General features: G+C 46.4%; 3 protein-coding genes, 1 non-coding gene and 1 pseudogene across 6 annotated transcripts; 3 read left to right on the top strand and 2 right to left on the bottom strand.

The window, feature by feature from the left end:
- The first annotated feature begins 74,109 nt into the window (after positions 1-74,109).
- LOC131419912 (EF-hand calcium-binding domain-containing protein 12-like) lies at positions 74,110-97,135 on the top strand. The gene is given in 8 exon segments (XM_058565445.1): positions 74,110-74,465; positions 82,811-83,032; positions 83,035-83,264; positions 85,482-85,664; positions 87,421-87,577; positions 90,164-90,360; positions 91,741-91,954; positions 96,679-97,135. Coding segments are annotated over 8 exon segments (1,296 nt in total). The 5' UTR covers positions 74,110-74,380; the 3' UTR covers positions 96,687-97,135.
- A 1,560-nt stretch (positions 97,136-98,695) lies between these two features.
- Positions 98,696-104,070, top strand: RPL32 (ribosomal protein L32). The gene is made up of 4 exons (XM_058565527.1): positions 98,696-98,720; positions 100,002-100,102; positions 100,728-100,909; positions 103,877-104,070. Exons 2-4 carry the CDS (start codon positions 100,007-100,009, stop codon positions 104,004-104,006), a joined length of 408 nt encoding a protein of 135 aa, XP_058421510.1. The 5' UTR covers positions 98,696-98,720; positions 100,002-100,006; the 3' UTR covers positions 104,007-104,070.
- Positions 99,792-99,931, top strand: LOC131421618 (small nucleolar RNA SNORA7). The gene has a single exon (XR_009223918.1). It is a non-coding gene; the product is annotated as a small nucleolar RNA SNORA7 (small nucleolar RNA).
- Positions 104,071-105,728: 1,658 nt separating the features above from the next.
- On the bottom strand, positions 105,729-139,862 carry CAND2 (cullin associated and neddylation dissociated 2 (putative)). Of its 3 annotated transcripts, none has more exons than XM_058565379.1 (15): positions 139,795-139,862; positions 134,331-134,474; positions 131,458-131,612; positions 130,637-130,760; positions 128,370-128,635; positions 126,926-127,031; positions 126,602-126,744; positions 124,485-124,777; positions 123,214-123,355; positions 121,359-122,861; positions 119,064-119,159; positions 115,206-115,375; positions 111,500-111,664; positions 108,342-108,449; positions 105,729-106,154 (listed from the first exon to the last, which is right to left on the bottom strand). In XM_058565379.1, the coding sequence occupies exons 1-15, from the start codon at positions 139,860-139,862 to the stop codon at positions 105,927-105,929; spliced, it is 3,711 nt and encodes a 1,236-aa protein (XP_058421362.1). In that variant the 3' UTR covers positions 105,729-105,926. The 3 variants fall into 3 exon arrangements, with proteins under 3 accessions (XP_058421362.1, XP_058421372.1, XP_058421377.1); XM_058565389.1 differs by lacking the exon at positions 139,795-139,862 and adding an exon at positions 139,175-139,589; XM_058565394.1 differs by lacking the exons at positions 105,729-106,154; positions 108,342-108,449; positions 111,500-111,664; positions 115,206-115,375; positions 119,064-119,159 and adding an exon at positions 119,248-119,530.
- Positions 112,371-113,555, bottom strand: LOC131419917 (poly(rC)-binding protein 2-like; annotated as a pseudogene).
- Positions 139,863-143,231: the final 3,369 nt, after the last annotated feature.

Genomic DNA, 143,231 nt, shown 5'->3' with positions numbered 1-143,231 from the left:
ACAGGGATTTAGACACAGGCTGCCACCTTTGCTTCTGGGTTTTCACTGGAAACATTTGGGTTAGAAAAGAAGGCCCCAGGGATTTTCTGTTTGAACTGCAGAGGAAAGCAGAAGACATTTCTAGGAAGGAGCCAGAGACTCAACAGAAGATGAGTCAAGTGTAACACTTTTTTTCTTTTAGTAAGATATACCAGCTAATTAAGGGCAATTAACCTAGCAGTAGGTTCTGAGCGCTGCAGGGCCTTGTATTCACGCCAAGGTTTATGTGGGCCTCTGAGAGCTGCAGGGCCTTGGAAAAGAACCCCTGAGCTTCCTTAACTGGTGACAAAATACCATAATGACAGAAACAAAAATGGTAATTCGTCTCCCTTCTATTTGTGCTTATTTAAAATCTTTGCTTTTAAGCTATGGCATTCATATATTTCATAAGAAGTACTACATAGTATAAATAAATGTCACTCAGTTATACTTGTTTTCAAGAAAAAAAAAAACAGCTAAGGAAGAAAGAGGGTTATATCACAAGACACTGCACACACTGCGCAGCTGGCCCCCGGGAACACCCCCCTATCGCCCTTCTCTTTCATGAGGCTGTAACTCTGGTCTCTCTTTCCATCTCTGTGGCTGCTTCCCCTCAGGTCCTTTATGGTCCTGTATTTCCCTGCTCTCTAGTGTTGTTTGGAATCCCGTGCTCATGATTCTTGTGTTTCGGAAGGTACACTATCCCTGAAAACCTCACCTGCGTCAAAGGTTTCTACATCAGCTTTACGTAAAGACTGAGCTTTGGTGTCAGACTATACAAGAGTGTTAGAGGGATCATCATACACACAGACACTAAAGTCATCCAAGATAACTGTTTGAATCATAATGCAGAGCAAATTCATGAGTTGGAAACTGAAGTCCTAGGTGAGGTCCTAGGAACATGACCTGGGTACTGGATTAGAGCAGCAAAGGACATATGAGGCTGAGAGGGGAAAAAAACAAACCGATATTTTCCTGTATTTTGGAATTCACGATAGCGAAGGAATAGATAAAATTAACTATTCACATTTCAAATGGACTTTTGTTATCAAGTCGTTTTGATTTTAAAAGTTGGTTTAGTCCTCCACGTATTTTTGATATTTGATTGCTGTAGCTCTAGAATTTATACTTCTAGAATTATGTTCATGTTTTACAGTGAAAACACTTTCTTCAATGTTATTGTGACACATAAATGATAAGTTAATGAAAAAGTTAGTTAAAACAGGGCATCAAGGGGCCGGCCCAGTGGCGCAGCAGTTAAGTGTGCGCACTCCGCTGCGGCAGCCCGGGGTTCGCAGGTTCGGATCCCGGGTGCGCACCGACGCACCGCTTGTCAAGCCATGCTGTGGCGGCGTCCCATATAAAGTGGAGGAAGATGAGCACGGATGTTAGCTCAGGGCTGGTCTTCCTCACAAAAAAATAAATAAAATAAAAAAAACAGGGTATCAAACACTCTGTAGAGGGCCGGCCCTGTGGCTTAGCGGTTAAGTGCGCGTGCTCCGCTGTTGGCGGCCCGGGTTCGGATCCTGGGTGCGCACCGACACACCACTTCTCCTGCCATGCTGAGGCTGCGTCCCACATACAGCAACTAGAAGGATGTGCAACTATGACAGACAACTATCTACTGGGGCTTTGAAGGGAAAATAAATAAATAAATAAAATCTTTAAAAAAAAAAAACACTCTGTAGAAGGATGAATAAGTTATTTAAATACTTTATCTTCAGATACGTAGATGTATACTGATTCACCAGTATCTTCAGATATAAACCCAAGAATTTCTCTTTAAGTAAACGGCTAATAATTGCATTTGTAATTAATTCTTTATATCTTCTCTATATATACTTCATGATGCATAATCTCTTACCGTTCCAATTTCTTTAAAGTTGAATAAGAATTAAAGATATCAAACAATCTTGGCTTTAAAATTCTCCTCTTACTTTTTCTATTATTATTTCTACTATTTTTTCACTTTTCTTTTAATTATTTTGTTACTGTCTGCCTATCCTTAAAGGTATCTTATTCATACCTAAGTTATAGGAATTGTTAGGGATTCATCCTTATTAAGTTTTCCGAAAGCATTCAAAGTGTTTTTACACAAAGAACTTTCATCGTTTATCCACTGACATTTCACTGGTTACATATATACATATTCAAACTAATTCCCAAACCTATGGTCTGGGAATTTGTTTTGCAAAGCTACATCTACACCATCACTGAATTCATCTAAAACTACACAAAAGTACTTGCTGCTTTAGGGGGTGGTTTACATATGTAAACATGAAAGGAGTTATATTTTATTATAGATTTACTGATTTCTGTTGTCATTTTGTTAACGGCCAACTTACAAGTAAGAACTAATTTGAGTAATAATTTTGACTATTTACATAAACATTTTATCCTTTTTCAGAAGGAATTCAAGTGTTTCAATCATTGGAAGTTTTCCTTTGACTTTTTAGTAAAGAATCTGACTAGAAAAATAAAAGGCAAAAGGAAACAAAATTATATATCCTATAGTGATAAATTGAGGTTAGAATTCAGACTTCCTGATATCTTTTCAATTTGCACTATAAGAATAGAACATTCTGCCTTCTATAAGATAGAACATTCTGCCTTCTTCCATCATACTTTCTATCCAACTAATATTAAGGCATTGTGTCACCGACCAGGGGAGCCCTGAGAAACTCAAGGGTGGGTTTGGAAGCATTTGACTGTTTTTCCAAGTTGTTTTTTTTTCCCTTTTGTTATGTTAAGGAGATGAAACCAGCCTGAAACTGACCAACCCTCACCACAAGGGCTACACTCATGAACTTTGCCTTATTATTTTTTGTGTGTGAGAGGAAGATTAGCCCTGAGCTAACATCTTAACATCTGTCGCCAATCCTCCTCTTCTTGCTCAGGAAGACTGGCCCTGGGCTAACATCCATGCCCAGCTTCCTCCATTTTATATGGGACGCTGCCACAAGAGGTGCGTCGGTGCGTGCCCGGGATCCGAACCCCAGGCAGCCACAGCGGAGCGCGTGCACTCAACCACTGCGCCACCGGCCGGCCCCCTTTTCCTTATTTTTAATGCTAAGCTCTCTCAAGGAGGAGTTTCAGCCTCACTACCTGAAAGCGTGTTTTCCAACTGAGCCTGTGCACCCAATACTGGCCCCTCTCTTTTGAATATTCATTCCCCATCTGAAATAAAAGTTCCTGCTTCCCTTTGTTCAGGGACCCATGACTTTGGAAATGATTCCTCATGGCCTCCTTGCTGCAAATACACTTTACTTTGTGAGACAACTTCCACTGGTGTAGAGTCTTATTTAACTCACCAGGAGGCGCGCTCACTTGGTTCCTGAACAATTGCTGTGAGGAAATGTTATTTATTCAAAGCATATCCTCACTGCACGGATATTCATCTGCAAACTATATTGATTTAAAATAGATATTACATTTAATACTAAAAATAGCATGCTCAGTGTTTACTCTATAATTTTTTACTGCAATATCAGATTTATACTTAATTTGCTGATGAATTCACAACTCAATTCATGTTGGACTCACTACTTCTACACTTGGTTCCCTTTGAAAATTAAAGCCCTGACCTAGAGAACAGACACAGTGTTCAGGGACACCAGCTTCTAAGTTTGGTTGTTAGCCACCCGCTGTTCTCAGTAAATCAGTCCAGTCCACAAAGTGCCGATCCCTGTCACTGCATTTTCACCTCTCTTTGTTGGAAACAAGTGCCTACAAACCAAACATTTTTCCACTGAGTTTGTTCAGCTGAAGATATCCTACTACCTTTATGTGTAATTTATGTTTACAGATTTTTAAAGCAAAGTAAATATAAATAAATGTAATATAATAATCATGAATTGAAAATGGCATATTAATAGGTTGCTACCTACTGTTACATTTTGCAATATCTGAAAGGAGTTGTCTAAAATTCATTGCTTAAACCATATTATCCATTATAACTACGATGGCAGAGGCTTATTGTAATCAGTACGTTCTAAAATCATTTCAAGAGTTTTACATTATTCCATTTGCTTTGTCTTCATCCTCAAACATTGTTAAGCAGCTTAGGTAACTACTTAACCTTAAGCAGTCCTTGAATTGGTGAATTAAATTAAAAATAAATTCATGAATACAATTAACATGCACCAATAAGGCCCCATTTTATCCATTTTGCTAAAAAATACATATAAATTGTTTGGTTTTGAATTTTGTTGTTCTGTTTAATGTCTAATCTACTTAACATGTTTACAGAGCAAGCAACTTATGAGGAAATAATAATAAACAAGTTACATAAAATGAGATTCTGTAAAAAGATGTTTCTTCATAAATGATTTATTTAAGCTCCATCTCACTCTCCAAAAGCATTTGATACTCTTATCAATAATACAACAGGGTGGGCTTCACAAAGCATTTGATACTCTTATCAATAATACAACAGGGTAGGCTTCACGGTTAAGTGCACGCACTCCGCTACTGATGGCCCGGGTTTGGATCCCAGTTACGCACCGAGGCACCGCTTCTCCGGCCATGTGAGGCCGAGTCCCATATACAGCAACTAGAAGGATGTGCAACTACGACATACAACTATCTACTGGGGCTTTGAGGGGAAAAAAGGAGGAGGATTGGCAATAGATGTTGGCTCAGAGCCGGTCTTCCTCAGCAAAAAGAGGAGGATTGGCACGGATGTTAGCTCAGGGCTGATCTTCCTCACAAAAAAAAATAAAATAAAATAATAGAACAGGGTGAAACTAAGCTATTGAGGAAGGGTAATTAACAGAAGAACAACCAAGATAAGCCATCTAGTGGTGAGCTGGAGCCTGATGGTACCAACTTGTGAGAACTTATTCTGCACATCTCTTCACAAATCCATGTTCGGCAACAGCAGGTTAGTAGCTTGGTTGGCCACGGAACTGGAACATGGCACAAATTAGGACACTTTTCCCTTTATTTTGCGAGAAGTTCAACATCACACCACCCACCCCTGTAAATATCTAGTAGAAAATATACTGGATCTACTCTATTATACAGACAAAATATTGCTCAATATGACAAAATTATGTACCGTAGAGCAGAGCCACCATAACTTTAGCTTGGATATTTTTTAAAGAGTACAACTTGATACTTTTAATTAACCATTCATGGAATTATTATTTTTTTAAGTTATGTGATCTCCTAGTGCATCTTCCACAATAAATTAGTGAAAATATACCATTATATAGTTGGCTAATATTGTTGGTTGGTATTTTTGGATATAAGTTAATCAAGTATCAGTAGTAAATACTATATATCCAACACAGTGCTTTGCGCTTGCCTAGATCTTACTAACCTATTTTCTTCGGCAATAAATAAGTATCTACATATGTTGTTTCTTAGGTCACCCTTAGTTTGTGACAATGAAATCATAAAATTAGTCTAGAGAAGATGCATCTTGCTATTTTCAGTTCCAAGGACATCTAAAACCTGTTTCAGATCATTAAAGTCCAAATAAGAGATGAGGGGTGAGGGGACAAAAACAACCTGTTTTTCCTTTATCTGATCTTTATAACACATTCCTCAGACTCTCCATTATGATGTCAACGAGGGTCAGGAGGTGTCACAGCAGGAGTAGCTGAAGTTATGAATTAAGTTCACGAAACAAAGTCAGCAGTTTCTATATCATGTGTGGAATGCACAAGATTTACTAGTATTGGTATCTACTATGTAGTCATGTACTCTACAATGTACCAGAATATTATGATTCTATTTTATATTATGTACTATATTCTTATATACTATTATAACCTATTATATATATTAATACATACTTATATTCTTTATAAAGGAATAAACAAATAAGCAAACAACATATATGAGCAATGTATGCAAAACTTTTTTTTCCTGACAGGTGTGCAAATTTAACAAGTATGGAGACCTTCGGTCTGTTCTTTCTTGTCTCGAGGCCAAAAGCTCAGGACAAAGCAAATCATCTTGTTCTGTATATTGTGTTACAGAGTAGATTAACAATCAGCGGTAGAATAGCCAAGTCTAAATTTTACCTGCTTATTTTACAGGACATTGAGATGAAAGTTTAAGACTTGCTATGCTTTAGGGAAGAAATGCACTCATCTTCAACAACATGATATGGGGTGAAGACCAGGTTTCAAATCTCAGCTCTGGTGATACCAGCTGGGTGATCTGGACAAGACCATTAATATTTTAAGCTTCAGGTTCCTCATCTGTAAATTGTAGAGGAATCTCAAGATTGTTGTGAGGCTTTTAAAGCTTTTAGTGATCTTGGAGGAAAAAAATGCTTTTAAGTATTAGGTCTAAGGCCATAGCTATAGTCTGTTGTGGAGGAATGGAGTGGAGAGGGAAGCGATGGAGGCAGAGAACTTGGTCAGCACATACTATCTCTATTCGTTTTTCTTTTAGCTGGGTAGTTATATATTCCCATCAATACGGAAGATGGTAAAGTATAAGATTTATATTCTAGGTAAGTTCTACTCCTACACAAGATGTTAACAGAAATAAGAATTAATTACGCACATCACAAAGTAAATGGGATGTCAGGGATACAAGGGATGACTCACAGAGATTCTGCCTGTAAAGTGCTGGAGCTGGCGGGGGGACAGGCAGGGCATAAGGCTCAACTGCACTGGAAGCCGGAGTGCAAACGTGCTTCCCCGTATGTCAGCTGTTTCTGCCTGGAGGAGGAGGGCGCCCTGAGGAAGAGTATCAAGACAGAGGGAAGCCAGGTCTAGAAGCTTTTATCCTGCAGGCAATGGAGAAGTCAACACAGGTTGAGTGAGGGAATGAGCATGACACCTACGGTAGGAAGAACGGGCGGGCTGGGGGCCAAGGCGTGAAGCAGGAAAGAGGCGGAGCAGAACCTCAACTGTAAATGCGAGAATCAGAAACGGAGGACACAGGAAAATCAGCCCTTTCAGAACATACTGCAATACCACGTGCGGCTTCTCTCAAAGTAACTGCCAATACGAGGTGGACGAGACAGAGAGAAGCACACAACCCACACAACACCAGGTCCATCTACTCAAGGAAGTGGGCTTTCCGACAGCTAAGATCCTGAGCCAGTTCTAAGAAACAGCTAAACCAATGCAAAATCCACAGTGCGGCAACACCGGCATTTTTCAGCTAAGGAAGTCACAGGGCAAGTTCACAGGGAACAGAAAAGATTAACGATGGAGCCTCTCACACAGCTGGTTGGTGGTGACAACGGGGGGGAAAACATTCACCAAGCAGAAGGGATCTGACCCCTCTCCTCATTTTCACTCAACCTAGAACACTTAAACCGAGCTACAGGAGGAAATGAGGCTGTAGATGTTTACTTGTGAGGAGGAGTAGAGTGGAGGGAAGGATGATCAGGGGGAGTGAAGGAGAATAAAAACTCAAAACTTTGGAGTGAAATGACTTATGAAGAATTAATTCATGAACATTTTCCTTTTATTATCTAACTCCTTCTATCTCTGAATACTAAAATAGAATAGTATTTAATACGTACCCATGTGTACAAGATCGTTTCCCTGAAACAACAGCCTAGGCCTACTGACGCTGCCCTTAAAAGGATAACAAATCATAACATCCTCAAAGATACAACAATAAAAAATGTATTTCCCCGAGATGATTAGCCATATACAACGGAAAGAAAATTTTCATTATTAAAATAAGCTCCTCTATTTAGGATTATTATTCTAATACTAAAGCCTGAAAACTAATACTAATACCTAAAACCGAATCTAATACTAAAACCTGAAGACTTGAACCACCCAAATGCTGACCTAACTTCCTTTAGGTCAATGATTAGACAAAGTCTTCTCTTTTCCAAGGCCTAATTCACTGCTCCTAATAAGGATAGTGAAATACCTCTGATTTTTTTTTTTTAATTATAATAGATACCCACTACCCAAATTGGTTTTTTTCGTTTGTTTTTTGTGAAGAAGATCAGCCCTGAGCTAACATCCATGCTAATCCTCCTCTTTTTTGCTGAGGAAGACTGGCTCTGAGCTAACATCTATTGCCAATCCTCCTCCTTTTGTTCCCCAAAGCCCCAGTAGATAGTTGTATGTCATAGTTGCACAGCCTTCTAGTTGCTGTTATGTGGGACGCAGCCTCAGCATGGCCAGAGAAGCGGTGCCTCGGTGCGCACCCGGGATCCAAACCCGGGCCGCCAGTAGCGGAGTGCACACACCTAACCGCTAAGCCACGGGGCCAGGCCCCAAATCTTTTTACTAATAATGTGGGTCTCATACCTGAATCCCTCAACCATGATGTCTAAAAAGACATACATGCCTGAAGAAAAAATGCAATATGATGAAATATTTATAGACTATCAAATATATTTTAGAGGCTTTCTGCCTGAAGTGAAAAAAAAAACATTATGAGATGAGAGAAATAAAATAACTGAAGAGGAAGAAGACCTGATGTAAATGGAAGTAACCCTGGTTATAGGTTACCTAGAAACCATTTTATATTTCTAGTTGATTCAGCTGCCGTGTTGTATATGGAATGATTTCATTGAGCTGCTTACACATATGACTTTAAACATCCAGAAACCAAAGGTTTCAGGACCAAAGGTCAACACTTTCTGCTAACGTCAAATCAGGGGGGAAAAAAATGTTTTCAAACATGTCAAGAATGACGATTTACGAAATAAGTAAGCCAGCATTCTGTTTATAGGAACTAGAGTGCTGGAACTCTGGGCAAAACGGTAGAGTAGAGTGCGAGCAAGACCCACACGGAGGGGAAGGAGGAGGAGTGCCGGGCCCACGAGACAGGGACGCAGCAGGATCTCTCCACAGAGAAGAGATGCAGGGCCAAGACTGAAGCCAGAGAAGACTGCTGAAGGCATTCAGTCACCTAAAGATTTTTAAAAATCATTTAGAAATCTTTCTGACATTATTGGTATGGAGAAACAAAAATTCCATAATTTCTTCTGAAAATTACGACTCAGCTCCTTTCTCATAACTCTATACTTGGCTATAAAGATGCAACTTTTGGTTCTTCATTACACATTCAGCTATATTAACTTGTTAATCTAGAACAGTGGTTCTTGGCAGACGTTAATTTTTGCCCACAGGGGACACTTGGGGCTATCTGGAGACATTTCTAGGGTCACAGGTTGAGGGGGCTGCTACTAGTATCTAATGGGTAGACACCAAAGATGCGCCAAGCATCCTACAGTGCACAAGACAGCCTGCAGAACAAAGAATCATCCTGCCCAAATGCCAACAGGGCTAAGACTGAGAAACACCGATCTCTTCTGAACACAAGCAAAAACTAACTCCCTGGACCTTTATCCCAGTCCATCTCTCTCTAACAGACACCTAACTAAAGCATAAACCACCCCCAGAGGGTTCATTTTACAACTGCTTTAAACATGCTGAACCGCTGGCTCAAACTAAGAGTCACACTACAATACACTATAAACAATGTATCAGAGCAGGAGTGCAGAAACAGCAGGAAAATAACTTTTTAATCATTCTTTTTGCATTGTTGCCTCAAGCACATTCAATTCATAAGAGGAGCATCTACACATTTCCATACCAAGGTGTGTCTCTTCTACGCTCAATACACTACAAATACACTGACCTCGTCAAAATATAGTACTTCTTTTTTTTTTTTTAAGATTTTATTTATTTATTTATTTTTCCCCCAAAGCCCCAGTATATAGTTGTATGTCATAGTTGCACATCCTTCCAGTTACTGTATGTGGGACTCGGCTTCAGCATGGCCAGAGAAGCGGTGCGTCGGTGGGCGCCGGGGATCTGAACCCTGGTCCGCCAACAGCGGAGTGCTCGCACTTAACCACTAAGCCACGGGGCCGGCTCCAGTACTTCTTTTTAACGTAAAAACTTAAACAGTATTAACTGAGAAAGATTTATGTTGGGGGCGAGGGTAAAGAAAGCCACCCAGGTCTTTAAAATGAAAAGTTATTTCACACTTTGCTTGCAAAATAACTCAGATCATTATTACTCTTAGTCATGCCAAGTTTGCTGCTTCTCAGACTACTAGTACTGGAGAAAAAACCACCCTTTTCCTTGTAGTCGTTATCCCAATGAGACAGAAGCTTACTAAAAGCAGGTTTCTGCAATACTTGTCGTTTATTATAACTGATACAAAATTAAAAGCAAGCGCTAGGAGTGCAAACAAAGATTCCGAGATACCTTTCATCAACCTAAATACTACAGAGTGTGGGAGGAACCCAGTGTGGGAGATCAAGATCTGGCCACCCTGAAATATGTCTCTTTACCTCGATTGTTTACTCTGATGGACATTTGACCTCCTCCACTAACTGCCTAAAGAATTTAACATAGAAGACCTGTTCCAGGAAGGAGTTACTATGATGGCTGTAATATAATGTAGAACAGACGTTACAATAGGAAAGGCACTAAGAGGCCTGTTATGCGAGGTTCGAGGTTCGGGGATTCCATCAGAGACGTAAAAGAAACTTTCCACTCCAAACAAATGGACTGAAGGTATATTTTATTATATAGAGGATAGTAAAGGCGATAGTTTGCAAACAGATCCGAATAGGTCAAATAATAAGAGGGAAAAAACACCAGCTCGACTGGAAAGGGAAAACATCCATATCGGCTGAGATAGCAGCAGATTCAAACAGGTCATATAATAAGAGGGAAAAATATCAGATCGATCGGAAAAGGAAACACCAGATCGACTGAAGGGAAATGACACAAATCAACCGGAAAGAGAAACACCAGGTTGACCCAAAAGAGAACACATCAGATCAATTACTTCCCAATAAATCAATTACTCATAACATTTACGTCCCAATACCGGGAGAGTCCTGTCAATTGACACGGCTGGGCAAGGATCACACATCCCGGGCAAGGCGTCCCTTCCACAGGCGGAACTCTCACTGGGTCTCAGTTTCCAGCAGTTTATATAAGCAGTTACAGAGTTTACAGAGCAAGCATCTAGTGTTCCCATGCACAAATGGTTATCAGTGGCGTATGTGCACTGATGCCCCCCACCTCGTCCCAGCCCAGTAGTTGTGCACGTGCATTGCTTACCTTGCTTATCATCCCAGCCCAGCACAGATGGCCAGTCTGCCCCAGGCTGCGGCGCCCAAAAGGCCTTGAAATTTTTACACATTTCAACTATCTCCATGGGAGAAGGGCCAGTTCCCACCACGCAGAAAGCAGCTTTTCTATTTCTTTTTGTGCTGGTGGCTGTGGGTCAATGGAGCGGCCAAACATGGCCGTACTCATGTCAAGACAGGGCCCCTCTTATCAAAACTTCTGTCTCTTTCCAGCCACTTTCTCTAGGTTGCCCTGCTAGGACTTGCCAGACAAACATTTACATTTATAAGGGAAATCTCCATTTGTAAAGGTATCTCCCTTTCTTTACTGGCAAGAAGGGGCATGGCCTCATCTCTAAAAAAACTTATCAATGTGAAACGTGAGGCTTTAAATCTGCATAATAACCTTACTCTTGTTTACTGTGCTTTTCTGGTAATCTCCAGTAACTGACTCCCTCCAGCCCCAACAACCTCCTTTGTCTTTAGCTGAACATAGTATTTAAGATGAGAATCTCTGCTGTTGTGTTGAGAAACTCAGTTTCCCTGGTTTCTCTCATGTATACATGTTATTAAACTTAGTATTATTTTCTCCTGCTAATCTGTCTTTTTAATTACTTGGCCAGCCATAAGAACCTTGAGGGAAAGGGCGGAGGGAGATTCTCCCTCTTCCCCGACACAAGCAAACAAAAGAAAACCCTAACTCACAGCCACAAATCTTAGGCTGTGAATATTTCCTAAGGCATCCCTCAGCCACAACCCTGGCTCCCTCCCTCGATGTTCTCTCCTTTCAAACAACTCGAAAAGACCTCCACACAGCGTTTCACCAAGAGAACACTTCTGAGAACTAACGCAAGCCTTGGCGAGTACCCGGCCAACCTGGTCCCTCAGAATCCGTGGCGGCGGGGACAGTCCTGTCGCCGGCGCGACCCTCTCGCACCTTTCCCATCGGCTCTCTCCGCTCGAGCATCTCGCTGCAGCAAGTGTTACCCAACTCCGGTGGCTTCCAGGGCCCCCAGCGACAGAAGCGGAGCGCCCAGCGCAGCCGCCGCCTCACGCGGGCTCAGCGCACTCAGCGCGCCTTGCACACGGACCCAGGCGGCGAGGGAAGTGGACAGGAGACACACTGCAAGCCCCGCAGGCCCGCAGAAGGTGCGCTGACCTCACAAAGCCCGGCGCTCCTGCCGCGGGAGCCACAGCCGCGACAGCGCGCCTTGTAGGAAGGGGGGTGTGGAGGGAGGGGGCCTCTCAGCGCGAGGACGCCCTTCGTCCTGACGCGGCTGAGCCCACTCCCAAGAAAAGGCCTGACTCGAGATCCACTCCTCGGCCCTGGGGGGTCCACACCAGGACAAGCGAGGGACGGGAAGCTCCCGCCCCGCCGTGGGGCGTTCTCCCGGACCGAGGAGGGGGCCGAGGACCGGGGGGCGCGCCCGCCCCGCTCTGCCCCGCTCCAGACACGCTCCCTCGGACACGGTCTCCGGCGCTACCACACGCGCCCGCGGCCGCCGGGACGCGTCCCCCGGGTCTCCGCACGCCCCGGCGTCTGCGGCAGCCCCCGCGCCGCGCCGGCACCCCGCCGCCCCCCGCCCCCGGCCCCGGCGGCCGGCCCCTCAGGAGCAGCACCCGCCTGACCTCGCGCGCCGCCTTCTCGCCGTCCTCGCGCGGGCTGCGTCCCCCACCTCACTGCGCTCCACCGCCGCCTCGGCCTCGGCGCTCAGCGTGCGGCCCTTCGCGCCCGACGAGAGCGCGGCGCCCTCCGGCCGCGCGCGCCCCACGCGGGTGAGCGCTTCCTCCACGGACGCCGGCGCTCCGCCTCCGCCGCCCCTCCCGACGGGCGAGGAGGGCGCTGTCCGCACCGGGGCCGCGCAGCGCGCGCTCCGCTCCCGGCGCCCCTCGGCGCCCCACAAGGCCGGGTGTCCGGGCTCCGCGTCGCCCTCCCGCAGCCGGCCGCCCTGCAGGTGCCAGAAGCCCGGGGAGCCGGCGTCTGCGCGCCACCGCCCACGCCGACGCCCGGTCGCCCGCGACCGCTCCCGGAGCGCGCTCCCGTCCCCCGCGGCCCTAACCCCCACCTGCTCCCTGCCCCCCCGCGACCACTCCCGGAGCGCGCTCCCGCCCCCCGCGGCCCTGCCCCACCGCCATCCCATTTACAGTTTCAACTACTTTTGACTGAACTTTAATATGTCGATTGGAGTCAATTTTCACTTTTGAAATTGATATTAAGTGCCCATTATATACTAGTCACTCGGCCACAAACTGGGATACACTCAAGGAACTCACAGTCTAATGAGAGAGATTACGCTTTAAAAGATAATTTCATTTCCCCTATAATATGATGGAGGCAAGTACAAGGGTCTATGGGAGGGGAGAGGTAAGATAAGTAACTCAGTTTGATAACTCAAACTGATATCAAATAACAAAGTGATATCACAACAAAGTGATAAAAAAAATAACAAACAAACAAAACAAAGTTATCAAATAACACACTATTTTCTTCCCTGGCTCAAGTGGAGGATGCAACATAGTGTCTTTCTATGGCAGTGGCTTTCTATTACAATGATTCTCAGTTAAGTCTGTGGGATGGTGTGTCATCCTATAGGCAATGGGTCAGAATCTCCAAGCCGGGAGGGGACATAGTTGGAAAAGCCTCCACCTCTCAGATGAGCATCCTCTACTTTGGAGAAAGTTTTCTCCCACCCTGTGAGAATACTGCTTTGTAGGATAAGGAGTTTTAGGTAGAATTGGGAAAAGTACATTTCAGGAGTATGATTTGTGCAAAAACTAGGTGGGAGGCACAGACCATGAGGGGGCTGTGGCAAGAGGTGAGATGAGAGGAATAGGCAGAGACTAGAATATAATAGGCCTTAAATTGCATGGTCACAAGGTTTGGATTTATTTTAATGAAGGTTGCCAGGAACTAGTGATGATTTTTAAAGCAATGGAACGATATAATCAGGCATAAATTTTTAAAAGCACATTCTGGTCATAGAGTAAAGGATGAATTGGAGAATGTTTAGACTGGAAATTGGAAAACTAGTTGAAGATATTGCCAATCCAAGCAAGCAACAATGAAGGACTAATGTAACACAGTGGTGATGGGGACGGAAAAGAAGGGATGGATTTGAAGACATAAGAAGGGGACTGAGGAAGTGATGAATCGGATGTGTGGTCAACAGGAGAGAGGCAGGGCAAACTAATATTTTTTGAAGGTCTACTATGTGTTTCACGCTAGATACTTTTATATATGTTACCATTTACTCATCCACACAAATCTGAGGATTCAGCACTGCCCCGGTTTTGACAGAAGAGGAACTTGAAGATCAAAGAATCTTTTTTACATGCCAAAGATTACCAAGTAAGTAGTTGGAAGAGCTAGAATTAAGCCAGGTTGTTTTTGCTTCAAAATACATGCATTTCCCATTATATCATAATTCCTCCAAAACTGCAAAAGGAACAAGAGGACCATCAGATTTCTCGCTTGACCAGTTAGGTAAAAGGTGAGACTATTACTAAAAATATGCAATATTGGGTGGAGGTAAAAGATGACGTGTGCAGTTTTGCATAAGATGAGTTTGAGGTATCTGTGACTTAATCCAATTAGATGCATACAGAAGGCATTTGTAGCTGCAACTCCAGAGATCAAAAGATACATACTCTGGATGTAGATCTATAGAGAGAGTTCTTCATCTAAGATTTCAGCGAGAGGGAATAGACTGATAAGAAAAGAGGACTTAGACAGAAATTTGGAGATAAACAATTTTTGACAGAGGTAAAAGGAACCGTAAAGGAGACCAAGACTAATCAGATAGGCAGGCGGACAATCAAAATTTTCACAGATGGTAAGAGAGAATAGAGTTTCAGGAGGGTCTAGTACTTGACAGGGAAAGATGCAGCAGTGTCTTCAAGAAATGTAAGACCTGAACTATTTTCCTTGCCGTTGGAAATTAGGTCGTCAGAGGCCATGGTGAGAAGCAGTTCATTGAAATGGAGGCAAAAGAGCGTATTGGAATTTGAAATATTGCTCTTTCAAAAAGCTTGACTGTGAAGGAAAAGGCATATAGAGGGAAATACAGGGTCACGGGACATTTCATACTTTTAGATGAGAGCCTTAAATATTATTTTATTTAGAGTCAATTTTAATCAAGGACTTACTATTTATCAGACATTGAGCTAGCACTTTACAAACTTATGAAGCATCTATGAGATAACTATTCTCATTTTTAAGAGAAGCCAAGTAAAGTACAGAAAGTTTACGACACTTGCCTAACTTAACTAGCTGGAAAGAGCTCGAGTCAGGATTCACACCCAGGTGGTTTGATTCAAGAGCTTCATGCTCAACCTCTGCCTCTTGAGGAAAAGTCAGGAGAGGCAGAGACTGAAGGTCCTGGAGGGAGAGGACAAAACGGATGGAGCGAAAGCTCTGAGTGCGTGGAGAGGGAGGAGCCCAGTCCAGGGCAGAAGTGGAGTCACGTCTGCAGATGCGGGAAGGGAGCGTTAACGCAGTGGCAGATGTTTCTCAGGTGCGGGGTCCTATCTAACTAAACAACTTTTTCTTTGCACGCAAAAGGTTTAATGTAAATATATAATTTTTTCAAATAGTTTAAATTTTTCCAATTTCATTTATTTTATAAGCTATCTTTTTCCTTTTGCAGAAAATATTGTATTTCTATATACTAAATACTAACAAATATTACAGAGATGCTGTATTTTCTATTCTGTTTGATTGATCCGTCTGTTCATGTACAATACCACACTCTACTAGTTACTGTGGCTTTATTTTGCATTTTGATATTCATCCATAAAACAAATATTAAGGATCTACAACGTGTTTGGCATATTGTTTAAATATTCATGGTAAATAAGACCTATAGACATATGCATCCCTGGCCCACATGAAGTTCATAAAGTCCAGGCATGGGCAAACTTTTTCTGTAAATAGCTAGATAGTAAATATTTTAGGCTGCAAGCCATTCTGTCTCTGTTGCAACTACTCAACTCTGCTATTGTAGCTGATATCAGTCAGACAATATGTAAATGAAGAGTGTGGCTGTGTGCGGATACAAATTCATTCACAAACACAGGCACTGGGCTGGATTTGGCCTGAGAGCTGTGGTTGTCGACCCCTGTTCTGGGCCGGCAATGCAGTTCCCTGGATGAAGAACTGTTAAGCAATAGTGAAAACATTTTTGGACGTGACAATGCAGATTGCAGAGACTGTACATTTTGTTCTTATGCAGCTCTAGTCCCATGTGGTTTGGGGTTGAGGCAGTGACACACATCCTGGTTTTCCCCAGACAGTTCAAATTTATGCCTGTTATCCTGGTAGAAGAAACAGAGTCCCTCTCTTCACTCTTGGAGGTTTCCCGCCTAGGATGGTAAACTGTATGCTTAGCCTAAGCTTAGGAGCTAAAACAAGCATCTCTCTCAATAGGAAAAGGAATCAGATCTCAGTTAAGGCAAAACTGTGGCAGAAAGATATAAAGAACATGGAGAAGTCTCTCTCAGAGGAGGTTTTCCAGAGGGCCCATTAGGAAAGGGTTGGGAAGGAGGAGAATTGGGATTCCTGTTTAATGGTGGCTTAGCTTGGGCTGTTATAACAAAGTACTGCAGACTGGGTAGCGTATAAACAGCAGGAAATTGTTTCTCACAGTTCTGGAGGCTGGAAGTCCGAGACCAGGGCACCAGCATGGTCAGGTTCTGGTGAGAGCCGCCTTCTGAGTTGCAGGCTGCCGACCTCTCACTGTGTCCTCACGTGGCGGACAGAGCCACCTCTAAGGCTTCTTCTTACAAGGGCCCTAACCCCATCATGAGAGCTCCACCCTCACGACCTAATCACCTCCCAATGTCCCCACCTCCAAATACCATCACGTTGGGGATTAGATTTCAAAATATGAATTTGGGGAGACACAAACATTCAGTTGTAAAAAGTGGTGTGTATTACAAAGGTAGGAAATGGTTGGAGGACTGGAAATAAAGAAATAAAAACAGCAAAGGAATAAGAGTCTGGGAGAGGAATTAAAGATACACTGATTTCTTTGATCAATGTTACAAGCAGGACATTATTGATAACTTGCTGTGTCTCCTTTAAAAACATCCAGCCTAAGTAATTTCTTCATCCTTACTGTGAAGCAAGGCAAGTGTGTTCTTCAGGCAAAAGTTCATGGAGGAAATAATAAGCTAATGAAAGAGTCTATTCTCAGACTATTTACATTCCTGTCAGCCACGTGTAGTTGGTTTTCAGAAAATGTCTAGAGTTGAGATCAACATGCAAATTCAGAATGTTGATCCACACCAGATATTTAAAGCTACACCCATTATAAGTGTTTCCTGTTGACTTTTAAGGCCAGTGTTTTCTCTCTGCCTGCTGCCTCCTCTCTGCCTGCAGGATCAAATGTCTCCTGGGTCGAGTTTTCTCTTGTTTCCTCAGGCAGGGTCAGTCACTCTGTCATCTCCGCTCCCTGAGGACGCTGCATCCACACACACTTAGGAAGAGCTTGGGAAGAGACCGGTGCTAAAGTTTCAGAAGGAGCCCCTTCCAAGCCATTGGGAGGACCCCACCACACGTTCACATGGTTACATGTTTTTGTGAAATGGGCAAATGGAAGATGTTTTACAACGGCAGTTGGATAAATCACATCTCTTTTCACTCCTGCTTTGCAATTCTCCAGTGTCCACGGTTTGGAGGAACCTGCAGGCACTTCTGGGATCTGGTTAAGGCGATCCGTTGTGTATGGGATTAGTGGGCTATATTTCTGTGCTTCACAGTGACTCCCAAGTGCAGCTGAGTTATTGCTGGCCAGCAGTCCCATGGGGAAACAGCTTCCAGCCGCCTCCTGTGCCGGCTCGCCGGCCTGGTAAACACCCCGGATGCTCGGATCAGAAGTTACGTGGTGGTGTGTAGGTGTCCTTCGGTCAAGTCTATGCATGTGGAAGAGGAAGAAGGATGGATGCAGGGTCTGCCTTAGTGGCAGAGAGCCTCCTGGGTCGACACGCTTCTCAGGGCAGCCTGTATCCCGTGATTGGGGCAGGGGAGGTAAGGGGCTGACGAAGGACTCTTGACCGGGCTGCCCGCCACGTTGGCAGAGGCAATCACAGGCCTGCTTTGCAATTCTGCTTGCTCCTCCACCCAATTCTGCTTCCTCTCTTTCCCTGTCAGTTATTAATCTTTAATAAACATCTCATACCCAGTCTCTGCCTCAGCATCTGCTCTGGATAATCCAACTGGTGGCAGTAATCTTAGTTTGGAAAATTCTGTTGAAAGAAAATTTCCAGAAAATGGTAAAATCACGACTCTGATACAGATGTAAAAGTGAACATATGCCAGGCCGGCCCCGTGGGGTAGTGGTTAAGTGCGAGCGCTCCACTGCTGGCAGCCCGGGTTCGGATCCTGGGCTCGCATCAATGCACCACTTGTCAGGCCGTGCTGTGGTGGCGTCCCATATAAAGTGGAGGAAGATGGGCACGGATGTTAGCCTAGGGCCAGTCTTCCTCAGCAAAAAAAAAAAAAAAAGAGTAGGATTGGCATGGATGTTAGCTCAGGGCTGATCTTCCTCACACACACAAAAAAGTGAACATATGTTCAAGAACTTATTTTACTCACGGTATGTGGTAGCCACAACCGATTGAAAGTAAAGGTCAAAACAGTACGGAATAAAGGTATGTTGAGATGAATTGCAAATGGAGACAAAACTAGCTTTTCCACAGGGTGGAGGAAATCAATGAAATCACTTCTGGAGGAGACAGGCTGTACAATTATCAATTACCTACAATTTATAAAGAATAACTAAATAGAACAGGGCTGGAATCTGATACTGATATTTATCTAATTTTTATAGAAGATGCATAGTTTTCCATTGAAACACATTTTTTTTTGGTATGTCTCTTATTTGCAAAAGTGTTTTCCATCTGCTTCCCTTTTACTTTCAAAAGAAATCAAAGGTGAAGTTTAGTCAGCAAATTATGTTGGGCTTTCAGCACACATATAGATAGATAAAAATTATTTTATAAACTTCTAAATGGTTATGGATTAAATAATAAGAAAAAGTCAACAACCTTGGCTATAAATAACTATAAATGGCTATAAATGACTACCAACAATTAAAAATCAAACACAATATTTAGTCTACTATTTGCTTTATTATTCAAACACAAGCTTTCTACCAACAGAAATAAAAACCTAAGCAGGCTCATTTGAACAACTAAATAGAAAAATATCATGATCAAATTTAATGTCTTTTAAATATAAATATTGAATTACATATTGACTAAAATAGAAAATATCGAATTTACACACATAGTCTATAATAATATTGTCAATATGTTGGTGACCTAGGAAGGAGGTTTAGAAATGTAGGGAATTATGTCTGGCTAGACGCCTCTTCAGGGCCCAGTTAGTTTGTTTCTTGCAACAGTGTTACAAAGTCACAACTGAGATCAAGTGTCTGTTGAGTTCCATTTTCAAGTCCAATTTTAAAAGCATAAATAATCTCGTTATTAAAACTTTTAGAAAAAAAGGTAAAGTCTTCTGGAAATTTGTGGACTTTGAAATGAAATTTCATAAGGTGGGAAATTGTTCATATTGGGTATTTTTATAATATTTTTAACGTTAATGCTTAAATTTTCCAATTCAAATGTTTCAACTGTGACAACAGAATTTAAACGATTGATGTGATTTTAAATGATGTGTTTGATATTTTAAGGGTGCTATTTAGTCCTCACAATCCGGTGATGTGTGTGGGTGGTTATTGGCACAACTCTTCCAGGTTGAATGGAAGAATAGAGTTCGTTGTGTTCAAGAAGATGTTTGGAAGCCTGTGCTCAAGACACAAAATTGCTCTCGGAAAACACTGAGAGAAAACAGGCTGCACTGTTCTTCCTCAAAGAGCACAAAAGGCAATCACACGAGTGAACTAGAATATGGTAATTACTGAGAATGTTGATGGTACCCTTAAGAAGATTAAGCCGCAAAAGATAAGTGCTTTTCTGGGGCTGAATTTTCTGAAAAATCTATTAAGGGGGTGGGGAGAGGGTGGCAAACTTCTGCTTCTGCCTAGCACGACACAGTCCATTGGGGTGATCTACCAAATCACATTTCTTCATTTAGCTTATGGTGCATGGAAGGCACAATTGATTACTGGAGAGATAACAGACAGACATGAGAAAAAGAAAAAAAGAAAAGATACAGGTAACATGAAGATAATAAAGGTGCTATTTCCAGAAGACCTCTCACAAGTTAAGATTTGAAGAAGCAGAGGCCGACCCCGTGGCGCAGTGGATCCCGCGCCTGCACCAATGCACCGCTTGGCAGGCCATGCTGTGGCAGCCTCCCTCATAGAGTGGAGGAAGATGGGCCCAGTTAGCCCACGGCCAGTCTTCCTCAGCAAAAAGAGGAGGATTGGCATGGATGTTAGCTCAGGGCTGATCTTCTCCCAAAAAAAAAAAAAAAAGATTTGAAGAAGTAGAATCCTATGCATTCTATTTCCTTTACAAGGCAGCCTCCAACGGTGGAGAGAAATCAAAGAAGAAGGAAACAAATGCCCTCGATGTTAACTCCCTTACAGTTATCTTTCTCTCAGAAACTCCTTGGAGATCGGATGGATAAGACCTAAACTTTATATTCATGTTTTTGTAACTTTAATTTTATTTATTTATTTATTTTTCCCCCAAAGCCCCAGTAGATAGTTGTATGTCATAGCTGCACATCCTTCTAATTGGTGAATGTGGGGCACAGCCTCAGCATGGCCAGACAAGCGGTGGGTCAGTGCGCGCCTGGGATCTGAACCCGGGCCGCCAGCAGCAGAGCACGCGCACTTAACCACTAAGCCACGGGGCCGGCCCTGTGACTGTTTTAAATTGCCCTGAATCTTCTCACTTTTCCAGCCCTCCTATTTTTGACAAAACTAAGTGCTATGGTGTGAATGCTTGTGTCTCCCCCAAATTTGTACGTTAAAATCCTAGTCCCCAAGGTGATGGTATTTGGAAGTACCTTAGGGAAGTGATTAGGTCGTGAGGGGGAGCCTTCATGAATGCTAGTAGTGCCTTATAAAAGAGGCCCCAGAGAGTTTGCTGGCCCCTTCCACCAGCAAAAAAGGGTCAAAATGTGAAGATACAGCATTTTTTTGGCTTTTATTTATTTATTTATTTTTTTGGTGAGGAAGATTGGCCCTGAGCTAACATTTGCTGCCAATCCTCCTCTTTTTGCTTAAGGAAGACTGGCCCTGAGCTAACATCTGTGGCAATATTCCTCTGTTTTGTATGTGGGTCACTGCCACAGCATGGCTTGGCACAGTGGTGTAGGTCTGTGCCTGGGATCTGAACCTGTGAACTGTGGGCCACCGAAGCAGAGCATGCAAACTTAACCACTATGCCACCAGGTTGGCCCCTGAAGATACAGCAGAAGTCAGCAGTCTGTGACATGGAAGAGAGCCCTCACCAGAACCTAATCACACTGGCACCTGATCTTGGATTTCCAACCACCAGAAATACTAGTGTCTGGTATTTTTGTTATAGCAGCCTGAACAGACTAAGACACCAAAATATTTCCAGTTTGTTGTAAAGTATAGAAACAACTATAACATAATCTCACTCTTTAAAACAGTGGAATAATGAATTTTAGTTATTATACTTGTAGTAGAAAGCCTCTTGAGAAGTCCCTTCCTTTAAAAATAAAAAAGCATATGTTATCTTAAATCACCTAGTTCATGCCATCTACCAATTATGGTTATTAGCATGGCCCATGACTTAAGAATAAGTATATAATATGAAGACTAAGACTTTTTTTAGGCTCACACATATGTGTATTTATCAAAAGCACAGTGAATTGTCCTATTTCATGCAATGTAATCATAAAGCAACTTTCTTATTGGGACTCCCACTGCTGCTTTAAATTTATTCAGTGGGACCGTGTCCTCCCTTGCACATGGATGCAAACTTATACTGAACTATGACTTGACTTCTGCTGTTTTTGGTAATTAAAATCCCTATGGGCATTTTCCCATTTCAGTTCCAAAATTAAGCAAACTTGATTTTAAGTTGAGATTTCTTCTCTTCTTCTAGTTGATTTCTTGTTATCTTTCTGCCAGCTCTGCTGTAAATAACACTATAACACTGCCTCACTCATTCAAGAAATTTTTTTGAGCCTCTCTTCTGTACGGGTCACTGTGCTAGACAAACCACATACAAACAATCCCTTCTTTCAAGTAACTTAGAGTCTGGTCAGGGGAGAAAGATAATATAAAGATTTAGACAGAAATATATAAATGAATAAATGATCATCATGAAAAGCACAAGTGAAAGAAACATGTAAAAAGCTGTGATTGACCGATCTGTAGGGACAGCCAAAATCTGATGGTGACCTCTGCAGATATTCCCATTCCAACTTCCTAGAAGAAGCAAAGTTGTTTATTCCCCATAGTACAACTAAAACTGGGCTCTGAAATTTAACCAAGTTTTACAGAAGGTTTGGGAATAGCCTGAGTGCATCGCCTGGAATGAACAACCTCCAGCAGTAATTGGTAAACCTTAGAAGCCGTGAGACAGAAGCTGTGGGCAGAGTCCCTATCTGCAGAGTGAGGGTCAGTTCCCACCAGGGTGAAGCTTCAGGCATTTCTACATTTTACAGTCTAGGCCCAATTGCCCTTTGGACCAGAGTCCAATGCCTGTCTGGGACGACTGATAATAGGTTTGTCCTCTTCCTTCCGGGGAATGTACTCTCACCATGTGAGCTGACCAAGACACACAATGACTCAAATTACAAATCCCAAGCCCGGGGCATTCAGCCTTTAATAACACTATTCTTAGGACAAAACCCACTCACTCTGGGTAGCCCTTCTTCAAATTTGGTCCAATAACTTACTGCAATATTCGCTCTGTCTAAGTAGAAAAGATCCCTCCTGTTCATCCATCATGTTATAGTATAGATTTAGACCAGTCTATCCTTTGAGGAAATTCTTGGGCAAAAGTACAAAGATATGCCAAGAACAAATAAAGATCTTCAGATGTGGGTCGATCTAAATCCAAATTTAAGTAGAAAATATTTTCTAAATATTCAGGGCAAGTGTGATTTACATAATATGTGGATTCAAAGCATCTGATTTGAAATCAGCTCACCAATGATCAGGACGCTTAAGAACAAGGTAGAGACTTGCTTCATCATTCCTTGTCTACAGTGTAACATCAAAGGGTCATTAAAGGGTCATTTTTAAGAACAAAGGAAAGAACTTCCCTAAAGATATTTCAATATCCACTGGATAGGGCAAAAACTGCTTATAAATTCCTCAAATCACAATTTTTCCAGTCTAGATCCATCAGGTACCTGATTAAACATGTCTGACTCTACAGACAACTGAGCCACTTAAGGCCTGAATTCTTATATTTTTATCTTTGTGCTCTAGCATCTTGTCAGTGCCCAGCTGCAATATTTTATAAAAGCATGAGTGAAGAAATGAAAGAATTATCTATCAATTAAAGTTCAACTGAAACCGAGCATGAAGTGGTTAAAAATCTTCCCTGGGCTAGAAGAGAGCAAAAACTTTGAGATAAGCTTTGCTAACCCGCAGCGGTGCATATTCAGCATAATCAACTGTTGTTTAAAACTAACCAGGTCTTTCTGTCCCTCCTTAGTATATGAGTGAACTGTCTTTCCCAGGAAATCAAGGTCCAGACATCAAGATTCAGCCTCACAAGGCCAAATGCAGGCTGAAGATGAAAACTAACCGGAAAAGTCCAGACAGTCAAGGGAAAGAAATTCAGTCTTCAAGGTCAAATGCAAGCTGATGGGCAGGTGCCAGCCAGCACGTCCACATGCTCCCCCTCCCTTACCTAAAACCCCAGCACATGCTCTCTCTCACAACCTTTAAAACCACTTGCCTCTCATCTTTTGGGGAGACACGACAAATTCGAGAGCTCTCGTGTCCTGGCTGACGTCACCCGAAATAAAAACTCTTTCCTTGCCATAAGCCTGGTGTTCTAGTTTTATTTGATCCCTCTTGTGTGGTGGGTAAAGAACCTGGGTATGTATCCGGTAACACAACCACTTAATAGCTTCATGACAAGGGTCAATTATTTAACCAACTGAAGGCTCAATTTCATCATCTATACATTTTCAATATAATACTACATGCTTGATGAGTTGTGAGAATGTTTAGCACATTATAATTGAGAGCTATTGTTGTTGTTATTGTTGTTTTAAATGAATGATAGAATCTGATTAGAGGTAGGTTCCAGGTAGTGGGCTCCAATCAGGCAGCAGAGACTCAAGCTGGGGAAAACATCCAGGAATCGGTAAAATGATTTTCTCATATTGAAGAAATTATAGGCAGGAAATCCCACAGGCATGATGGCAGGTCCTAAGTGTGACTCCACTGAGGTTAACAGGAAACATCATCATGGCCAATGACATCTAGACACACATGCTCTTTGTTATGGAGTCTTAGCTGTTTTTTTATTATTGTATAGCAAATAGGTTCATCTCTCTATATTAGCAGAAAAAAGACATGTTGGAGAATTTTTTAAAGGTGGACTCATAGAAAGACTTTCACTTGCGAACAAGCCTCAGATCCCAGGCCTGTCATGATTTTTCAAAATTTCAGACCATTTTTTTCAGGCCAATTTTACTGGACATATTAAATTTCACAGATGGTAAAATATTAATGATAGATGGATGTTTTAAAAACACATGTTGACAAGGAGATCTCTTTACGTCAAACACATTATAGCTTCCTTCCTCTTCCTGCCTCATTCCGGTGTCCTCTTAGAAATGCCCCATAAACAACTAGGAGAAAAATGGATGACTGTGAGATAGTTACACAACAGTGTTAATGTACTTAATGCCACTGAATTGTACACTCAAAAATGGTTGAAACAGTAAATTTTATGTTATGTATATTTTACCACAATTTTTAAAAGCAGATTACTGAGTGTAGAAGTAATAGATTCCTGTATAAATATGATGGTGCTGAATAATGAAGCCCACATTTATTTTCACTGTTTAAATCCTGGATTCGTTTGTGAGGGGTAGAGAAACAATAGAGCATCAACACCCCCCTTCTTCCTCTTCGTCTCCAACCAGCTCTCATCGGCTACCCCTGCCCACTCCTCTGAGTCCAACCTCACAAGATTAAGCAGTTGGGCTTTCTTTTTTTAGACTTGATCTGAGTCCTTGAATTGCTGCATGGGGGAGTGAGATGGAGGCTGATGGAGGAGTGAGACTTTAGATGAGGGGTTTCTTTGAAGCTCTATGAAATTTTTGGTTGGTCTATGCTCAAACAACCAAAACAGATTTAAATGCCAATGGTTTTGCTCCTCAACAGCTGTAGGGACTGGGCTAAGTTTACATTTTTGAATGTAAAGAAAAATTTATGCTTTATAGGAAAACTATGGATTGTCTAGATCCTAGAGGATGACTCTTTGGGTATCTCATTCTGATTCTATGGAAGCTATTTTGCAACTGTGTAAATTATAGATAACTGATAACAATGCAAAGTAATTCTTGTCTATAGTCGTACAAATTCTTTCCTGTCTGAGTAGAGGTTCAATTGACTCCTTCTCTCTTCCCTTCCTTGTGGAAAAACCAGTTTTGCATCCATCTGCGTACTTATTTCAATATTTTTCACATATAAATGTGTCTAAGCTTTGGATTCTTGTCTGAACAAGTTATAACATCTGCCTAGTTTTCTCACTGATTACGAGTTAAATAATATTCTTTTTCGTGTGTGTGTGAGGAAGATCAGCCCTGAGCTAACATCTGCCAATCCTCCTCTTTTTGCTGAGGAAGACTGGCCCTGGGCTAACATCCATGCCTATCTTCCTCCACTTTATATGGGACGCCACCACAGCATGGCTTGCCAAGCGGCATGTCGGTGCGCGCCTGGGATCCAAACCGGCGAACCCCGGGCCACCACTGCAGTGGAGCACACACACTTAACTGCTTACGCCACCGGGCCGGCCCCTAAATAATGTTCTTAACACTGTTCATTTTTATATCTGTATGAGAACCATGATTTTATCTTTTTTGAAAATTATCTGTTAACAAGGACAAGTGAAGACTTGTTTTCCTTTAGACGTAAGGGAGAGAAAAAGAGTAAGTTTTTAAGTTTGTCGTTTATCCAGCCCTGTTTACCAGTTAGAAGAGTCACATCAGAAAGTTAATTCTGTATTATTGACTAAAGCTTATATACATAATGACTAGTTTTCTCAAATTTATGTTGCTTCTCGAGACCTGTTTTAGTAAAAAATTTACACTGTGGCTCATCTGTTACTAAAATTCCAAAAGATTGTGCAAAATGAACCATAGATAGCAATTTTATTTTTTTCTACAGAAAAAAAATTTCCACAGAAAATAAGCTACCTGAAAAAAAAAAAGTGTGGTGCAGATTTTGACAGCAGCTGGTTGACTAAAATTCAACCTATTTTCAATAAAATGGGATTAGTGTATTTTAATTCTAAATAAAATCTGATGCTCCTTTTCTCATCTAAACACCTATGGAGGGAACAGGAGTGTGTGCGCCCATGTGTGTAGAGACTGAGAGAGCGTGGGGAGACTACTTTCAAAATCACTGAAGCGTGCACTAGCTTCTACAGTGCCTTTTTTTTTGTTTTTGTGAGGAAGATCAGCCCTGAGCTAACATCCATGCTAATCCTCCTTTTTGCTAAGGAAGACCGGCTCCGAGCTAACATCTATTGCCAATCCTCCTCCTTTTTTTCCCCCAAAGCCCCAGTAGATAGTTGTATGTCATAGTTGCACATCCTTCTAGTTGCTGTATGTGGGACGCGGCCTCAGCATGGCTGGAGAAGCGGTGCGTCGGTTCGCACCCGGGGTTCCGAACCCGGGCCGCCAGTAGCGGAGCGCGCACACTTAGCTGCCAAGCCACGGGGCCGGCCCTACAGTGTCTTTAATGAATACTTTTGAGATGGATCAAACATTTCCTTACAAATGTAAAAAAAAAAAACCAGTCACTGAATATGTCAAGGAGAAAAAATCTGCAATATGTATGTCTGCAGAAACAACTCAGAAATCTGTTTACCTCAATTCCTTGGAAGATATTCAAAGGCCAGCCAAATCTTCTAGATATTTCTAGTGATTGTACGCTTTTAGCACGATACAGCAATCAAGAGCTGGAGACATTGCTTGAGATAGCAAATATTGAAGATAATCTACAGTGAACTTGATCATTAGCTGTGCCATAGGGAGGCCCTCTACCAGGCTCTTTCATTCTCCCTGTTTCTCCGAGATAGGTGTGTTAGTCAGGGTCCTCCAGGGAATCAGAACCAATAGGATTTATATACAGATGTGCATATACATATATCATATGTATCTATCTCTCTCTCTACCTGGAGATATATTATAAGGAATTGGCTTATGTGATTATAGAGGCTGGCAAATCCCAAGATCTGCAGTTGGCAAGGTGGAGACCCAGGAGAGAGGATGGTGTAGTTCCAATCTGAAGGCTGGCAGGCTGGAGACCCAGGAAGAGCTTCAGTTCGAGTTTGAAGTCAGGCAAGAACTGATGTCCCAGCTCAAGGCAATCAGACAAGTTCCCTCTCACTTGAAGTAGGGTCAGCCTTTTTGTTCTATTCAGGCTCTCACCTGACTAGAGGAGGCCCAACCACCTTAAGGAGGGCAATTCCCTTTGCTCATTCCACCCATCAAATGTTAATCTCATCCAGAAACAGCCTCACAGAGGCACTCAGGATAATGTTTGACCAAATGTATGGGCACCCCGTGGTCAGTCAGGTTGACACAAAATTAACCATCACAGTACTTTAGCAAGACTCAGAGCCTGAGCAACTTTGTGTTAACACGTCTTCTATAGCAATATGCTCCCAAATTCTGTCTCTCCAGATAAAAAAGTTCCAGAATATTCTCTTGCAGACACAAAGTTTTTCCAGCCAAAGTTAACTTCTGTATATTCTAATTGATTTGATGATCTGAGCCTGGAGTTCAAGTAGGATCAGCTGGTTGAGTATTAACATTTGTTTCTGAGTATAGAAGATAATGTTTGCTTTCCCGTTACTCCAGAGTCTCTGAAATCTGTTACTTCAATGATCCTAGAAAATGCTGATAAATACAATAGTTCTTCAGCTGGAAAATAATGTGAAGAGAGTAAGAAATACACATTTCCTCATATAAATGGAGACTGGGCACAAAAGGAGTATAATATGTTATATTGATATAAACAAGGGTGAAAGAATGAGATTTAGTGTTTACATTGCATCTCATATAATATTATAGATAGCATTCTAGGCACTTTTCATAAATTGACTCATTTAATTCCCATAGTAACTCTACGTGGTAGGCTTTGTCATTATCCATAGATAAAGAAGCTTATCAGAAGCACAGGTGGCATTGGTCCTCTGGTCTGTGTGATTTGAAAAACACTGTGTTCTTCTCACTTCATCCTGTGGCCTCATTTCATCTGCAGATTCTGTCTTCTCTCTCACTTCATTTCCCTTCGTCAAAACATCAAACACGGAAAGCATGTAAAAGCTGAATCTTAATGTGTTTATTATTTTTACTATGTTTGACAATCATGCAAGCTATTCTTTAATTTGGAATATTTAATGTATGACTGTATATCGTCTTTAGAGTATGTATGCATGTATACTCCAAACTTTCGAAAGAGGTGCATCTAAATGACTTCTGCATGACGGACTAAAGACATGTTCACCCTGAACAAGGAAAAGATTAGTTAGGTTAAGGATAACTAGATTAGGAGAACTTTTAAAAAAGTAACATAAAAACTGGAGTCGTGTATTTTCCGTACATATTGTAGATACTTAAGTAGTTTTGCAGGAGCATAAAGAATGTTAAGGGATTCCTTAAGATGTGGTTATAGGTCAGGTGCCCTAGGCCTAAGCTTCTGTTCCTTAGAAGCAGAGACTGAGACAAGGATTTGGATCCCTGTGACTTATTGAGGGGGCATTCTCAGGAGAAACCTGTAAGGGAGGAAGTGAAGGAGGATAGGGAAAGGGGAAGAGCTGAGCAAAGATGTGCGCTTGGGGAAAATCAAGCCTTGGCCTGATCCTATAAGGAACATACCTGGGTCATCTGTTCCTTGAAGGAGGTTTTCTGCACCCCCCATCAGTCCTCACGGTTGTGGGTCTGGGGGAGGGGGTGGTGGTGTGGTCATTGCTTCCTGGAGCATCCCGTCAATCTAGAGCAATTGTTTTCAATTGTGGGCAATCTTGTCCCCTAGGAGACATTTAGCAAAGTCTGGAGATATTTGTCATTGTCGCAACAGCAGAGCTGGGAGTGGCATTGAGAAGTTACAGGGCAGAAATGCTGCTAAACATCTTACAATGCACAGGATAGCCCCCCACAACAAAGAATTACCCGGCCCCAAACACCCGAGGTGGAGAAACCCTGGGCCAGGGCAATTCTTTGGAGAAAGGGTCAGGGGCACGCCATTAACAGCGCTCGCTGCTAGTGCCAGATGGACTCCTGGTTCTGTAAAGGGCACGTGCGCAGGGCACCCAAACAGCACCTCTGTAGATGTCTATTAGATACACGACGTTAAGTGATGGAGGGAGCTCAAGGTGCTGGCCAGTCAGCATTCCCACGTGATCTGCACTTCATCTCAGGGGTGGGACCAGCATTGGAACATATGTTGCTAAGCCCTTAGCTACACACCACACAAAAGTGTTGTCAAAAAACTTACTGGAGGGGCCGGCCCCGTGGCTTAGCGGTTAAGTGCGTGTGCTCCACTGCTGGCGGCCTGGGTTCGGATCCCGGGTGGGTGCCGACACACCGCTTCTCCGGCCACGATGAGGCCGCGTCCCACATACAGCAACTGGAAGGCTGTGCAACTATGACATACAACTATCTACTGGGGCTTTGGGGGAAAAAAAATAAAATAAATAAAAAATTAAAAAAAAAAAGCTTACTGGAGTCAGCTGTAACCATTTCAGGTTTTCTTCAGAACTTTTTTTTTAAAGATTTTATTTATTTATTTATTTTTCCCCCCAAAGCCCCAGCAGATTGTTGTATGTCATAGCTGCACATCCTTCTAGTTGCTGTATGTGGGACGCAGCCTCAGCATGGCCGGAGAAGCGGTGCGTCCGTGTGCGCCTGGAATCCGAACCCAGGCCGCCAGCAGCGGAGCGCGTGCACTTAACCGCTGAGCCACGGGGCCGGCCCTCTTCAGAACTTTATTGAGCTTATCTAAATTGGAATTGGACAAAATTCTACCTGAAATACGCATTACTGTGCTGTTATTGCCAACACTGTGTTCTTTTTTGTGTGTGTGAGGAAGATCAGCCCTGCGCTAACATCTGCTAATCCTCCTCTTTTTGCTGAGGAAGACTGGCCCTGGGCTAACATCTGTGCCCATCTTCCTCCACTTCATATGGGACGCCACCACAGCATGGCTTGCCAAGCGGTGCATCGGTGCACGCCCGGGATCTAAACTGGCGAACCCCGGCCGCGGCAGCGGAGCGCGCGCACTTAACCGCTTGCGCCACCAGGCCACCCCCATAAAGAGGTTTAAGACACACCGGTGTCAGACTCATGGTCTGCTTTGTGTGTATCCTGTTGTCACAATCCTTTAAACCTCTTTTACAGTCCAGCATTTATCTGTAAGTTATCCATGAGTTCACCCAAGCCCTCTTAGAAGCAGTTTATAACTTGGAACTGCAAAATTCAGGATATCTAGTCCCATTGTATTGACTACCGTTATATGAAAGGATAATGTTTTTTCAAACTTCAAAATATGTTATCTAGTTTGTATTCTAACTTTTGTGTTTTCATTCTAGTTTTGTGATCTATGTTTATGATTCTATTAGTTTCATTTTTTTCCTTTCTCAAAGTGAATCATCACCTTATTTCTTGAGTTATAATACTTAACACTGATAAATAAGAAGGATACAGTTGTGTTACAACATTCTTGACAAAAAAGTAGTCAAATGGAAATATCATAATTTTACGTTAGGTGGAAAAAGTGAAAATATAGAGTGTGATACCATTTTTGTTTAAAATCTTTCTATACTTTTATGAATAGAATAAAACTTTGAAGAGATGTATACCAAAATAGTAATAGTTGTTAAGGTGTAGTTTGCAAGTTCTCTGTAAGATCACACCACTTCCTAAAATGGCTCAGAGAATGAACTACAGTTATAAACAGCTTATTCAGGAAGCTATTTCCAGCCAAGGTTAAAACTCTCTTCTTTGAGATAACATTGTCTTACTCACCTATATGCATGCCACCCTCTGGAAACAAGGAGCATTTCACCATTAAAAGACTTTTCTAACAACAGAACTTTGTAATAAGGCTGTAATTGGAATTGTTTATAGAAAATATTTTTTAAATTTAACATTTAATTTTGAAACTTCTGGATCACAATCAAGGTTGTTAGACCAGAAGAGGGGCTAATTTAATATCATCAGAGACGGCAGGTTATGTACTTGTCCTCAATAAATTGGCCACGGGAAAAAACTTTTAAAAATAGTGAAAAGCTATCCAAAAGTAAGCCTTAAGGAAGTGGAAAAACAAAAATACAACTTAGAATGCTCAAAAAATGATGAAAAATTTCATTCCTGTTTGTTTTTCCTCTAAAGCAGAGTTAACATGAAATGTTGAAATACTGTATTTATTTTTAAGCAATGTCTATATCTAGAAACATGAACTCAACAGGATCTATAAATCAATATTGATATGTCTAAAAAAGTATCCGGGGGGCCGGCCCCGTGGCTTAGCGGTTGGGTGCGTGTGCTCCGCTACTGGCAGCCCGGTTCTGACCAGGGCGCACACCCACGCACCGCTTCTCCGGCCATGCTGAGGCCGTGTCCCACATACAGTTACTAGAAGGATGTGCAGCTGTGACATACAACTATCTACTGGGGCTTTGCGGAATAAAAGGAGGAGGATTGGCATGAATGTTAGCTCAGGGCTGATCTTCCTCACACACCCAAAAAAGAAAAAAACAAAAGTACCCAAGAAAAATAATGTGGCAGATTGACATTTATAGTGTGATAATGGACTCTTGCACGCATGCACAAACATAAAGTAACAGCGTACCTAGAAACGTACATAGAAATATAGAAAGGTCTGCAAGGGTGGCCAAAGGGATTACCTTTGCGGAAGCAGAAGAGAGGACCAAAGTTGGACAGTAATCAAGGGAACTTTATCTTAACTATTTTTATTTATTTATTTAATTTATTTATTTATTTATTTATTTCCCCCAAAGCCCCAGTAGGTAGCTGTATGTCACAGCTGCACATCCTTCTAGTTGCCGTATGTGGGACGCGGCCCCAGCATGGCCAGACAAGCGGTGCGTCGGGGCATGCCCGGGATCCGAACCCGGGCCGCCAGCAGCGAAGCGCACGCACTCAACCGCCAAGCCATGGGGCCGGCCCTATCTTAACTATTTTTAAAAAAGAGAATGAACTTGTAACTTGTGTAATTTACCACAAACTAGAAATAGAAAAATAGAGTGAACTACAGCTTGCAAATAAAACAAGAAAGCCCTGTTATATAGTTGCAACTATCAGCATCTTGTGCAACAGCAGATGCAATATGTATTTCTTATAAATAACAGCAGCAATGAACCAAAAGTCTCTTTGTCTGTGTTGTAATCCTGTGTGTGTGTGTGCGCGCGTGTGTGCGTTGCCAAACACAGAATAAAACATCCAGGAAGTGCACAGCTCTACTTTGCAAACTGCTTTCAATTAGAGTTTCCTTGAGGATAGGCCAGCTTCAGCCTCAGTTAATTCTCTGGCATTAATAATTTAAAAATATTAATGCTTGTGACCTACAGGAATGAGGTCCCATGGTAGATTTAAAGACTCTTTCTAAAGAAGCTAATTTGGAATGATCCAGCCAAAGACCTATCTCAAGGGACCTTTTGAGAGCTTTCCTAATTCCAAGTTTGCATCAATTCATTTTCAATATCGAGTGCCTATTACTTGCAAGGCTCAGTATGGTCTAAAGCAGGGAGTCTTGACCTTAGAATGTGAACAAGTTGGGTAGGTGATAATATTAGAAGGAGTCAGCTCTGTAGTATTTTAGAGCCTGGGTCCAGGAATCAGACTCATTTGGGTTTCAAGTTCCATTGTACCACTCACTAGCTATGTAATCCTGTGCAAACCATGGGGATATATAATGCCTACTTGATAGAGCTGTCAGGAGGGGAAAATGAGATCATTATAAAGGATTTGGTGCAGTGCTAACACCTAGTAAGTATTCAGTTAATCCCTCTGCTACACAAGGACTGGATGAATGTGTAGAGGGTACTCTTCAAATTGTTTTACTTATAACCTCTTATTTTGTCTTTATCAAAACTCTCAGATTTAAGCAGAGTGGTTTTTATTTTGAAATTTTTACTGTATTTGCTCCTGTTAATATGTTTTTCTGAGTCCTGATTAATTTTCAAGACTCATAAAAAATTGGAGGTTGAAAAGGTTTTTGAGGCTATCTGATCCACTGTTCCAGGAGATGACTTGCACTCCTTTTCCACTGACATTTAAAACCAGGAAATAAATACTATTTCCTGGACTATTCTAGATACTGGTGAAAGAATAGGAAATAAAATGAGAGGGAAGGGAGGGCAAGGGAATATGTAGGGGAAGAGGGGGACTAGTGGGAGAGGCATTGGGCAAGTATGAGGAGCACAGACTAAAAGGGGGAAATGCAAGGAAGAGAAGGAAAAGAGACAAAAGAGAGGACCTCAAACAAGTCCAAGAAGAGCGAGAAAAGGGAAAGAGGGGAAAGTACGGAGGCACTGCAGTTTGTCACTGCAGGCACCAACAGGGTTTAAGAGTCGGACGTTCTGGGTTCTGATAACTGTAAAATGCATGAGTATAAAACATATTGCCTAACCTCTCTGAGTCGTATTCTTCGGAGTTTGTAGTGTAGATTAAACGAGATTAGTGGGATGGACGCTCTGTAAAGTAGAGAACTCTATTCAAATAAAGAATTAGGAAGGGGAGAGAAAGTGGCAGAAAAAGAGAGGGAGAGGAATGTACAGGGGGAGAGGAAGGGGAAAGGGAGGGGAGAGAAATCGGCAGAGAATGACAGAGAGAGAAAGGGGAATTGTTGACAAGGCAGGTGAGAACTAAGGCAAACTGCAGTAACTGCTGCTGTGGCTACTGTGGCGACTGCTCCAACACATTTAGCGTCGACAACTTGCCAGGTACGTTGTTAGAGCTTTACATGCATAATTTCACGTTATCCTCACAACATCTCTATGGGGCTAGGTTCTAGTATTATCCTCATTTTATAGAAGAGATATCTGAAGCAGAGAGGTTTTGTAACTTTCCCAAGGCCTTACAGCTGGGAAGAGGCCAAGAAGGGATGAAACGCAGGTCTGTCTGCAAAGCCAATGCTTGTTAAAATCATCTCTAAGAACCTCGAAAGAGGCTTGGTGGGTCTCAGGTGCACTCTGGTCCCGGTTCTTCTGAAGTATGACCCGGGGTCGATCCCGGGTCACAAAGCCCGACTCGCCAGGCCCTGTCTCCACCTCTCCACTAACAGCGCCCTGCCTCCATGGAGATCGGCGTGGGGCGGGACTTCTTTCACGCAGGAGCACTTCCGCTTGGAGCCGGAAGCACCGTAACCAGCAGAACTGGGACCCGCGCGTGGGGACCTTGTGGGGAGTTTTGAGTGGCGCCGCTGTGGCGGCAGCGGGGGTGACCGACTTGAGCACGTGAGTCCGGTGCGGCGACGCTGACCCCGGCGTTCGCCCTCAGCCAGGACCCCGACTTCATGACTGTCGCCATCCGCGTGCCGTACGCCCGGTCTCCGCGTTCGACGTCTGCTTCGAGGGAGTCGACTTCAAGTTCTCCGCCGAGCTGTACTTTCTCAGGCGAGTTCGGGGTGTTCGGCCCGGGGAAGAGCATATGTTGGGGCTTCATTCGTTCATTCATTCGTGAGATAACTGCGTATCGAGGGAGGAGGAGAAGGCGAGGGAGCGCGTCTCGATTTGGCGACTGCCTTCTCCGAGATCTTCGCGGCTTCTTTCGGTGCTGAGGAAGTGCCCTCTTCCAGGCGTGCGCTCTGGGTGCTGCGGAGCTTGTTCCCGTCGTCAGCCTTCTTAAATCCCACATTAAGGAGATTTCAGAGCCGCTTGAAAACGTGGCGTTTGAGACGGCGTCCCCGTGCTGTTTCTGTTCTTTCCTTCGCTCTGTTTAGTCCTCCTTTCCCCGGGACAGCGCGCGCTGACTTCCCGACTGACCGGTCCCTTTGACTTTTCTCAGTCCACGTTCTGTTGATGGATGTCTTGGCTGTGACCGCTCTACCTCCTGAAGTTCTCGGCTCCCTTGGCCCCCTTGACGCCACAGTAGCCTCCTTCTCCTGCCTCCTCGTCGCCTGCTGCTTCTCTGTTTGGTTTTGCCCCTTAGTTGTGGTTGTCGTCCCCCAAGTCTCAGTGAGGGGCCTTCAGCACTTGTCTGTCTGCGTTTTCTCCACGCAGAACCGTAACAACAGTAGTAACAGCTAACAGTTACAGCTCAGCTTGCACATGGCCGGCAAGCTATGCGTTAAGTGGTTTGTGTGCATTATCTCATTTAATCTTGACAGCAATCCTCGGAGATAGGCATTATTATTAGCCCCGTTTTCCGGAGGACACAATTCTCCCTAAACATTGTCAACCCCTTGCCCCCTCCCCTTTCCTATGAGGGAAAATCTATTCTCCTAATCTTGCGCATTCAAGTGTAGCTCCAGCCTGCCTTTCCTGCCCAGTACTTTCCTAATACAAACCTTCCTTTTAAATCAAGCTGATTCCTTCACTGGGCCTGAACCAGTTTTGCTCAGAGTTCTATTAGGACTAGCTTGCTTCACCTACTTGAATATACTGCACTTGCCTATTTCTTTACTCATTTATTCCTTTGATTTATTTATCAAGCTCATGGAATATACCAGTTTCTCTTGTTGTTATTGGGGGTGTGATGGTGCTTCATGTAGTTTACATTCTAGTGGGGAGAGAAAAATAATAAACAAACAAGTAAGCATATGACTACAAATTGTGGTTAAGTGCTCTAAAAGAAAATAAAGTGTGCTGATAGAGAATAAGAGAGCCTGTGTTTATCTGGAGTGGCCAGGGAAAGCCTTTCTCAAGAGGTGATTTTTAAGCCAAGACGTGAAGAATGCGAAGCAGATGATGATGGTGATAGCAAACATTTATTGAATTTTTACTCCAGGTTAGTGCTTTATGTGGATTACTTCATTTGATTTTAGCCAGTCCTATAAAGTATGTTCTAGTATTTGCTCACTTTACAGATGAGGAATCAGAGGCTTAGAGGAAAGTTCTTAAATGAGATAGGATTGTAAAATAAAATAAATACAATAAAATAAAAATTTCAACATAAAAACCACTGTGCATATGTCTGGGAGTTTTGATGAAGACAGTATACGAGGTTATGTATGAAACAATTTAAAGAGTATTCTTCACACAGATTCGTCCATTCCTTGGGTAGCAGAGGCTTGGGAGTTGGGCACACCTGGGTCTCAGCACACTGACAGTTCTCTGACTTTGGGCAGGTAATTCAGTCTCAGTTTCCTAATCTGTAAAATGGGTCTAATATTAGTGTTCGTAAAGAGTTGATGTGAAGATTGAGATGGTGCATGCATAGTCCTTATTACCATGGCTGGTAATCAACCATGTGTTCAATAAATAGTATGTATTAGTACTAAGGGCCTGCTGTTCCAGTGGTCTGTTGCTGCATAACCAGTCAAACTTAATAGTGTAAAATAACAATCATTTAACTCCCTATCCTGGTTTTTGTGTGTCAGGAATTTGGGAGGGGCTTGGCTGGGCTGCTCTGGCTTGACGTCTTTAATACAGTTTTGGTGACATGGTGGCAGGACCTGGAACCACAAGGGCCTGAGCAGTTGGGGACTGGTGGGGTGAGTGGGGGAAGGCACCTCTCTTCATGTAGTTTCAGGACCTCCCTGTGTGGTCTCTTTGCAGGGTCTAGTTTTGATTCCTTTGGGAAGTTGGACCTCTAATAGGGTAGCTTGAAGTTTTCAAGAGTGAGTATTCCCAGTGAGCAAGGCAGAATCTATATCACCTTTTATGACCTAACCTCAGAAATCACAGTGTCATCCTTGCTTTATTGTATTGATTAAAACAGTTCCAGAAGCCCATTCAGTTTAAAGGGGAGGGGACATAGACCCCACTGTTGGGAGGAGTCATGTGAGATGGGTCGTTTTTGAGAATGCAGTTTGCTATAGTATACCAAAGATGGATAAAACCTTGCCCCTCTCCTTGAGGAATCAAGAGTCTAACAAGGGAGACAGATCTTTGAACAAATATGATTTCACTATTACACAGTAAGAATTTAGCTCCACACTTAGAGAGTTTAGGAGAAGGGAGTTGATAATAGCTTACATCTTCTGAACGCTCACCTACTGTGCCAGCTACTAAGCTCTTTGTGTTATCATCTCCTTCTTCCAGTAACCCTGGGATAGATTCTGTTATTTTTCCCTTTTTACAGATGAGGAATATGAGCCTTGAAGTTAATTAACTTGTACAAAGAAAGTTACAGAGCTGGTAAATGGCGGAGCTGGGACTCAATTCTGATTCTGATAGTAAAGTTAGTGTTTGTAACCATTATAACAAACTGATTTATCCATAAACTGGCTCCTTATACTGGGCTTTGAAGGGATCTTGGTTCAGAAAATGCATTGTAGCTCCAGGAAACATTGGGGTCCGAGGTGACTAGGTTGTGAAGCCCTGGGCCTTTTGGGGTCTGCCAAGTTTTTATTATTATTATTATCACTGTTATAGTAGGAAGTAAGGGAGAGGGGGTTATGGGAGGAAAGAAGGCTCAGATGATAAGTTTGGAATAGAATAGTGCCAGCCTGCCACACTGATGAGTTTAAATTACCTAGTCAGTCTTGGGTAGCCATAGAAGCTTTTTCAAATGGAAAAGTAATAGACTTCTGTTTTAGAAAAATTCTTTTGGTGACTCAGTGAAAGAGTGACTGAACTAGGGTAAACTTGGAAACAGGGAAATCAGTTCATTTTGTTTAGTATGAAAGAGGGGGAAATCCCTGTATAGTAATAATGAGGGATTTGAGAAAAGCACTTTTTCTTTCTGCTTTTTTTTTAGTAGTAATTTGCCCAGTACAAACAATTTTTTTTTATTGTTTCCCATTTTTTTGGCTCTTTTTTTTTTTTTTTGCTGAGGAAGACCGGCTCTGAGCTAACATCTATTGCCAATCCTCCTCCTTCCCCCCCCCAACAAAGCCCCAGTAGATAGTTGGACGTCATAGTTGCACGTCCTTCTAGTTGCTGTATGTGGGACTTGGCCTCAGCATGGCCGGAGAAGCGGGGCCTCGGTGCGCGCCCGGGATCCGAACCCGGGCCGCTGGTAGCAGAGTGCGTGCACTTAACCACTAAGCCAAGGGGCCGGCCCCCTTTTTTTTTTTTTGAAAGCCATTAGTCTACTTTTGTTGGGCCCCTGCTGTGTCAGGCACCAGGTATATAAATGACTCTCATTCATTAGGAAGGGGGAAGTATTATAACACATGATAACTAATAGTTACTTTAGCTTTTCTTTTTAAGTCTCTGTTTTATCAGTGACTAGGGGGTATTCAAATAGATAAGTCGTCTCTGATTTCTTTCTCCTTAGGGAAGAAATCTAAGTTGTTTAGTTTGTAAAATGTTAAAGAAATGCTGAGGAATTTCCTTTTAAAATGGTTGATGGATTTCAATGGTAAATGTTTACAATCATTGATAATCACTTATGCTACTTTGTAATTTAAGGACTTCATGAGACCTTATATTAAATCTGCAGATTACCCCTTCCTGGAAGAATTGTAGAAATGGAAGCAAGCAAAGGTCTTCTGATGCAGATAAAGGCATTGCCTTTGGGATTTTTATTAGTTTTTTCTTTGGATTCTTCATGTTAGAGTGACTACATAAAAAGTTTTCAAGATACTATGGGGATCTGTACATGTATTGCTAGTGCAGTCTGTCCCTGTCACTCTTGATTGTTTCCTAATGTCCAGTGCCTGTTATTGATAGATTTCTTAGCAAGTACAATTTCTTTAGTCCTTTAAAGTATTTCACAATATTCTTCAAAGTCAAGTTCAATTAGTTAAATACTGTGTTTCTATTTTCTAGTAGTTTTATTTCCTACTTCCCCTACATTTAGTAAGTGTTTAAAAGTAAAAAAATGTGTGAGGCGATAAAAGATGTAGATGAGTTTAGCTGTGAATCAAATCTTTCTTCTACAATTTTCAAACATAAAATTTAATAATATGTAGGTGAGAGAGAAACTGTCCGTAGGTGGCATTTGAAAGCCGATTGAATTTTCTTCTCATGGTTAATAAGCCCTTCATTTCAGCTAGCCATGACCATTTATTTTCCGTTCATAGAAGCCACTGGATTTTCCTTTGTTGCTGGATCTGGAATAATAATACTTTGTGTACTCTTGTGTAGTTTATTCGGTGAATATTTATTGATCTCAGTTAACTAGGATAAAGGAGGAAAAATGGGATGAAAGAGTTAAATCACAGAGTTCTAACCCATAACACAATATAATTAATGTGATAATGAAGTATAATGAAACTGCTTTCCTAGATAGTAAATCTGCTGTTAATTGCAGGTAAGTTGTATATTGAAGGAAAGTTATTAAATTTTAAATGTACGCAGGGGTTTAGGAAGGTTGTGTATGTGGAACTATTTGACTTGAGTTGTATTTGATGTATTAGAATACAGTTCAGTACACTGAAAGATGTCAAGTGTTCTGAAATGTAAGAGTAGTCAATAATGTGCTAAGTTCATAGGAGAGCCTAGATGAAGTGGATAAACCCACTCAGGAAAGAAGTACAGAGATGGAATTTGAGTCTGCCTTAGACAGACTTTAGGAATATACCTCTTGAGGCATCAAAGAATTTTATTAAGCTGGTATCGTTTTAATTAAGATTTTGTCTATTTTTGAGACTACTGCTATTCTCCATTGGATTAGATATCCTGATTTTGACCCCTCTAGTCCAGAAATAAATTTTATAAGTAGCTACTGGTTAATTCTAAGTTATGACCTTCTCAGGCCATTGAGTTGTAGAAGTTTTGACTTGGACTTTTAATATAATCAGTAGGTTAAGGTGATACTGCATAAGACTAAAACACTCTGCAGCTTCAACTGATAAATTTCTTATAGAGGTGACAGCTAAATCAGCGGAGCTCTATGAAATAGAATTCTATTTTATCAAGATATGTATTTCTTAGATATATTTGTGAAGTCTTTGAATATTTTAATCTAGCTAAGCATAAAACAAATTTATCTTCAAGGTATTTTTACCATTTGATTACCCAGGGAAACTCCTGGCCAGCATTTTGAGGGCCTGAACCTGTTAACTGCTCTTCTGGCACCAAGAAAATCCAGGACGGCAAAACCACTTGTGGAAGAAATAGGTATGTCTATTACGATTGGGAGGAAATACAGACAGAATATCTGAAATGTTATGTGTTTCTAGGGGAAGAGGGATATAGCAAATAGGAAATAGGAGAAAATACTTTAGGTGACAAGATAAGGAGGTGATGTAAAAACATGTGAAAATAGCTCATTTGGTGACATGTAATTTAAACACATAAAGAGTTCTATTGAACCAGTAGGTCAGTCACATTTTTGGACCAAGTGAAGCAGCATCTCTGTCTTTGGCAAAATATTGGCCTCTTGAGCTGAGATCAGAAGTGTACAATTCTGATTAGTTACATGAAGTGAACACTACCTAGGTCAAGAAATGGAACATTTCCAGCACCCTGGAATCCTACCCTGTGTCTCCTCCTGGTGACTTCTCACTCCCTCCTCTCCCAGGTAACCTGTACCCTCAGTTTTGCCTGTTTTTGAATTATATATATAATTTATACCATATGTATTCTTTTTTATCTGGCTTCTTTCATTGAACATTTTTGTGAGATTTATCCATATGTTGCTGAGGTCCGTCTGCTTTCATTGTACTTATTATTTATACATCCTGCTATTGATGGACCTTTGGGTTGGTTCCATTTTTTTGGCTGTTAAGAGTAGTGGGGCTGTGCATATTCTTATACATGTCTTTTGGTGCATGAGAGCAGGCGTTTTTTGCTATACTTTTTATTCCCCAAGTTGTACCTAGGAAATCCAATACTTTAGCAAATTAATATTTAACACATTTAGGCGCTTCTGAGGTTCCCGAGGAAGGAGTAGAAGATGATGATGAAAAGTTTGACTGGGAAATTGAACAGTCCAGCTATGAAGAGGTATCCAAAAAGTGCTTTGAATCCACAGTGCTGCTATGGATTTGGAAACTTGAGATCAGGAGTGTTTCAGTGGTTACAGGTATGCAGTCTCTCTAAAGACCTCGGTATGTAGGGTTTTACCATTTGGATATATTAATTTCAGTTCTGATCATACTTGAAGGTTTTTTGGGCTTTTTTTTTTTTTTTGGTGAGGAAGATCAGCCCTGAGCTAACATCCAATGCCAATCTTCCTCTTTTTGCTGAGGAAGACTGACCCTGGCCTAACATCCGTGCCCATCTTCCTCTACTTCATATGGGACGCTGCCACAGCGTGGCCTGATAAACGGTGCATCGGTGTGCGCCTGGGATCTGAGCCTGTGAACCCCGGGCCACCAAAGCAGAGCGCACGCACTTAATGGCTACGCCACTGGGCGGGCCCCCATAGGTGGAGGTTTTTTATGATGATTGTAGGAGGTGACGTATTTAGAGCATGAAGCGCAGCTCCTTCTATGTAGTCATTACACAGATGTTCGCTCCGTTCTGCAGCATTGGCTGTTCTGCCCAGTCATACTGTGCTTACAGTTGTAAGATGTCCTGTTACTTTCTTTTTTTCTCCACTTCATTCAGTATTCTAGACGTGAAGTTTCCAAAATACAAAATGGAACCTCTCTCTTCTTATACTTCCTGGAAAGCTTTATGTTTTATACTTGTGAAAAATGAAAATCATGTTCTTAGGCCATGATGTCTCTTCTGTTTTACATGTAAATGACACACAGTGTTCCTGATGAAAATGAGTTTGTGTCTTTTTTTTTTTTTTTTTTTTTTTTTTTTTTTTTGTGAGGAGATCAGCCCTGAGCTAACATCCGCCAATCCTCCTCTTTTTTTTGCTGAGGAAGACGGCCCTGGGCTAACATCGGTGCCTATCTTCCTCCACTTTATATGGGACGCCGCCACAGCATGGCTTACCAAGCAGTGCGTCGGTGCGCGCCCGGGATCCGAACCAGCGAACCCCGGGCCGCCGCAGCGGAGCGCGCGCACTTAACCGCTTGCGCCACCGGGCCGGCCCCGAGTTTGTGTCTTTTGATCAAATTGTTTAGTTCTTGGTGTACAGTAGGCACTTTTGTCTATTTACTCTTCATCAGGGTTGAATGTAATCCCTTGTTAAAACCCGATCATTTGTCAGTTAGGCTGAAAAGGAGTGACATCACTCTTTCTCTTCCTCAAACAATGTAGGAAGTTCTACTTTATCTTAGGCTGTGTTGGGAGATTGAAATGAATGAAATGGAGAGGAGAGATTTTGGATTATTTTGTACTCATGTTGTTTTATAGAAAATGCATCTCTAGAATGTTAAATGATGCAAGTGTTTGTGAGCTACTGTCTTGACATGAGTATAGCCATGTTTGGCCGCTCCATTGACCTACAGCCACCAGCACAAAAAGAAATATAAAAGCTGCTTTCTGCGTGGTGGGAACTGGCCCTTCTCCCATGGAGATAGTTGCAATGTGTAAAAATTTCAAGGCCTTTTGGGCACCGCAGCCTGGGGCAGACGGGCCATCTGTGCCAGGCTGAGATGATAAGCAAGGTAAGCAATGCACGTACACAACTACTGGGCTGGGACGACAGCCGGAAGGGGGCTCAGTGCACATACGCCACTGATAACCGTTTGTGCATGGGAACACTAGATGCTTGCTCTGAAAAAAGCTCTGTAACTGCTTACTCTGGAAATTATTGAGGCTATAAAAAACTGCTGGAGACTGAGACTTGGTGAGAGTTCCACCTGTGGAAGGGACGCCTTGCCCAGGACGTGTGATTCCCGCCCAGCCGTGTCGATTGACAGGACTCTCCCGGCAGTGGGGCGTGGATGTTGTGAGTAATTGATTTATTGTGGAGTAATTGATTTATCGTAAAGTAATTGATCTGATGTGTTCTCTTTTTGGTCAACCTGGTGTTTCTCTTTCCGGTTGATTTGTGTCATTTCCCCTCAGTCGGTCTGGTGTTTCCCTTTCCAATCGATCTGATGTTTTTCCCTCTTATTATATGACCTATTCAAATCTGCTGCTATCTCAGCCGATGTGGATGTTTTCCCTTTCCAGTCGAGCTGGTGTTTTTTCCCTCTTACTATTTGACCTATTCAGATCTGTTTGCGAACTATCGCCTTTACTATCCTCTATATAATAAAATATACCTTCAGTCCATTTGTTTGGAGTGGAAAGTTTCTTTTACGTCTCCGATCGAATCCCCGAACCTCTCATAACATAATTGGCGCTGTGAGCAGGATTCGATTAAGGAGATGCCTTTCCTATTCAAACGAAAGGTAACTGAAGCCAAGGTGGAAGAAATTCCAGAATGGGAGGACCCTCCCTTTTACACTCTGGCTGGGGAGTGGGCTCGTAGGTCAGGGCTATGTGAAGCTTGGGATGCTCGTCTGCGACGATTTGAACCGTTGGATGTGACCAAAGCTTTGCAGACGGTGGAAAGGAAAGCGAAAGATGATGTTTCTTTTTTGGCACGACGAGGTTGGTGTTTGTTAACTGCTTATCGTCGGGCTATAGAAGATAGAGATAAGATACAGAGAGAGAAGGTACTCTTGGAGAAAGAAGTTTCAGATTTGCAATTTCGATTGGCTATGATTCAGTGTGAATATCATACACCGGCAGATCAAGCTCGCAACAACCAAGCTATAACAGAAAAGGCTGCTATAAGAGTGACCAAATATAAATATAGAAAGAGGAAAGGAAAGGTAAATGAACAAAAAGTTCATGTGGCCATAGCATCGGCTGGCCCTAAATGAGACCCTGACACATGGGATGGTGATATCTGGGATGATGATTCTGAAGAAACTGCTTATGAGGAAGAGAAAAAACCGCCCAAACGCACAGAGGCACGTCCTCTTTGCCGTCGGCGGATAGAAATAGATGGTGATCATCCTGTAAAGAAGGATGTGATTGAAGATTTTACCCAACAAGAAATTTCTGATATCTTAGCCCAGGCTACACAAAAGCCTGGAGAAGCCATTATAACTTGGCTTGTTTGCCTCTATGATATGGGACGCTACAGAAATTAATCTGGATGCAGGAGATGCTTTTAAATTTGTAAGTTTGTCCAATGATCCAGTAATACGGGGAGCTTTCAGAGATTGGAGCATGAATGCTCACCCCCCAAATGATTGTGGACAAGACACTGATGGTACAACTTTATTGGCTCTTGCAGTGAAAGGAGCTCAAGATAAATACCCCACGGATGATATGTGGCCGGACACTAATAGACCATGGTATACTTTAAAAGATTGTGTCCAAAAGATAAGAGAAGAAACCATGAAACGGGCTGTGTTTTTGGGGTGTGGTGAAGCTTTAAATGAAATGACTTTAAGTGTCCAGGTGCGAAACAAGTTGATAAAAACTGCACTTCCGGCATATAAACAAATAATTACAACCCTTCTCATGAATAAAACTGAAAACCCTATATCAACACTTGCAGACAAGATTATGCAGCTGGGAGACTTAGGAGACTGGCAGGCAACTGAAAACTCTCCAGGAAGGGAAAAAAGAGAAACATTCTCTAAAAAGGATAAAATGACTCGAGGTGATATGTTTTTGGCTCTACTCCGGGCAGGAGTACCCAAAGATCAGATTGATAGAGTTGACACTAAAAAATTATAGAAACTATATAAAGAAAAAGGGCTGAATGTAAAACAAGTAAATAAAAGGGACAATATAGAAAATGCTTCCAACCCAGTGCCTACTGTACCTAGCGCACCGCCTCCTCCCTTGGATGCTCTTCTTGCTGACTTACATGATTGAAGGGAAGGCCAAACCTCTGTGTCAATTAGTGCCACTATAAGGAAAGATATTAGACCACATGTACCAATTAAAATATTTTTAAAAAATAGATCTACAACTAGTTTGCAGGCACTTGTAGATACAGGGCAGAGGCCACCCTTATCTATGGGAATCCAACTAAGTTTCAAGGTACATCAATTCTGATAACTGGATTGGGAGGAAAAGAAATCCAGGCAGTCACCGCTAATCTTTCTATCCAAATTGGGCAACTACCCCGGTGCACATATCTAGTCATGATTGTGCCCATACCAGAATATATAATTAAGATTGATATTCTAAAAGGATTGACGTTAAATTTGGCTGATAGACGATACCAATTTGCTGTCAGAGCTTTGTCTTTTCATATTAATGCTGTAATTGTGAGATGTTTGCATCATGAAGTAGAAATTCCACCTGCCATGCAAGTGGTCAATCAAAGACAATATCGCATCCCTGAAGGACAGCAAGAAATATCTGAGACCATAGAAGATTATTTGGCTGTAAAAGTCCTTCACAGAGTAACTACAGCCTAGAATAATCCTATCTGGCCTGTTAAAAAAGGTGATGAGACATAGAGAATGACTGTAGATTACAGAGAGCTAAACAAGGTGACTCCGGCTATTCAAGCTGCCGTCCCTGATTTGATTACTCTTACAGAAAAAGTGCAATGTTATCCAGGCACTTGGTATGCTGTTATAGACTTGGCTAATGCTTTCTTCACTATACCTATACCTAAAAGTGTCCAAAAACAGTTTGCTTTCACGTGGCTGGAACAACAATATACCTTTACTAGACTGCCTCAGGGATGTGTGCATAGTCCCACTATCTGCCATCGACAAGTTGCTGAAACCTTGGCAAAGGTACCTACTCCCGATGATGTCCAAATAGTACCTTATATAGATGATATTATGATCCAAAGAAATGAAGAATAAAGGGTACAACAACAGTTAGAAAAAGTAATAGACACACTTGAGGAGGATGGATAGAAAACTAATCCAGCTAAAATTCAGGGCCCAAGTTCAAGTGTTAAATTTTTGAGAATACTTTAGAATAATAGAAAACAAGAAATTTTACCTAAAGCTAGACAAAAGATATTAGATTTTACAGCACCTTGTAAGAAAAAGGAAGCACAAAAATTTATTAGATTATTTAGATTTTGGAGGGCACATATTCCACATTTAAGTCGGCTCCTTGCACCTTTATATAAAGTTACCAAAAAAAAAAAATTTAAATAGAGAATAAAACAAAAAGAAGCATTTGAAGCAGCCAAGCATGCTATTCAGACTGCTTTAGATCTATGGCCAATTAAACCGGGACCCATTGAATTACAGGTAGATGTCATTGATCAATATGCCAGTTAGAGTTTATGGCAAAAACAAGGTGCCTGACATTATTCTCTGGGATTTTGGAGTCGCAAACTTCCTTGTTCCAGTAAAAGATATAGTCCTTTTGAAAAACAGTTGTTAGCCTGCCATTGGGCTCTAATAGACTCAGAAAGTCTTACCCTGGGACATGAGGTAATTTTGCGACCCCAAATACCCATTATGCAATGGATTCATAGCACGCCTGCTACTTATAAAATTGGACATGCACAAGAACATAACATTATCAAATAGAAATAGTATATTCAGGATCGGGCCAAACCTGGCCCAAAGAGGTTATCTCTATTACATAAATAAGTATCTCAATATAGCAGTGACCTGACTATGTCACCTAAGACTGATATAACAGAATCTCCTGTTAGATGGGGTGTCTCATATGATCAATTGACTGAAGAACAGCAAAAACATACCTGGTTTACAGATGGTTCTGCCAAAATGATATCGGGCTTACAGAAATGGAAAGCAGTTGCCTATAACCCATCCACCCAACAAACAATTGTCACTACTGGAGATAATATGAGTAGCCAATATGCTAAACTTTATGTGGTGTATCAGGCACTTCAACAAGAAGAGGGGCAACAGTGTCATATATATACTGATTCATGGGCAGTGGCACAAGGTCTGGCAACGTGGATGCCACAATGGAAAAAACATGACTAGAAAATTAATGATAAAGAAATATGGAAAAAAAAGTTATGACAAGACATATGGTTATGGTGTCAAAACACAATTGTTACTGTATTTCATGTTGATGCTCACAGTTCTTTAATTTCTGCAGAACAAAAGCATAATTCTCATGCTGATCAGCTGGTGCAGATTCTTGCAATGTACAATCCAGGTTTAGCACGGTGGGTCCACGAGAAGAGCAGACACTTGGGAGGACGAGCTTCATACAGGTGGGCACAACAAAGGGGAATCCTCGTCACCCATGATGATATTGCCGCTGTAGTACAGCAATGTCAGTTATGCCAACAGTTAAATAAACAGAGAGTTCCACACCCCTACCAAGGTCATATCCAAAAGGGATTATTTCCCACCCATACCTAGCAAATAGATTTTATTGGACCCTTGCCAAGTTCTTGTGAATATACTTATGCCTGCACTGCTGTTGATACGTATTCTGGTTATTTATTGGATATGCCGGCTACCCAACAGAGTGCCATAAAATTATTAGATACAATTAAGTTACATTATAAAACACCAAGGCAGATTCAGAGTGACAATGGTTCCCACTTTACAGGTAAGTTGATTCAAACTTATACAAAAGAAAATCATATAAAATAGATTTATCATATACCTTATTACCCCCAAGCTGCAGGCCTCATAGAATGAATAAATAGATTGCTTAAACAGCGATTGAGAAAACTCAGTCATGGCTCATTAAAGGGATGGCACAACCATCTAAGTACTGCTCTAAATATGTTAAATAACAGGCCACTAGGCCCTAAGGAGACTCCTTTGTCAAGATTATTACCAGCAAAGATTACAGAAGTGGCAGCCGCCACCCATGAGCTTATGACCTTAATATATTGGCCATTGACTCAATCTGCTAAACTACCTTTTCGTGCCACTGCCGAAGCGGCTAGATTAGGTTTATCTACTGTTTATTCTATTCAATTGCCCCCTAAGAAGCAATCTATAGTCCCTACTGGGATAAGGGTACAATTTCCCAAAAACACCTTTGGTTTGTTAAAAAGACGCTCTGGACTAGCAGCAAAAGGTATTGATGTACTAGGAGGAGTCATTGATCCAGATTACCAAAAAAAAAAATAAAATTTATATTATATAATGGTAGTGACACTGTACTAACTATAGAGTCTGGGGAACGAGTGGGGCAATTATTGGTGCTTCCCCTCCTGACTCCAAGTGTGTCACAAGGACAACCTCCAAGTGAATTAACTAAAAGAGGAATGCAAGGATTTGGGTCTACAGATGGATGGAAACCTGGAGCAAAAGTGTGGGTGACACACCCACCCACTGCGGCTCCCCATGCTGCAGAAGTAGTGGCCCAAGGGCCCACTGCAACACTCATAGTCATGTATCCAGGAAATGAACAATTATATCATGTTCCTAAAAATTCTGTTTCTTTGCGTGAATAGATATTCCTGCTGTGTTCGCTATGCTGTGCTGCACCTCCATGTCTGCTGCAGACCTCCACACCAACTAATGTCTCTGTAGGACAACCTTTGGCCCTGCACTGCTGGACCAACTGGTCTACACCGGTGGGACCTATAACCTGGACTATGAGTGGCCGAAAAATTTGGTCTCAAAAACATTGAGCAACTTCTCAGTATAAGCCTATATCTGATCAATCACACAGAACTAATTATAATTTCTCTATTACCCTGCCGTCTGCTACCCTCCGTGATGGCGGCTGATGTTCTTGTATCAAATGGAAAAAGGGGAATCCAGATTCCCCGTTTCTTAAAGGAACTCGATTTGTTAGCATCCTTCCTAATGCCACTACTGCTCTTAAAAACACTAATCTGTGGTTACATTTAGCTCATACAGTTCTAAATGAACCTGCTTTTTGTCTCAGGAACAGTAATAATCCTTCCGGACTTCTGCAAGCTAACTTGTTAGGCCTAGGTGTTACTTTATCTAATGTGTCACATGTTGAAGTCACTGTTTCTTCCTCTTTAGTATCTATGCCTATATCAGGAGTGACTTAGACCATGTGTTATTATATTAATTGTACATATATTCCATTCTATTGCAATAAGACTACCCCTGTTACTATTCCTACTCCCTCACGACTACCTGTTAGATATTTCTGGTTATGTAATAATACCGCATACTCACACCTTCCAACTGACACATCTGTTACATGTGGTATTGGCCCAATTGTTCCTCTTATAGCTGCTTTCCCTACCAAAAATTCCCGAATAAGATAAGCACTTGCCACAGATTGTGACCCTCATGTTAACCTTCTTCCCATCTCTACTGTGGCAATGCTGGCCGCCCTTCTACTACCTAATCCTGGATTGATTGTAGACAACCATTGTCAAATTGAACACCTTTCCTGCTTGTTGACACATGTAATAAATGATACTGTTAGAGCCTTCTTAGCTATATCTCAGGAATTATAAGAACTACGTAGAGAGACTCTTATACAACGAGTATTTGTTTCTTCTTCATCAAACACCTTGTACTAAAATACTGGATATGTGCTGTTTTAATGTATCAGATCAAACTAATGTTATCTTTGATGCTGTACATGATTTGCAAGATCAAGTTAATAATATTTCATATTCTAAGAAATTATTTGATTGGTTACCTTAGAGTTTGGGTCCTTTATTGCGAGATAGTTTTATAATTATTGTAGTCATTCGATTTTAGGTTCTTAGATCTGCCTTGTGTACTTGTGTATGAAGTTCATTGTCTGTGCACGTGGTGTCTTAGGATTAATAGAGACGGCCACGGCCGAAAATGTCTTGACATGAGTACAGCCATGTTTGGCCGCTCCATTGACCTACAGCCACCAGCACAAAAAGAAATATAAAAGCTGCTTTCTGCGTGGTGGGAACTGGCCCTTCTCCCATGGAGATAGTTGCAATGTGTAAAAATTTCAAGGCCTTTTGGGCGCCGCAGCCTGGGGCAGACGGGCCATCTGTGCCAGGCTGAGACGATAAGCAAGGTAAGCAATGCACGTACACAACTACTGGGCTGGGACGACAGCCGGAAGGGGGCTCAGTGCACATACGCCACTGATAACCGTTTGTGCATGGGAACACTAGATGCTTGCTCTGAAAAAAGCTCTGTAACTGCTTACTCTGGAAATTATTGAGGCTATAAAAAACTGCTGGAGACTGAGACTTGGTGAGAGTTCCACCTGTGGAAGGGACGCCTTGCCCAGGACGTGTGATTCCCGCCCAGCCGTGTCGATTGACAGGACTCTCCCGGCAGTGGGGCGTGGATGTTGTGAGTAATTGATTTATTGTGGAGTAATTGATTTATCGTAAAGTAATTGATCTGATGTGTTCTCTTTTCGGTCAACCTGGTGTTTCTCTTTCCGGTTGATTTGTGTCATTTCCCCTCAGTCGGTCTGGTGTTTCCCTTTCCAATCGATCTGATGTTTTTCCCTCTTATTATATGACCTATTCAAATCTGCTGCTATCTCAGCCGATGTAGATGTTTTCCCTTTCCAGTCGAGCTGGTGTTTTTTCCCTCTTATTATTTGACCTATTCAGATCTGTTTGCGGACTGTTGCCTTTATTATCCTCTATATAATAAAATATACCTTCACTCCATTTGTTTAGAGTAGAAAGTTTCTTTTACGTCTCCGAGCAAATCCCCGAACCTCTCATAACAGCCACTAACTTGAGGTCTTAATGGTTTTTTTTAAATGAAAGAAACAGCAATGAACAGTTTTTTTAAACTTCATTTGTATCTGGATAGGGGATGTTAAACCTGTTCAGAATGTGGTTTATTATAGTATGACATACTGGAATCTACCAAGGAGGTAAAGGACCTACGTTTTGGTCCCTCTCTACCTCTGTTTAGATTGGGGATGCCAGGCCAATTATTTGACCACAAACCAGTTTCGTCTCCTCTTTGTAAAATAGGGATAAATTTGCTCACTGACTTTATAAGGCCATATAGAAAATTTAAGGAGATGCTACGTTGTGAAAATTCTTTGAAAAAAAGAATAGGACACTAGAAAGACCTCTTCCCTTGAAAAATATAAAATGCTCTCAAGACTCCTTAAAGGGAACAAAATTGGGATTTACTTAAGAGCAAATAATGCTGATGAGATACTTCCTTCAGAACCCTTATGTGCTTTTCTGCTGAATTATGGTCTCCATGTTCTCTCTCCCTATTCACGTTTCCTGGTCATATTTACTAGTAAGAATAGAGTCAGTCTTGTCTACAGCAGAAACTACACTGAATGGACCTCAGTTGTTTGGCCGAGAGGTAGTTTGTGGTCAGTCTGTTTTGGGCTTGCCCATCTAAAGCTATGAAGGAATGATAGTAAAAGTCACTCAGGCTAAGTACAGATTGTACATTCGGGTTGAAAGTGCTTCCTCAGGCCAGGGAACTTGGTTTCGTAATTGCTGCTGCTATTGAGAGAAGATCCTTTCAAGGGATTTCTGCCAGGTGCTGAGAAGATGCAGGAATGCCATGATGTGAGCCCAGGCCAAGTGCCTGTTGGGTCAGAAGTTCTTGTATCTAGTGAAGATGTTCACTAAATAAGTAATTTAGGTTGATTTAAGATAAAACTTATATTCTTTATATCTTTTTCAATGTCTTAGCTAATGCACCAAAGCCCTATAGACCTTGTTACCCAGCTTAAAAAAGAAAACATTACCAGCATAGTTGAGGCCCCTGTATCTCCTTTCCTGATGGCATCCCTCTGTTTTCCCCGTGGAAATGAACCACTGAATTTAATGGTTATTATGTATTTTTGAGCATTTAGCTTGACTGTCTAAAATCATTAAATTGTGCTTCAAATTTTAATTGAATGAAGATTGCTATTCTAAAGATTTTATTTATTTATTTTTTCCCCCCAAAGCCCCAGTAGATAGTTGTATGTCATAGCTGCACATCCTTCTAGTTGCTGTATGTGGGACGTGGCCTCAGCATGGCCGGAGAAGCGGTGTGTCGGTGCGCGCCCAGGTCCGACCGGGGCCGCCAGCAGCGGAGCGCAAGCACTTAACCGCTAAGCCACCGGGCCGGCCCGAAGATTGCTATCCTAAACAATTTGAATGCACATTTCCCTCAACGTAGGGGGAAAAAGCTGTGCGTGTGAGAAAACTCTGAGGGTAACGTAAATAGTAACACTATAGTAGTACAGGTTTCTGACCACACGTGTGCAATACTGGGGTCACAAAGAGTTCTGAAGCTTTTTCGTGTTTAGTTTGGTGGCAAACCTGATCTGAACTGATGTGAGTCTTTTTATAGTTATTTTTTAATCCCACTTAGTGTGCATATTCAAAAATTTTGCTGTAGAAATACAGGGTGCTGCCCCAGACTTCTTAGGGGGGGTTAAATAAAATGTGCTATGTGTATGTACCATATTACTGTTCGAAACTCTTCAAAAAGTGTGAATCCTGAAGCTCCCCCCTCTCCAGGAGATTTGGGTAACAGACGTGGACCTTGAGGGTATGGGCAGCAACAGCTAGGAGCTATTGAGTGTGTCCCTGTGCCAGGCACCGTGCTAGGCTCTCGTGTGTATTGGCTCCACGTTGACCATTCCGTCGTGGCATCATTGCTGTTATATGTGCACATTTTACCAGTGGACAAATCAATGGATGTATGTAGTCTTTAAAGAATATTGTGTTTTCTTTTTTTTTTTTTTTTGAGGAAGATCAGCCCTGAGCTAACATCCATGCCAATCCTCCTCTTTTTTTCCTGAGGAAGACCAGCCCTGAGTTAACATCTATTGCCAATCCTCTTCCATTTTTTTTTTTTGCCCGTTTTTCTCCCCAAGGCCCTAGTAGATAGTTGTATGTCATAGTTGCACATCCTTCTAGTTGCTGTATGTGGGACGCTGCCTCAGCATGGCCGGATAAGCGGTATGTCAGTGCACGCCCAGGATCCGAACCCGGGCCGCCAGTAGCGGAGCACGCGCTCTTAACCGCTAAGCCACAGGGCCAGCCCCTTGTGTTTTCTTATATGAATTTGAGGACTTGGGTGTCATTCATAACAATTAGGAAATATCAGAACTTTCAAAAATCGTATATGAACCAAGATGCCAAGAATTAAAGGACATGCTCTTTGGGATGTTAAGGTAGATGTGTATTATGAGATAGTGCCACAGAAATCTTGCATAATTGATATCACTTGCAGAGTTCTTTTGCATTTATAACTGCTCTATTTGTAACATTCATACAATGTGGTTAAAAACTGAGTGATCATGTAGGATTAACAATATGACCCTATTTCTACTAGTAAAGCAGCTAGAAGAAACTGAAACGATTACTGCAGAAATAAGAGCTTTGAGAACATCTCTTCCAATTTAAAGTAATATATTTAAGAAACGTCACCAGTTTCTCAAATAATGTTTTCTTGCAAGTTTAGAGTTTCTCTGGTTCTGCCTTTGGATGAGTAAATACCCATAAACTTTTGTTGACTACTCATATTTTACTAGTACTTTTAGTTTCTTTTTTTCCCTCTTAAATGAAAAATAGCTTTATTTTCTCTGATGATAAAAGCAAAATATATTTATTGTAAAAATGTAGCAAAGAAAGTAAAACATCATCCATAGTTCCAATACCCAGTTATCTTCTCTTAAATGAATAATTTAACCCTTTTTAGGGGGCATGTAGTCTTTCATTTTTTTTCCTTCCAACCATTTACATAGGGTTTGCTTGTGAACTTCTGTATTTTATACTGATAATGAGAAGAAAATAAGAATATTTTTGCTGAAATAAATTCACTTTCAACAGCACCCCCACCCACCCACCCACACCCGCAGCCTGCTTTCCTTCCTTCCTGAAATTGCTGCCAGCCACCAGGGCGCCTTTGGAAGACAGCCCTGGCTGCTCAAAGTCAGGGCTTCACAGCAAGCTTCTGGCAGAGGCGGCTGCCACTGGCAACCGTCCTAGAGTCTGTGGGCACCAACCCAGCAGGCTCCCGGGACCACTGCTGCCGGCAGCCGCAGGACTTGGCTTGCTGGCCTTTCCTTCCCTCAGCTGCACTGGGCGCCTGAGGCTGTTGTTTCCAGCAGACCCACTGGCCAGATGTGCACACGGTTCTTCATTTTCTCTCTGGCAGTCCCTACCTTAACGCTGCTGAAACTTACATAAGCCTGATTTAAATCTTACAGGACCTTTTCTTGGCAATGCCCATCTTTAAATAGCTCTAATAACAGTGGCCTAGCAATGCTTTTTATAAAAAAAGAGAACCACGTTTTTCCTGCTGTAGTTTAACGTTTCTCATCTTCTTTTCTTCCTTCCCTTTGGTTGAGTGATGCCTTAGACAGATTTCTCTACTTTGCTTTTTAGTTTGTCCAGTTTCTCTTGAGCGTCCACCTTGAGCAGGGCCACTGCGTGTGATTGTGCATGGGACAAGCCTGTGTGGGGCTTGTCCTGCTGTGCACATTCACGTTCTGTGGGGTGCAGTTGCATAGCTGTGTGTGGAGGCCTGCATCTGGAGGCAAGGGGGAGGAGGAGAAAGGAGGGATAACAGCCTTCTTACCATTTCCTTCTCGTTTCCATGAAAGCAGGGACAGTGTCTGTATGTTTATCATTGGACATTCAGCACCCAGAACAGTGTCTAGCCCAGAGCAGGCCCTCAGGCACTATTTGCTGAATGAATGATTTAATAGTGAATGCTGGGCACAGTGCTGGGGATACAGTGAGGGAGAAGACTGTCTAGACCCCTGCCCTCATGGAATATTCTAGTGGAGAGATAGACAGTAATCATGTAAACCACAAATAAACAAGATAATTTTGGATAGTGACAAGTGAAGGAAAAGGATGGGGCGATGTGAGAGACTGGAGGGTCCTCTTTTGGCTAGGATGCGCAGAGAAGGTCCCTTTGAGGAAGCGACATTTGCACTGAGTCCTGAATGATGAGAAGGGTACTGTACATGAACAAAGGCTCAGAGTTCCAGCAATGGAAAGAAGTGTGGTGTGTGGCTCAGGTGTATTTGAGCCAGAAGGGGCAGGTAGGAGATGAGGTTGAAGCACAAGACAGGCTAAATGATGCAGAGCTTTGGGCTGTGGTAAGGTACGAGTCTGGGTTTATTCTCTGTGCAATTAGTGTTTTGAAATGCCTGTGGTTACTTCAGTCCATTTATCCTCTGAAATGTAGAGTTGTCTACCAAGATTCACAGATTATATGACTTTATATCTGGTCCAGGTGAAATGCTGAAGTGGGACATTTTAATCCCTGTTTTTTTTTTCTTTCTTTTTATTACTGCTAGCAAGTGAGGACACTGAAGGGGAGGGAGGATATGTACTCTCAATAGGAAGTCAGCCAGTGAGGAACAGGGAACAGCTGTGGAACAGGGACAGCGAGAAAGGAAATTCACGTTACTGAATGTGTCAGGCTCTGTACTCGATGCCTTACTTGTGTTATTTCATTTAATCCTCACAACAGCCTGGAGTCAACAGAATGACACCCCCCCCCCCCAGATCTCCTTAGGCTAATGCCTGGAACGTGTGAATATGTTACATTACATGGCAGAAGGGACTTGGCAGATGTGATAAAGGATCTTGTGAAGGAGTGATCAGCCTGGCTTATCCAGGTGGGCCTTGTCTAATCACAGGATCCTTGTAAGAGGGAGGTGATAGAGTCACAGTGAAACAAGAGAAGGACGTGCGATGATGGAAGCCAAGGGAAGAGAGGCATTGTGATGGGGGGCTGTGAGCCCAGGAATGAGGACAGCCAGCCTCTAAGATGGAAAAGGCAAAGAAACAGATTCTCCTGAGAACCTCCGGAAAGGAACCAGCCCTGCCTTCACCTTCGTTTTAGCCCAGTGAGAGTGACTTTGGACTTCGGACCTCCAGAACCGTAAGAGAATAGATTTGTGTTGTGTTAAGCCACTAAGTTAGTGGGAATTTGTTATAGCAGCAGGAGAGCTAATACCCAGCCCTACGATGGTGTTGTCCCTTGACTCATTTTACAGTGAGGAGGCTGAGGGTCAGAGAGGTTGCACAGTCAGACTGGAGCTGGGTTTTAAATTCAGGTTTGTCTAACTCCAGAGTCATGGTTTTCTACTTCATCAGGCTGCTTTCGGAAGTGTGTGTGTGTGTGTGTGTGTGCAGGGAACTCCTTGGGGCTAGAAGGAGGAAAGAGGGTGGGTGACTCAAGGGTGCTGAAGGGAGGGACCTGGGGTCCACGGGCAGGAAACGGCTCTCCAAGTATTCATCCAGCTGAGGCAAGTCCTGTGGGTCTGGTACAGCTCCTCTCCCCTAAGGCCTGCATCAATGACCTTTCCCAGCTAGGTGGCTGCAGCAGCTAATTTGAGGCAGGTGAGGAAGTGGGGAAGCGAGGAAGAGTCCAGGTACGCTGCTGGGGAAGAGATGCTTCTGGGGGATTAAGCTGGAACTCTGAAAGTCTTCCCATGGAAACATTGCTAAGCACTTGTTAAACTGTATAGTGAGTGTTCTAGTTCAAGTTTATTATGAATTGAATAAACTTGTGGGTTGCCCTGAGAACTACTGCTATTTATAATAGTATTTCTCTAGGAAAACACATCTAAGTCTCCCAGAAGTAAATTGTAAAAGAAATTTTGGAATGCAAATATTTATAAGTTTGAGGACACCCAGTAATTTGATTTTTGTCCAGAATGTTTGTACTTAGAAGTATTAAGATGTTCTGAATATGACTTCCAAAAGTTCTCTGGGCCCTATCATTGTATTAGAATGTGCTTAGATTAAATGTTGTTGATATTATTTGAGCTAAATGGATTGTGGTAGGGATGAAAGAATTTTTTTTTTTTGGTGAGGAAGATCAGCCCTGAGCTAACATCTGATGCCAATCCTCCTCTTTTTTCTGAGGAAGAGTGGCCCGGAGCTAACATCCGTGCCCATCTTCCTCTACTTTTTATGGGACGCCGCCACAGCATGGCTCGACAAGCAGTGCGGCAGTGCACGCCCGGGATCCAAACCGCTGAACCCCGGGCCGCCGCAGCGGAGCGCATGCACTTAACCGCTTGTGCCACTGGGCCGGCCCCCATGCTGAATTTTTAAAGTGGAAATTTCATTGTCAGCAAATTTCTTGGGCAAGCATGAAAACAGAATGAGGTTTACAAGACTGAAATTTCAAGTGGGAGGGAGTTTAATTAGAAGAACTGCCTATCTCTTCTCTTCTAAAACTAGAAGAATAATTATAGGGCCTGAGAGAAGTAGGAAATCGGAATTTATAGTTAGCAGTGTGATATTGTAAGCAGCCCTTATTTTTCTCCATCTTCTGTGTTTCTTATCCAGAAGTTCATTTCTTTAATAGTATACATGAAATGTTCTTTCTGTTTCTCAAGGAAGAGATCTTCCACGAGTGGTTTAAATTTAGTCACGGGTAAGTCGGAGAGTGGGAGTCATGGGGTACAGGTTCTTTGTGACTTTTCTAGTAGCAATAAGACTTTGGTTAATTGCAATTTTTGTGTTTTCCATTACTCATTATTTATATTAGCTGACTGACTCATCCAAATGTGTTAATATTAAATGAAGTGCAAATAAAATTCTTTTAAATTTTCAATTAAAATTTTTTTAGCTCAGTGCTTTTTTTGTTGTTGTTAATGGTTAATACAGTGGAATAAAAGATTTACTTCAAATTCTTATCTACCACGCAGACAATACATTGCATGTATTATGTTACACATTTATATATGTAAATGTAATTAACATGTGTAATACATAATATATATTACATTAGTGTAATATATGACATTTTCAAGTTGCTTAACTTGTCCTTACAAGTCATGATATCTCCTCATTTTGTCAGAATTTTTTGGAGCTTAAGGAAAACTAATTTTAATTTCACCCTAAAGCAGAACACAGCAAGGTAAATTGATTATATAGAAAAATTTATACTTTTCAAAGGCACATACAAATGATTTATGGTTATTATTGTTTTTAAAATCGTTTGTTGGGGCTGGCCCGGTGGCGCAAGCGGTTAGGTGCACACACTCCACTGTGGTGGCCCAGGGTTCACCGGTTCGCATCCCAGGCGTGTACTGCCTCGCTGCTTGTTGAGCCATGCTGTGGCGGTGTCCCATATAAAGTGGAGGAAGATGGGCACGGATGTTAGCCCAGGGCCAGTCTTCCTCAGCAAAAAGAGGAGGATTGGCAGATGTTAGCTCAGGGCCAATCTTCCTCACCAAAAAAAATAAATAAAATAAAGTCCTTTGTTGTAAAATCTGGATGCCAGTGTGTGATCTCCACTCCCCCTCCCCAATTTTGTAGCTCATCAGAATGCTGGGCATATAAATGGTCCATAAAAATTTATTTTTTTTGATTATCCACTCCTTGCCATTTATAATTCTTTTGGGGTATTATTTTAACACTAAAATATGTTGAAGGCATCTTGAAACATTCCTTAATAGTCCTTCCTCTTTTGCTTATTATAGCCAAGTTTTCGTATTTCTCTTGTTGAGCGTGGTTTTTTTCCCTTCCCAGGCAAATTGTTTTTTAATTGTTGGTGTATTTTTTACTTCAACTAATTCATAAAATCTCACCATATACTTCTTTGGAAAATAAAAGAATTTCATCAACTCTCAAAATATGTGTGAGATAAGAAAAGTGACAAAAATGATCATATAGCATTTGGGTGCCATTTTAAATTGAATTTACAGTGCTATAAATTGGTTAAAGAAGATGGTATACTGATCAGGCTTTTGGATTTACTGAGATCTCAAATAATTATGAGGCTGGGAAGAGGATCACTTTCTTCCAAGGTGGCTGTCTATTCACAGTAGCAAGCTTGGGATAGAGCAATTAGAATAAAATTTCATTTATTCCTTCTTTCATGTATGCACTTATTTGTTTAACAGATATTTGTTTGAATGGCGTTCATGCCAGGCAGTGTTGTAGACAGCAAGGAGAGTGTGGTCAATACAACAAGGTAGCCGCACTCGTGGGGCTTACATTTGTGGGGGAAGAGGGAGAATCCCTCTCCGACCTTTCCCTTAAGGTTCTTATGGCTGGCCAAATAATTAACAAGACAGGTTAGCAGGAGAAAATAATACCAAGTTTAATAACATGTATACATGGGAAAAACCAGGGGCACTGCGTTTCTCAACACAATAGCAGAAATTCTCATCTTAAATACCATCTTCAGCTAAAGACAAAGGAGGATGTTGGGGGTGGGGGGAGTCAGTTACAGGAGATTACCAGAAAAGCACAGTAAACAAGAGTAAAGTTATTATGCAGATTTAAGGCCTCACCTTCCACATTGATAAGTCTCTAGAAATGAGGTCATCCCCCCTCTTCCCAAGACAGAGAGGGCGATACCTTTACAAATGGAGATTTCCCTTATAAATGTAAATGTTTGGCAACTCCTTGCAGGGCAGTCTAGAGAATGTGGCCAGAGAGACAGAATTTTTGATAAGATGGGCTTGTTAGTGCCTTTCCTGTTGTAACATCTATTTTACATTATATTATAGCCATCAGATAGAAGATCTGTTACAGGAAAGAGTTACTATGTCAAATTCTTTAGGCAGTTAGTGGGGGAGGTCAAATGTCTGTCAGAGAAAACAATCAAGGTAAAGAGATGTATTTCAGGATGGCCAAATCTTGATCTCCCACACATTCTAGTGGGGAAGTAGACAGTATTTCGATTGTGATAAGTGCTTTGAAGAAAAGCTAGGTTGAGGGTTGAGAGAGCAACTGGGCGTCTCACTGACTCCTCTATTTCAGTATGTTCAAAATCGAACTCATCATTTTACCTGTAAAGTCCTGAATTTTCTTTTTTTTTTTAAAGATTTTATTTATTTATTTTCCCCCCAAAGCCCCAGTAGATAGCTGCCTGTCATAGCTGCACATCCCTCCAGCTGCTGTATGTGGGACGCGGCCTCAGCATGGCCGGAGAAGCGGCGCGTTGGTGCGCACCCGGGATCCGAACCCGGGCCGCCAGCAGCAGAGCGCGCGCACCCAACCGCTAAGCCACGGAGCCGGCCCCTCCTGAATTTTCTAATTGGTGGAGTGCCCCATTTTCCACCCCCATCACCCAGGTTAGAAAGCTGGGATTCATCTTTGACTTTTCTCTTACCCCACATTTCCCGTGAGTCCTGAAGTTGTGCCCTTGGTCTCTTCACTGTTTCCTTAACTCCATCTGTTCCTGGCCCTGGTCTGTGTCTGGCTCATTGCAGCAGCCTTCTAGCTGGGCATCTCTAAGGTCAGCCTGGACTTCTGCAAATCCATCAGCCATAAAACCACCACTATGATGTCTTAGGTGCTGAACATGAAAATCTGCTTAACCCCTTACTGGGTTCTTTGCTAAAGCATAAGGTCTTAACTCCTTAGCATGATACAGAAAGTGCTCTGTGATCTGGGCCTTGCCTGCCTCTGTAGCATCTCTTTTCCTACTCCCTGCCCAAGTTTTATACTGCAGCAGTAATGAATGTTTGCCTTTCCCCACCTTTACCACACTGCTTCTCACACACTTTACTCATGGTATCCTTTGCTGGCTCTTTTCTCCCCTATCCCACCTTACCTGAAGAACTTCTATTTATCCTTTAAGCCCAGGCTCAGTTGTCACCCACTGGCACCCTCCCTTCCAGACTGGCATAGAAGTGCTCCTGTGTTATAGCTCATCTTGTTTTTACCACATTGTTTTGTGACTTTCTGTGTTTGTGTCCATGGATCCCATTAAATTGTGGCCCCTGAAGGGCGGGGAGTGAGTCTTACTGATTTTCCTGTCCCTGCTGCTGCACGTAGAGGGCACTCAGTGAGTGCTCGTTGAATTAATGGCATTTACAAACTTGACAGTAATTCATTCTGGAAAGTAGAACATCAGTCAACCTCAGATCTTGTTTACAAAACTCTTAAATCATGGACAATGTGAAGAATAACCCATAACAGTTTAGATTACTGGGGCTGTATTAGTGAGATTTTACTCAAAATAATCACTCAAACATTCTGAAATTTGCAGGGGGGGTGCTTGGAGACGGTAGAGGTATCATTTGACAGAGGCATTTTTTTTTCCCCATCATTTTTCTCTTAGGGGAAAGCCCAGCATCTTTTCAGATGGGCTCTTCTTCTACTCTCAACTTAAATGCCCTCGGTGCTCCGGTGTTCAACGCGCCTTTCTCTCGCTCAGCCAGATCTCCCTGGGCGATTCTGTCCTCTTCTTTGGCCTCAGGAGCTGTTTAAATGCTCATGACTCCCATGTGTCTCTCGTGAGTATCAGATTTGTATACCTAACTGCCTGCAGGACACCTCAAACTCAACCTGTTCCAAGCAGAAGTCATCTCCCCAGTCGTGTCCGTTAGCGTCCTGTGTTCCTGTCTCAGAGAGTACAGTTGTCCACTGAATTGTTGAGGCCAGAATCTTGAGCATCAGCCTTGACTCCTGGCTCCCTCAAGCCCTACATCCTGTGGATTCTAGCTTCTAACTATAGGTCGGACCCATGCACTTTGCTCCGTGTCTACTGCCACTGTCCTCTTCTCGGCCATCGTTGTTTCTGTTCCTTCAGGCTTGTTCCTTTAAACCATTTTCCAGACTGCAGTGAGAGTGATGTTCTAGAACACACCAGTGGCAGTCCTCAGTGTAAAAGCTTTTAAGTGTCAGTTGTTCTTAGGGATGAAAATCTGTGAGGGTTTCAACATGGCTTGCGAGCTTGTCACCACAACATGTTGTTTCCAGCTGTTCTCGACTTTTTTTTCCTTAAATGTGCCTTCTTGTTTCCTAGTCTTTGCTAACGATTCTTTCAGCCCAGACTACTCTCTCCTGGCCCTTAATCTAGTTAACTGTTAATTATCATGCAGCTGTTGGCTTAGATATTATTTCCTCCAGGGACCTTGTCTGTCATCCCAATTTCGTTTTGCCCTAGACTGCTGTACTGTTATGTCACAGCACTTACACTGTATTGTAACTGTTTGACTCTCCCGTGAGACTGTGAGGGCCAGGACTGCCTGTGTCTTGTCAGCAACGTAACCCCAATTCCCAACAAAGAGTTTGGTACATGGCACAAAGTCAGTACTTTTTGTTGACTTACTTAGCATTTTAGCCATTTACTCTTATTGCTTATCCTTTTTGAAGGATATCCTAGAAATATCCCCCTAGGAAATGAGGATATTTCTAGGATATCCTCATTTCCTAGAAAAAGTTCACATCCTGATTTGTGGATGAAAGTCTGTAGTAGAGCCTCAATCCCAAAGAGTTTTCCTTCAATTGAAAGAGAGAGAGAGAGCTAATAAGAGACTCTCAGCAGGATTAATTTATAAAGCAGCTTCTTTATCCTAGTCTTATATGCCTTGTGCACTAGACAAAAATTGATGTTGAGAATTACTATTTCAAGATAATTGCTATTCAGTTTTGTCCATTATGTACTTTATTTCCTCAAGCGTAAAAATGGAATGTTTATGTTGGTTAATAGCTTGGATTCCAGAGTAAGATTTAAGTGGGTCCAAATCTCGGCCACACTTCTTCTTGGTTCTTTGACCTTGGCCGTGATGTGCAACTTTTCTGACCTTCAGTTTCCACCCATGTAAAATGGGAGTATTAATAGTACCCCCTGCCCATAATGGATGAAAAGGATTTAGTGCAGTGCTTGGCACATATGAAGAACCTGGTAAGTTATCTGTGATACTTCAAATTTTAAAATGATTTCAATATCTCAGTTGAAAGAAAAAAGTATTTAAGGTTATAAAACTATCAGCTAGAAAATTCAATTTATCAAAACAACCAATTCCTTGAGTTTCTAACTGAAATATAAATGAATTTTTCACCATGAGTTATACTTTTTGTCATTCTTCCCCCAAGAATAGAAATTTCCAACTTTGAATGCAAGAAAGCATAATTTCTGAATGTGTCCTCTAATTTCTGAATGAGTGTCCTCCAAGAGTATATTTCGAATGTAGCAGTTACTTTTCAAGTTAAAACTGAGAAAGTCAAGTACAGGAAAATTAATTTTCTGTTCTCTACAAAGGTTGCTTTTATCTTTTTCAATAGTTTTAAAGGAAGGAACTATTAAGATTAGCGTAGCTAAATAAAATAAATTGTATCTTGATAGAAAATAGGAGTACACGTGCTAAAAAATGATGTATGTACTTGTGTGTAGCCTCTTTGTGGATATGCAGTATCCTCTATTTCCTATTCGTGTGTTTATTTTTCTTTGGAGGAGCTAAAGGATTTTTTCCTTTATTGTAAACTTACAATACAAAATCTGTGGTACTTAGAAACCTAGCGCAAGTGCTAGGCTTAGTCCATTGTGTTCAGATTCACTTGATCCCACACCACTGTAGTACAAGATGGGACTGCAGGGTAGAATTGGTCCTCTGTGAACCTTCTGTCTCAAGAGATCAGAAATGTCAAATATCCCTTTAGTCAGATTCTTACTTTTTGTTGTATGGTGATTAGTAACCACAAAGAAAGTAAATACAGTGCTCAATCTTTCCTTGAAATGTACTTTGAATTAACAGTCTATATATTTCTAGTGCAAGTGTGATGAGTTAAGATAAAATTTTAAAAAATGAAAACCAGCCCAATTCTATGTAACAAGCCCATTCAATGTTTTTTTTCCAGCACTGACTTTTTTGGAGATGAGGCAGTTGAACAGGTTTTGAAGTATAATCCTTGGTGGACTGAAATATATTAAAAAATGATGGCCTCTTTGGGAAAGAGTCAGGAGCAAGAAAATCATGCTGCATTAGGTAAGAAACTCAAAATTAGGCTCATTTGTTTAGCACCTTCCCTGTTATTAAGCACACAATTGTAATTGCCTCACAAAGTAAAGATATAATTTTGATTTGCTAATTTTGGAAATGGGGTCTTCACCCAAGACTGGAAAATGCCACTCAATACTTAGACTTATTTGTCTTGGAAAATTCTTTTGAAGTATGTTTTACTTTGGATCATTGGGTCCTTTTTAAAATTTTTATTTATTTAAGTAAATTTAGGGATATTAACACACAGGACATTTTTAGTTGTTGAATAATCTCTTCGAGAGATCTGAACATTCCTCTGTGGTCAGGGCATTTGAGTATTAGTAATGGTGGGAAAAGGCCCGGTTTTCATTCTCTTTGTCTGTTGAATGAATTTGATATGATCTCCCCAATTTTTTCACAAGTGGTTTTAAGTGGGAATAGTTATCCTCGTTATTTGTACCTTACAGAGAGCAGGTGGACCAATTTTTACCAATGAAAGCCAAGCCGGGGGTTTTATGAGCCATAGGGGATGGCTGTGTCATATTTAACATTAAGCCAACCGTTATCCACAAAGGATTCTTTCTTAGATGGTCATTTTATTACCACCTTCTCTAAGTGGGAGATTCTTATATTGAGTCTGTAAATTAGAATTATAACAGTTTCAGACAGATCAAAAATAGAAGGCCCAGATTTTCTGTCATACTGATTTAGCTCTTATTTATATACTAAAATTAAATTTCAGTGTTAAAATGAAAGCATGCACGTGTGCGTACACACACCCACACACACACCCCTATATATTAAATGGAATGTAGAATCTCCCCATTCCAAAGTCCTCTTCCTGAAAGTAATCACTGTTAACAATTTGGGGGTATTTTTAATGCATATACCCACATCTAAATATTTGCTTTAAGAAATTTATACACATACACTCATGTACACACTCTCTTCTTACCTTGCTTTCTCCTGATTGTGGTATATGTTGTACATCTTCCATATCAGCACTTACGGTTCTACCTGAATGCCTGCTTAGTATTCTCTTGTATATTTGTATCATGAGTGATGGATATTCGGGCTGTTTACTACTGATGGGCATTTGGGTTGTTTATAGTTTTCTGCAGTGGCCTTCTCTGACCACTCAGTCTGAAGTAGCTACAAGTCTCTATTGCATCACAATATTTTGATTCTCTGCATAGCAATGCAATAGCTTGTTATTTACTCTATTTCTGGTGTCTAGCATAGTGCCTCATATAATAGGTATTCAATAAAAATTTATAGAATAAATAAATATTGCAGCAAATATTTTTGTAGTTAGGTTTTGTTAGAGTTTTGGTGATTTCTACCAGATTGAAAAATTGCTACTATAATCTTTTAAAATTGACTCTAATTGCACAACAGAAGTAGTGACTCTTGCTACACTGTTTTCAACAAATCCTTGGTTTTATATTTGATTTAAGAATCTTTCAGAGACTTTCCATATTATACAGACAAATTTTCAGGTATAAGATTGTTAACACAGTTTAGATAGTCATCCGTATATGCCATGTAGATCTGCACAGAAAGCTTGCTCAACCTTAAATCATCAAGGCTATCTACTGGTCTGAATCAGTTTCCCCAGTTTTAGTGCAGTATTTTAACGAGGTGGTGTGGGAGGAAATTGGTGGTTGGGTAGTTGAGTTTTCTGTCCACAAGGGTGAGCTAGTTGCCCTAACAGTCAAGAGAAGGCATTACCTTTGATTTAAACTCTAACTTGCTCTACTTTGATCAGTTGTAGCTTGTTCTAGGTCCTGTTTTCTGTGAGAGCCGTGCTTTGAGTAAGTTCTCTGTGTATGATTTTAACAGAAGGTTAACTAGTTCTTTAACTACTGGTGCTCCTGACCCTTCATCATCATCTGATCCGTGCCGTATTTCCAGACTGGTGCTTCAGGAACAGTCATAGTCTAAGCTAGTATGGTGACTCATTCTAAAAGTCACCTCTAAAAATAGCAAGGGCATGTGATCTAAGGTGGAAGAACTTGAGTTCTGTGTTGCACAGAAAGTGTCTCTTGTAAACGTGCCAAGTAGAGGGTGAGGTATAGGATATAAGGTAAACACGGGGCTCGGCATTTGACGCCTTGCTCCACCGCAGGCTAGCTGTGTGCCCTTCCAACTTCTCCAGGTTGCTGTGGAAATCCTATACCTACCTCACAGAGTTGTCATGAGGATTGAATGAGATGACGTACTTAAAATCCTTAGCGTATTGTAAATGTTGGAAATTATTATTATGGAGTAAGATGAGTGGCAGGAGAGCCAGGAATTGAAGGGCTTTTATGTGAAGTTACAATTTTTGTACACTTACAAGGCTTTAAGGGGAAGTTCTCGGTTAATAAGATGTTTCATTTTGTTTTGCTTGTTCAAATATTTGAGACATCCAGAATTGGAGGAATAAGTTGAAGTGTGTTGAACCAGGATAAAATATGAGAGAAAAGAGATAAACCTTCAAGTTCTCAGCTTACTCAAGGAGCTTGCTGCTGCTGTGGTTTTCCCTCTTCTTCCTCTTTGTTCTTTTTTGCCTCCCAGGCCTTCCTCCTGTCTGTCACAGCAGTGGGGCATTGCCTCTTCAATGCCCCCTCAGCAGGTGTTGCCAGGCAGAGATAACCGTGCAGGTGAGGGGTGCACCTTTGATTCATCCTCATCATAAAATATTAAGCTGGATTGTTCTGAATTCCACATGAGCCTTAGGTGGTGAGCTTTGCTCTCTATCTTGGTCTTCATTACGATTCTTGTTATTTTCATTGTAGCCCTGAGTTACAACACAGAGACTTTTATTAACATCTTCAGTTTTGTAATGATCTGATCTTCCTCCCCAAAGGCTTGTAAATGGAAGTGTTAAATGCCATTCTCCTGCTGGGCTCTGGTTTCCTGAGGATGGACTTGCCACGTTTCCCATGTTGTCTTTCAGTGGTTGGTCTCAGCCCAGGAATCTTGGCACATGATTGCTTGTTATGACACCACGTAACATTTGTAGTCAATGAACTGCCTCACAGGGACGTCCTGTTTGGCATCAATGAGCTCTTCAGTCGGCAGAGCTCACTGTCAGTGTCAGCTTTGAAGGCTGTGGCACTGCAGGGCTACCCATTTAGGCCGAGGCTCTGAAGGCAGCACATTTTCTTCTGGTTTCCTTAATCTGTTTCCAGAAAGTGTAATGGACAGATTTGTATTCCTCTGAGAGGAGCCAGGTCATGGATGATTTAATTGTTGACCCACGGAAGACAGGGATGTTTGGGAGGGGGATTTAGACAGAAGGGAAGATTCAAAAGTAACAAAACTAGAAAATGTTCTCAGTGAATTGAGAAGGTCATTTTCCACTTTGATGGGAGCCCTTTTGCCATCCTCAAACTTATTAATGTGGTTTTTAATGGTGGGAGGTGGTTTGGGCCATTTGCTTCATTGCTAGGGCACCAGTTTCTTCCCCAAACGAATTGAGCTTTCAGCTGGCTTTCGTTTGACTGCAGATTATTTATAGAAGTATAATTAACTGAAATGTTATGAACTATATAGCAATTATATAGCTTTGTAGTGTAGCTAAGTCATACAAATGCTTGACAAGTGTTACTCATGGTGGCAGTCATCCAAGTAATGTTGGCACTGCGTCTGTAGTTTTTTCCATTGCTGCTGCTCAGTTAGACCTGACTGTGTGCAAACCTCCTTGAGTTCCCCTTTGGGTGATATGACTTATATCTCTAATAAAAAATGCCTTTGGGAGCTCAGACTTTTGGTTTCTCTAGTGATTTCCTGGTTTGTTGTTATCGTTATTTATCATCTCTGGTTTCTTTGCTGGAATTTCAGGATTTAAATAACATCTGTGTATTATTAATTAACAGCTTAGGCCAAAATGGAACTTAAAAACACTCAGAAAAAGGCAGTGGTGTTTTGGGAAAGGCTAGGGGCACCTAGCATTTAAGAATTCAGGAGAGTATATTCAAGTAGGCTTTTCGTATGTGTACAGTCATGGAGAGTGACCTGTGATACTGGAAGCACTGACTTGTGGTAATGTAACATCAGAACCTCCAGTTCCCGGGTCAGCCTTTACAAATCATTCAGCATGTACAGGTGTGATTACTTAAGGGTGAAGGAATAAACATGGAGATGAGTTGATGTGCTGTTGAACAGCTCTGGGCATGCTCACCTTGTGATGCAGAATCATGTGGAAGCCGAGGTCTTGACTAGTCAACCAGGCTGTAGAGAGACTAGTGAGAGAATAGTATCCTGAACACCTGGTGCTTTCCTGTTAGCTAAATTAATGACCGTCTCAAAACCTACACCTAAGGGAATACTATCTCAACCCCTCTTGCTAAATACTAGGGGTCTTAAAATACTTTTTCAAAAATACTTTCTTCATACAGTATGTTCCTTCTTACAGTTTCCTTAAATTAGATCGCTTTAAGTGAACTGAGAGCTTCTATTTAAGTTAAGGGATCTTCATATGAGTCCTTTAATGAAACAGTGAACATCCAGTTTATGTGTCTTATTTTGTTTTGAAATGTCGGTCTTTAAAGACTGCTTCGCCTGACATCTACCTGCATCAAGTTTAAAAATATATACGTTTCTTTACGTTGCTGGCCAGCAAATTAATAAATGTATTCTTATAGTTATTTGTTGTTTATGTAAGCAATGCTTGTGCAAATACATTTCTTTTTTCTTCTCATATTTTTTTAAACATGGTTTTATTTTTTCTAACTGGTTGAAAAATAATTATATAAATATATTTCAAATCTGTGTTTTTGCTTGCTAAGTGTATTTTAATGAGTAAAGGAGTATCGCTTCTAGTCTTTTCAAATAAGTGTATTTAAGATTTTTTTCCCCTAGAAGATAGGCTGTAAAACTGCTGGAAGGAAGTCTTAAAACAAAAAGAAGCCATATTAAACTTGAGGCTCCTAAGAGAGGACAGAAGTAAGTTTGGAAAACTACAGTCATGCGTTGCTTAATGATGCGGATACGTTCTGAGAAATGCGTCATCAGGCGATTTTGTCATTGTGTGAATAATATAGAGTGTACTCATACAACCCTAGGTGCTATAGCCTACTACACACCTAGGCTATATGGTACTATTATGGGACCACTGTTGTATATGCAGTCTGTTGACCAACATGTCGTTTCGTGGCACATGACTGTATGTGTGAAAAGGGGCCATCCTGTGTGAGTAATCATATTCTCTTCCTTCTGGCTTTTGCCCCGTTGTGATGAGCAGAAGGGCAGTCTTGTTGAGCAGGAACAGAAAGGGACTGGGTAGCTAGCTATCAAGAGAGTGGTTTGTGAATATTAAGAAGGCAGTTTAATAATTTTTGGTCTCTGAAAGATGGCCAAGTGTCTTTTATTAGCCCTTCTCCCCTAAGAGGCTTCCTAAGTCAGAGCTGGGCACATGACCATTAGCTAATTTATTTTCCTTCCTTGTCACTGGGTGTGGTCATGTGACTAAGTCCTGGCTGATGGGAAGTCAGTGGAAGTGCTGTGTGCACTTTCTGGATCAAGTCTTGAGAAAGAAGGTGTTTGCCATCCTCTTCTTACTCTGCTTTCCCCTTGGTTAGAAAGTGGTAAAAACGTGGAACAGCTGTCTTGGACCCATAGATGGAAGTCATGTGATAGAGATGCTGATGCCTCACCAGTCCTGGATCATTCACTCAGGATAGTAGTGTGAGAGAGAAACTTCTGTCTTATTTAAGCCACTGTATTTTGGGTCTCTTTGTTACAGCAGTTTAGCCTGTCTTTACCTAAATATAATGAACAGTTCTAAAACCTGGAAAAAAGACTTGAAAGTTATTTTGACGTTACTCTGATATGAAACATCAGAACTAGAAGCTGAATGCCCTTCTTTACTGGGTGTAAAAACTTTTTAAGTGGATTTGAAAGTGATTGTCTGATAGGGCATGGAAGGAAAATTAAGGATGACTTTGCCAGGTCACAGATTGATAACACTTTTATTTGGAGGTAACTTTATGAATCTAGATGTTTTTTTAAAAAAATTGCTCTAAGACAAGTGGTAGGCCATGTTTTACTTATAATAACCCGGAACTGAGCACATCTATGTTAGCTATTACTCTTTCTGTAAATCTTGCTCTAAGACAAGATGTGTTTTACTTCGTATGTAGAGTAACAAGGAACCGATAATGCTCGTGTTTTGTTAATGTGAGAAGACATACACTTTGTGATAGCTTGCCTAAATTGTAGGCATCAAAGGAAACTTAGAAGGAACCACAGTCTCATCCTTACTTGTCTGATCAATGTAGACGTAATGTTTTTTTTAATCTTTAGCATTTATTAAGTATTTTAATTTGCTGCTTTTTTTACTTTTTATTTTATTGAGGTCACATTGGTTTATAACATTGTGTAAATTTCAGGTGTACATCATTATATTTCAGCTTCTGTATAGACTGCATTGTGTTCACCATCAAAAGACTAGTTTCCATCTATCACTGTACAAATGAGCCCCTTTACCCCTTGGTTTGCTTTTGTTGGTCTGGGTAGTCAACATTTGATAAGGTGGCTGATATGTAAAAAGAAATAGCTTTTCTCTCTTCTATAAAGAAGTATTTAATAATGGAAATGAGAAAAAATATATTTGCAAGAGAGAAAAACTGAAAAGGCTTTGAAGTAATTTTTAGCAAGAAAAGCAACAGATCAATTTGACAAAGTTGGTGGTTCAATACAGTGGGAAAGATAGATTACAGAACAAACTGCTGGCACAATTAACTCTTCATCTGGAATTAACTGAAATCTTAAAACATATGAAAAAATAACTTCCAGATGAATTAAAGACTTAAATTTAAAAAAGGAAACAGGGGCCAGCCCCGTGGCTTAGCGGTTAGGTGCATGCGCTCCACTACTGGCGGCCCGGGTTTGGATCCCGGGTGCGCACCTACGCACTGCTTCTCTGGCCATGCTGAGGCTGCGTCCCACATACAGCAACTAGAAGGATGTGCAGCTATGACCTACAACTGTCTACTGGGGCTTTGGGGGAAAAATAAATAAACAAAATTTTTAAAAAATTAAATAAAAAAGGAAACAGTACATCTTTTTTTGTTTTCAGATGTACATCATTATATTTCAATTTCTGTATAGATTACATCATGTTCACTACCCAAAGACTAATTACAGGGGCTGGCCTGGTGGCGCAGTGGCTAAGTGCACACACTCTGCTTCGGCAGCCTGGGGTTTGCAGGTTCAGAATTCGGGCGCGGACCGACGCACCGCTTGTCAAGCCATGCTGTGGCGGCGTCCCATATAAAGTAGAGGAAGATGGGCACTGATGTTAGCCCAGGGCCAGTCTCCCTCAGCAAAAAAAGAGAAGGATTCGCATTGGATGTTAGCTCAGGGCTAATCTTCCTTACACAAAGAAAAAAAAAGAAAAAAGAAAAGAAGACTAATTACAATCCATCACCACACATGTGGTGGTGGTAATTCATGGGAGAGCAAAAGCCACACACTTTTGCCTTCCTCCCTCCCCTCTTCCCCTTTGGTACCCACCAATCCAGTCTCTGTCTCTATGTGGTTGTTTGTTGTTGTTTTTGTCTTCTACTTATGAGTGAGATCGTACAGTATTTGACTTTCTCCCTCTGACTTATTTCGTTTAGCATAATACCCTCAGGATCCATCCATGTTGTCACAAATGGCTGGATTTCATCGTTTCTCATGGCTAAATAGTATTCCATTGTGTATATATGCCAAATCATCTTTATTCATTCGTTCCTTGATGGGCACCTAGATTGCTTCCAAATCTTGGCTATTGTGAATAATGCTGCAATGAACATAGGGATGCATATATCTTTTCAAATTAGTGTTTTCATGTTCTTTGGATAAATACCCTGCAGTGGAATAGCTGGATCATATGGTAGTTCTAGTCTTAATTTTTTGAGGTATCTCCAAACTGTTTTCCATAGTGGCTGCACCAGTTTGCACTCCCACCAGCAGTGTATGAGAGTTCCCTTCTCTCCACATCCTCTCCAACACTTGTTGTTTCCTGTCTTCTTAATTATAGCCATTCTGACAGGAGTGAGGTGATATCTCATTGTAGTTTTGATTTGCATTTCCCTGACAGTTAATGATGTTGAACATCTTTTCATGTGTCTGTTGGCCATCTATATATCTTCTTTGGAGAAATGCCTGTTCAGGTCTTTTGCTCATTTTTTAATTGGGTTGTTAGTTTTTTTGTTGTTGAGATGTATGAGTGCTTTATATGTTTTGGATATTAACCCCTTATCAGTTGTATGGTTTGCAAATGTCTTCTCCCAATTGTTAGGTTGTTTTTTCGTTTTGTTGATGGGGAAACGGTGCATCTTAAAGAAAAGCTGAGAGACTTTGTGTACACTTTAGGGGTTGGGGAAACCTATTGAAGGCTATAAATCTAGACTCTGTTAAAAAACAAAAGATGGACATATTTGGCTACACAAAAAATAAATAATTCAATGACCAAAGATTCCCTAAACAAAGTCAATAGATATGCGGTAAATCTGGAGACACGACTAGGTTTCATATCTGTAATAGACAGTGTGTTCTTAATTTGACAAGACAAGCCATCCAATGGAAAAAAATTGGGTAAAACACATTCAAATGGGTAATTCATGGGAGAGCAAAGCCAAATTGCTAACAAACCTATGAAATAATGCTCAAAGTTTAGCAGTTAGAGAAATACTAACTGAAGTAAAAATGATATCTCACTGTATTTTCTCTTACTGCATAACAAATTACCACAAATTAGAAGTGGAGTTCTGATTTGATTCAGTTTTCCGTGGGTCAGGAGTCAGGCATGGCTTAGTTGGGTCTTCTGCTCAGAGTCTTGGCAAAGCTGTAGACAAAGTTTTCTTGTCTTTAGTAGGTGCTGGCAGCCACATTCTCAGGGTCCTCTTCAAGCTCACATGACGGTTGGCAGAATTCCATTCCTGCGGCTGTAGAACTGAGGCCCCTGCATTCTTGCTGGCTGTCAGCTGGGGGCCACTCTCAGATCTTAAAGGCCCCCACAGTTCTCTGCAACGTAGCTGTCTCACAACAGGGCATCTTATTTCTTCACAACCAGCAGGCAAGTCTCTGGCTCCAGTCCGTTAATAATGAAACATAATCATGACAGTGACTGTCCCCTCACCTTTGCCCTATTGTTTTGGGTAGAAGCAAGTCACAGGTTCTGCCCACACTCACATGGTGTGACTCAGTGGGGGTCATCTTAGGATTCTTCCTACCACAGTCACTTTGTATCCATTAAACTGGAAACTGTTAAAGAAAGCTATTACATTTATTGCAGAGAGGGGGTGAGAGAGATGTGTAGGAAAGGAAACTTCTGTCCATGACCATTAGAAAGAAGAGTTACAGCCTTTAAATGAAGTATCTTTTAAAAACAGATATACTTTTTGACCCAGTAAATATACTCTTGGGAATCTATTTTATGGAGATAAAGGCTCCAGTATCCAAGGATGTTTATTTATTGCAGCATTATTAGCAGTGGCAGAAAACTGGAAGCAAAGTGAATGCCCATCAGTAGGGGGAGTGGGTGGATAGAGCATGGTACACCATGGAATATTCTACTCCTTTACAAAAATTAGCTAGTACCAATTGACTTGGAAAGGTTTGCCAGAGATATTGTTGAATGAAATAGGCTAGATGGAGAAAAATGATCTAATTCTTTGGGGGGGGGGGAGTGTATAAACTCCCTTGTATATATGTTTGTGTGATTACATGGTGGTAGAGAAAAATATGAAAGATACATACTAAATTTTTAACGTGGGGGAGGCTACTGATGAAGATGGAGAGAGAGTGCCAAGGAAAAGAAGAAAAGGAAAAAGAGATTGTTGAAAAGAAACATCCTCTTCCCACAAGTCTAATTTGTGTGATATAGTCTCATTTGTGTATTTATGTAAAACTTTGTTTCTATGTGTAAAGAATATTAATAAATACTGTGCCTTTAAAATTGACTAATATATGGGAATACTTCTATTTCTTTGGATAGAACTTTCAAAATGGATAATGAATGTTTATAGAGTGCTTTATTTAGCTGGTACGTTTTCTGTTATCAAAATGTATTATCTTAATTTTAAAGTCAATAACTCTGGCATTTAGATCCCTGGACTACAGAACAGAGAGCAAAAAAAGGGGAGCGGTGTGGAATAGGGAATAGATGTTTAGACGTTTCTCCTTTATTTCGTCCTGCTAGGGTTTGAGCAAATGCATAGGCCTTAATAAAACTGGGAAGTCTAGCTAAAAAGTTGTTTCTATATCAAGAGTTAAATTATTTTTATTTCAGTTTCTATAATCAAAGTTCTAATTTTGACAAATCTTCCACATTAAGGGTTTTACAAAACTGAATGGAACATCTAGTTTTAAATGCATTTTCTTCTAGGGTCTTTTTCTGAGGAAGAGAAATATCAGCTGCAAAAGTTTCTCAATAAATCTTACGTGCTGGACAAGAGAGCCCACCGTCAAGTGTAGTAGTTTGATTGATATCCTTCTGGCGTATTGCTACAAGACTTGTGTCACTGAAGGAGAGAAGGATGTGAGTGCACGTGTGTCGGTGCGGGGTTGGCTTAGACGACTGTGCTAAGTAGACCATGTTAAGGCATCAGCCCTCCTGTTGAGAGTAAGACCTGTTGTGATGAGTTATGTAGGGGGTGCTCTGGGCAGAGGAGCAGGTGTGTGGTGGTGGTGGGTACCAGCATGAAAGCATAATGCTTACTTGGTCTTTTTCTCTTCTCTCTTGACATGGGTCTCTACCAAATAGCAGAGCGAGGAAGTAAAGCTAGGCGCAGAGAAAAAGGATATCCTGAGCTCTCTTCTCTTCTAGGAGGTGAGTTGGCCAAATAAGAACTATTGCTGCATGACACTTGACACTGGCAGGGGGTAAACTTTACCATACCCATTTGTATTCTTTCTCCAAGCTGTCAGTTAGGAGATGCAAGGCATCTTGTTTGGTAAGGTGGGCCTGTATTTCTATAAGTTTCCTTCTCAGGACCACTCTTGCTGCATCCCATATGTGTTGGTATGGTGTATTTTCATTTTCATTTGTCTCCAGATATGATTTGATTTCTCCTTTAATTTCATCAATGATCCATTTGTTGTTTAGTAGCACGTTGTTGAGTCTCCACAGCTTTGTCACTTTCCTGGTTTTTTCCCTGTAGTTGATGTCTAGCTTCATGGCATTATGGTTGGAAAAGATGCTTGTTATGATCTCAATCTTCTTAAATTTATATAAGCATGCCTTGTTTCCCAACATATGGCCTATTCTTGAAAATGTTCTGTGTGCACTTGAGAAGAATGTGTAATCTGCTGTTTGGATGGAGTGCTCTATAGATATCTGTTAAGTCCATCTCATCAAGTTTTTCGTTTAAGTCCATTATTTCCTTATTGATTTTCTGTCTGGATGATCTGTCCATTGATGAGAGTAGGGTGTTAAGATCCCCTACTATTATTGTGTTGTTGCTAATATCTCCTTTTAGGTTTGTTAATAGTTGCTTTATGTACCTTGGTGCTCCTGTATTGGGTGCATATATATTTAAAAGTGATATGTCTTCTTGGTGGAGTGTCCCTTTTATCATTATATATTGGCCCTCTTTGTCTCTCATTACCTGTTTTATCTTGAAGTCAACTTTGTCTGATGTAAGTATGGCAACATCTGCTTTCTTTTGTTTGCCATTAGCTTGGAGTATTGTCTTCCATCCTTTCACTCTGAGCCTGTGTTTGTCTTTAGAGCTGAGATGTGTTTCCTGGAGGCAGCATATTCTTGGGTCTTGTTTTTAATCCATCCCACCACTCTGTGTCTTTTGATTGGAAAGTTCAGTCCATTTACATATAGGGTAATTATTGATATATGGAGGCTTGTTGTTGTTATTTTATCGCTCTTTTTTGGGTTCTTTTGCGTTTCTTTTGTTTCTCGCCCCGTGTGTTTCGGACTACCAATTCAGTTTGGTAGTTCTGTATGGGGGTTCTCTTAGTTTTCTCTTTCTTTATCGTGTGTGATTCTGTTCTGATTATTTGGTTAGTGGTTACCATGAGGTTTGTATAAAAAAAATCTTGTGGATGTGATAGTCCATTTTTTGATGGCCTCTTATTCCCTTAGACTAAGTCGATTGGATTCCTTTCCTCTTCCCTTTCTACGTTATTATTGTCACATCTTATTCCTTCTTGTGTTGTGAGTTCGTGTTTAACACAATGAGGTTATATTTATGCTTGGTCCTTACCTTCCCTTGGTCTTTGGTTTTATAATTAAGTGTTTGCTAATCTATTTTGATAGAGGACTGCAATTTTTATGGTTTTGCCGACCTATTTTCCTCCTCGTTCAAAACTTTGAATCCCCTTTCTCTTTTTTTCCTCAGGGATGAGGGCTTTCTTGAGCACTTCTTGTAGTGGGGGTCTTGTGGCAATGAACTCTCTTAGCTTTTGCTTATCTGGGATAGTTATTATTTCTCCATCATATCTGAAGGATATTTTCACTGCATAGAGTATTCTTGGCTGAAAGTTTTTGTCCTTCAGAATTTTGAATACATCGTTCCACTCTCTCCTAGCCTGTAAAGTTTCTGTTGAGAAATCGGCTGAGAGCCTGATAGGAAATCCTTTGTATGTTATTTCTTTTTGTCTAGCTGCCCTTAATATTTTTTCTTTGTTGTTGACTTTTGCCAGCTTTACTACTGTATGCCTTGGAGGAGGTCTTTTCATGTGGATATATTTCGGAGATCTATTTATTTCATTCACTGGTATTTCCACTCTTTCCCCAGGTTTGGGAAGTTCTCAACTATTATTTCTTTGAATAAGTTGTCTGCTCTTTTTTCCCTCTCTTCTCCCTGGGGAATACCTATAATCCTTATGTTGGATTTCCTAATTGAGTCAGATATTTCTTGGAGAGTTTCTTCATTTCTTTTTAGTCTTAGTTCTTTCTCCTCCTCCATCTGGAGCATTTCTGCATTGCTGTCCTCAATATTGCTAATTCTTTTCTCCATATTGTCAGCTCTGATGCTTAAGGCTTACAGATTTGTCGTTATCTCCTCTATTGTGTTTTTCATCTCTAAGATTTCTGATTGTTTTTTTTTTTATAGTTTCAATCTCTTTTGTGAAGAAACTCCAGATTTCATTGAACTGTCTGTCTGCGTTTTCTTGTATTTCATTAAGCTATTTTGTGATGGCTATTTTGAATTGTTTGTCATTAAGGTTATACATTTCTGTGCTTTCCGGGTTGACTTCTGGGTGCTTACCATTTTCCTTTTGGTCTAGAGATTTAATATATTTTTGCATGGTGCCTGTCGGTGTTGGCTTACTTTTCCTCATAGTGAAAATATCTGGTCGCAGTTTCTCTTGCTGCCGCTGGGTGGGGGTCAAGGGCTGTGTATTCTGGCCCACCTCAATCCGTGTGCACTCTCATCAGTCCCTGGCTGATCTGAGGCATGGCTGAGTGGAGGCTGCTGGCAGGGGGAACATGGGCACAGCTGGAGCTGGAGCGTGGGAACAGCTGGAGCTGGAGCGCAGCTAGGCCAAAGCAGCTGGGGCTCAGGTGCAGGTGGGTTGAAGCAGCTGCAGCTGAAGTGCTGCTGGGCCGAAGAAGCAGGAACTGGAGGGCCACTGTGCTGAAGTGCTGGTCAAGCGGGTCAGGTTGGGGAGGGGTGCTTACTTTCGCCTCCCCGATCTCAGAGGTTTCTCGTCTTGCTGTTGCTCTCTGCTCTCCTGGGGGGCTAGCTTGTTGAAACTACCCTCGCAACAGTTCTGCTCCCTCTGTAGGGGGATCCCCACAGGCTGTGAGGGGTCTTGGAGAGTGCCGGATTTCACGAGGCGAGCTGCCCCTCCCCCTCCTCTGAGAGCCCTGTGGTCTCGGTCACTGGGTCGCAGTCCTTGAGGAAGGAAGGGAGCTCCTCTTACCTCCTTCCACTTACTCTGGGGATTCCAGCACCTCAGTCCTCAGGTGTATGGCTGCCTGGGTGCCTCATACATCCCCTGTGTTGTGTGAATAGCTTCTGTTGGAATATGAACGTCCGTTTTGTTGTGTCTTAGAGGGGGAGAGTTCAGTGGGGGAAGCTCACTCTGCCATGATGCTTGCCATTTTTTTAATTGATGTCATAATAGTTCATAACATTGTGAAATTTTAGTTGTACATTATTGTTTGTCAGTCACCATATAAATGCATCCCTTCACCCCTTGTGCCCACCTCCCAACCCCCTTCCCCCTGGTAACCACCAAACTGTTGTCTCTGTCTGTAGGTTAGTTTATCTTCCACATATGAGTGAAATCATTTACTGTTTGGCTTTTTGTGTATGCCATTTTTTAATACAGATTTTATAATGGTATAGCTCAAATACTGAAACATTTACCTTAGAAAGAACTCACCAAACGAAAAAAATCCTAAGTTACTAACTCTCAATTACCAATCGCCACTTTAGGGCATAATTTGAAAATTAAATTGATTGACTAAATGAAAAATAAATACATTGCTAGGGAAACTTCCTTTGTTGTAGAGTGGAATGTGAACAGAATCAGGATACAGTGTGCTACGGGGCTAGTTGGTTGTTTCCACTTTAGTGAGCGAGTTTCAGTTTTTAGAGAGGGATGGATTTTGACCAGAGAACAGGACAACTGGCCCACAAACATCCCATTTATAACTTCCTATCACATTTTTATTTAACAGACATCAAAGTAGCATTCACTAAGTGTAAAGCTCTGTGCTTGTGCTACGGAGAGGCACAAAGATGAAAAGGCTCTGTAGAGACCCTCACAGGAAGAGAGAAAGGCACACACAATAATGGAAGGGAACGAAAAGGGTAAGGTGTGAGGACAAGATACCCAAACACAGCAGCTAAGAGTCTAGAGGGACCCCTGAAACCCTGGCCACAGCTGGGGTTGAAGAATAGGGCAAGCACCAGGCTGAGGGCACCAGGTGTGGCAGGGCCTGCTGTCAGATCCTCTGCACAGCATCTCCATCAGGAGTGTGGGCCTGTGTGGACGCGGGGGGGGGGGGGGGGGGGGGGCGCTCAAGCCCACAGCCAGGCCTGGCTTGTCCTTTTTCCTGCAGGTGAAGTTGCCTGACCTCTGTTTCCTCGTCTCTTTAGAATGGGACAGTGGGAACTACCCCACATGGTTATTACGATTTTTAAGTTAATGCATGTAATTGCCTAAATGGAGCCAGGCTTGCAAAAGTGCTGCTTTCATGTGGCCCATAGTGACTACCTCAGGTTGTTGAGCGGGTCACAAAAACAGTGTCTTTCAGTAAAGGTGGTACCTTATGCAGAGTAAGTGCTCAAGTGTTTGGGGTTTTTTTAACTTCTTTTAGTGAGACAAAAGTCACATAATGTAAAATTCATTTAAATTATACAATTGGATGGTTTTTGGTACGTTCACAGTGTTTTGCAACCATCATCGCTAATTTCAGGACATGGCCATTACCCTAAAAAGAAACCTCATACCTGTTAGCAGTCAGACCCAACGCTCCCCTCTCCTGCCTCTGGCAATCACTAATCTGCTTTCTGTGTCTATAGACAGGCCTATTTTGGGCATTTCTTGTAAACAGAATCATATATGTGGCTTTTTGTGCCTGGCTTCTTGCACTCGGCCTAATGTTTTGAAGGTTCATCCATGTTGCAGCATGCGTCAGTAGTTCTTACCAGTAATACTCCCTTCTTTGGATAGACCACATTTTTATCTGCTTATCAGTTGACGGACATTTCAAGTGTTTATTATTGATACTCCAGTACTCAGAGTCTGTAATTCCAAACCATGGCAAAGCATACCAAAAACACTGCCTCTATTTGGCCACGGCTCACTCGGGTTCCTGCAATTCCCCTGGAGGAGACAGGCCTGTTCTTCGCATGAGAACACTGAGACCGAAAGACGGGGAGACTGGCTGAAGATCCTGTGCTTTGTGGGAAACCCGGGGATTTATGACTCCGGATTCGGGAGCCCCTGGGCCAAACTAAGAAACGCTGTCTTTGGCCGAGCCCGGAACTTCGCACCGCGGCGATCGCCTCGCGCCCCTCCCGGAAGCGGCTAAAGGAGCGGGGTCGGGGGCGCTGGGGCGGAGGGCCCAGCCCGAGCTCAGCCAAGCCCGCGGGGCGTCCGGAGTCCGGGCAACGGCTGCTGCTCAGCTGGGCGGCTTGCGGTCTGGAAGACTCGGTGCTCTGGCACCCGACGCCGCCCGCGCCAGCAAGCACACGCGGACGCGTACACGCGCCCCAGCGCCCGCCCCCAGCGCCCGGCCGTGGGTGCTGCCTATGAAACGAACGAGGATCCGCTCCCGTCGCTGCCCTGAGCTCTGTAGGCCATGGCGGGAGGGGGTTATTTATCCTGAGAGCACCGAGAAGCCATTTCACTGAAGCCACTGAAGGGTTTCAGTCGGAGGGAGTGGCTCTTCTGGCTGAGGGCGGGTCCTGGATTTGGGGGCGGGCACAGTGGAAGTGGTGAGACCAGTGAGGAGCATGTTCTCAATGTTTCCATGGTCTGCAGGGTAAAGTTTAAACCCCTTAACGTGGCATTCGAGATGACTCCAACTTTATTTCCCATTAACCTCCTCCTTCACACACAATATGGAACTTGTGAAACTATTTAGTGACTCTAAAATCCCCAGACCCTACCCCCTACCTTTCGCCATGCTGGACCCTCTACCCCTTGTTACCCAACTCATTCTTGAAGGCGCATGTCAATGCCTCCTCCTCCATGATGACCTCCTGGGTTCCTCCATCAGAGCTTCTCCCCAGACTGAGAGCATCTAGTTACCCTTCTGGTTACTCCATCTTGTTCCATGCCAGTGCACTGTTGTCGGGCCCCCAGCCTCGTTTGGATCTGCACCAGGCCAGTGCCAAGCACTGGGTGATTCTCAGTAAATGCTGGTTTGATGAGTGACTAAATCCTCAGCTGAACCCAGCATCTTGTCCTCAAGGAAATGATAAATGGATTATTGAGAAGTGCTCCCTTCTGTCCACATTGATGGACAGAATACTTATATTATTTTCTGACTATGAAAGGAACACATGAGCATTGTAAGGAGACCTAACAAATGTTCACTTTGTGCCAGACTAGGCACCGGGGATACATGGGAACTAAGACACAGTCCTTGCCATTGGGAAACTCACAGGCTGTTGGGAAAGAAAGACTCAGAAAGCATCTTCATCCGGAAAAATATGGTAAATGCTGTGATGGGGCTAAGCATGGCAGCTGTGGGGACCCAGAGGGGGCACGAGGGAGGGGCTGAGAAGGCCTCAGGGGATGGTGATGGCTGAGCTGAGTCTCGGAGCAGCAGTAGGGAATAATCAAGTGAGGCGGGGGAGAGAGAAGAGCATTCCAGAGAGAGAAAACAGCACAGTTTGGGGAGGGCAGGGCGGGGGGACCAAGGAATCACAGTCAGCTCAGTTTGGGTACAAGTACAAGGTGAGGCAGAAGGAAGGAGAGAAGGAGCCCATTAGAGAGGCTGGCAGGGGTGGGCAGGGCAGGTGGGGCCAGGTTAAGGAGACTGAGCTTGATTCTGGAGGCCATTGGGAGTAATGGAAGGGTTTTAAGCAGGGGAGTTGTGGTTTTAGAAGGAAAATGATGATGAGAATATTTTTAATAATATTATATCCCTTCTGAATTTTAGAACAATCCCATATCTACTATTCATTTGATCTTCATAACAGCTTCAGGAGGTAGCTAGAGCAGAGTTTATAACAGTTTAGACATGAAAGAAGGAGCCTCTGTGGGATTAGGTGACACTTTGGGGTAATATCAGGTAATTGCTCAGAGCTGAGCTCTCGGGCCAGGCTCTGTCCCAGCTCTGCTACTAATCAACCCTGTGACCTTGGGTCTCTCTGGGCCTTAGTGTCCTTCTCTGTAAAATGGGTATAATCACAGAGCTGACCTGTTACATCTGTCCATTTGTCATTCACTCATTCACCAAATAATTAGTGAGCTTCCACTATGTGTTGGCACTGTGGAGGTGCTGGGAGCAGGGAAGAAAAGAGATGAGGTCCTGGTTCACAGTCCATTGGAAAACATAAATCTTAACCAAGTAATTGCACCATCGGGTTCAAACACAAATGTCTGCCTGAACCAGGCACTTAATGAATGAACTGAGCTGCACGTGAGACGACAGGGAATGGTGGGGACTACGGCAAGCCAGAGAGGGCATGCCCCAGCCTAAAGTAACTCAAATTGGAAAATTTTAAGCAATATGTCAATCAAAACAGGACCCCACACCTCATTCAGCATGACACATGCCAGTTGGCAACCCCTGATTTACACACTTGTGATAAGTGGTCTGAAGGAAAAGTATAGGTTGTGTTATGCAGAGGTAACATGAGGATATAACAGAGCCTGGGAGCTGGAGAGGTAACATTTGGCCTGAGGTCTGGAGGATGAGGAGGAGTGGGGAGGGGATGGGTGGGGGAGGAGCACTCCTGGCAGAGGGAGCAGCATGTGCAAAACCCTGAGGCAGGACGGGCTTGATCCTTCAGGGAACAGAGAGAAGGTCAGGGCGTCTGGGATGTAGTAAGGAAAGATAGGGGAGCGATGAGACGGGAAAGGTTGGCAGAGGAGGGCCATGGGACTTTATTTTGAGAGCTCTGGAAAGTCATGGAAGGGTTTCAAAATGGGTGATGGGTGAGTATATAAAAAAATAATAGTGGTGCACTTACTATGAACAAAGCAACTAAAATGGACTGATTCTAAACGTCTCCACCACTCAGTAAGGTAAGTACCGTCATTATCCCCATTTACAAGTGAAGCAGTTGAGACACACGGAGGATAAGTGACTTGCCCTAGACCATGCAGCCAGCGAGCGGCGGGAGGACTCAGACTGGAGCATTCTGGCTCCAAAGCCTCTGTTCTTGATGGCGCTACACTGCATCGGATGATCAGACCAGATCAGAAGGGCGTTTTAAAAAGATCCTTCTGATTGCCAGTAAGGAGTAAGTACTGGGGAGTCAGGGGCGGGGGGGTGGAGTAGGAGTAGAATCTGAGAAGGTTAATTAAGAGAAAGCACATAAAGCCCTTAGCATAGTACCTGCCACTGGGAGTGCCCAGTCACGTAGGATGCAATTATCTGCATCATTTGAGCAAGGCGCCGATAAAGCCGGGCCTGGAACCCAGGTGCCCCGATGCCCAGCCCGGTGCTAAAGCAGTTTTCCTTCCTGACTTCTTTAGTCCTCTTCCTGAAAGGAATTCACCTCTTAACCCTCTTCCCCCAAGGGCTCTGCCAGTCTGAGACCTCAGCTGACGAGGAAAATGCCAGCAAGGACCCCGTCTCCGATCCTGAACGGGTCATTGCCCACTGCTTCAAGCAGTTCACGAAGGGCTTCCACCTGCCTCGAAGCCGCCGGCGGATCATCATCTTCCCTCAAAAAGAGGATCCCATACCCATCCATCCCATGCCCCAGCCCTGGGCTCCCCTGCAGCCCATCTCCAGCTTCAACCCCTGGAAGCTAGGGACGTCCGAGAGCAGCCGGAGGACACAAAGACCTGGCTGAGCCAGAGGATGAAGCTTCGTGAGGACCTAGAAACCTTCAGCAACTTAGAGAGGTGGCTGCAGAACAAGCCCAGCCTCACGCCTTCAGAGGCCAGCGTCTTACAGAGGATCCACAAGGAGCGTGAGGCCCAGCTGACTTCTGCCAGAGCCACCGAGGTGACAGGCCCCATTTGCCAGGTGAAGACACTGAGGGGTTAGGTGCATGCTGTCATTTCATTCCCTTGGATTAGCATGATGGGGGCTGTTCACCCCACTTCACAGAGGAGCAAACAGAAGTTTGGGAGAAGAAAAGGAGGTGAATTGGTTATCTAGTGCTGCGTGACAAACACCCCAAAGTGACTTGAAGCAACAAATGTTTTTAATCTCACTGTTTCTGAGTCAGGAATCTGGGAGGAGCTTAGCTGGGTGGCTCTGGCTCAGTCTTTCATCTCAGGATGTTGGCCTGGGCCACAGACATTTGAAGGCTTGACTGGCACAGGAGGACCCCCCGCCCCCAGCTGGCTTGCTCCCAGGGCTGTTGGCAGGAGCCCCAGTTCCTCACCACACGGACCGCTCCATAGGGCTGCTGGAGGGTCGCAGAGTGACAGTCTGGGAGACAGCCAGGAGGAGGCTGCAGTGCCCTTTATGACCTCGTCTCAGGAAGTCTCAGTTTCAGAAGATTTACACTATCACTTCCACCATATTCTGTTTGTCAGAAGCAAGTCATTAAGCACTGTCCACACTTGGGAGGGGGATTAGACTCCATCTTAAAAGGGAGGAGAGTTGAAGAAGTTGCGGCTGTATCTTCAGACCACCCTGGGAGGGGTGCTCCTTGGCAGCCCCTCTGTGGGGCAGTCTTAATGCTCACTGGCCGTTCGTTCGTTCACTGGCACATTTGCTGAGGGCCTTTATGTGCCAAGCAGGTGCTCAGGGGCTGCTGTGAGGACCACAGCTGGGAGGGTGGGAGAAAACGGACGATCCCCTTTTGTAAGCATGGACACAGGCTCAGTGAGGCCAGTGGATTTTCCAGATCCACGGAGAGAGTAAATGGCAGTCAGTCCCCAAGCCCTCGTCTTCCGACTGCTTGCCTCTCTGCGACGTTTCCTTGCAAAACAAACACTTGAAATTTCTCCCAGTTCAGGTGAAGCTGGGATAAGAGGTCACGTAACCTGGGTTTAAACCCAGCTCTGCTACTTCCTAGCTGTACAGTCTGGGCCTCAGTTTCCTCATCTGTTAAATGGGGATAACCATTGTGCCTACTTGCTAGGGTTGCTGGGATGTCTAAATGGATTAATTTCTGTAAGGTGCCTAGCACAGCGCTGGGCTCATAGTGGGCACTCAATAAACGTTTGCCGTCTTTAGTATTATCGCAGTCTCATCAGCGTCATTTGGGTTGGCCCAAACACTTCAGAGTCAGTCCTTGGTGTAATGGTAGTGAAAACCCCAAGTTCATGGGTCTAACACACCCTTTGCTGCCAGCATCACAGCATCCATGAATAAACACTGGACTTGGGTTAGAAACCCAGCTCAACTGCTTACCTGCGCTGTGAGCCTGGGCAAGTCACTTCACCTCTCTGAGCCTGTTTCCTCATTTGTAAAAAGGGAAAGTAATACCTGATACCTAATTCACAGCATTGCTTATTCATTCAGCAAACAACTACTGCCTACCTGCCTAGGGCCTGGGGCTTTGTTCAGTACCAGGATGGGAGGTGAGGGTATGTAGCTAAATACAACATGGCCTTGCTCTCCAGGTGTTCGCACGTTAGTGAGGGAGGCAGACACATCAGATTAATGACTCTACTACAGTTTGCTACAGGTCATTAATAGAGGTGGGTCCCAAATGCTCCAGGAGCACAGAGGAGCTAAAAGCTAGGGAACAGGAAGGCTCTTTGTAAACTGTCGAGTGCTGCACCGAGGTAAGGGAGTATTATTGCGAAACATTCTCATTCACCCTGAAGTGGAGGAGGAGTAGGCTGTGGACGGGTATGGAAAGAGGGCAGGGTCTTCTAGGCAGGAGGCCCGCAGGAGCAAAGCTGGGAGGTGGAGGAGAGGGGAACCCCATCGGGCTCCGGGCAGGGGCGTATATTTTGGTGCACTGAGAGCCCAGTGGGACTGTAATAGTGACTGGTCTGACAGGAGAGATGTGGATATGAATGAAACTAGCTCTCATATTGTCCAAGCCTCTGATTTCTGAGGGGAAAATGGAGGCCCAGAGAAGCGGTCTCCCAGGCGTTCTGTGGCAGAACACAGCCGCCCCGGGCTTGCCCGAATCCAGTGCTCTCTGCACTCCATCTTGCTGTCTGTTTAGAGCCGCTCAGCCCCCCTCTCCCATTTGTCTCCAGCTCTGGGGATCTCGTGCCATCGGCCTGTCTTCCCTGAACTCTCCCCTCTGCCCCACTCTCTTGCCTCTTTCAGAAGAAAGGCCCCCAGCCCCCCTGCCAACTGTCCCAGCTCCAACTGCCCAGGCCCTCCGCCCTGCCGGCCTTGTGCTCCTACCTGCGCAGCCACAGGATCAAGATCCTGGGGATGTTGAACAAGGTGGCCTGCAGTGAGAACCAGAGGATCTCCAGGGAGGACTTCACTGAGGCTCTGAAGGCGGTGAGTGCCTCCCACTCCCTCCGGGCTGGCCTGAGTGGGGAGGGCCTCCATGCACCCCCCACTGCTGCCCCCTCCTCTGGTCCTGGACCCACTGCAAAGTAGACACAGGGAGCTCAAACGATCAGCTTTATTACTTGTAAAGCCAGACGGGAAAATGTGGCTTCACCTGTGGCCACATCAGACGCCTAAAACTCCCCTTGCCTGGGTCTGACCTTGAAAGGTCCTACCTTTGTGGACAGTCTGCAGAGCTGAGCCATAAACCAGCCAGCTGCCTGGGGAATCTTGCCCATCAGACCCCAGAACCGAGCAGAGAGATTGCTAGGCCTTCAGTCCTGCCTCTAGAACCTTCTAGAGCTTCTCCAGCTGTCACTGGCATATGGATCACATAGGGGTCTTGTTAAAATGCAGCTTCTGACTCAGTGCCTCTGTGTGAGGCCCAAGATGCTGCATTCTGACGAGCTCCCCGTGACGCCCATGGTCCTGGTCCACAGACCACACTTCTACTGGCCAGTCACAAACTGAAGTTAATTGTAAATAAATAAAATAAAAAATCCAGTTCCTCAGTCACACCAACCACGTTTCGAGTGCTCAGTAGTCACATGTGGTGAGTGGTTGCTCTATTGGACTGTGCAGATGTGGAACATTTCCATCATTGCAGAAAGTTCTGTTGATCTAGCACGGGTCTGCCTACTATGGCCCAGGGGTCAAACCGAGTCTGCCTCCTGTTTTTGTAAATAAAGTTTTATGGGAACATAGCCATGCTCATTTGTTTGTGTGTTGTCCTGGCTGCTTTCATCCCATGAGAGCAGAGTTGAGCAGTGATGACAGAGAGCCTATGGCTCACAGAGCCTAAAATCTTTACTATCCGGCCCTTTCTAGAAAAAGTTTGCTGACCCCTGGTCTAGATGAATTAAGCTTTTAATTTAAGCACTGGACTTGGGGTTAAAGCCTTTAAGAAAAACTTTAGGCAGTTGACTGCTGCATATTTTATGAAATATGTGAATCCTCACTGGTTTTCACACCATCATTTTATGACACGGAAGTGTCTGAACAACCTTTCAAGGCATTTAGAACAAAAGATAGAGGGTCTTGAATCTGCCTGACCAAGAAGATGAAACACTAAATCCTTCCGCACAAGGAGAGTGCTGATCTTCTTTAAGGAAAGTTCAGTGGGCAATGACTATGGTCTAAAGCAGCTGAAGAATTATAGTTTTATATTTCCTGTAAAACTTTTTCTTGTATATTCGCTGTTGCTGGCCAGCATTATCCTCCGCCCAAGTTGCTCACCGTGCTTATCGTATTGCTGATCCGATTTTACTTCAGTGAAGGGAGGCTTATGTGTCCCTCATGGGCAAGGATGATAGACACGTGAAATCCTTCTTCACATCCAGCATGGGAAAGCGGGGTGTGGCATGGAGTGATTGGCATGGAGTGAGGTGGGAACCCAGAGGAAGAAGTAACAGACTCTGCAAAGACAGTGGCATATCTGGACTGGGCTTTGAAGGAGGGATAGGAGTTTTTCAGGCAGAGAGGGGGAAACGCCTGAGTAAAGGCAGGGGATGAGAAAGTGCAGGGTGTGTTCAGGGCCCGGGGAAGAGCTCTGAGCTGCTGTGGCAGAGATCTTGGGTATGAGCTGGGAGTGGCTGCAAGTGAAACTAGATGGGGCGGTGGGGCTAGGCTGGCAAGGCCTTGGCTGTCCTTGCAGGACGTGTGGATTGGAGCCTGCCCACCCTGGGGGCTTCCCTTCTCTCCTCAGGTCAGAGTCCCTCTGACAGACCGGGAGGTGGAGGATATTGTCATCTATCTCAGCTCTCTGGGGACGCACAGCAGCATCACCCTGCATGACCTGACCAACATGTACATACAGTGGTGTTTGGCTGAGCAGAGAAGCGCCCTGCCAACTGGAAGGGAGAGTATGTATCCACTCCCAACCCCCGTGCCTCTGCTTCCCCATCTGGGGAGCAAGCCTGGTGGAGGCAGCCTTGGCTCACTTCCTGAGTGTGTTCTCCAACTCTGGCTCACTGTAGGTGGGCCAAGCCTCTGGAACTTCTAGGCCCAGGGATCAACTAAGGAGTAGATATTCTCTTGAGTGCCCAGCCACCGTGTCCATTCAAAGATGAATGAGGCCCAGCCCTTGTCCTTAGTGTAGGATTCTCAAAGGGTGGTTTCAGCCCCCCAAGCCCACCTGATACACTGACCCAAACAAATAGCAAGCCTTTCCATTCGTATGTGGGCCCAAGGCCTTCTTACTATTAATCTATACCTTATTGATAAAAAGTAAAGTTCAGAAACCAGAATTAGCACGTTTAGAGTTTACTGGAAAGTTTACTTTGGTATTTTACTCTCAGGGACATTTAGTAGGGCTGTTGTGAACAGTTGTATATGTTGTGCATAGCTCAAGTTCCATTTGCCAAGCCGTGTGCTCGTGGAGCTACATCTGTCCAGACGAAGCACAGAGGCAAATTAGAAATGGACTAGCTGTAGCTCTTGCTATGAATTTACTCTATAACACAAGGGTGCATCATGGTTCTTTAGAGTTTAGTGCTATTGTTGTTGTAAAAAAAAAAAAAAAACTCAACAACTACAGATGGAATTCAAGCCCTCCCTTGACCACTGCCCACCATTCCAGATCCCTCCCCAAATGTAACCACATCTTTCTTTTTCTACATGAAACAAATCTTGCTTTGCCCCCACTCGCCAGGTTGGCGGGAATGAAATTTCAGACACAACATGTCTGTGTTGGGTGGGGTGGTGCTCCTCGTCCTCCCTGTGGTCATGTAAGAGCCCTAGGGGGACAGTGGAGGGGTTTCCTTACATGGGTGAAGATTTGGGAGGGCCTCTGGAGTTCACGGTCACACTGAGCTAGGTGCTTGGCATCCTCACTGGTTGGTTCTTTTGGAGGCAGCAGGCAGCTCCCATAGAGTCCATTCCTCAGGCCCCCGGAGTGTCACCTACAGCGCAGCACACAGATTTCCCACCTGTAGCCTCAACAAGCCCTGGGCAGAGGCACTGTCACCCCCAGGCAGGGTCTCCGCCCATCTCAGAGTCCCAGGGAACATGAGCGCCCCTACAGTCGCCTCCCACATGCGTCACCACCCCCACAGTAGCCATCACCCTTCGTGTCCATCCTCAAGGTTGCTCGAGTTGGGCGTCATTTCCCACCCATGCTCTTTTTGCCTTTTCATTATGAATTACCAAAGCACATTGGTATCCATGTAGCTGGCTGAGGGTCATTTGGTGAATGATCACCGTGCGCCACGATGCGTATTTGCAGCAAAGGTATTTGGGGCGTATCAATAAATAGACTTGAAGCCAAGAGCAGGTATTTGTTTGAATGGTGCTCTCTCAGGATCATCACGGAGTTTTTTTTCCCCGGAGAGTGGCAGTGGGTAGGGGAAGCAGACTTGGGTATCTCTTGCTTTGCCTAAAGGGCAGCAGCATCAAGAGTCTGGGCACCAGCTCAGAGAGAGAAGGTGGTAGCATTTGGGGGCGTCCTCTGTGGGCTGGGGAGCGTTACCCCAGCATCAGCTCCGTTTATCCTCAAGTCCCCGGAGTGCAGGGCTGCCAGTCACACTGTACGAGGAGGGAGCTTAAGCTCCGGGAGGCTGACCGCCTGGCCACCATTGCAACACGAGAAGGCAGCGGGGCCAGCATTCCATCCCAGCCTGGGACAGTGAAGGCCTGAACCAGGGCAGGGCGGTGGGGTGCTTTCATTCACTCGGATCTCTGTTGAGGACCTACTGTGTGCCAGGCACACTTCTAGGAGCTGGGAACACAGCAGTGAAGAAGCCAGTGCCCCTGCCTTCAAGGAGCTCCCATGTGAAGGGTTAACCAAGACGGTGTCCCGTAGCGATTAATGCTTTGAAGACAGGACAGAGTGAGGGGTGGTGGTCAGGGAAAGCTTCTCTGAAAAGCAGCCGCTGGAGCTGAGAGCTGAGTGACTGAGGAGGAGCCAGTCTGGGAAAGGGCATCCTAGCAGATGTGACCTCAGAGGCCAAGGCCCTGAGGCGAGAAGGCTTCCGGGGACAGAAGAAGTGCGGGGGGCGGGGTGGAGTGAGTGAGGGCTGGGCCGCAGCAGACGGGCAGGTGGCGGGTCAGCTGAGGCCAGCTCCTGAGGCTGTGCAGATCAGGGGCGGGACTCAGGTGCTGCGGGAAGCCAGTAGAGAGTGTTAAGCAGGGGAATGAGGTGATCTGGCTTATATTTTTTGTAAGTCCTATTTGCTGTTTGGTGGAAACAGGACTCTAGAAGGTGAGAACGGCAACAGGAAGGCTGGGTTCACGGAACAGGTGAGGGAGAAGGCGGCCCGCTCTAGGGAGGCCCAGTGGAGCCGGAGAGCAGGGACACCTTCAACGCACATCTCAGATGGCGCTGACCAGACACGTAGGAAGTGAGCAGAGGGGTGGCCCAGTGCCTGCTCGGTGACGGTGGGTAACTGCTTGGAGGGTTCCGTGGCTGGGCACCCTCTCAGTCTCTCTTTGTCTCTTTCCTCCGACTCTAGAGTATAGATATGCTGAGCACAGAGTTTCCCCACAGAGTGCATCTCAGAAGCAGAAGGGCACTTTAGCCCCAGAGCCTCCGAGGATGGATCTACTGACTGTGCCCGTCGTCGATACCCAGCTGGAGGCACGGCCCATGACCCTGGAGGAGATGGAGGACGTCGGCAAGCGGTGCAGAGAGAGGAGGCGGCAGAACAAGGTACCCCCGCCAGCGGGGGAGGGCACTGGGCTTGGCAATTGGACAGGCTTGGGTTCCAGTCCGCGGCACCTCCACCACCTTCTAGCTGGGGGAACTCTTGGGAGCGGGCTTCTTTACCTCTCTGTTCCCTCATCTGTTCCTTCATCTGTATAACAAAAACAAGACCTACCTCACAAGGTTTCTGTGAAGATGAAATGAGATAATGTTTTTGAAGGTACTGAGTTCCCCTCCTCCCATTCTTTAATTACGACTTTGCCTCCTGATACCGGGCTGCGTCTTCATCACAGCTGGAATCCAAGCGCCTGGCATGGGGCCTGGCCCTGAGTAGGCACTCCAGAAATACATGACCAGTGAAGGAAGGAAGAACCGATTGTGTGAATTAATTCGTCCAGTAAACCTTTGTTGAGAGCTTGTGATGTGCCAGGCACTCTTCTAGGTGCTCTGAGAACACAAGAGCCCCTGCCCTCAGGAAGCTGAGTCTAGTCAGGGAGGCAGGCAATATTAATGTAATACCAAATACATACATATTTTTATATTATCTATAAATGTGAAGACATAATAAAATGTTCGGTATTGGTAAGTGCTATATCAACTAAGATCTGATTCAGCTGCATGACAGGAAAATCCAAAATGTTGGAGCAGGGATCGGAAACCTTCCCTGGAAAGGGCCAGATAGTAAATGTTTTAGGTGTTTCAGGCTGTGTCGTCTCTGTTGCAACTACTTGAGTCTGCACCACAGAGCAGCCACAGACGACACCTAAACAAATGAGTGTGGTTGTGTTCCAATAAAACTTTATTTATAAAAAACAAGTGGTGGGCCAGATTTGGCCTATGAGCTGTACTTTGCAGATTCTAGTGTTAGAAGCTTGAAAAAGATAGATTTTTCTTTCCTTGTAAATAAATCAACAAATAAGAAGGCCGTAAGTGGCTACACACTCCTCAGCCCTCTTCTGCCTTGCTTTGTCATCCTTAACAGTAGCTTCCACCTGAAAGTCACAGATGGCTGCACTTAATTTAAATTCCCACGCAGCCAAACACTTGAATGTAATGTTTCAATAGGATGCCTCTAGCGCATCTGCACTGTAGTGTACTGGATACATTATACAGTCACGTGTGCACATCCGCGTACAGGGCTCTGCACACAGCACTGCGTGCGCTGACCATTCAGGCGCTCTTCAGGGGTAGCCTTGACCATGTGTGATTTTTCTCCCAAGTCACCGACTGCAGAACCTGAACTTCGGTCCCACTGTGTATTCTTTGCCATTGCCCATTCTGGGGGCTGCATGGGGAGAGGCAGATAAGGCTCAACATCTGCCTTCCAGCCTGGAGGAGAGAGACAAGGCAAAGAGAAGTGTGTGGCAACCTCTCTTCTCTTTGCAGCTCAGGATCCCCTCCGTTGAGTACACGGAGCAGTGCCGCCTGGTGCACAGTGGGAATAAGCGCGTTGATGACCACTGCCTCCTATCCACCATCCAGGAGGAGATGAATGAGCTCATCAACAAGTCCCGCGTGAACGACCTTCTGGTCTACCTGAAGTGCCAGGAGCTCTGTGGGTACTATGGCCTCCCGGTGACAGAGGACACCCTCATGAAAGGTAAGGGCCTTGGTGGCTGGCCCTCGGGAGGATGCCAAGAGGGCCCAGAGCCCGGGCAAGGGTGGTGTCCACCTGAGGCTTGTCCTTTCCCAGCCAACATGCACCCAGCCAGGCTGCTGTGGCCTGTGGTGGCGACACTGGGAAGAAGGAGGGGGAGGAGGGGAGGAACAGCCCCGTCTGTTTTGCTGATAGATGAGATTTCTAGATCTCAGAGGTCCACAGGCTCCACAGGCCTGGGGGTCCGGGTTCCCCAGCTGAGCTTGGTGAGCTGGCATTTTAGAGCAGGAAGCTCCCAGGACAGGAGTTTTGGGTGAGGGAACCCTGAGATTGAGCATAAAGGAACAATGCCGGTTTCAAAGAGGGAGATTTGGTAGAAGTGATACTGCTAGGCTGTGTTGGGCATTTCCAAAACCACCTCCCTCGGCCAGGCCAGTTTCTTGATTCTTCTGCAATCCTGAGGTAGGAATGCTCCAGGAGACACTTTTGCTGAGGCCCCTTGCTCTCCGCTCAGACAGCAGGACTCAACCCTGAGATTCCCACACTGGTTCCGTCCTCTGCTTGGGGGAAGAATTGTGTCTTCACGTATCCAAGCAGATCTGAACCTTCGACATCTCTGGGTAGAGTATGTGCTTCTGAGAGATGGGGGTGGGGGAGTGCCCAGCTCCCGATGACCACGCAGCAATGCCGGCATCCCAGATTTATGAATTTATGAATTTATAAATTTAATGGGCAGGTCCCTCACTGTGCTTTAACAACATGAAGGAGCAACTGCATTTGAGGGAAGAGGTTTTCCCATAGGAACTTTGCAGGGAGGAACTGTGGTCATACTGGGAAAGGTGGCTTTCTGAGAGAGGGGCACACAGAGAGTGGTGTGACTTCCCTGAGAACACGAGTTAACAGTCACAATTAATTATTTCCATCTTCTTCCCAAGAGGGAGGGGAACAAGTGCTAAATGTATAGGGCCTTGGGTCTTGTATTAGTCTGCTAGGGCTGCTGGAACAAAGTACCACAGGCTGGGTGGCTTAAACCACAGACATTTATATTCTCACAGTTCTGAAGGCTAGAAGTCCAAGATAAGGTGCCGGCAGGGTTAGTTTCCTCTGCAGCCTCTCTCCTTGGCGCGCAAGTGGCTGCCTTCTTGCTGCCTCTTCACATGATCTTTTCAGTATAGACACCAGTGTACCTGGTGTCTCTCTGTGTCTGCAAATTTCCTCTTATAAGGACACCAATCAGACTGGCTTAGGGCCCACCCTAACAACCTCATTTTAGGTTAATCACCTCTTGAAAGGCCCTATCTCCAAATACAAATTCTGAGGTTCCTGGACTTATGGCTTCAACATATGAATTTGAGGGAAACAATTCAGCCCATAACAGGTCTATACAGGGAGATGTGGCCAAGGGCCTTCAGGAACACAGGCCAACCAACCTAAATGGTCATTGTCTCTCACACCTGCTGCACACCCCTCACTTGGCGGCTGCTTGCTGCCCACCTGGGCTGGGAGGGCAGCCACAGCAGGAGATCCTGCAGCTCTGGACACTGACTTTTCACCAAATCATCCTCTTTTCCTCCTTCCCTGATTGTTTCCATCCCCTGGTCTTGGCTAATGGTGGAGCTGCAGCTATGTCCTCTAAAATGCAGGCAGGCTAGCCAGGCACCCCACACTGCTCCTGTGGGTTAGGCCTTTCCTCTGGATGTGCCCCCTTTGTCTGTCCCCACCAGACTATCAAGCCCCTACTGATTCTCTCCACCACTGGCTTTTCCTAGCTTCTGGGTCAGTACATGGGTGAGCCTCACCTTCTGCAGGATCTCACATTCATGGGCACACAGGAGCAGCATCCGTGGGCGGGCTTCCTTTTGCTTCTGATTGGTCTAGATGGAAAAGACCCTAGTCCACCACTGTCCTGGCCACCATTCATTGGCTGTCCTTATGACACACACCTGATCTGCTGTGGGCAAAGAAGCGCAGACATCAGGACTCCCAGGTCTGTGTTGTAGACTCGAGGTTGGTGGGCTCTGACTCCAGGCCTCAAGCTCCTGGGCCAGAATTCTAGAACATCATGGCAATATTCCTCTTCCCAGAGAATATAGCTTTATTGTTTTTCTCTCCTTTATTTTATAGATAATACTTGGACACTTAATTTTTTAAAAAAACATAAAAATAAAAATCCCCCCAGCCTTAGTTGACCGCCATTAATATTTTAGTGACCGTTCTTTCACAAACCTCTTTTTCTTTTCCATTTACACAAAATTATTTATGTAAATCGTTTTTAAAAATCATAATTTTAAAATGTAGTTTTAAAAATCACTTTTAAAAGTTACCTTTTAAAAGGTAATATAGGTAAATAAAAGGTAAATAAAAAAATACCTTTTTTTAAAAGAAATGTTGATGTTGCACATCTCCCTTTCCCTCTCCTTTCTTCTCATCTGCCCAATCCCTGCCCTCCCCCCAAATAACCAACATTAATAACCTGGAGTGTAACCTTCCATCGCTTTTTCTAGAACGTGAGCTATTCGCGTGTTATCATCTTAGGATAAGCACTGCTCAATAGTTGCAGGAAGATGGAGACCTGGCCCAGTGTTCTTTATGTTCTGGAGTTCTTAGAAAGGTCTCCCACAGATATCTGTGCGACTGATTCTAGACAAGGAGGAAACTGCCATCAGCCAGGTCTCAGTTAACCTGGTGAAGTCTTGGTGCATCTCCCCTCCTCCTTCCGGGACTCCTGACCAGGACGCCCCGCAGGCTGGTGGTGCAGGGTGGGCCTGCTCCCTGCCTCGGGCCTTTGCTGACCTGGTTACAAAGAAGCTCCCTCATCTGTAGGCCACTCAGCAGCATTGTACCACCCCCGTTTCCTGATGTCACACTATAGTTACATGCCGTGTCGCAACTGGGGGAAGCTGGAGATAGGGTCTAAGGGACCCTCTGCACTCTTTTTGCAACTTCCTGTGAATCTGCAATCATTTAAATATAGAAAGTTTTGAAAATGTATGTAAGAAAAAAATCAAACAAAAATGTGAATTTATTTTATTTATTTTTATTATTATTTTTTTTTGTGAGGAGATCAGCCCTGTGCTAACATCCGCCAATCCTCCTCTTTTTCTGCTGAGGAAGACGGCCCTGGGCTAACATCTGTGCCCATCTTCCTCCACTTTATATGGGACGCCGCCACAGCATGGCTTGCCAAGCAGTGCGTCGGTGCGCGCCCGGGATCCGAACCAGTGGACCCCGGGCCGCCGCAGCGGAGCGCGCGCACTTAACCGCTTGCGCCACCGGGCCGGCCCCTGAATTTATTTTTAAAGAAGTCCCCCTCTGCCCCGGAAGTTCAGGGAGGAGAGGGGTCTTGGGCTGACCGGCCACATCGCTCTTGCTGCTCCCAGCCCTGTTGTACCTGGGACACAAGATCCTTTTCCAGAAGGACCCAGTGTGCCGGATCCGGCAGCCTGGAGACTACTACTCGGACTTGAAGAGCTTCAGCCCGAATCTGGGCCTGCGCAGGCCCCAGGGCCACAGTGAGCCTGCGGCTAAGACGACTGACAAGCTAAGTGTCAAACCCCCTTCCTCCCCTGCCATTTGCTCCTGCCCCACTGCTGTCCCCTTGGCTGAAGGGGCTGGGACGCTGACAGACATGGGGTGTCACGTTGTGCCGGTGTCTGTGTCCTAACCCTGCACGTCCAACCCAACTGGTCATCATGGACTGGCCAGTCCCCAGTGTCACCCCTGGTGCATGTCTCAGGCTGCAGCCTCCTCACCTCAGCTCCCCCACAGCTACCCTCCTGACCAATTCTGACACGATCTCAAGCTCTCTGGAAAAGATTAAAAAGAGGGCCTCCTTAGAGAAACAGGGGAGGCCCCTTCACAGATCATGGGCTGGGTGTCGGGCCCTGCAGAGGTCAGTGGTGGCACCCGGGCTACTCCCTGAGGCCCCGTTAACCTGCATTTCGCCTCTCCTGACAAGATGCCTCCCTCTCTTCTCCACTAGGAAAATGCCGACGATAATAAAGAGAATGTACTTTAAGGGGTTTGAGGAATTCATCAGGCTTGTAGCGATCACCGAACTCTGGAAGAGGGGAGGGTGGGAGGGAGATGCCTGGGACTCTGCAGCTTGCACGGTGCTCCTAGCACAGCATCTGGGACTCAGTGCCCAGGAGCTGAGAGGCTGTAAAGCAACAGTTGGAGTGTCAGGCAGATCCCGCTCTGGGTGTTTTCATGTGTTAACTCATGTAAATCCTCTCAACACCCCTATGAAGTTACTTTTAGCATACCCATTTTACAAGACAGGAACTGAGGTACAGAAAAGTTGAATATCTTGCTCAAAGTCACACACCTATTAAGTGGTGGAGCAGGGATTTGACCCCAGCTCTCCCAGCTCCAGAGGCTGTCCTCCGAACCCCACATTAAAATGCCTCCAGAGAACACATGGTGTACACTTAAGAGTTTGGTGTTTAGAGGCAGCAGATTGGAAGTCAAGCCTGCACTCTGCCACTTGCTGACTGTGTGACCTTGGAGAAATGACTTAGCCTCTCTAAGCCTCCGGGTCCTCATTGGTAAGGTAGAAGGGACAACAGAACCTACCACAAGGAATTGTAGCAAAGACTGAGATAATGAAGTGCTTAGCGCATTTCTGCGCTTGCACTCTGGTCACAGTTGGTTTGCTCCACTGAGAAGGAGCCCTGGACCTGGCCTGTCTGCCATGATGACCTTCCCTGTGTCGTCGTCTTTTCCAGGAAGCTGAAGGTGAAAAAGCCCAGTGGTCGGCAGTGAACCCCCCCCAATTTCTTCTGGCCAGGTCACCTCCTGGACAAGCTGCAGCTCTACCTGCCGTCTGTGACTGTGGACCAGACTAGCCCCACGCCTGCTCGGCCGCCTACGACCCCAACCACTCCCGGCCCATTAAGAACAAGAACTATGGATGTGTAGTTTTTTTTTTTTTTTTTTTTTAGGAAGATCAGCCCTGAGCCAACATCCATGCTAATCCTCCTCTTTTTGCTGAGGAAGACCAGCTCTGAGCTAACATCTATTGCCAATCCTCCTCCTTTTTTTTTTTCCCCCCCCAAAGCCCCAGTAGATAGTTGTATGCCATAGTTGCACATCCTTCTAGTTGCTGTACGTGGGACGCGGCCTCAGCATGGCCGGAGAAGCAGTGCGTTGGTGGGCGGCCGGGATCCCAACCCGGGCCGCCAGTAGCGGGCGCACGCACTTAACCGCTAAGGCACGGGGTGGCCCAGGTGTGTAGTTTTTAAAGGTTCCTCTTTGCTGACTTCTGCCCTTTTGAAATAAACCAAGTTGGAGCTTTTTCATGTCACCTGTGATCCAGCTGATGTGATTTCTTGCTCAGGAGCTGTGGCCAGAAGGGTGTTTGGAAAGCTGGGGTCCTGAGCCTGGGGGAATAGAGCAGGCACATCTCCTGTGATGTTGACAAGGATGCGTGCATGGCACCTCCAGCCTCTCCTGGAGTCTCCTGGGGTCTCTCCCCCAGGGGGAAGCAGTAGGCAGTGTGGGTACCCCTGTGCTTTCCTCTGTGAAAGAAGTTGACAGCATGTCCCTCCTCCCCCAAAGACTGAGCCATTTGGGTCACTCCTTCCAAATCTCTAGGGTCATTCACAGTTGGAAGCATGCTTTCTGGTTCATGAGCCCGTCACTTGATCCACCCACCTGCCTCCCTCAAGAGCTTTTCCTTCATAACACGCATCATGTGGACTGCTGTTAGCACAGTGCTTCCAGGCTCGGCTGCCCATCTGACTTCCCACAGGCCGAAGGATAAGCAGGATCCGTGAGGTGTGGTACAGTCACGGACACAGCGGGGTTTTGGTCTCAATCCTGCTTGCCAGCTGTGTGACCTCGGATGGGCCGTTTCACTTCACTTTTTGTCTCACCTCTCTGGTCTCCTCCAACTCCCCTTCCCTTCACAGTCAAATCTCATGAAGGAGTTGTCCACACTCGCTTCCTTCCCTTCTCGCTTCTCATTCAGTCAGCAACACAATCCGTTGAGCTTCTGTCTCCAGCTGGCCCCTGGAACTACCTGGTCAAGATCCCTGATGACACCTGTATTACGTTCGAGTTGTGGAATCAAGGGGCATTTTTTTCTCCTGAAATTCGATTTTCACAATAATCTTAAAAACAAAAGTGAAGCAAAACAAACCAAGAACAATGAAAAACTAGGCAGTTTAGCCTAATGGTTAGAAGTGTGGATTTTTGGACTCAAATCTCCAAACTTCACTCTCTACACATGTAAAATAGGGAAAATAATAGAACCACCTCAGAATTGTGGGAAGGATAGTAAACCCCATTGGATGACAGCTGTTATACTTTCATTGCTGTTTAAATTCACGTGAGGGAATCATTGGGAAGTCTTTGTTTTGCTCCCTTTTGGCCACTAAGAGGCGCACTTTGGAGCAGAAGAAACGCGGGGGAAATAATCTGAAAATTGGATTATTCTCCAGCAGAGCGGCACCTACTCGTGGCGGAAGCGGATGCCCGCCATCAGGTCCTAGAAGCTCAGAAAGAATTCCAAATTTTCTACGCAGTCCCAACGACAGTATGAAAACGTTCAGTACTACTCCCGGATACTACACCCTAGGAAGACACAGGCAGCGCTCGACTTTTTCACTGTTACTTCTCTGGCGTGTCTATTTTCTTTGGAGGACCGAGAGCCGGAAGCGCTCGCTGTTCCCTGCCAGGACCTGAGGGCGGAGTCCCGTCAGCCCTCGCGCGCCGCCTCGCCCTCTCTTCCTCGCGCTGGTCCCGCGGCGGCCGCCCACTCCGTTCGGTGAGTCTTGATGCTTCGCCGTGCGCGTCTCTTCAGTCCGCGTCCGGTCCCATCGCCCCGTGGTGGGCAGGCCTGTCCTTCAGCGGTCGCCTCGGTGGGCACCGTCCTTGTCGGCTGGCTGGAGCGCGAGCAGGAGCAGAGCGAGGCGGCCGGCGAGTGACTGAAGTTCGCTTCCCGGGCGCTTGCCCTCCTGGGGAGGCCGCTAGTCCCGGCCCTGGGGGCGCGGGGCGCCTGTTGGGGCCGGACTAAGGGGGCCGCTGGGGCGGCCGGGGGTTCCGTCCTGACGGCCCTGGGCTCGGTCCTCGGATCCATCACCGCGCTTGGTGCTGTCTGCCCACGTGTGTCCTTCTGCTTCCGCTGCCCCACGCGCCCTCCCTCCAGTGTCAGGGCCTGGGGCTGCTGCTGCGGCGGGATCGCCAAAAAAAAGGAAAATACGAGCTGCGAGGCGGCTCGTTCAGTTCACAGAAATTCTGGTAGCGAGTCAGCACCTCTGGGAATATGAAACCGCGTCCTTGTTTTTGAGGAAATCATGGCGTGGGGCGCGGAGGGAGTCGTTTCCTAATTGAACACATGTTCATTGAGTACCTACTGTATGCCGAACAAAGAAATTGATCGCTGAGAAGAGAACAAAAAGTGGCTACAGCAGAAGAAAATAGGGTAGCTGGGAAGGCCACCTCGAGGAAGGTCACTTGTTACGCTGATACTCAGATGAGCTCCAGGTAGAACAGTATGTTCAGACCTAGAGGCGTGTTAGAAGCACGTCCTGGTTTTGTATAGCGCGTCTGAGCATACTGCAGAGCAGCAGCACCTGGGGGAACGATAGGTTTCTATTTACTGACCCTCTTGGTCCGGGCACTGCAAGCATTCAGTGTGCAATATCTCATTTTACAAGTGAGAAACCGGACTCGGGTTCACGTAAATTCCCCAAGGCCTGCATAACTAAAAGGAAATGGGACCATCTGGGGGGTGGGACACTTTGTGGAGTGGCATCTGCTGCCCCTGTTAAGCTGAGAACGTTTTAGTTCGGCTCTTGGCGTTCCTTCTTGGCTTTGAGTGGGTGAGGTGACCCCTCACCTCCCAGGATCGCGTCTGGAGAGTGGCTAGTACTCTGCCAGCTTCGGAGACGGGAGGGAAAGCAAGCCTGGCAGAGGGACCCATTCCATTCCCAGCTGTCTCAGTAGCTGGTGATTGGAAGACACTCTGCAACAATGTTCAAGCCCTGGGCAAGAAGGCCTCCTTCCAGGGCTCTAATTGGACACAGTCTCTGCCTCTTTCTTGAAGGCATCATGGCTGCCCTCAGACCCCTCGTGAAGCCCAAGATCGTCAAAAAGAGGACCAAGAAGTTCATTCGGCACCAGTCAGACCGATATGTCAAAATTAAGGTATATGGCCCTGGGATGGAAGTGTGTGTTGGGGTGAAGAAGGGGTTCTTCAATGGGCTGTTGGGTTTCTGACGTCTAGTGGGAAGGTTACTGTCGGCAGATGAACCGGGCTGGTGCTGGAAGAGCACTGGGCAGAAACCCGGGTCTCCCTGAGTGTGCCTTCCTGCCACTCCGTCTTTTGATGTATAAACTCAAATTTAAATGACGAGGGACACTTGGCTGTTCTGAGGTGTCTAGAGGCTTGTACTTGTATCATATTTCAGGTGGCCTCGTGACAGTATGAGAGGTAGATAATCCTTATTTCATAGATGAGCAGACTTAGGTCTTGAGTGCAGTGTCAAAGCCCACGCTCTTCATCTCACTGTATACACAGTCCCCTCACGTCCCATCCGTATGTAGTCTGCTTTTCCTTTGTTTAGGAGGAGTGGATGGGGGTCTATATTCCTGGTGGTCAGATGTAGGAGCCTCATCTTTTTCCACCAAAATATATAAAGAAGTAGTGAAACTCTGTTACCCAAGGACAGCTACTGTTTGCCATGTTTCCTTTTCATTTGGTCCCGTTTTTCCTCCAAAGGGAAGAGTTGGCAGTCCATGCAGACCCTGACCTTCCTGTGTTTTCTTTCAGCGTAACTGGCGGAAACCCAGAGGCATTGACAATAGGGTGCGCAGACGATTCAAGGGCCAGATCTTGATGCCCAACATTGGTTATGGGAGCAACAAGAAAACAAAGCACATGCTGCCCAGCGGCTTCCGGAAGTTCCTAGTCCACAACGTCAAGGAGCTTGAAGTGCTGCTGATGTGCAACAAGTGAGTTGGGTCCCACTGGGTTCAGGTGTCAGAAGTCTACATCTCTGTGAGCAGTTTTGGCAGGGGTTCTAGACCTTTTAGAATGCACTTAGAGGAGTTGCATATTCTCCCAGGAGCTTCGAGAATGCTTATTGGGGACTTCACAATGCTGCTTTTGCTGGAGGGGGCGGAGCCCCACAACTTGTCCTGAGAAGTGTAGACATCCAAGACCTGGAAAGAGAAGGACTTTGCTTGACACTACGAACACCACAGTGTCGTGCTGGCAGTCATTTCGAGAGCTTGCTTTATTTATGCGGGAGGCAGTGGAGAGAACAAACATCGCCCCAGAGCTAAGGGGCACTCCACGCCGGAGCCACGGGTATCTTCAGAATGCTGCAGGAGGGCCGGCCCCATGGCTTAGCGGTTAAGTGCGCGCGCTCCGCTACTGGCGGCCTGGGTTCGGATCCCGGGTGCACACCGACTCACCGCTTCTCCAGCCATGCTGAGGCTGCGTCCCACATACAGCCACTAGAAGGATATGCAACTATGACATACAACTATCTACTGGGGCTGTGGTGGGGCGGGGAGAAAAGGAGGAGGATTAGCATGGATGTTGGCTCAGGGCTGATCTTCCTGACAAAAAAAAAAAAAATGCGCAGGAATAGACGAGTTGCTGCCTGATGTAGGGCTCAGTGTGATCTGAGGCAGAGGAGAGGAGGAGGACTTTGTTTGCAGGCAGAGAGGACAGCCTACACAAAGTTGTAGAGATGCAAGAGCACGTGGAGCGTTCACAGTGTTACTTGCAAGTGTTTTGAGAAAGTTAGACACTTGGTGAGCTGTGTGTGTAAGAGACTTTTTCAGTCTGCTTAGGCCAAAAGTGGAGCAGTAGGATGAGAAAAGATTTCTCAAGGGAAGAGATTTACACACCTTGACTCTAGATTGGAGGGAATGGTATTTTTTGGTTCAGCAGAGGACAGTTTATTTTCTTCCCTTCCTGTGAAAGAGAAGCTAAAAACCTGGATTGTCCTAAATCAGAAAGGATGTGGCGAGAGGGTGACTGACTAGTAACATCTGAGTGTGTGCCTGTTTACAAAGACCTTTTATCTATAGTGATTGTAGACACAAGTAATAAAAATGAGCGAAACCATTATTCTCACTAGTGGTTGAGTTTCTAGGTTGAAAGTTTAACCAGGTGTTGAAACACTGGAAATTTGCTTTAGAAAAGAGTAGCGTAGGGATTAATGGTGGTTGCCCAAACAGCAAGAAGCAGGTTGATAGAGAATTATGACAGAAAGATGCAATTTAATGCCTGTCGTGTAGCAAGATGATTACAGTGCAGATGTTGCTGGTTGCCGTAAAGATACTCTTTTTTAGTAGCAGCAGCTTGGCAGTTTGTATCTGCCAAGAGCCATAGAAATACTTTGAATCTATGATCTTTAATCCACAAGTTCCATTTTGTGGCATTTATCCTTAAATGATTGAAAAGCAGGGGAACTTTATAAGCTGATCATTGTAGCAGTAACTGAACAATTGAAAATATTGGTGAATGGTGGGAGTACAAGCACTGGGTGGACTGTTATGCATACATTACAAATGTTGGGGCCAGCCCGTTGGCACAAGCGGTTAAGCGCGCACTCTGCTTTGGTGGCCCAGGGTTCGCAGGTTCGGGTCCCGGGCACACATTGATGCACTGCTTGTCAAGTCATGCTGTGGCGGCATCCCATATAAAGTAGAGGAAGATGGGCACGGATGTTAGCTCAGGGCAGATCTTCCTCAGCAAAAAGAGGATTGGCAACGGATGTTAGCTCAGGGCTGATCTTCCTCACACACACAAAAAAATAATAATAATTGTCATGTATGGAAAATGCCCAACAGGGTATTTAAAATGATACGTATTTAAGTATTTAAAGTGGTATGTGCAGTGTGATCGTGATTATTAAATACACCTACGGACAAGGACCTGAGGAGTTTTTGAAAATACCACTTAAATCTTGAAAACAAAGATTTGGGGAACATTTTAAAATATAGCTACTTTGAGGTTGAATGGACTTCATGTACAACAAGAAAATTCTTTGTCTGGATTTGCTTCTCTCGCTGTTAAGATGTTTTCCTACAGAGCTCTTGAAAAGAACTGTGTATATGCCCACTGCCTCATTTAATTACTCCTTACAGTCTCTTCTTTGATGAAATTCGTCCAGGGGTAGAGTGTCTTTTCTTAATCCACTGTTGGTGGCTTCGTAAATTCTCCTTCCTGAAATGTGCTCATTAGGCCACTTTGTTATCAAACTGGGGCACGTGTAGCTGTGAGTAATGCATGAGTTAGAACGGTATCTGGCACACAGGTACTCATGACATGTTAGGTGTTGTCACTCGCTGGGTAACTTTAGGCAAGTGTTACTTCTCAACTTGAACTTTGTCGCAGCAGTCAAACAAGTAAAATGTTTATAGTCTGAGCCAGGGAGCCCTTGGCTCAAATTGTTAGGTTCAGCTCTTGACTGCTTTGCAGAGTTCCAAAACTTTTCACGGGCAAGTCCAAGCTCCTGAGACTGCCCTGAGCTGGGCAGCTTGGCCAGAAGGACTGAGGGCAGGAGAACCTTTGAACCTGGAGCTGGGCTGAGCTCTCCTGACCCTGTCCCTTACTTAATGTGTGACTTGGGAATTCACTTCCACCTTTGTGGGCCTTGGTTTCCTTGTCTGTAAAATGGAGGCAATACCTGGATTACAAGGCTGCTATGAGGATTAGATGAGGGGACAATGAGAGTGCTTTTTGTCACTACCAGGGAACACCTCGAGAGTCTCACTGCCAGTACTGTGGAATTAGGGGAGTGGTGATTTGGGGCGTGCAGGTCTCGTTCAGCAGCCATTTACCAGCACTCTCTTTGCTCAGTACTGTGGTTCTGGACGTGAAGTGACCAAAGCCATTGCCTTCCCAGTGTTGTGTATTCCCAGGCTGGCTTGCTCCTTACCCACTCACCGATTCTCTTCCAGATCTTACTGTGCTGAGATTGCTCACAACGTCTCCTCCAAGAACCGCAAAGCCATTGTGGAAAGAGCAGCCCAGCTGGCCATCAGAGTCACCAATCCCAATGCCAGGCTGCGCAGCGAAGAAAATGAATAGACAGCTCGTGTGCACATTGTATTTGTGTTAATAAAACCATAAAACTGCCATCTGGCATTCCCCACTTTGTTTTACTCTTCAGTTTCTTACTTTGACAGCTTGTCACAGGGACTGTTCTTTTGCCTGTTGATGAATCTTCCATTTGGAAGGAGTTGGTAAAGGATACTCAGTCCTTCACAGGGCGCAGACCTCAGGTGTCCAGACCAGCCTTGGTTGGCTCTAGTCGTGGCTGGGGAAAAGGGGGGAGACTTGGCCCTCAGACCAAGGTAGGTTCTGAGACCCTTGATTAAAGGACCTTGCAGCTCGGAGCAAGTAGTCACTCTTAGCCTCAGTTTGTAAAGGTGGGTCACAGTTACCCTCTGTGGTTCTTGTGAAGATTGAGAACATGTGCACGAAAGGATCCAGATGAATTTTTTCTTACTCCCTTAAATGCTTATTTGGTGCTAGAATAGCACCCTATAGCTTCTATCCAAAAATATACAACAAGATGACACACAAATCCCTCCACTATGTAATAGCAGCCTTAAAAGTGTCTTCCAGTCTCCCTCCTGTGACCTGCCCCAGCCTGCTGCTTCAGGCAGAAGTGAATGGTTTCTGAAGGTGTGGGATCCTTAACTGATGGTAACGGGCCTCTTGATTGGTACAATCAAGCTCCCTTTTCAACTACAGCCCTAAACCTTAAGCAACAATAGCTAGAATTTAGCTAGTTTAATGATAAGGTTATGATACCGCTTTTCCAAGAAATGGTATTAAGTGGCACTATAGGTCACATGGGTATAGCATGTGGTACTCTAGTACAAGACCGATGCTTATCGGGTGTTTTTGTTTTCACCATCCTGGTCAACTGAGCAGAAATACTACACTGATGGTTTTCTTGGTGTGCTAGGCATGAGGGGCCTTAGGTCCCTTAGTTCAGTAGACACATGTCTTTCTTATAGGTTGACAACCACCTGTTCAAAACCTAGTCAGAAACAGTTGTTGAGTAAATTGTTGGTCATTTCTGTGATTTCTGTAAATTGACTTGGGAGGTAGACTGATAGTGCTCTATTGGGGAGAAGAATTGTGCAGAGAAAACAGTGACAATTTAGGATCTCTCCTTTATTAGCCTGGGATAGCACAGAAAATTCTCTGGCCTGTTGCTTAATATCTCTGTGTCCTCGATACTAAAAACTAGAAACAACATGTTCAAAACCTTCCTCAGGAGGACACCAACCAACTGGTTATGCCTACGTGGGGTGACATGAAAGGTGGTTGTACTTGTCTTTGTGCTCTCCTCTTTGCCGGTTTGCTACATGAGAGTTTTGAAATTAGGAAAGAAAACACATTAGATCTAATTCCCTACCGCACCCACCTCCCCCTGCAAAAAACCCGTACTTCCGATTCATCACTGCCAATTAGAAATAAAGCATTTTGAATTCTAAAATATGATTCTCAGAATTATCTGAGTTTTTAAGGTGCCCAGCCAAAGCACTAATTTTTGGCACATCAGATCAAGTGAAGTGAAGAAATTGGAGTGGTGTGAGTGGTAAATCTGGGCTACTAGTGGGAAGGAAGGCCAGCACGCTGCCTCCCAGCCCTCTGCAGCTGTGAGCGCGGGAGTATCTCTAAATACTACCTAGGACGTTGTGAGGCAGGCCCTCCCCAGTTTGAAGGGACCAGGGCAGTGTAAAGACACATCCATCTTCGAGGGAGTCATGGAAACTGTGTTGTGTTTGACTGTCCTGAGTTAAAGGGCTCAACTGCTGGTAGCCTTGCAGCTCTGGAGCTGGGGGCCTGAGTTGGGGTCCCTGGAGAAGACACTGTAAGCCCCGACCAGAAGCAAGAGTGCCCCCAGTGAGATGAAAGGGCAAAAGTAGAGGCCTCAGACTTGGCCAGGCCCCCTTCTTTTGAGTAAGGGCCCACCTGGGGACTGGGGGAGGACTAGCTGAGCTCCATTGAGTCTGTGCTGGGGGCTGAAGCAGAATCCTTTTGGATGCTTTCGAAGAGGGCTGCGAGTTCAGGGTTGGATCGGATTTGAGAAGAAAAGTCGGCCATGATGGGGCTTTTCCCCACTTCAGGGATGGTCAGCAGGGCGGCCACTGCCCTCATCGCAGAGCGCTTCAGTTCATCTTGCTTCTCAAACTCCTGCTTCACGGAACCAGCTTTGACCTAAAGCCAGAAACAGTGAACAACGAGCCGTCCTTTACTGACCTGGCCTTGCACCACAGCCTCCTCACTGGGCCTTGTTTCCTCGTGACCAGCTGTGATCCTCGCCAGCTTAAAACCGCACACTCCCCTGCTTCGGGCTCCTGTGGTTCCAGCCTCCTGAAGCCTTCCTCCACCTCTGGGCTTTTACACTGGCTCCTTTCCTCAGAGGGTGGTTCTCTGTCGTTCAAATCATCTCTCATGTCACCTAAGGGGCCTCTGAGCAGCTGATGTAAATTGCCCATTTTCGTTAATAAATAAGTTGATGGTGACAATTGCTGTAAAGTGTTCAGTTAATTGTCTCCTTGTCCTGACAGGAGGCATCAACTTAGCTTTATCTACTGTGCTGCACACAGGCTCTTGGTACCATATGACTTAACTGCATGAATGGATTACTGTGACCGGCTCTAGCTGGCCTCTTCGCCCACCCAAGTCCCTGCCCCTGCAGTCCATTCTGCAGAAGGCAGCTGGAGAATCAACGCCCCAGACTGCCTTGCCTGCTTTCTGTTTCCCCATCCCCCACCATCTCCCACTTACTCAGAGAATCTCGGGAACCCCCCACTGCTTATGGAATAAAGTCCAGATTCCTTCTGCTCGCCTCTCAAGGCCTTCCACGACTTGGTCCAGACAACACTTAGGCTCTTCCATAAAGAGTCTAGTGGTTAAGAACTTGGCGTTGGGGTTGGACAGTCCTGGGTTTGAATGGCTCTGCTCTATAAGAGCTGTGACTTCAGGTGGTCACTTCTTTGAGCCTCACTTCCCCATCTATGAATAAGAGCCTCCTTTTCACAGAGTTACCACGAGGGTTAATGACTTAATACAGGTCCATTACCCTTTCTCTTAAACCCTTGGGGCCAGATGTGCTTTTTGAATTTGGGATTTTGGGGGGTTTTAGGAAAGTGATACTGTACAGATAACATGGGTCTGGTACAATATTCTGTAATCAAATACATTAATATTTCCCCCACTAAATTTATGAAAAATTTAAGAATATTATGAATATGACAATAAGAGAGAAATAAAGGTTATAAACAGCCTCATGCTAGTTCAAGTCAAGTTTTGTTGCCAAACAAGTTACTAAAAAGCTTTTGGTTTCCAGAGCTTGGTAGGTTTCAGAATTGTGGGTGAGGGGAAGTAGATGTGACAAGCTCTCATCACCACGGCATCCTCTCAGCAGCCAGACTGACTGGCTTTTGTGTGGGTGGGCCTCAGATCAAAGTGAGTGAAGGGGTCTCCTGACTCTGCAGTGCCACTGGCAGCTCCTCCCTGTGACTGGCACTTTTCTCCATGCTGTCCAGTTCAAAGAAAAGGGGACACGATTTGGCCGCTGAGACTGCCCGGAGTTCAGTGGCCCTGCAGAACCACTGTTTTCTTTGATTAACTTCATACTAAGCAAATGTTAAAAATGGAAACTTACAAGGCAGGTTTCTATTAATAAATTACTAATTTTATCTGTTTCATCCACATAAGATTTCAGTTTTTTGGAAAAGGTTTTGCTACTTGAAAATCATTGCTCTACAGGTATCCTCTTTAAGCTCCAATCTAAAATACTCTGCCCTCTTTTTGGTTAATTCCCACCCTTCCAAAACCCAAATTAGTTCTTTCATTCAGCAAGAATCTTCTGGGTACCCCCTGGGTGTGCCGGGCTCTGTTCCCAACACTGCAGCTTTCCATGAGGCCTTCGTCCCAGATCCTGACCCTTGAGGCACTCCAGTCTAGCAGCAACTCTGCCCTATATCAATCAGTCAATCAATCAATGATTTCTATCTGTCTAAGAGTCTGACTCAGTTTCCCAATTAGGATGTGAGAGGAGGGAGCCTACCATGTTCAATGTTGCATCCTTAGTACCTTGCACAAGGCCTGGCACCCAGGAAATGTTTAATGAATGAAAGAAAGAGACAAAGCTGGGTTTGAATCCCAGCTCTGCAATTTACTAGCTGTGTAGCCTTGGTCAATAACTTAACCTCTCTGAGCCTCCGTTCCCCTGTGTGTACAATGGTAAAAATAAGAAGTACTTTATAAGGTGACGCTAATAATCAAATGAAGCACTTCATACACCACCTGTACCGCGGGAGGTTCTCAGTAAATGGTAACTATGAACAGTCTGCTGAGGACCCAGCAGGTGCACCCAGGGCTGGGCAGGGGGCTTACCTTGGCGGTGCAGGTGGCCCTGAGTGGCTCAATGAGCCGGTCCACCCTCTGCAGGACGGGCGCAGGACACAAGGTAGCCAATCGAGCGAGCATGATGAAGGTCAGCATCTGCCCAGGGGGAAAGAGACAGAGTTCTTGGTAAAATGGCCCAAGACCCAAAGCAGCAGGCCCCGGGGAAGAGCAGAGGCTCTGGACCCACACCCGGAGCTCAGTGCCAAACTCAGCACTGATTCCTGCAGGGCCCTGCCCGAGCCTCGCCCTCTCTGGGCCTCAGTTCTCGCATCTGTAAAGTGTGCATGATAAGGCCTACTATGCCAACTACACTCGGCTGTCCTGAGGAGGATCAGATAAGAGAGGTACCAGGAGGCGGCAGTTCTCAAGCTCAGATGCCCACAGGGCCAGGCAGATACTGTGCATGAAAAAGAGGGCCAGGTGGGAACTGGGAAGGAGTAAGTAGTCCGCTCTCCAGACAGTGGCTAGTTAGCTCCAGCCGGTTGTGGCTAGGTGGGACTGTGGCCAGGGTTGGACTGTTTTCAAAAGAAACCCAGATTTTCATGTAAAATCTCTCAATTTTTAAGTGTTGGCACCTGATAAAAACAACAACAACAACTGTGTGAGCCAACTAAACACGTCTACAGGCCTGGATTCAGCCTGTAGGAGAATAACAGTGCCCTCTGTTGAAAATGGTAAAGACCCTAGGGCCGGCCCTGTGGCTTAGTGGTTAAGTGCACGCGCTCCGCTGCTGGTGGCCCGGGTTCGGATCCCGGGCGCGCACCAACGCACCGTTTCTCCAGCCATGCTGAGGCCGCGTCCCACATACAGCAACTAGAAGGATGTGCAGCTATGACATACAACTATCTACTGGGGCTTTGGGGGGAAAATAAATAAATAAATAAATAAAATCTTAAAAAAAAAAAAAAGAAAGAAAATGGTCAAGACCCTAAAATGATACGGTTGTCTGAAATCCACATGCATGCCCTACCCATCGCCACCAGCTATGCACTCTGCCCTGATCTCCCCAGGCCCCACAGCAAAGGAGGAGCACTGCGGCCAGAGCAGCAGAGAGCACGGCATTAGCCATCACAAGCTATGACTGCGGCTCCTCCACTCCCGGGGTGTGTGACTGAACCAGCCAGGTCGCTGTTTCTCCCCTGTAAATTGGGCATCACGGACTCGCTCTCCAAGGGTTAATGTGAAGACTTGACAAGATAACTGTCGGTGCTCAATAGATGTCACACCCACCCTCTTCAGCAAAGGGGGCCTGGACACGGGTCCAAAGGCTGCTCTGACGCCCAGCTCTGTCCTGTGCTCCCTGGAGGGCGGGCAAGAGGGGCGTGTGGCCAGAGTGGGCGAGAAGAGTAGAAAGACATGCTCGAGCGTGGGAAAATTTCCCATGAAAACAACTCACTTCTATCACTCGACAGTGGGTCTTGGCTAGCTTTCACGTCAGTGCACAGGGATCCTGCCCCTCTTTTCAGTACTGCTGGCACTCCGTGCCGGAGGCACCCAGGTTGGGCCAGCCAGAACTCCCGGAACTGTGTTCTGGGGACACCAGCCCCCTGAGACATCTCTTGAACACCACTCACGCCCAAATGGGAGAACCATGGCACACCCTTCCCCCACCTGGAGACGCTCGCTTAACGCTGTGAATCCCAGCATTTTCCACTAGTTCTCAAAGAACTAGTATTCCATGGCATACACTTTGGGAAGACCCAACCCCTCTTTAAACCAAGAGCTTGGAGCTGGAACAGCAGGAAGCATAATTCATTTCTTTTCTCTTTCTGGGGGGTTGGCAGGGAGTAACAGTTTAAAACAGTAATAATAAAGGTGAGGAAGAGACAACTGAGACTAGACGTGCAGGAGGGAAGGCTTCCGTGGGCTCGAGCCCAGAGTCGTCAGAGCGTGCCCACCACTCTCCAGCAATGCTGGGGGAGGCCTGGCCTTTGGGGGCCCACTGACAATGGGCACCAAATGCCTAGAAGGACCAGGCTTTTCGCCCAGGATCCCATTGAGAGCACCAGGTGTCATGGTGAGGCACCAGAGCGTTCTCTGCAGTGTTGTTTATAATAGTGAAAATGTGTCAACAACCCAAGTGTGTAACAGTGAGCTCAATGGAAGTGGTAATTCCTGTGGTCATGAGGGTGAGGACTGATACATATCGACAATAAAAGAGCAACATCCAGTAAACATAAGCTAAAAGTCAAAGTACCATACGTGGTGGGCTCTTACTTCTGTAAAATACACGCCACATACCTATCTCCACGGCTTTGAGAACAGCAACCCTGCCTGTCACGCTGCCCTCTGTGTGTTGGCACTCACCAAATATTGGCTAAGTAAATTAATGAATGGTTTTTTGTGCATCATCCCAGGAAACATACTGAGATTTACAACAGTGGTCCTCTCCAGGTGGAGTGGAGTTTTTGCATGATTATTAATTGCTTCTTTATTTGCTTTTATATGTCTAAATCTTTTAAAACAACCATGTATTACTTTGGTTATTTTACATTGGTTTTTCATTATAAAAGTGATTCATGCTCATTGTATATATTTTTTAAAGCTACAGAAGGATATAAAGTGAAATCTGTCTCCCCCTTCCCTGCCAGCCCCTGCCTAACTCCCATGGGTAATAATAAAATGGCGCAAACTTCTGCAACTCGCTTTTATCACCCAACAGTGGGTCTTGGCCATCTTTCACATCAGTACACAGAGGTCCGGCTGACTCTTTTTAACACTGCTAGAATTCCATGACTGGAGGTACCCCATCTACTGAGCCCGCTCCCAGTGAGTGGACGTTTAGGTAGCTGCCAGCTTTTCCCAACCCCCAGAGAGCTGTGATGAACAATCTTGAACATAAAACTCCGAGCACGTGTTTAGGGATCAGTCCAGAGGAGACAGAATTGCTGGGTCAACGGCTGTGTCTGAGATTTCTAAATTTTTCTGCTTATTGCCAAACCATCCTCCAAACAGCTTGCCCAGTGTAGACGCCCACCTAAGGTGTTTGAGGTGTGGGTTCTTTTTCTTATCGGAAAAGAACAAAGCAGCTATTTTCACGGGGGTGCCTGGGGTAGGGAGTGGCGGACAAACAAGCAGTGGGCCCGGGGCGCCTGGCTGTCCGCTTGGTGCAGGGTGGGTGTGGGTCCGGCAGGGGATTGTCCTACCCGGATATCGTAGTGGTCCTTCAGGCCATCCTCCACGTGGTTCAGGAACTCGCAGATGTCCAGCTGGCCCAGGCAGCTCTCGAGCAGCGAGTACATGCATTCGAAGGCCGCCTTCCGCACGTCCAGCCCATCGTCCACTGTGTGCTTGAAGGGTCCCATCTCCACCTGCAGGAAGGAAGGATGACGAAAGGTTGGGGGATGTGACCCCAGGGTGTAGGAAGACCTCTCCTAGTTCCTGCTGCACACCCCACACCTGTTGTTCAGTCCTGTGTCCCACCCCCAAATCATGCCTCATACACTCAATCTCCACGCCTTTGCTCAGCCTGCAATGCCCTTTCCACCAAATGGTAACGGCAGTAACAACAATTACTATCATAATCTACTGAGCAGTTATGATGTGCTAGGCATTGTACTGTGTGCTTGACAGATGACATTGTACACAAGCATCACAACAGCCCTAGGAAGACAGTGCTACTATTAGCCCCATTTAACATATGAGGACATGTGTGCCCGAGGACACACAGCTAGTAAGCAGCTGAACCAGAATTAAAAACCCAGGTCTCTCGGAAGCCATGAGGCTCTGCTCTTTCTTTTTCTTTTTTTTTTCTATTCACAAAGAAAAAGGTCCAGTCCATCTTTTAATCTTTTTCAAACGTTCCTGACATTACAGAACTAAACTGAAATGTATTGATATTCCACTCTTACATTTCCATGACAAACAGAAAAAACAATTTCATGAGCCAAAAAAAAACAGGGAGAAGCTTATAAAACTAAATATGGATCTCAGCATTGACAGCTGAGCAGAGAAAGGAATTAAAACACTTTCTTTAAAAAATCACAAGTAGATGATCAAGTGTGTAGAAACTGAAAATTTACAAACTATTTAAAACCTGGCATCGCTGACTGTTCAGAAACTACACAGATAGATCATGGGCGGTGATGAACAGCAGAAAGGGACAATGGATGACCTGCATGGTTCTGGCTGCTCCCCAAGCCGCCCGTCTCCCAGGACTGCCTGACATTGATTAGATACTGAGCCAGACTAATGCCGGCAGCAGATCCAGTGACGGTAACCCACTCATCAGTAGATCCTTCCAACGCGTTCGCAATTTGATTTGCACCCCAGACACCAACAGATCTCATTGATTGTGGTGCCTTGACACCCAATTATGCAGCCCATCACATCGTTTGAAATGGTGAGTTCATGAGAAGTAGTCTGAGCAGATGCATCCAAACCCCAACAGCCTTTCACCCCTGGAGAGCTGGAGTCAATGCCACTGAATCCGGTGTTGCCATGCGTCATGGGAAAAGGAGGCTGTTGCACTGCCAACGGGTGCAGCTTGGTCAAATCTGGCTGTGGAATGGCATACTGTCCTTGAATGGAATAGGCCTCTAGAGGTCCCTCCAGGTCAGGGCTGAGGCACACGGACGGAGTGGTGTGGGGAAAGCTCGTACTGTCACTGCCTGTTGCTGTACCTGTCCTGACAACCTGCAAAGATGACCAGAGAACTGGACAGCGTGGGCCAGTACGGGACGGTCACGCCCTTCAGGGGGACTCCAACATGACCACGCAGATCTGTTTCACACACTCAGTGATGGACTGCGGAATGCCAGCAACAGTGATGGCCCGCTCAGCTGCGTTGGGGAGCATACCCCCTGCCACCTGGACCTGAGCCCCAGTACTCACTCGTATTTCCTTGATCTTGCAACCACCTTTCCCAGTGAGGGAGCCACACTGACAGGCAGGGACCACCAGCCTCAGGATGACTAGGGGTCTACTGGCACCTGTGCTATTGGTCACAGTGCTGCTGATGTCCTCTTCCAGTTTGTCAAGGATCACAGCAAAGGCTTTGAAGATGGCATTAGTGGGCCCAGCCAAAGTAATAATTCTCTCGGGATAATTCCCTTCTGAGATGTTAATACGTGCACCGCTGTCCTTGCGCATCTTCTTAACTGATTGTCTTTCCCTTCTGATGATACTGCCAACTTCCTTTCCAGGCATAAGTAGCCGGATGGTGAGTGACATTTAATCCACCTCAATCACACTGGTGTCCATGTTGAGCAGTGTTCTGGGGAGCTGGACTTTGAGTGGTTAAGTCTTTGGTCACTGGTGGAGTGAAAGCCAAAAACTGCACGTGTGAGGCCACTGAGGGGGAAAGGGGAGGAGGCAGGAAGGGGAAGGGTGGGAGGCTGGGGGTGGAACAACAGGGGCTGGGTGGAAGGCGAGGGGGGACCCCCCGCAGGCGAGCGGTGGGCAGAGGAGGAAGAGGGGCCTGGGGGAGGAGGAGGAAGAAGCGGGAAAGAGAGCCGGGGTGGGTGGGAGAGGGCGCAGGCTGCGGCTGCTCCGGCTGCTGGGCTGGGCGAGGCTCTGCTCTTAATGGTAAACTCTTTCTCACCCCTCAAAGCCCAGCTCAAATGCCCTGTTTTTTGGGAAACTTTCCTAACCCCTCTAAACAGAGGGGTTAGGAACCACTGACACCAGGTGGTTCAGACCTTTTCATTACATCGTGCGATAACTTAGCTATTAAATCAGTTTTAATCTCTGCTCTGCCCCTTAAATCCTTACTGCACCAAGTGGGCTCTGAATAAGTTAAATAATCAGCAGAGTGGGCGTCTCTCTCCTTCAGGAGGCCGTGAGCTCCCTGGTGGCAGAAACCATAACTGGTCCAGCTCTGAGTCCTGGCACTCGGACCCAGGGCTGGTGCCCCGTGAACACCTGCTGAGTGCTGAGTGACAAGCGAGCCACCATTACCGAGTGCTGACTGTGTGCCAGGAGCAGTTCCGAGCACTTGCGAGATTTAACTCTTTAGATCTTCTCAAAACCCTGTGATGTGAACGTGTGAGGAGAAACAGACTCAGAGCAGATCAGGCTGCCCTGGCCGGGGTCACTGTGAACTAACAGAAAATAAATATATTGGTCTCTGCCCCTGGTTCCTGGCTCAGGGCTCCTAAAACTCTTGTAAATTCCCACGTGACAGGAGCACTAGGAGAAGCTTTTGTTCTGTTGAGGCGACTCTGGGCGGGCTCCTGGATGGGGGCTGGTCACCAGAAAGACCAAGCCGTGATTAGAAGCTTGGCATTTTCAGCCCCACCTTGATCATGCCTATGTGAGGAAGCCTCCATAAAATCCCAAGGGCATGGGGTTCGGAGCGCTTCCAGGTTGGTGAACACATCCACACGGGGAGGATGACGCACCCCAACTCCACCAGGACAGGAGCTCCTGCACTCAGGACCCTCCCAGACCTCCCCGCTGTGTATCTCTCCATCTGGCTGTTCATCTGTGTCCTTGATCACATCCTTTAACAAACTAGTAAAAATAAGTAAGTGTTTCTCTGAGTTTTGTGAGCCACTCTAGCAAATTAGTCGAACCCAAGGAGGGGGTCATTGGAACTTCCGATCTATAGCCAGCTGGCCAGAAGCAGAGGTAACAACCTGGGCTTGCAACTGACATCTGAAGGTCGGGGGCAGTCTTATGGGATGTGTTCTCTGTAAAGGAGACACACTGGAAAGAACTGGGCTTTTTTCCTACACAGAAGGTGGAAGACTGGGGTTTTCCCTTTACAGTCACACAGCTGGGAAGTGAAGGGGCCAGACTTGACCCAGGCCATGTGGCCCCCGCGCCTGCTCTGAGGAGCTTGACCCTAATCCTCGCCACAGCCCCACCCAACAGGCCTGAGGGCTCCGGCTCTGTCCCCACTGGCCTCACCTCTCGGATGAGGTCCCGGCGGATCTTCGTCTCCTGGTAGAGGAGGGGCAGGATGTCATCCAGCAGGTCACGGACCAGCGAGGGCTTGTTGTGCACGGCTGAGTTGAAGAAAGCCAGAGTGGCTCGGCGCACATTCAGGTCTGGGTCCCGCAGGCTCTCCATGAACTCTCCTGGCAGACAGATGAGAGGGGGTGTGAGGGACAGCAGAGCCAAAACACAAACCACCTCGACCTCCCACCCAGTTATCGGCTTAATGTGAGCTGTGCAGACCCGGCTGGATGCGGTGAACATGTTCCGAGCATCAACTCTGTGCCAGGCACAACAAGCTTTCAAAGTCCAGATAAGAATGCGGACTCAAATCTGGCCTGGGCTGAAATCCAGACTCTACCACTCCCTAACTATGGGACCTTGGACAGCCTCAATGTCCTCATCTGTAAACCGGGGTAATAACAGTATCTACACTGTAGGACTGTTTTTAGGATTAAAAATGTGGTAATGTCTACAAAGCACATGGCGGAGTGCCTGGCACAGAGTGAGGACCCTCTAAATGTTAACTTGATATTATTACAGATGAGGCTCCTGAAGATCAGAGAGGTGAAGAAACTTACACAAAGTCACACAGCACTTCTCTGAGCATACTTTTTTGTGTAGTTTAGACTTCTGAATAACAATGTTAATGTTTCATATACTCAATAAACAAAATAAAAAATGAGAGAGATCTCTAAAGAAAACTAACTGTATTTCAAATGATTAATATAACCACCCAGGTTATGAAGGAGAAAACAAACAACCAAGTAACTTCCACAGTATTTTGACTAGATGCCCTCAGGCTAAAGACAAAAGAACTATAAACAAAGATTGATTTTTTGCAGATAAGGGTTAGCAATTCTCAGACTACTTTCTGGGTACTCCAGGATTAAGCAAATAAATATCTTGTAGATAACAGGAGTTGGGTGTCTCACTGCTAAAAGAAGCGTATATGGAAAGGGAGAAGCTAGAATGAACCCTGTAGGACTGGACTGGAATAGGAGGTAGCTATGAACACATGGTTTCAAGACAGACAGAAAGAAAGAATGACAGATAGAAAAAGAGAAATTGATGTGAATGAACGTATGTATATATAAATACATTACATATGTGTGTCTGCCTGTGTAAATACATGCGTACATACATACAGTGCCTGGGTCTGTCTGCTGAGAGGGCCTAGAAGCAATGGCACCCCAGCAGCAACAAGTACACCCAGTGTCCAGATCTTGGATTCTAAATGCCATTCTCCACTAAAAGGAAAAAGGGCTGCTTAGAGAAACGGCTGATTTCAGGGCTGGGGCAGGAAAGGTTCAAGATAAGTCTGGAGCATCTTATTGTGCCAAAAAGTAAGGATATGCTCAAAGAATGATGGAAACGTCAACAGAACACAGGAACTAGCATGAAGGGCTCCTGCTGGCTAAATATGAGACAATCCTGAGAATCAAAATAACAAAGACAGTAATAGATTATAACCCACTGAATGAAATAGGAATCCGTGAGTCTATAATGATATAAATAAATAAGTAAATAAAGAAATAAATGGGGGAGAAGGAAAAGTTCTTCCTGAGAATAAAATGCAAACTAATAAATATGGAAGGAATGCTGGAATTAGAAAGCTGCCATTTGGCAACTGTCAGTAATCATTGATTCAGGCAAGAATCCACCGTGGACGCAAAACACAGTGGGCAAAAATTTGATCAGGAAGAGGATATTTTGATAGACTGAAAAATACTTATTCACAGATATCACCTTACATCCGTGAGAATGGCTATAATCACCAAGACAAAAAATAACAAATGTTGGAGAGGCTGTGGAGAAAAGGGAACCCTCATTCACTGCTGGTGGGAATGCAAACTGGTGCAGCCTCTATGGAAAACAGTATGGAGATTCCTCAAAGAATTAAAAATAGAAATACCCTATGATTCAGCTATCCCACTACTGGGAATCTATCCAACAAACCTGAAATCAACAATCCAAAGAGGCTTATGCACCCCTATGTTCATTGCAGCATTATTCACTATAGCCAAGAAGTGGAAGCAACCCAAGTGTCCCTCGACTGATGACTGGATCAAGAAGATGTGGTATATATATACAATGGAATACTACTCAGGCATAAAAAAGACAAAATCGTCCCATTTGCAATAACATGGATGGACCTGGAGGGTATTATGTTAAGTGAAATATGCCAGACAGAGAAAGACAAACACTGTATGACCTCTCTCATATGTGGACTATAAACCAACACGTGGACAGAGAAAACTGTATTGTGGTTACCAGGGGGAAGGGAGTTGGGGGGTGGGCACAAGGGGTGAAGGGGCGCATTTATATGGTGACTGACAAATAATAATGTACAACTGGAATCTCACAATGTTATAAACTATCATGACATCAATAAAAAAAAAAACTCTCATAAAAAAATAAAACTTATTCATTCCAAAAGAAAAGAAGAACTTGAGTGTGGAGAAACCTCAAGGTCTCCACCTTAACCAGGTGATCAGAGTTACCATCACCAGAAACGGGACAATTCGCCATTGTGTGCCTACCTATGTGATGCATTGGGAAGAACATAACGTCTCCCAGCAGAGCAGGATTCAAACCCAGGGCCGGCAGCCCCTGAGCCCCTTCTACTGTGCCATGCTGGCACCTAGGTTCCCCCACTCTCTGTGAGAACACAGCTGTGGGGAACTGGCAAGACCTGAGTTCAAATCTCCTCTCTGAGCCTTAGTTTCCTCATCTGTAAAATGGGGCTAGTCCCACATTCCATGCAGGGGGCCATGGGGATTAACTGAGATGAGGTATAGGACAGGGCCTAGCATGGCACCTGGTGTACAGTGAGAGCTCAAAAACCGTGCTTCAAACACACAACAACCACCACCGAGCACCCAGGTGGAGACCCCTGGGGCTGCCAGCCACAGACAGCTCAGGCAATGGAGGGGACCAGGGCTGGGCAGCATGTGCCCACTGGGTCAGGACACAGAACAAAGTTGTTGCTGACGATACCGCTGTAGCTTCTGGATGTGTTCTCCAATTCAGAGTGCAGCCACATCTACTGACCCCTTGCTTTCACACAACAGTGCCCCAGCAGGTGGGGATCAGCACCCCCATTTCATAGCAGGAGGAGATGACCTGTCCACGCTCACACAGCCAGGGAGCGGCAGAGCCAGGATGCAAACCCGAGGCTGGCAGACTCCAAAACCGCTCCACTCTCCACTAGGCCGCCCTGCCCGGATGCGGAGGACCAGACTCCACTGCAGTCCAGTTAAAAGCCTGCAGGCTCAGAGCTTTAAAGGGCTGAGGGGTCTGTCTTCTCTAGGAAAAGCCAGGTCCTGCAGAGCCCAAAAGAGGGCTCACCCTCCTCCCAACGAAGGCTGTTTTCCTCAGGACAGAAAGTCCCTCAGACAGGATGAGCTGGGGAACCGCTCTCCCCTACCCCTGTGCAGCCCGACCCAACCTGGTGCCCACTGAAGGCAATGCACGTGAGAGGCTGACGGTTTCCACTTCTAAAGGCCTGTTGTGTCATGGAGCACTTTCCCCCTCAGAAACCCACGGGGTCTCCAAAATAACCTTAGAACGTGCAGGTAAGGTTTCTCACCTCCAATTTACAGATGAGGAAACTGAGGCTCAGAGGTGAGAGGGGCATGCTGGCTTCACCCAGCAATTCAGTGGCAGCGCAGGGACTTGAACCCAGGCCCCGCTGCCCGTCACAGGGCTGAGGTGGCTTCCCGGGTCTCCAACACCCCTTGGCCAACACGTAAGAAAAATCAGCCCAAGCTCAAAGCCTGGGTGGAGGGGACTGCGCGGGGCAGGGGGCAGAGGGGAGGGGGTGCTCACCAGTGAAGCTCTTCAGGAGGGGGTCAATGGAATGGGGCTGGTCCGAGATGAGGAACTTGACTGCTGTGATGACAGTGCTCCGGGTGTGCGGCCGACCTGCAGGACAAGAGGCAGCGGATGGTGAGGGGCAGGGCCAGTCCTGGATGCCCACAGGCGGGCAGGTTCTAAGGCTCTCCTCTGTTCCGTGGGAGACAGAACTGCGCCCCTCCCCACTCAAAACCAGCCCCCAACTTTGGGGAAGTCGATGCTACCATTTCCCTTGGCCTAGAATCTCCCTGAATGCTTCCCACTGCGGCTGAGAAAGTAAAATGGCCAGTTCTCAGCAACTACACTGCAGGACACTGACGGAGAACCAAGAAGCCGAGATAGCAGCAGTCAGACCAGAGAAAGACTGTGCGCAGGCCGTGGGACTGCACTCTATTTTCCAGACACGTTATTTCAGTTAATCCTCAGGATGGTCCTGTGATCTGGTTGATAAATAAATAATATAATATTAATTAAAATAATTAATAAAAATTATCATTAATCCCTATTTTACAGATGAGGAAAGAGAGACCCAGAAAGGGTCTAAGGTCACACAGCAGATCCAGAATTCAACAGCTGATTCTGCGCCCCGGCCGGGCCCTCCTCCTCAGGCCTGCGTTCTCCAAGCAGGGGCAGCTGTGCTTCAAGCCGGCTGAGGCCAAGGGGATTCCAACAGAATTCAGAGCATCCGCAAAGCCTGGTAATGGAGAACTCACTTAATTTTGCTTTTCTGCTTGCTTTCTGAGTAGAGAAGCTGAAGAAAGGGAGGGGAATTCCCATTATGTGAAGAAAGCACAGAAGAAGATTCGGGGTGGCTGATGAAGATATGCACACTAGAATAGGATTAGGTGACTTTAAAATAAGAGAAACAAAGCCAAGGGAAAACACCGACGGAAGTGAGATGGAGACTGGAGTGAGGGGTGTGCGGGAGAGGCACCTGGGAAGTCCCATGAACTTGCTAGGAGCAGGCCACTAATTTGGCTCTCAGCTTCCCAGCAGCCGGTGGTAAAAAGGAAATGTGAGGGGCTGGCTGGTGCAACAGTGTGCACGAGCTAGCAACAAACCAGAGCCTAGAAGAAGCAGGGCTGTGCCTCATGAGACTCCCGCCTCTCACGGTTCCTCGTGAGGAGCCCTGTGCACGTAGCAGGCAATGTCCTCAACGTCTTCTTCCTGTCCACACAGTGGTGAGGGCCACAGAGTGCTTGTTATAAAGCCAGCAACCCAGGGCCGGCCCCGTGGCTTAGTGGTTAAGTGCGCGCACTCTGCTACTGGTGGCCCGGGTTCAGATCCCGGGCACGCACCGATGCACTGCTCGTCTGGCCATGCTGAGGCAGTGTCCCACATACGGCAACTAGAAGGATGTGCAACTATGACATACACCTATCTACTGGGGCTTTGGGGAGAAAAAGGAGGACTGGCAATAGATGTTAGCTCAGGGCCAGTCTTCCTCAGCAAAAAAAAGAGGAGGATTGGCGTGGATGTTAGCTCAGGGCTGATCTTCCTCACAAAAAAATAAATAAATAAATAAAGCCAGCAACCCAGTAAGGGCCTAACATAATCACGAACACAGCAACAAGAGCAGTTATTAACAGTATTAATTAGGTACCACACACCACACCAAGCCCTTTGCCTGCATTATGCCAACTAACACACCCACTGACCCTCTCAGGGAACCAGCTGACCGGCTCGAGGCTGAGGGCTTCTTTTCTCAGGGGCTTTCTCTTGCCCGAGAGCCCCACAGCCCCACCTCCCGGCTTTCTTCCTCCCTGAGCTGCAGAACCCCCTGATGTGCTCTGACCTGACCACACAAAACCTGCGCCGCCCCTAGTTCTTTCCTGGCCTCCCCAAGCCCTGGGGGCATGGCGTCCAGTCCTCCTCTACATTCACATCTGCTCCGGGCTCAAGCTAGCCCAAGAGAGCTGCACTCTCTGCTGGCTGCTATATCTGGCCCCTCAGAGAACTGCTTTTTTAACCTTCGCCTGCAGCACAAGGCTGCTGTCCACACCGAGGATTCTGAAAATGGCATGATGAAAAGTTTACTGTTGCAGGGACATACTAAGGATTCTGTGTCCTCCATCCCAAAGGGTCCCCCAGGAGGGCCTGTAGGTCTCAGGAAACACTGTTGTCACGGCTCCTCTGCCTTGATCTCATACACACCTGACTCGCAGACCCAGTCATGTGAACTAGCTCACTGTGTGGGCCACTCAGACGCTCAGAGGCAAACTGCCCACCTCCGATCTGGGCCACCTGTGCCCACACCTGTGCCCCTACCTGCCGCAAGTTGCTTCCGGAATCGGGGCAGAAGGAACGGAGGGTTTACGAGGACCAGCTTCCCGATGCACTCAGCCACCACCCCCCGGGTGCCCTCCTCGGCGCCCTCGCAGCGCTGGAACAGAAGGGCCCAGATGTCCTCGGCATAGGGCTTCAGGCTGTCGGGCTGGGCGGCCCCCAGGGCCTCCCTGAGTGAGTGCAGCAGCAGGTACTGCCGCCGGGGCTCGGCCTCGATCTGCCCCAGCAGGAAGGGCAGGAAGTCGGGCAGGTTCCCAGCGCCCACGCGGCCCAGCGCGTAGGAGGCAGCCGCCCTCACATCCTCACTGGGTGACCCCAAGGCTTCCAGAAGCACCGCCTTCAGCTCCCGCTGGGGGCCCGGTCCGGCCACCTGGCCCACCTCAGCCAGTGACAGGAACGCCAGGACCTTGACAGCCGTGCTGGAGTGAGGGGACCTGGCATCACAGACCAGGCGGTTTGCTGTGCCTGCCGCCTCCTGGGGACAGGCGGCTGCGAGGGCTGCCACACACCGAGCCAGCGAGTGGAACACCTGCTTGTGCAGGCTCGGCCCGCCATCCACAGCCTGGTCGTAAACCGGCGCAGTCAGCAGGCTGAGGAGCTCGGCGTAGTCCACGCACGCGGGGCGGGTCCCCACCAGAGCCTGCAGGAAGCCTTCGGTGGCCGCCAGCACACCTGCTGGCAGCAAGGGCGAACGCAGCAGCCGCAGCAGCTCTGTGAGCACGGGGCCACTGACCTCGGCCAAAGAGGCTGGCTGGGCCTGGGTCACCGTGGTGAGGAAGTCCACAGCCATCTGGGCCACGTGCATGTCGCTCTCGCTGACCAGGGTGGGCAGCTCGGCCAGCACGGCCTGCATGGCGGAGGGAGGGAGGCTGTGTCCCTGGCTCTGGGCCAGGGCGTTCAGGGCAGCCAGCGTGGCCAGCCGCAGCGCCCGCTGGTTCTTGCGCAGGAACGAGGCCAGAGTGGGCAGTGCCTCGGCCAGGATGGGCTGCAGGTCAAGCCGCAGCGGGGACACGGCCACCAGCGTCAATGCCTTGACGGCAGGCAGCCGGGTTATCTCATTCCGCAGGCGGTCCAGAAGGAGCAATAGCGAAGGCTTCAGGTCATCCCCGAGCCGGTCACCCAGGTGGACCATGAGGTGGCCCATGCAGGAGATGGCCCGCTCCTTCACCTCCTGGTCCAGGTCAGTGGCACGGAGCCGTGCCAGGGTGGCGGCAGACATCTCTCCAATGTATGGCTCAGGGTCCAGTGCCCGAGGCCTGTCCAGAGGCCACAGGGCCCGCACCAGCTCCTGCAGCACGAGCAGGGCCTCAGCCGCGATCTTGTAGAAAGGGTCAGCCACGCAGGCCATCACAGGTGGCAGGAGAGCGGGCAGGTGTGGGTGGAAGGCCTCGGCTGGCTCCGTGCCCAGGAGCCCCTGCAGGAAGGCCAGGGCATCCATCCGGATGGTGGAGGAGCTGGAGCGGTCTGCCAGCGAGAAGATGATGCCTGCGGGGTGGGTCCAAAGGTTACAGGGCCACAGACCCTGACCCAACACAGCCCTCCCTGGATGCGGGGATGGAGCTCCCACAGGCGTCTGAGCTGGCCCAAGGCATCTGGGCTCTGATGCAGCAGATTCCAAGAGGGGAGGGCTTGGCTGGGGCCAGGGCTGAGGGACACAAGGCCAGGGAACCCATGGGAAACCAGGAAGTAGGGCCTGCACCCCAGCCTTGTTCTAACCGCTGGCAGTGGGGAGCCACCATAGGTTCCTGAACAGGGGCACCCTCCAGGACTGGGGGCTTGGGTCCAGGTTGTGGAAGAGGCCCAGGACAGCAGACACCCGGGTTGCAGTCCATCCTACCTGCTACCAGCACGGGCATGTGCTCTGCCAGGCTGCCAGGGAGGACGCCCGCCAGCTCAGTGAGGAGGCTGAAGCAGCCCTGGCGGGCCCTGACACTCCGATCTTGAAGCTGCCGCTGCAGGGCCTTGATCACAAGGGGCACCTGTGGGCAGGTAGGGGGACGTCAGGGACCAGCCAGGAAACCTCAGCCCACCACTACTGGGGGGCTGTGCCCAGGTGCATGCCCATGGAGAACCCCCAGCATGGAGAGGATCACTCCATCCCAAGCTTCCCATCACTCGCTCTGTACCAGGCCCCCGATTCCATACTCAGACCCTCTGAGGAAGGCACTATGCCAGGGTCCACTATTCAGACAGGGAAACAGACACAGAGAGACTAAGTAACTCGCTCAAGGTCACCCAGGCAGTCTGGCTCTCGGCCCTACACCCTGTGAGGGGGAAGCACTGGGGCCCCTTTCCTTCCCCAGCTAGATTCTCTCCCCAGATGAATTCATCTGCTCCCTGAGCTTCTCCAGCGAAGCAATAACTCCCAGATCGACATCTCCAACACCAGGCTCATGTGCTAACTGCCCGCCCCACATCTCAACTCGGGCATCCAAGGACCTCGAACATAAATGTCCAGAACAGAACTCTAGACATCCCCCACTCCACTGTCTGCCATCTCGCAGAGCTGCATTTCATGCTTTAGCCAGAGCCTGGAACTCGCGTGAGACCTCCCTGTACCTCACCCTCCACATCTAATCCAGCAGCAAGACCCAAGAGCTACCTCTCAAGTCTCACCCCTCCTCTCTGCCCCCACCACCCCAGTCCAAGGGACCACCCCTTTCTCCTGGACAGCTGCAGTGGCCTCCTGCTGGTCTCCAGCACCTACTCCTGCCCACCCCGTTACCATCCATTCTCCACACAGCAGCCAGAGTGAGCTTTTGCAAATGTGAATGGGATCCTATAATTCCCCTCCTATGGCTTCCAGGACCTTAGAATAAAGCTGAAACTCCTTCTCAGGGCCTGGAAGCCCTATCGGTCTTGTCTATCTGCCCCCAGCCTGTGTGGTCCGGGGCAGGGACTTCATCTGTCTATTCTCCAATGTGCCCCAGCACCTAATACAGAGGGCCGGGCACACAGTAGGTGGTCAGTACGCATACTTCAGTGGGTGGATAGATGCTAAGGCGGGCAGAAGGATGGGAAGACAGGTGGACGGAAGGGCTGTGAGCAGATGGGACGGTGAGTCACGAGCGGGGGGTGGAGGGATGGGAGAGGTGAAGGCATGCCCACCTGTCCTCGCAGCATGTTTAGGTTGCTGCCGGTCTGGGTGGGCTCCTCCACAGCCTCCAGCCATCCCTTCGGGGGCCGGGTTTGCCGCAGCAGCACAATGTAAGCTCCGAAGACATCGGCCTTGACATTCTCCTCTCGTTCCTTGAAGCGGCGGATGAGCGCGGGCGCCAGGGTACAGTGGAAGTCGGGCAGCAGGTCAGGCCTCGAGCTGATCAAGGCCGCCACGCACTTGGCCGCTGCCCGGCGCACCTTCCAGCTCATGTCATCGTCGTCACTGTACTCGTCCTCACTCTCTGGGGCAGGATCAAGACACCATGGCAGACGGGGAGCCGCCTGGCCCACCCAAGTTGTCTCCGAGGATGGGGAAGTGAGGAGCATGGAGGAGGCAGCTGGGCCTGTGCTTCACCTCTCGATGACCGTTATTCACAGGCTATTAGGTTACCTGCCATTTAATGAGCACCTACTGGGTGCTAGGGATGGTGCCAAGCACTTCAAACCCACCACCTCACTTTGACCTCACAATGACCTGCGCCACAGGGATTACTCCCCGCTGTGGAGACGAGGGAACCAGGCCTGGAGAGAAGCGGTTCAGCCCGAGTTACAGGGCAGGGAACAACTGGAGTTAAAGCCCGGTCCTCCCTCTGCCTCCAGACCTACGCTGTTTTGACTACACCACGGAAAATCTGACTTCTAAGTCTTCAGTGAGGACTTAAGAGAGCCCATTCGGGGCACAAAACCCATCCTCCGGTTTCAGGACTGGCTGTGTGATGGCTCATTTACTGGGATTCCAGAAGAGAGAGGCGATAGGGCCTCTCTTTGGCCTCCCCCCTCCCCCCAACCAGCCTGCCCCAGTCTCTCAAGGGTCCTGATTCCGGCTTCCAAGCAGGACTAGTAATAAGGAAATGTGGTTTTTGTGGGGCTTTCTACTCTCCAAGCTCCCCTGAGAGGCCAGAGCTCATCAAGTCTTCACCACACCTCGGGAATGAAGGCGCCTTGAGCTCTATTTATAGGTAATAACAGCAAGGCTCAGAGACGGTGAGAGACTCTCTTGAGGACACACAGGAAACAACTGAGCTGAGATTCAGGCTTACAAGGCCTACCCATATCACCTGGGGAGACACACATGAGGCTCAGAGGGGGATGGTTCTACAAGGGATATCCCAAGCACAGGCTCAGAGGCCAGCATGTTCCTACCCATGCTGCTCTGTAGACAACTCAGACTCTCAGAGCACTGGCATCTGGACAAGCCATAGTGGGGCGCATGGACAGTCCCACGGATGTGTCCTGTCAGCTTAGCAAATGTCCCTCTTGCAGGACTGCTGTTTGTTACCTCTACCATACGCCACCCATGAAGAAACACCTATAGCTCCCTGTTACTGACAAGAAAACGCCCAAACTCCCTTGGTGAGGCTCCAGTATGCCTGTCCAATCTCGACTCCTACCATCCCATCCATCTTGTTCCAAGTACCTTGTCAGGCCCTATGTCCCTTGCCTCCATCAATGCCCTGCTTCCAGGGCCCAGGGGCATCTGTCTGAGTGACAGACAGGACCAGAGGCATGGAAGGGAGGAAGCCAGTGAGTCCATTCCCCATCCAGGTATCTCTCCCCTGTCAGCGCCCATCATTCCACCATTAGAGCCTCACTCTGCTGGGTTAGAGCACCGTCTCTTGGAAGCCATTACTAAACAGGTACACAGTTGGCGGCACAGAGGTGCGGGAGTCTGGCTGACATGGCTCCACGTCCCAGCTATGCCACTTCCTAGCTGTGTTATCTCAGACAAATCTCTTCTCCAAGTCTCAGTTTCCTTGTCTGAAATATGGGGATGATAATAAACACCTGGTTTTCTAGGGTTATTGTAGGGAACATGAAAGAAGAGAGTGCTCAGGACACCAGCAGATGCTCAATAAATGACAGCGATGATTACTATCGTTACTGTGAGCTGTGCAGAGAGGGTGGAGACCTTGGGGGCTCCAGATTTCTGAGGGCAGGGCTGGAGCCTGAGGAAGAGTTGAGATCAGGATGGGGGCACCAAATGTGGCGCTGTCTTTGGATGGGGGGGTCCCAGGAAGGCTGCATCCATTCTACCCCTCAGCCCCAATGACAAGTTGGCCACCCACCTTGCTCACTGAATTCACTATCCTCTGTCTCCATCTGGTCCTCATCCTCATCACTGTCGTAGTTATAGTTGGGGTCATGCTTCATGTACTGGAGGCAGAGGCTGGTCACGTTGGGCACGTGAGGGCCCATTTCCTTGGGGCACCTGTGAGGCGGGATGGGGGAGACTCTGCTGGACCCAGGCAGGACAGAGTAGGGGGTGGGGCCCAGCGGTGAGCCCTGAGATCTTACTGCTTTGAAACCAACATCCTGCCCCCACCCCATGCCCGCCAACTTCCCAAAGAAACCCAGAGGCCCCTGTCTTCTGGCACCCCCACTGCACCTACTTCCTCAGGAAGGCCTCGAAAGCCTGGAGGCAGGACTCCCGGAGCTCATCATCATCCAGGTTGCAGAATTCCTCCACCAGGGGCACCAGGCGGTCCAGGTGGGCCCCTGCAGGGCCAGGTGTGTCACTGAGGCCAGGCCAGACCCTTTCCTGGCTCCCCCAGCCTGCAGCTCTCAGCCTGTCCCTGCACCTGCAGACTTGACCACTGTAAACTCAATTCAGAGGCTTCAAAGTGGAGTAGATGTGGGTTCTATCCTTGACTCTGCCACCTATAAGCTACAGGACCTTGAGCACGTCCCAACTTCTCTGATCTCAGTCTACTCATCTTCACAGTAGGGATAACAATGTCTACCAGGCAGAGATTTTGTGAAGATTAATGATATGTTCCAAAGAGCTCCACCCGAGTTCTGGCATACAGTAGGCACTCAATAAGCAGCATCTGTTGTCGAAACTATTACTCACGTCCCTGCCTTATCTCCTGCACTAGGCTGTAGCCCTGGATGGGCAAAGCCAGGAAAAGGACGGGCCCCCCACCCAGTCCCTGGGCTGTAGATTCCCCTCCAGCCCTTCTCGAGCCACACCCTGCCCCACCTTCCTGCCCAGTCAACCCTGAACCCTTGTCTGGTCTTGTGCAGGCCTCTTTCCTGGGTCCATGCTCCCAAGGGTGGCCAAGGGGTGGCTGCTGTTTGGGGGAGATGTGGGCAGAGCGTGGACTGCGGGCTGGGCCCCCACGTGTGCTCGAAAGGTCCCTTGCAGTGAGAGAGCCAGAGGGGAGGGAGGGGCAGACCTGGGGCGCCTCTACCCACACTGCCTTGTTCTAGTCCAGAACTGACTGCAAGGTGTTTCACAATAAATTGAAACCTGATTGCAGGATTCCATTTCTATAAAACTAATCTCTGGAGACAGAAAGCAGATCAGTGGTTGCCTGGGGTGGGGTAGAGGGAAGGATGGACTGCCAAGGAGTACAAAAACACTTTTGGGGGTGATGGAAATGTTCTGCATCTTGCTTGCAGCGGAAGTTTCACGGGTGTATGAAAAGGTCAGAAAACACTGTACACTTTAGTGCAGTTTATTGTGTGTACATTACCCCCCCATAAAGATTTTTAAAAATTCAAACCTGGCGTACAGGTTGTTATTAAGGTATATTTGTCAAAATACGAAGACAGAATATACTTCATTTAACTTTAGTGACATGATCTGTAATTATCGGCGAGACTCGGCGTAAGAAGGTAAGGCTCAGAAGCACCTGCAGCACGGGGCCTGCCCTCCTCCTTCCAGGAGCTTCGGCCGCGCCCCCTCACCTAGGAGGCGGCCTGCCCTCTTCCCCAGCACTTCCCTGCCTCAGCTACGCCCCCCATGTAGGAGGCGGTCTGCCCTGGCCCCGCCCCTCAGCCCGGGCCCCGCCCCTCTCCCAGTACCTCCCCGTCTAGGCCCCACCCCCTTACCGAGGCGGTGGCCTGCCTGGCGGCCGATGCTGCCCAGACACTGGATCAGGGTGCGGATGGCAGCGGGGCTGGCGGGCGCGCGCGGGCCGGGTAGCCGGTCCAGCAGGTGGTCGGCGAGCTCGACGAAAAGGTCGGCGCTGCAGGCGGCCGCCAGGTGGCCGAGCGCCCCGACTGCCCGCTTGCGCACGGCCAGGCGCGGGCTGCTCAGCTGCGGCAGCAGACAGTGCAGGAGGCTGGCGTGGAAGGCGCCCAGCGGGGCGCCCAGCCTGGGGAGCCGCAGGGGGCGTCGGGCGGGGCCCACCCAGCAGGCAGCCTGGGCCGGCACCTCCCCTCGCCTCAGCCTCTCTTAGCCTCCTCCCGGAATTACGACAACCCAAAGGCCCTTGGTAAATGCAAAGGCGCCCTGCAACTGTGTGGAGTGATTATTTATCCTGATTACAGGAGAGAAAGCAGAGAGGGGAAGGGACTTGCTCCAGGCCACTCAGTCAAGAAATGCAAGGCCTGGACTTGAACCCAGGTGACCAGGCTCCCAGTCTGGGGAGAAGGCCTGATGGTAATGGAGTGTGGGGGGCCCCAGTGGGGCTGTCCGGAATTCCTGGGAGTCTGGGCCTCGCCTCAGTGCCAACCCCCCTCAGTCTATCCCCCTCACTGAGACCAGAGTGGCCTCACGTCTACTTCTGACCTGGTCACTCCTCTGCCTGACTCCTTCAATGGCTCCCCAGTGCCCTTTGGATAAGCTGAGCCCTGGGCTCAAGGCAAGAGGCAAGCCCAGAGAATGGTTTCTGCACAGGCAGAAGCAGCCTGGGCTGGCCTCAGCAGCTCCCATCCTCACCTTCAAACCACGCCTGTGCGTGTGCTGTCCCACACATGGCCTGAGACCTTTTCTTCTCTCACTCCACAAGGACACACTGACCTCAGTCTCCCATATCTCTCTGCCCTGGGTTTCATTTATTTATTTGTTCACCTACTATGTGACAGGGCCTGTGCTGGAAGCTCCAGTAAGCAAGACAGACTCTGGTCCTAGGGCCCGACCCCATGGAGTTTTCAGCTGAGTGTAGGCCTCCCAGGCACCTCAAATTCAACATGCCCCAAACTGAATCCATCGCCTTCTACCCTACACACCTGCTCCTGCTCCTGTTCCGGGAGGACTCCCCACCACAGCCAATGGCCCTGTGTCTGCGCCCCCCGTGAGTAAAGCCAGAGCCCTGGGTGTCACCCCTGAGTCTCTGCCTCTCACCTGCTCTGAGCTCTGTGGAGTCTACCTCCTAAATACACCTGAACTCACCTGCCTGCAGAGCCTCCTAACCAGCCTCCCCACCTGTTCCACCCCTTCCCATGCACCGTGCATGCTGCAGATAGAAAGATCAGTCTAAAACACACAACTATGCACACGGCACTCCTCAGCCCCTGCCTAAAACCCCTCCATGGGCTCCTCACACCTGCAGTATAATCCTTAGCCCGCCACACTCCCTGGCTTCAGCCCAACCCTCAGGCCTCACCTCTCCACACCGGCCCCTCCACATTACACCCCAGCCCCATGACTGTCTTGCACAACCCCTGGGGCCCCATGTCTTCTCCTGCCTCTGCCCTCTGGGCCGAGGGCAGTCTCCCCTCTAGTGTCCCCCTTGTGCCCGGCCACACCTGGCTAAGTCCTGCCCATCCTCGAAGGCTCGGCTCTAGCAGGACCCTCTCCAGGAAGATTCCCCACGCCCCAGCTGGGTCAGGGGCTCCCCCAGGCCCTACTCTTGATTGTTCTCGCTCCACTCGCAGTTTATGTGTCTGTGAGCGCCTCCCTGGGAGCGACGGAGACTGAGCTGACTCCATACTCCCAGCACTAGTCCAGCACCTGACACTCTCCTGGCCACAGAGCAGGTGCTCCAGGCTTGGGAGGTGGAATCAATGAACACTTTAAAAATGCACAGTGCAGTTTAAAACAAAGGCCCAGCTATATTAGCCCAAAAGAAGAAAAAGAAAGAAAGAAGAGGGTGAGCAGGAGGACGAACACACATGGGCTTCGGCTACAGAGGGACCTGAGTTCAACTCTTAGGTTCTGCCTTTTTACTGACAGTGTGACTCTGGGCAGGCCTCAGAGCCTATAATATTGTGACAAAGGAGTTCTCCTTCACAGGGCTGCTGGGATGATTAAGGAGGCCTGAGCACAGGGCCTGGTGTGAAGGAGGTGCTGGCTCTACGGATTTGAGTCCCTCCTTGTTCCCTCTGCTCCCCCTCCCACCCTGCTCCTCACTGCCCAGGGTGGCCTCCTGCACCTGCTCAGCATGTCAGAGAGGATGTCTAGGGCTTCCAGCTGCACGGCCACGTCCTCCTGCTGGGCAATGGCACTGGTGAGCTGGCGGGTGATCTTCCGGCACACGTTGGTGGCCAGGCCAGAGCCTGCACAGAGCACAAGATGGGCACCATAAGTCCCAGGGCTGGCCTCCACCTCTGGTCGGCCTTTGTTCTGGCTGTGTTCCCGAGCCCATGTCCCCAACAATCTCGCTGACCCAGGGAAGCCAAGGCTCACATGGTCCAAGGTTTGACCCAGAGTCCATCCAAACTAAAGGAGACAGCTAGGAGAACTGAAGAACTGATGGCTGACCTGCTGGCTGGCTCACCCCACGCCCGACCGGGAGGCAGGTAAGGTTAAGCACATCCTTTCCTAGACTCCCCTGCTGCTAGGAGTGGCCAGGTGACCCTGTTCTGGCCGGTGAGATATAGGTCAATGTCTTATGGGGCCTTCTGGGGAAATGTGTGCTTTTCTTAATAAGGGCAAGAGATGCGGGCAGAGACTTCAACCCTGTCCTAATTGAGCTGCTAAATGAATTGCTGCAAAAATGGAGTGGCTGATCCCTCCAGAATTATGGGAGAAAAACCACCCTCTACTTCTTCAAGCTGCCATTAGATTCTGTTACTTGCAGCTAAAAGCATTCCTAATACAGAGCCATGAACTTAAATAGATCTGGGTCTGAATTCTCTGCCACTTACTAGCTGGTTGACCTTAGATAAATCCCTTCACCTCTCTGAGCCTCAGTTCCTTTAATGGTAAACTATGACAGATGATAATAGTCCCTAGTTTCTGGGACCTGGGTACCTGTGGCTGCAGGGGGGAGCTCTGAGAGGATGGTCTTGAGGCCGATGCCAGCGATGTCTCGGAGCTGCTCCTTGTCTGACCGCATGTTGGCACAGAGGGCGTCCACGATGGTCTCCACCTGGTACTCCTTCACTTTGCCCACCAGAGGACCCAGGCTGAACAGGGTGGGAGGGAGGGGGTCCAAAAGCCCCAGACTCAGCCTCAGTCAGGCTGCCTCTTAGGTCCCCTCATGCCTATGGGGCCACATGTGCTGCAGAAAAGGCCCCAGATCCACATGGAACTCCCTGTTTTGCCAGAAAAAGAGGCACTCTCTGGCTATGCTAACATCATTCCCAGCACCTCCCAAACCTGCATCTCCTCCCGGGTTTGCATCTCAGTATATGGCCAAACCATCAAACCCAGTAACCTCAGCTGAAAAATACGAAATGCCCAAGAGCAGTGGTTCTCAAACTTGAGCATGTACCAGAATCCCCTAGAGGCTTGTTGAAACACAGATTGCTGGGGCCCACTCCAGATTTTCATATTCAGGAGGTCTAGGTGGGGCCCAAAAATTTGCATTTCTGGTAGATGCTGATGCTGGTGGTCCACAGACTACACTTTGAGAACCTCTGCCTTAGAGCCTTGCCTCTCAAAGTGCGGTCACGGATCAGCATCAGCAGCATCACCTGGAACTTGTCAGAAATGCAGAATCTCAGGTCCAACCCTACATCTACTGAACCAGAATCTGCATTTCAACAAAGACCCCAGGTGATGCAAACACACATTAATGTTTAAAACCGGATGCACTGGATGCACTGCTTCTCAGCCTTCACTGTGCATCGCCATCGCCTGGGCCTTTACAAATCTGTTACCTGAGCGCCAGCCCCAGAGTCTCAGTTAATTGGTTTCAGGTGTGGCCTGGACGGTGGGAGGTTTTTTTTTTTTTATTCCCCAGGTGATAATAACACGCAGTCAAGGCTGAGAACCTCTGACCTAAACAAGTAGATATCAGTGTCATTAGAATACAGATTCCTCGGTGCCACATTCTCAGCTGCTGGCCTCAGCCCCCTCCCTTTGCCCTCCGCCCTGAATCTGAATCCCTGGGTGGGGAATACACACTTGTAACAAGGGCTCCAGGTGAGCACAATGCACACCAGTTTGCAAACCTCGGCTCTCTTGACTTCTCTCTCCATCACCTCCTCCAACTAAGTAATCATGGGGTCCTCCCACTCCACCTCCTACAGCACTGGTTCCCACCAGGGGTGATACTGCCCCTAGGGGTGTTCTGGAAATTTATGGGCACCTTTTTTTGGTCATCATAACTATTGAGATGGCACTTTTGGCTTTTCGAGCAGGGGGTGGCCGGGGATGGCAGAAAGACAATGTTGCAAAACACAGGGTTCTACGCCCTGCAGGAGTTTCTAACATCCCACTGGGCACTCATATAGCTAAAAAACCTTTCTACAATGATCTGAGTCCAGAACCTAACTTCAGTTTACATATAAACACAAAGTATTTTTTATACTATTTTAATATACCCTAAATTTTCCAGGAATGTAATTATCAGGTAATTGAAGGAAGACTGTACTTCATTTTCTGAGAAACTTGACAAGGAGATGGTCACTTCAGAAAATCTCATGAAGAGCAATGCCGCTTGTGGTATCTGAGTGCCCTGTGTCCGTGCCTGTCCCCACCCGCGCTGCTGTGGCACTGCTGTGAGTCCACACTCAGGTGCAGCTTCTCCTGACGTCACTATCACGTCTACTGTCAACGCGCCCAGGCATTCACATACTGAAACACATGCTATTTACTATAAATGACGTTCCTTCTATTTCTCCCTTATGTTACAGTGTAGATTATTACATATACCATTTTGTAATTATGTGTAGAGGTAGGTTATATTACGTATGAACTTCATTTCATGATAGGAAAAGGGCATTTCAGCCCACATGTTGTAAAAAGGGGGTGTCAGTTCTGCCAGTGGGAAACCACAGTCCATGCTACCTCTACTCCACAGCCAGAGGAATGCTCCCAGACCACAAACCCGACCACGTTCCTGCATAAAACCCTTGACTGAAGGCCCTCTGCTCTTGAGATTGAGTTGAAATTTATTAACACGGCCCAGAATGTCTGCGCCCGGCTCACAGAGTGCTGTTTCAAAGGCAGTGCACAGTTCTCTGTTAACTGTTGACCCTGCCATTCTTCAGTCCCTCATGCCCCCACCCCTCCCCCACACACATGTGCCCTGCACACACCCTGTTCTTGCTTTTTCAGCTCCAGAGGTAACTAGCCAGGTCACAGGACCACCACCTCACGGTGCCTAGGGCAAAGGCTTCTGGGGCCCCCGTGTCCCTTCAGCCCTGACCACTCTTGTGCACCAGCCTGACCTTCCAGCTGCCAGCACCTGCATCTGTGCCTGAGGGCTTTCTCGGGCTGGAGGTGCCAGGGAATGCACAGCCCTCCACCCTACCCCAGGAGCAGCCCTCAGCCAAGGACTGACAGAGAGCTGGCGGGTGGGAACACTCCGAGGGGCACATCCTACCCCGTGTCCCAGGGGTCTCCAGTGGGGTTAAGCTCCACTCGCCCACAGTGGTAACTTGCTTGATTGCACAGTGGTAACACGCTTCATTGGCTTTCTTCCTTCCCTGCCTCACTTTCCCATTCCCCTAGCAGAGTTTCCTGGGATCAGTTCCCAAATAAACTTACAATTGAATCCTTGTCTCGGGGTCTTCTTCCAGGGGAACCCAGACTAAGGCCCCGTCGAACTCCACTGTGGCCCCAAGAGCTGCTCAGCATTTCTTCTCTCAGAGGCTGTACCCCAAAGAGGCAGGGACCCCTGGGGTGCTCCCACCAGGCAGGCACCCTCTTCTGTCCCCACCAAGGCCGACACTCACCACTTGACCGCCAGGTTCTGCACTTCGCCGTTCTTGTCCTCCAGGAGCCTGAGCAGCATCTTCACCACCTTGCGCTCACTGTCCTCGTCCAGCTGGATGGAGTCCTTCTGCAGCTCTGACATCAGGTCACTGGTGGCCATGAACCTGAGCAGGGAGAGCACAGGACCGCTGAGCGGCTCCTGGGCCCTGGTGACTTGGACAGTCTCTCAGAGTTCCCCTAGAAGCAGACCTCCATACAGAGATTCAAGGGCAAGCAGACCATCTGGGCTGTGGGTGTGGTCAGTGTCACACACACCTGGGCGGCCACAAGGAGACCTACCAGTGTGTGAAACCAACTGCCACATCACGGCAGGCTAGGAGTGGGACAGCACACTGCCTAAATGCTTGAGGCACCTGAGTTGGTGGCTCCTGCCTCTGCCATCTACACAAATGTGAACGTGGGTGAGTCATCTCACTTCTCTGAGCCTTAGTTGGCCTGTCTGAGAAAAAGGGATGAGAACAGCGCCAGCCTCATGGAGTTGTATGGAAGACACAATGAGATAACGTATGTGATGTGCTTAGCATGTGGGGAGCCCTCGGTGGCCCTGCCATTTTTACAATGGCACATTGCATCATTCACCTCTCACAGCTGCTGCGGGAGGGACGCTAGAAGGTCCAACAGACATCTTGAGACGAAGTCAGGTGTTAGCAAGAAGCCTCCCTACCAGACAGGTGGAGGGGGGCTGGCCCTGCCCACCCCCACCTCAGAGAATCGACTAGGCCTCTGCCCTTAGACCAGTGGCTCTCAAACCGTAGCCACCTGCAGGGCGTGTGGACACTGGAGGGCCCCACCCCCAGAGTTTCCCAATCAGTAGGTCTGGGCTGTGGCCCAAGAATTTGGGGCGTTTATAACAAGTTCCTGATGATGCTGAGGGGCAGGGACCACAGTCACAGAACCACCGCCCAAGGCCATGCAGTTGGGCCATGGGCATATTTTGGACACTAATGTCAACAGCTGACCAGTGTCCAGACATGACTCCCTGACGCAGGGTGGGCATGAGTCAAGGGCTGCCCACCCACAGGGCGTGTGAAGTTGCAGTGGGAGTCTGAGCTGGAAGGCCGTGGGGCGCTGGGCATCATGGAGCACCATTCCTGCCGAAACGAAGCGAGGAGAGCAGCGTCTTAAACTGGCAGCCTTCGGCTGTGTCCACCTTGCAAATGTTTTTCAAAAATTTGAATTACTTACCAACATTTGACAATTGGGAGAGCTGACATAAAAAGACTTCCAGATTTTTTTGAAAACAGAGTATTTGAATACAACTAGGCCTACAGTCCCTGGTGACACTAACTGGAGTCGAGTGGCTGCCCTCTTCAGGTGGGACACACATTTTCCAGGTCACCAGGTTCCCACCAGGCCTACTGCACCCACTTACTGGCTCCTGCAGGCACCTGAGGGGAGACTTGAGGAAAAGGCAGGACAAAGCAGCAAGGAGAGGTTGTGAAGGCGGGACCAGAGCGTGGCGGCCCCAGAGAGCCTCCAGTTTTGCAGACCCACCAGGCCACCCCGCCTCCTCACACCAGCCTTGCTTTTGGGGTTGAGCGAGTCAGCCAAGAGCCCTACCCTCCAAACCTCCTGGGGCAAAATCAGTCACAGTCAGGATTCTGGCCTCATCTTTGCAGGCTCAGACCTGCTACTTATTGTCATGGGGCCCTCAGCGCCCTGCTACCGGGAGCGCACTTGTCAATGTCACAGCTGTTTATTTTTAACAGCTGGGATTAGCCTCAAGCTGCTGAGAGAAGGAGGCTGGGCTGGAAGCGAGGAGGGGGTGGCAGGGCTGACTATGCCCACCTCTGGGCCTGGTCACTGCAGGAGAAGCAGCCAAGGTAAGGTGAAGGAGGAGGCTTGGACCTGAGCCAGGCCAAGGCCTGGGGTGGGCACATGCACTCCTAGGCTGCCCAGCTGAGGGGCTGTTCTGAGAAGGCAGGCACGGTCTCTAAGCCGTGTTTCTGCTGCAGTCCATGGAGACCCAACTCAGCCTGGCAACCAAGGGATGTGCTCCTTTGCCCAAGATGAGCCTCCTGTCTCCCTCTTTCTGCTCCATCAGCTGAACTCCTATTCAATCCTCAAGGGCCGAGCTCAAATGTCCCAGCCTCAGGGATGACTCCTCTGACCACCCTGCCCTATCCCCAACCCACACTCTCTAATCACACTTGGTTTCCCTGGATAGGATTCTCTCAGAGCACTCTGCACTCCTCCATTATAGCACTTCTCAAACTGCGCTACAAGTTTGGTCACCAGTGTGTCTCTGCAATTAGATTCTGAACTCACAGGGGCCCATCAGGTTCAGCTCTGGGACTCCAGCCCCAGCCCCAGCAAAAAACAAGTCTGAAGAGGGCCTGGGAGGCAGGGCAAGGGCAGAAGGGGAGGGAGGGAGAGAGCCAGCCCCGTACAGGGCTCAGAGCCAACCAGCTGTGTGGAAACCCAAAACCAACCCTTCTGAAATATGCCTCAGCATTTCAGACACCCCGGGTTCCTGCAAACACCCAGCTCTCAGAGAAAGCAAACTGTACTGTGCACATGTGTATGGTGGTGGTGGTGGGGTGTACAGGAAAGTGTATAATTTGGTAGATAAGAGCTTGAGCACTGAAGTTTGGCTTTAAGTATCCGTCTTGCCACTTATCAACTAGGTGAACTTGGGCAACTGACTCCTCTCTGAACCTCAGTTTTTCCAACTATGAAATGGGACATTTTCTTTGCCCTACCTCATAACATCCTCAGGAGGTTTTAATAGGACAACCAGCTCAGCGTGAGGCGAGTGAGGGAAACTAAGCTCAGAGAGGTTGCAGGAACTGCCCAAGGTCACACAGCAAGTTGGGAGGAGAATCAGCCTACCAGTCAGGTCTCCTGGCTCCTCAACCAATACTACTGTGTTTTCAAGAAATGATTTGGGAATTCCTGCAAGACCTCCCCCCAGCTTATCCGTCTGACTGGTGGAGTCTGAGTGGGAACCGAGCAGCCTCCTGCCTACAGGGTAGGGGTCCAGGAACAACAGGGATCAAAGGCTTCCTTCACCCTGCCTGAGACCCCCATCTGCAGCCAACGCCCGCCTCCAGGAGCCAGAGGACACACCCTCAGTTTCATTCCAGAGAAACCCTAGAGGCGACTCAGCTGAAACACTCGGCCATATGGGGCCTGGACAGCTGGTCAGGACCCAGCCCCCCTGGTATTCAGACTTTAAAAATAGACACCATCCTCATATGCTTGGGGTGGTTTTAAGTGTTCTTGGGACCACTGGCAGTGCAGGCTGAAAGGACTTCTCAGGCTCTAGTCAGAGGGCCAACTCCCTCTTCTGGAGACTGGACCTGGGCCCCAAGAGACAGTGGTGCAAATCCCCTCGTCCACTGGCCAGCTATGTGACCTTCAGCCAGTCATTTCACCTCTCCCAGCGTCCGGAGAACATGGAGAACAATCACTACCACCCAGGCAGAGGGGCAGACTGAACGCAATACCCTGGACGTGTGTCTGCATGCAGTCTGGGACACAATACACTCACTGAGCACCTGCTGTGTACCCAGAGCAGGCTCTGGGCTGCAGAAAAGAGGTGCACTGTGCAGGAGCTCTGGGGATCCCCGGGTGACGAAGTGATGCAGTAGAAACACGGGTGGGGGAGGCGTGGGAGCTCAGGGCAGGTGCCTAACCTAGCCTGGGTGTCAGGAGGCTTCCCCAAGAGGTGACAACCTACTGGGAGCTAGCCAGGTGAAGGGGGGAAATGAAGGGGAGGCAAGGCAAGCAAAGGCCCGGGAGAGGGGAGAGGGCATGGCAGAGTGCTGAGGTGTCCCGAATCATAATAGTGCCCAATTATTATTATTTTGTTTTTGGTGAGGAAGATCAGCCCTGTGCTAACATCTGTCAATCCTTCTCTTTTTTTTTGCTGAGGAAGACAGGCCCTGGGCTAACATCTGTGCCTATCTTCCTCCACTTTATATAGGATGCTGCCACAGCATGGCTTGCCAAGCAGTGCATCGGTGCGTGCCCGGGATCCGAACCAGTGAACCCCGGGCCACCGCAGCAGATCGTGCGCACTTAACCGCTTGCGCCACCCGGCCAACCCCTAATAGTGCCCATTTATTAAGGGCTTACCTGGTGCCAGCCACTCATCTAAGCACTCCACAGGTATTAACACATTTCATCCTCACACCAACCCTCTGAGGTGGGTTCTGTTATTATCCTCATCATACAGAAACGGAAGATGAGGCTCAGAGGGGTCAAGCAGCTTGTCCAGGGTCACACAGCCAGTAAGTGGTTGGGGTCAGGATCTGAACCCAGGACTGTGGCTCAAAAGCTCTACTACAGTTCTACCGGGGGCCCCTGAGGGGTGTTGAGGAACGGGTTTCAGGCAAAGACAGGGGTCAGACCAGGAGAGCAGGGCCTCAGTCTCCCCACCTGTCAGGGGGCTGGAACCAGATGGCCTCGCTAAGATCTCAGCCTCTGTGTTAGACTGCCCTGGATCTGGACCCCAAGTCCTCACCTTCCTTGCTCTGTGCACCCAGGCCCTTCCTGCCTCTGAGCCTCGGGTTCCCTATCTGTAAAATGGGGATAAAGTGATAGCATGTTCAGTAAGTGGGCACACCTATGTTGGGTCTCTGTGAGCTCCTTTCAGTTCAGAGGGTCCAGAACTGGCTGCATGACCACCGGCCAATCCCTTCCCCTCCCCAGGCCTCCCCGAGGATGAGGGGGTTGGATTAGAGGTTTCCTCCATTCTTTTCAGATCTGTTCGGTGTGGCTCAGTGATGCTGGGGGAAGGGGGGACAAGAAGGCGAGTGGCAGACAAAACCTAGAAGCCCCCACCCCAACCGTCACCTACCTGTGCCTGCAAAGCCACTCAGCCCAGCCCCCTCCTTCAGGCTGGTCAGAGCGAACAGGGGAGGGAAGAGGCAGGGAGAGGGTGCCCTGGTCAAGTGCCAGGAGGAGGCCGGGGTGATTCCGAGCTGAGGGCGGGGATGAGGGTGCTGAGAGTATCAGTCAAAAAGTCAGCCCCCGGATGGTGGTCCCAGAAAGGGGCCGAGTTTCAATGCTGGGAAGAGGCAGACACCGGGACCCCCAAGGAGAGGCCGAGGGCTTCACCGTGGGGTGAAGTTTGGGGTTGGGCGCATCCCATGCGGGGAGAGATGAGGGCTGGGCACAAACGAGGAGAGAAGGGGCAGAGGACTGGGGCAGAAGGGGCGAGCTGGGGCTCTTATGGGGGGACGAGAGGCCGGGGCTTGAGTCCGCACGGTGGGAGATGGAGCGGGGACCGGAGAAGTGGGGAGGGCAGGGCTGCCATCAGGAGGAAGGGGGCCGGGGCCTCCGGCGGGCGGGGGGCCCGGGGCGGGGGCGGAGCTTCCTGCGGGGAGCGGGGGCGGGGGCTGCGCCGCCGCGGGGACGGGCCGGGGGTTTCGGCGGAGGCGGGGAGGCGGAGAGGCGGGCGCGGGCGGCGGGGCGCACCTGAAGTCCTTGTCGCTGGACGTCATCTTCTCCAGGAGGCTGGAGACGTGGAAGGCGGCGGTGCTCATGGTGGCTGCGCGCCGCGGGCCGGCGGCCGGAGGGAACATGGCGGCGCGGCGCCCCCTCCCCCGCCTGGCGGCGCGGGCTGCGCTCACCCGACAGAAATAGCAGCCCCCGCCCCGCCCCGGCGGCGCCTCGCTCACGCCTCGGCCTCTGGCGCCGCGGGAGGCGGAAAGGGGCCCGAGGGGGGCTCTACAGTCTCGGCCTGAGCGCCAGCCCTTGGCCGTTTCCCGCCCCACACAGCCCAGCTCCGGCTTGCACACCCCCAGAGACGGGGGGCTCACCGCCTATCGCCGGACAACAACTCCCTGTGATTCCGATGGGTACCCGCTCTGCCCTCTGGGGCCCCTCGGCCCTGCTTGCGTGGCACGGACGTGGTATCATAGAGTCTCAGGTTCGAATCCAAGTTCCACCAGTCCACCTGTTGTGTAACCTTGGCCAAGTTACTTTACCTCTCTGAACCTCGGCTTTCTCATCTGTAGCCATTCAAGAAACAGGAGCTGCTATTGTAGGTCAAGCCAGTCAAAGCACTCCTACCCCCCTTCCACTCCCCGTGCTGGCCTGCCCCAGGGCCAGACAGAATCTGAAGAGTACCCAGTCCCACCAGGCCCGCTGCCTGCCATCCCCAACCCTCTGGCCATCAGGGTCAGTTTCTTCATTTTATAGCAATGCAGCTGAGGCCCAGAGATGCAAAGGGTCACACAGCCAATGAATCTGGGGGGGAATCAGGACTGACCCCATATCCCTTAATGCCTTGGACAACAATCCTTCCATGAAGCTGCCCACCGTTTCTTCACAGTTAGGTGCAAGCTCAGGGCGAGAGGATCTGTGGGAGGACAGGAGCGCCTGTGCATCTCTAGATAGCCAGGAGGCTGCTGGCTCTTGGGACAGGGAGTAGCATGTGCTTTGTAGGAAGACAACCCTGGGTTCAGATCCCTGCTAGGCTGCTTCCTCGCTTTGTGGCCGTGGGATAATGACACAACCTCTCTGAGCTGTTCTTCTCACCCATAAGATAGGGGTAAAGAAATCTTTATTTTATAACACACTCATCGCGTACCTGTTATTATGGGTACCTGGGTTCTAGAGCAGTGCCGTCCGAGAGAACCTTCTGCAGTGTTGGAAGTTTCCTACATCTGCACTATCCATTATGGTAACCATGAGCCACATGTGGCTGTTGAGCACTGGAAATGTGACTAGTGAGACTAAGGAACTGATTTCTTAATACTGTTTACTTTTACTTAATTTAAATTTAAATAGCCACCTGTGGCTAGTGGCTACCATAAGGGACAGTGCAATTCTGGACAGTAGGGACACAGCAGGGGCCTAGACACACAGAGTCCCTGCCCCTTGGGGCCCTTACATTCTAGTAGAGGACATGAGCCTTAAGGAAGAAAGACAGTAGATAAGGAAAATAAGAGCTATACAGAAAATAAAAGGGGGTGAGGGGGTAGAGAGAGCCTGGGGAGTGGAGGGGCAACTTTAGCCAAGGTGGTCAGGGAGGGCCTTTTTGGAGGAAGAGACATTTGGGCTAAGGTCTGAACAGATGAAAAGGAGGCAGCTGGGCAAATATTTGAGGGAAGAGCTTCCGGGGGAATAACAAGTGCAAAGGTCCTGAGGTGGGAACAAGCCTGATATAGTGGAGAAAAGGCAGTGGCTGGAATGTGGTCAGTCCCCTGTGGGAGGAGGTGAGGTCAGAGAGGTGGACAGGGGTCAGATCATTCACAGCCTTTCAGGCCAAGGTGAGGAGTTAGGATTTTATGTCAACCACTAGGGAGCTACTGGAGGGCATTAAGCAGGGAAGTGACATGGTTGATTTAGAAAGATCCCTCTGACTGCTGAGCAGTCATGCAATCAGGAATGATGGTGGTTTGCATTAGGGGAGTGGTGGTGACAGGGGGAAGAAATGGACAAATTCTGGATATATCATAGAAATAGATACAGCAGCTTTGCTGAAGGATTGGATGTGGAGGTGAGGGAAAGGGAGGAATTAGAGGTTTTTAGCTGGAGCAGCTGAGTAGATAGTGGTGTTTTTTTATGGGGATGAGAAAGTCAGGGGAAGGAACCCTTTGAGAGGAGAGAGGACTTGAGAGCCCTGCATTGACCTGTTACTTTGGAGACAGCGACAAGACCTCCAAGGAGAGATGTCACGTTGATGAGTGGATATGCCAGCTGCATCCAGGGGAGAGCACTGCATCAGAGAGAGAGAGATGAAGGGAAGGTCTCACACAGAGATGGTATTTAAAGTGATGGGCGTATACAAAGATGGACAATATTAACAAACTGAACTCTTCTACGGTGCTGGTGGGAGCTTTAAATGTACAACTACATTGGAAAACTGCTTGGCAATAGTTACAAAAGCTAAGCATATATCTACCCTGACTTACTCAGATTAGCAATTCCACTCTTGGGCATGTATCCAAGATATACGAATGCATATGTGTTCAACAAAAGAATGTTCAGAGCAGCTTTATTCACAATAGCCCCAAATTAGAAACAACCCAAGTGTTCATCAACAGGTGGATGGATAAACACACTATGGTATATTCTTAAAATGGAATACTACACAGCAAGGGAAACTAGTGCACTACTGCTACACAAAATAACATAAATGAATCTCAGAGGTATTATATTGAGTAAAAAAGCTGGACTTAGGAGCGCATACTCTATGGTACCTTTTGTGTGAAGTTCAAAACCAGGCAAAACTAGTCTAAAGGGGATAGAAGTCAGAATAGTTACCATTGAGGGGCACTGATTGGAAAGAAGCATAAGGTGGCCTTCTTGGGGTGCTGTAAATATTCTCTGTCTTGATTCGGGTGATAGTTATGGGTATATACACATGTAAAACTTTGTTGAGCTGTTCTTTGCTACATGGAAATGTGCCTCAAAGAAAAGAAGAGAAATGAAATGAATATACTGTTTAACAAGGTTTTTTTTTTCTGTTTAACAATATTTTTGGAATAATTTTACAAGTCAGTGATATAGTTTTACAAGTCAAAAATAATTAAATAAGTGATACAGCCACTTTGGAAATGAGTTGGGCAGTTTCTTATAAAGTGTACTTACGATATGACCCAGCAATTACACTCACAGACGTCTACCCAAGAAAAATGAAAACATACGTTCACACTAATCCTTGTACATGAATGTTCATAGCAGCTTTGTTTATAATCACCAAAAACAGGAAACAAATGTCCATCAACTGGTGAATGGAGAAGCCAACGGTGGCACCTTCATAGAGTGGAATTTTACTTGGCAACAGAAAGGAAGAAATGACTGACACGCAATAAAATGGATAAATCTCAAGAACATCATGCTAAGTGAAAGGAGCCAGACATAGAAGTCTACGTATTATTTGATTCCATTTATGTCAGATGTCC

Source organism: Diceros bicornis, chromosome 2, assembly GCF_020826845.1.
Source record: "Diceros bicornis minor isolate mBicDic1 chromosome 2, mDicBic1.mat.cur, whole genome shotgun sequence".
NCBI classification, from domain to species: domain Eukaryota; kingdom Metazoa; phylum Chordata; class Mammalia; order Perissodactyla; family Rhinocerotidae; genus Diceros; species Diceros bicornis.
This window is presented reverse-complemented; position numbering and strand designations above follow the sequence as displayed.

What these genes read in the sequence shown, in the direction of transcription:
- RPL32 (XM_058565527.1), top strand. Translation starts at nt 100,007, where the DNA reads ATGGCTGCCCTCAGACCCCTCGTGAAGCCCAAGATCGTCAAAAAGAGG. An exon ending in ACCGATATGTCAAAATTAAG is followed by an intron (nt 100,103 to 100,727) that starts GTATATGGCCCT and finishes GTTTTCTTTCAG; the next exon opens with CGTAACTGGCGGAAACCCAG. An exon ending in GTGCTGCTGATGTGCAACAA is followed by an intron (nt 100,910 to 103,876) that starts GTGAGTTGGGTC and finishes ATTCTCTTCCAG; the next exon opens with ATCTTACTGTGCTGAGATTG.
- CAND2 (XM_058565379.1), bottom strand. Translation starts at nt 139,862, where the DNA reads ATGAGCACCGCCGCCTTCCACGTCTCCAGCCTCCTGGAGAAGATGACG. An exon ending in CAGAACCTGGCGGTCAAGTG is followed by an intron (nt 131,613 to 134,330) that starts GTGAGTGTCGGC and finishes CACCCTGTTCAG; the next exon opens with CCTGGGTCCTCTGGTGGGCA. An exon ending in CATGCCCGTGCTGGTAGCAG is followed by an intron (nt 122,862 to 123,213) that starts GTAGGATGGACT and finishes CCCACCCCGCAG; the next exon opens with GCATCATCTTCTCGCTGGCA.